This window comes from Schistocerca nitens, chromosome 2 (genome assembly GCF_023898315.1).
Source record: "Schistocerca nitens isolate TAMUIC-IGC-003100 chromosome 2, iqSchNite1.1, whole genome shotgun sequence".
NCBI classification, from domain to species: Eukaryota; Metazoa; Arthropoda; class Insecta; order Orthoptera; family Acrididae; genus Schistocerca; species Schistocerca nitens.
Genome location: NC_064615.1, coordinates 1072851914 through 1072996092, shown reverse-complemented (window position 1 = coordinate 1072996092; position 144179 = coordinate 1072851914). Strand labels below are relative to the sequence as shown.

General features: G+C 42.5%; 1 protein-coding gene and 1 pseudogene across 1 annotated transcript; one reads left to right on the top strand and one right to left on the bottom strand.

Annotated features, from left to right (window-relative positions):
• Positions 1-28983: 28983 nt before the first annotated feature.
• On the top strand, positions 28984-90023 carry LOC126237465 (dehydrogenase/reductase SDR family member 11-like). The gene is made up of 6 exons (XM_049947604.1): positions 28984-29101; positions 45008-45170; positions 60358-60487; positions 67108-67237; positions 81904-82047; positions 89895-90023. The coding sequence occupies exons 1-6, from the start codon at positions 28997-28999 to the stop codon at positions 89934-89936; spliced, it is 714 nt and encodes a 237-aa protein (XP_049803561.1). The 5' UTR covers positions 28984-28996; the 3' UTR covers positions 89937-90023.
• On the bottom strand, positions 55248-55364 carry LOC126238089 (5S ribosomal RNA; annotated as a pseudogene).
• Positions 90024-144179: the final 54156 nt, after the last annotated feature.

Sequence of the window (144179 nt, the reverse complement as noted above, 5' to 3'; positions counted from 1 at the left end):
GTAAAACGTCAACCACGACCTGCAAAAAATGATGATGCCCAAGTAGGTGTTCTAGCTGCTGTCGCGGCTAATCCGCACATCAGTAGCAGACAAATTGCGCGAGAATCTGGAATCTCAAAATCGTCGATGTTGAGAATCTACATCAACATCGATTGGACCCGTAACATATTTCTATGCACCAGGAATTGCATGGCGACGACTTTGAACGTCGTGTGCAGTTCTGCCACCGGGCACAAGAGAAATTACTGGACGATGACAGATTTTTTGCACGCGTTCTGTTTAGCGACGAAGAGTCATTCGCCGACAGCGGAAACGTAAACCGGCATAATATGCACTATTGGGCAACGGAAAATCCACGATGGCTGCGACAAGTGGAGCATCAGCGACCTTGGCGGGTTAATGTATGGTGCGGCATTATGGGAGGAAGGATAATTGGCCCCCATTTTATCGATGGCAATCTAAATGGTGCAATGTATGCTGATTTCCTACGTAATGTTCTACCGATGTTACAAGATGTTTCACTGCATGACAGAATGGCAATGTACTTCCAACATGATGGATATCCGGCACATAGCTCGCGTGCGGTTGACGTGGTATTGAATAGCATATTTCGTGACAGGTGGATTGGTCGTCGAAACACCAGAACATGGCCCTCAAGTTCACCGGATCTGACGTCCCCGGGTTTCTTTCTGTGGGGAAAGTTGTAGGATATTTGCTATCGTGATCCACCGACAACGCCTGACAACATGCGTCAGCGCATTGTCAATGCATGTGCGAACATTACAGAAGGCGAACTACTCGCTGTTGAGAGGGAAGTCGTTACACGTATTGCCCAATGCATTGAGATTGACGGACATCATTTTGAGCATTTATTGCATTAATGTGGTATTTACAGGTAATCACGCTGTAACAGCATGCGTTCTCAGAAATGATAAGTTCACAAAGATACATGTATCACATTGCAACAACCGAAATAAAACATTCAAACGTACCTACGTTTAATTTAATTTAAAAAAACCTGCCGGCCGCGGTGGTCTAGCGGTTCTAGGCGCTCAGTCCGGAACCGCGCGACTGCTACGGTCGCAAGTTCGAATCCTGCCTCGGGCATGGATGTGTGTGATGTCCTTAGGTTAGTTAGGTTTAAGTAGTTCTAAGTTCTAGGGGACTGATGACCACAGATGTTAAGTCCCATAGTGCTCAGAGCCATTTGAACCATTTAAAAAACTTAACGTGTTACCAACTGTTCGTCTAAAATTGCGAGCCATATGTTTGTGACTATTACAGCGCCATCTATCACAAAGTGAAAAAAGTTATCCAACTAAAACATTCATATTTCTTTAGGTACTACACGAATATGTAATAAAAAACGAGGATTTCTATTTTAAGAAACGCAGTTGATATCTATTTGACCTATGGCAGCGCCATCTAGCGGGCCAATCATAGCACCATCTGGCTTCCCCCTTCAAACTAGACGAGTTTCGTTCTTTGCAGTTTTTTCGTTTGACTCTTATTTCGTGAGATATTCGTCCCAATCACGATTAATGGAGCAACCTGTATACCATATTTTATTTTATTTTTTCTCGAGTAGAAAAGATACGATTTTTAAAACCCATGTTTGTAATTAGTTTTTAATGTTTTACATTGTATTTTCTGAATATTTGGCTGGGAAATTATTATGATTATTATCACTGAATCTGACAGAAAATTTAAAACTCTATGATCAATTCTGACCGTAAAAATTTAGACATTACAGTTCTCGTTCGACCACATGCATTCTTCTTCATCAGCGCAGCACGTAAATGCGCCCATTGACAGCCCGACCCGCTCGCTGACCCGTCCAACTGAGTACCGACACCGGCGAGTGCTTGCCGGACCCTACCTGCCTACGCTGACGGATTAGTATGTCGGGCTGGGTACTCGGCTCCACTACCTGCCGGGCAAGTGGCGGTGTTGGGCCGGAGAGATTAGTCGACCTTTCCTCGACAATTTCTGTGTGGAAATTTCACTGACAGTGAGTGCAAATTTCACTAGGTGGAGTTTATAGGGTACATTCCTTGATGCCCATCGTGGTGCCCTGGAACTGCATCGTCCTACTGGTGCTGCCTAGGTGAACACTGTCTTCTTCTATCATGTGGGCTCAGCATATATGCAAAATACAATACTGGCCATTAAAATGGCTACACCAAGAGGAAATGCACATGATAAACGGGTATTCATTTGACAAATATATTATACTATAACTGACATGTGATTACGTTTTCACGAAATTTGGGTGCATAGATCGTGAGAAATCAGTATCCAGAACAACCACCTCTGGCCGTAATAACGGCCTTGATACGCCTGGGCATTGACTCAAACAGAGCTTGGGTTGCGTGTACAGGTACAGCTACCCATGCAGCTTCAACACGATACCACAGCTCATCAAGAGATGTGACTGGCGTATTGTAACGAGCCAGTTGCTCGGCCACCATTGACCAGACGTTTTCAATTGGTGAGAGATCTGGAGAATGTGCTGGCCAGGCCAGCAGTCGAACATTTTCTGTACGGTATCCAGAAAGGCCCGTACAGGACTTGCAACATGCGGTCGAGCATTATCCTGCTCAAATGTAAGGTTTCGCTGGGATCGAATGAAGGATATGGCTCAAATGGCTCTAAGCACCATGGGACTTAACAACTGAGGTCATCAGTCCCCCAGAACTCAGAACTACTTAAACCTAACTAACCTAAGGACATAACATACATCTATGACCGAGGCAGGATTCGAACCTGCGACCGTAGCGATCGCGCCGTTCCAGACTGAGGCGCCTAGAACCGCTCGGCCACACCGGCCGGCGAATGAAGGATAGATAAACGGGTCTTAACACATCCGAAATGTAACGTCCACTGTTCAAAGTGCCGTCAATGCGAACAAGAGGTGACCGACACGTATAACCAATGGCACCCCGTACCATCACGCCGCGTAATATGCCAGTATTGCGATGACGTAATACACGCTTCCAATGTCAGTTCACCGCGATGTTGCCAAACACGGATGCGACCATCATGACGCTGTAAACAGAACCTGGATTCATCCGAAAAAATGACGTTTTGCCATTCGTGCAGCCAGGTTCGTCGTTGAGTACACCATCGCAGGCGCTCCTGTCTGTCATGCAGCGTCAAGGGTAACCGCAGCCACGGTCTCCGAGCTGACAGTCCATGCTGCTGCAAACGTCGTCGAACCGTTCGTGCAGATGGTTGTTGTCTTGCAATCGTCCCCATCTATTTACTCAGGGATCGATATGTGGCTGTACGATCTGTTACGGCCATGCGGATAAGATGCCTGTCATCTCGACTGCTAGTGATACGAGGCCGTTGGGATCCACCACGACGTTCCGTATTTCCCTTCTGAACCCAGCGATTCCATATTCTGGTAACAGTCATTGGATCTCGACCAACGCGAGCAGCAATGTCGCGATACGATAAACCGAAATCGCGATAGCCTACAATCCGACCTTTATCATAGTCGAAAACGTGATGGTACGCATTTCTCCTCCTTACACGAGGCATCACAACAACGTTTCACTAGGCAACGCCGGTCAACTGCTGTTTGTCTATGAGAAATCAGTTGGAAAGTTTCCTCTGTTAGCACGTTGTAGGTGTCGCCACCGGCTCCAACCTTGTGTGAATGCTCTGAAAATCTAATCATTTGCATATCACAGCTTCTTCTTCCTGTCGGTTAAATTTCGCGTCTGTAGCACGCATCTTCGTGGTGTAGCAATTTTAATGGCCGGTAGTGTAGATAACCTGTGGCGCCTCGCTTCCCTCATTTATGGAGGTCTAATGTGTGTCCTTTTCGCCAATGTGCTTTCTGCAGAAGGAATTGTGTGTGGACCAGCCGATTCATGGAAGGCAGGTAGTACGAGGGGATACTTTTCTGTCCCATGGTCATGAAGACTACGACAGGTAAGAAGTGGATGTCACTGACCACGTTCAGATCTTTTCGATAAGAGCCCAGGGATTGGTTGTTAAAGAAGCGAGGCTCTGTTGTAGGCCCACTTGTAATTCTAAAAAAAAAATGGTTCAAATGGCTCTGAGCACTATGGGACTTAACATCTACGGTCATCAGTCCCCTAGAACTTAGAACTACTTAAACCTAACTAACCTAAGGACATCACACAACAGCCAGTCATCACGAGGCAGAGAAAATCCCTGGCCCCGCCGGGAATCGAACCCGGGAACCCAGCCATGGAAAGCGAGAACGCTACTGCACGACCACGAGATGCGGACTGTAATTCTCAGACTGGGCTGTTGTGTCCCGAGAGGGAGTGAGAATGACACGAATTGGATTCAGGGGACTTACCGCAATCGATGTTCTCGAAGAGTAGAAGTAGGCGCGGGCAGCTTCTGCAACTCCGACAGCTAGAAGGAGCAAGCTAATGCTAAGGTGCAGGATACGGAACTCGGTAGGAGTGGTTACTTCTGCAGCGTAGAAATCGTAATAGCCCTTATAGTTTGATAACTGAGAATCCCTACCCTCACTATCTTTCTCTACTTTCTGTTAGTTGAATCTCTTACTCTAGAATCTGTGTATACATTTTTGAATAGGTCTTTAGGAGAGGAAATGAATCACCAAACAAAAAATACATGGTGCCATTCAAAAAAGTCATACCACTGTTCATATCTTTGTAAAATACAAAGCTATAACGAAGGTGATCATGCTGATTGATGTCCCCGTGACGGCTAAAGAACATTTGCTTGAAAAGTTTTGTAATTTTCATCTGGACAAGCAGTTATTTAGGGTGGTCAAGATAAACGAGACACCCTGTATTTCACTTTGTTGCTCACAGACATGGTTAAAACCCGTTATAAATGTTATTTAAAACCCCTCGTCTTAACTGAATCTCAGATAAGATTGCACTGTGGTGTATGCTAAAATGCAAGCTATATTTAGTACATAAATATTATCAATTCACAATCCTCGTGTGAATATCTACAGTATTTGTGGGAACAGGGCCTTTTATAACTCCCACCGTACATCCTTACGATATTTTTTATTAATATTAACACATAACTTTTCAAAAGAGATTGTAGCGTGTATTTGTTGACCGTAGAGCAAAAGCCTTTCTTCATCTGCTGCTTAGTGAAATATAAACATTGTACATCAGACCTGTTTGTACCAGTTCTCCATACATATTGAGATCTCTATGCAAAATGTCAAATTTTAGAATGTACCATAAAAGCTTTCCGTTGGCACAGTGTCTACGTTATTCTCAGAAATTCTTCAGTTATTTCTTATCGTGGCATTCATTTACTAAAAAAAGTGAAATAGCAACGAAATGCTCGACTTAATGAAGATAAGTGATCACCTGTATTTGAATCTACTAAGCATTTCTGAAATCATTCAAAGTGAATGTTATGTGATTTGCTTTGTGCGACCCCAACTGACAGCTTCCCTTCACATTTAATCATTGCATCGTCTCACAGAAACCCATTAGTTTTAGTGCAGTATACTGTGTTTTAAGCTGTCACCTTGTGATTTGAGACAATATTGTTAATAGATCCGCTTTCCTGGAAGGGCATAATTATTTGTTTGCCTTCACCGATAAATGTGTCTCTAAACTTGTGGCATTATCGATGGGTGTTTGTTTATATACTGCGAAAGTTGTTGCGGGGCCGAGGCTAGCGAATCGTACTAAGTTCCCACTTCTGCCGTAGAACGACACGGAGCTCCTGACCCCCTATTTATACTACCTTCGTGCGCCACGGAAAGCTTCTAGAATGTTCTATACCTCCTCCCTGGAGGGTGACCACGTACTTGGTATAGTTCATCATCATGTGATGTGAGAAAGCTACTTTGATCCCTGTTATACATTCGGCTACAGCGTCCAGCTAGTCACCTAACATTATTTGTCGCCTGGCGCCGTTTCGTCAGCGCTGGCCCGTAGCATCGACAAATACTGACGTAATGCTTCCGTTTCCGTAGTGTACGCCTAGCTGCCTCTACCGCTGAATAAGTCCTAATACATTTAATTTGTACTAGTCGGTGATTGAGATTCGCAACAAAGCGGAAACATACACGACTGGAGAGTGATTTTTTTTGCAGTGCACTGAGAACGTAGAAATTACACCATTGGCTAGCGCAAAGCGAACTTTTTGCTCACTGACGGACAATATTTTTCGAAGAACACTCTAAGCAAAGCAAGCACAACAGATGTTTCTTTTTTTTATATTTACACTCGCAGCTGACAACACACTAGCAGCTGATATCTTTCTGGGACAGCAGACTTAGTAGACAGACGGAGTTCTCTTACACAACAGACTGGGATGTGGCTTAGACCGAGAGAGACAGAATGTCCTCACATTTCTCATGCATCTGCAACAGTCAATGTACTTGTCCGCACGCACGTGATTATGAAAATATCTAGCGCCATTGACTGGTTGGAGCTAAACAGAGTTAAATCTTTGTTAAAGTTGCAGCAATTTCACGCTGGATTTTCATGGTGCGGGGAACATGACCAGTTGCACGTAATCTCATTTTCTGTTTCTGGAATGACCATGCAATCACTGGTTTCGTTCGGCATCTCTCTTGTATGGTATTAATACGTCAGCACGTTGATTGGCACCAATCTCGTTCCCCTCTCAAGATACCTTTGTCAATAGTTTAATTGCTTATTCGTACTTAGTTTGATGTCTTATTTTTATGTTTTTGTTTTGTGCTTCATTAAAAACGTAATTCCCTTTATCACCATGTGCACACTAAGAATTTGTAATAAATATACTTGGGCCTATATTTTGATTTCATAACTAGTAATTCCATTCCATGACATTAGTTAACATTAAATTATGGAATTATCGGTACTTGGAATTAAGTACTAGGGTCACTCTTCTCATTACTGGCCCTAATTACATCCGTTGCATAGCTTCCATTAACCATTTGAGTTTTGGGGTTTGGGATTTGCCGCTCAGCAGGCCAAACTAATGCATATCGACTTAGGGCTGACACCGATATTTGTGTTGAGCAATGGAAGCATGTGCCGCTCTCAATAACATTTCTTTGTAATGGTGTCATGCCATTCCACTTTCGAAACACACTGTAGCAGTTCCGCCTTCCTGGTGCAGGTGACCCGGCACATTCACGTCCATCATACGTCCCCAGTCTGTAGTAGTTCCAGCTGTCACAAGTAAATCGAAACAGATAAATGAAGGGACCTCAAAAGGTAACCAAGAATTGCTTCAGGGAGGAAGCAAGATAATAGCCTAACGACCTACCTATGACAATTCACTCATATTTTCCAGTCGAGGGTTCACCCCATGGGTGAGATAATGTCCAGTGAATCTAGAAGCTGGCTGGTGGGATGTCGATTGGGAGTAGATTTTGTGGGCCTCCAGACTTCGAGGTTTAATCCTGTGCCAGTCGGTGTAGTTCAAGTCCTTTGAGACTGGCGGTAGAGGAGTGTCAAATGGGATGCTTAACATTCGAGTCGCCGCCTATAAATGTCTTGCCATGAGGAGCGAAGATCACCCTAAATCTTGTTCGACAAGCCGAGTGTTGGGGCAAAGATATGCCGTTACAAATCTCTACAAGTCTCACCTCACCGTGTTCCGTCCAAACTGCAGTGGCGTTCGTTTCCATGTCCTATAGATGTGGTAGAACTACTTCGCTATGTGTGATGGTGCGGTGCAGGTAGATAACTCTGGCGCCATCACATCCCTGAAGTCGGTCATCCGGCAACCCATCGTATTCCTAAGCCTGAAAATTTTGGACGGCCATAGGTGTGTTTCAGAAAGGACGACGATCTCGATTTTGTGGTAGTTAATTGTTGTGTACATAGTTCCGCGTAGTCAGCGCGTACACAACTTTCCCACTACAGCGCGCCCCGCCAAGCACAACAGCGCAGGCGCAGCGCTCGTCCGTCTCCGCATTACGAGATGGCGCTGCCATAGAGATGGACCAAATTCTGCTTCCGCCGACCCGCGTATTAATATGTAACGCAGCCAATGAGATTGCTGCTTATGTAGAACCTTTTCTCCTCGCTGATCACACTCGCGCTGTGATACATGAACGTGCGAGGTATTATAACGAGTGTACAGACCTCCGATTAGTCAGTCTGTATTTGTCTGCAACAGTCTGTATGAGTTCTACATTTGTCTGTACCAGTCTATAGTCAAGTTTCACTCTGCGCCTAATAAGATTACCATATTCCTGTACATAGCCATGAAGATAAATGTATAGACACTTTTGTCAAGTATCAGAGATATATGTGAGAATAAGATTAACGTACCAATACCAAAGGAACTTCAGACTGTCAATTGTAAATAGCATCCAGAACCAAGTTAAGTAATTTTTATGCTTGTTATTATTTTAATAAATGTGTGTGAAAATTAATCAAGTTCTATTTAAAGTTGGTTACCGTCAATCTCCTACTCTAAGCGTGCAAGTGGCATTTCTATCGTCTGACCTTACGGCAGAAGATAAACACGCCACGATAAGACCACGAGACATATTGCTGACACTCGCCTACTTCGTTAGAGCGAAAAGTCAAATAATCTGATGGTGTGTGTACTGAAGGTCTTACAGTACGCCCGCCACATTAATGAAATCCTGCAATTCAAGTTTCTTGTTCCTCACACCATTGGCGTTCCAAATACAGATACAATATTCTTCGTAAGTGCTACCATGTTGTTGATCCGAGTGTTACAGTTGCGCTAACGTTTCTACTAGGATGACGATATTTATAGCTAGACTTTAGCGGTCGACATCTTCCCGGCGTCGATTGCATAAAAAGCTTTGACCGCTGAGAAGTTTCATCCGCATTCTTTTCTGGAGTTGCTGAACGACAGGCGTCACGGTGTGTGCTGTGTAGGGTCAAAGCAAATGAGTCCCTCGCGTTTTTCGGACGTCGTCCATGTGTGGTCCAGTGGCGGAGACGGGGGAGGTTGTTGGGCAGGCGGTGCTGCACTGTCAGGTACCACAAGTTTGCTAATGTCAGTAACAACCTTTGGGGCCCTTCGCGTCTAATGCGGGTTTGACACCGACTGCAACTTCTTGAGCGCCTTTTTGAATTCAAAGCAACTTTTGCAGGAAGCAGCATGCAGTGACAGTCTTCCAGTTTCATCTTTGTAGAAAGTTCATAACGAACGCCATAGCTGGTATTTGAACATTCGCCATTGGGCAGCGTCACCTCACACAAGAACGGAATTTTTTTCCTCTGAACTGGTGCACATCTTTAATCGTGGATCCCTGTTGTTTCAGATCCTGACGGATCTCTTCCGCAGATCTCCGGTATATGCCGCTCTTAAGCTTCCAGAGAGAAATTCCGTCGGTCCTCTGTACAATTTCACGTGGATGGAGTGAACCATCAATTAGGGCGGTTCACAAACAACAACTCAAGTACACAAGTTAATCCAAAACGTTATCGTGGAAGTAGGGGCCAGGAGGTGCTGGTGAAATAACACCTACTGCTAAAGATGCCTTTTTATTTTAAAAGACTTTCTTAATAACAACTTTTTAAGTCTGGCATTTAAAAAAAAATTTCAAAAGCAATTTCCAATACCTGACAAATTTTCTTCATAAAAGGAGATTGCAAGGTATGACGTTAACAACTTCCCAATGATCTTAAACTTTATATATATATAACAATTTATATATATATATATATATATATATATATATATATATATATATATATAACAATTTTAAAAAAAACTCTTTTAAATAGCTGGCAAATTTTCTCTATGTAAAGGATGTTGCAAGGTATGACGTTAACAACTTCCCAATAATAAGATTTTAAACTTATCATATATATACAGGGCGTTACAAAAAGGTACGGCCAAACTTTCAGGAAACATTCCTCACACACATAGAAAGAAAATATATGTGGACATGTGTCCGGAAACGCTTACTTTCCATGTTAGAGCTCATTTTATTACTTCTCTTCAAATCACATTAATCATGGAATGGAAACACACAGCAACAGAACGTACCAGCGTGACTTCAAACACTTTGTTACAGGATATGTTCAAAATGTCCTCCGTCAGCGAGGATACATGCATCCACCCTCCGTCGCATGGAATCCCTGATGCGCTGATGCAGCCCTGGAGAATGGCGTATTGTATCACAGCCGTCCACAATACGAGCACGAAGAGTCTCTACATTTGGTACCGGGGTTGCGTAGACAAGAGCTTTCAAATGCCCCCATAAATGAAAGTCTAGAGGGTTGAGGTCAGGAGAGTGTGGAGGCCATGAAATTGGTCCGCCTCTACAAACCCATCGGTCATCGAATCTGTTGTTGAGAAGCGTACGAACACTTCGACTGAAATGTGCAGGAGCTCCATCGTGCATGAACCACATGTTGTGTCGTACTTGTAAAGGGACATGTTCTAGCAGCACAGGTAGAGTATCCCGTATGAAATCATGATAACGTGCTCCATTGAGCGTAGGTGGAAGAACATGGGACCCAATCAAGACATCACCAACAATGCCTGCACAAACGTTCACAGAAAATCTGTGTTGATGACGTGATTGTACAATTGCGTGCGGATTCTCGTCAGCCCACATATGTTGATTGTGAAAATTTACAATTTGATCACGTTGGAATGAAGCCTCATCCGTAAAGAGAACATTTGCACTGAAATGAGGATTGACACATTGTTGGATGAACCATTCGCAGAAGTGTACCCGTGGAGGCCAAGCAGCTGCTGATAGTGCCTGCACATGCTGTACATGGTACGGAAACAACTGGTTCTCCCGTAGCACTCTCCATACAGTGACGTGGTCAACGTTACCTTGTACAGCAGCAACTTCTCTGACGCTGACATTAGGGTTATCGTCAACTGCACGAAGAATTTCCTCGTCCATTGCAGGTGTCCTCGTCGTTCTAGGTCTTCCCCAGTCGCGAGTCATAGGCTGGAATGTTCCGTGCTCCCTAAGACGCCGATCAATTGCTTCGAACGTCTTCCTGTCGGGACACCTTCGTTCTGGAAATCTGTCTCGATACAAACGTACCGCGACACGGCTATTGCCCCGTACTAATCCATACATCAAATGGGCATCTGCCAACTCCGCATTTGTAAACATTGCACTGACTGCAAAACCACGTTCGTGATGAACACAAACCTGTTGATGCTACGTACTGATGTGCTTGATGCTAGGGACTGTAGAGCAATGAGTCGCATGTCAACACAAGCACCGAAGTCAACATTACCTTCCTTCAACTGGGCCAACTGGCGGTGAATCGAGGAAGTACAGTACATACTGACGAAACTAAAATGAGCTCTAACATTGAAATTAAGCGTTTCCGGACACATGTCCACATAACATCTTTTCTTTATTTGTGTGTGCGGAATGTTTCCTGAAAGTTTGGCCGTACCTTTTTGTAACACCCTATATATAAGAGAACAATTCCTTAAAAAAGACTTCAAGTAGCTAGTTTGTACTAAAGTTAAAATAGTTGTCTCTTGCCAATTAAATAACTTGCATTACACCTGTCAGTTGTTACAAGATAAATATGAATAAGCCAGCACACAAACCTTCACATTAAAGGCAGATACCAAAAAAATTTTCCTTAGCTCGGTGAGGGAGTGACACGTCAAAAGGGGCCCAGATCACAATAGTCGGAATAGCTATTGGTGGTCTACAGGGCCGCAGCAGATCGGCCCCAGAATTTGCATTACAAGCCGCCATCTCCCCGAGTTACCCAAAACCAGAAGATGTAGCAAGTGCGGTGCCTGTACAGACTCTGAACCACAGAGACACACGACACCGACCCTAAATCACCCAATTAAGGTATGAATAAAACGGCCCGACCAAGAAGCAATGACCACATTCCCGCGGACAGACAAACGAAAACTGTGGTGGGAAGACCCCAACAAAACCATTGGTGAAGAAACTGGTAAAGAAACTCATACACTTCACTAGAACTTGAGAAACCCGTATAACTCTGTTACATAAAAACAGAACTCAACTTCTCACACTCCACAACAGCGCCGGGAACACGTTGCACTTCCTTATGCTCGTCAGAGCCAACACCTGCCAGTGGTGTCAACGGCCAATAAGGAGACACACGGTCCCACGCGCTGATCTCCTGCACCATGGCTTCTAAGCTTCATAAGCCACGTACATGAGGGTAAGGCAGACTTAGCCCCTGACAGCCAAGAGGTCGGCCAAAGCACGTGGCGAGTCGTTGACGACCCCCAACAGCAGGGCCCCGCTCGCGTCACCACCTCTCTCGGTCGCAGCCCAGTACGTACTCCTCGATCGTCACGCGATCATACACTTGCTACACCTCCCGCCAGAGGGCGGTAGCGATCCAAGCAGCTCGCCAAACCGAAAGCGCCACCGAAAACACTAGACTCAAAGCGAAAGCACTCCGCCTGGCGCGCTTTTCGAAGAGCCGGACATAACTACGACTCATGGAGCAGCCATGGATCACAGTACTTTCGTTGTTGGTGGAACAGTCAATGGCTGAGCTGTCGACTCTGTGGCCGCAGTAGCCCGGCTGATGTGTCATATCTCTTACTTGTACTCCTACTGTTATAGAGCCTGAGTGTTCCTCTTCACGGGCTGGATCCCCTCGCAGTCTGCTTCATCGATGATTTTCTGACAGTCCATGTCTTCACCCTCCCTCTCCACATTGTTCCACTGTTCTTCCGCAGACATAGTGTCAGATGTTGGCGATTCCTCGGAACCGCTGTCAGCATCTTCCATTATTTGTTCTTGCATTCTTTGTATCTCTTCCAACACTTGTCTGCGTCTGAGTTGAAGGTTGGTGTTTTTTTCCTCAAGATGTTTTAGCCCGGTATCCGGTACTGACACACCCTTCACTCACTGCTTAGCACTGTAGCTCAGTGACACGCCCGAAGTGTTGATGAAGTGAGCAATATCGTCGTCATGTGGGGGAACCTATGGCTGCCTGAGGGTAGCACACCCTACGAAGGTATCGTCGCCCGCGCTAAAGGCTGACTTACAGACCACGTGCTAGTTTTGCCACAGCAGGGAGCCTGGAATCTAGTAAAACAATGGACCTACCAACCTAAACTCCTGATAATCTGGAATATCTTGCCTTTAAAAGTGCTCTAACACGTCAGCCAAATGCAGTCGTGTGCACACAAGTTTATATAACGAGTCCGCTGTGTTCCAAGACGTACGCTGCGCTGTATGTCCTTAGTGTGCGCCATGTGACTCCAGCCCCACTGATAATTTGGTTTCTGTGAAGGACCCTGTATATGCAGGGTGATTGAACTGCCCCAACCACTCGGTTTTGTGCAGCCCGCGAGGCCTTCAAATACAGCATGTAAGGTTTTCATATTTTCACACTTGCTATGTGGAAACTAAAGTCTTACAGAAAAAATGCACAGGACCTTTCTGTAGGATATTTAGTGTGGTTAAATTTTGTATCTGGATATTCGTATGTTGTAACTACATTAAATATCATACAGAAAGGGTCCTGTCCATTTTTTCTGTAGGACTAATACACCCATGCTCATAACTTAAGGATAATGCTAACACATGGTGAAACAACGCTCTGGTGGGCAGTTTGCGGGTTTAAATCACCTCGGCGTATGACCATGCGGTGCATTTGACCTGCGGTCGTCGCACTGTGGCGCTGGCAGCAGCCCACATACGCAGAGCCGTGTTGCTGCATGTCAGAGTACGGTGCAGCGAGTAAGTGCGCAGACGTTTTCAGACGTGTTATTGGTGTGTTGGATCAAAGAACACATTATGATGACGTTATGAGGGGTAGAGTACTAGGGTGACTGGAGGCCGATCAAATACAGCAGGTCGTAGCACGGGCCCTCCGTATGCCAGAAAGTGTGATCTCAAGATTATGGCAACGATTATAGCAGAGAAGAAACGGGTCCAGGCACTATAGTACGGAACGTCCACAGTGTACAACAGCATAAGAAGACCGATATTTCACCATCAGTGCCCGCAGACGGCCACGGAGTACTGCAGGTAGCCTTGCTCGGGACCTTACCTCAGCTACTGGGACAGTTGTCTCCAGACACACAGTCCACAGACGACTGAACAGACATGGTTTATTCGCCCGGAAACCTGCAAGGTGCATTCCACTGACCCCTGGTCACAGGAGAGCCCGTAAAACCTGGTGTCAAGAACACAGTACATGGTCATTGGAACAGTGGTCTCAGGCTATGTTCACGGACGAGTCTAGGTATAGTCTGAACAGTGATTCTCGCCGGGATCTTATCTGGTGTGAACCAGACACCAACCCCTTAATGTCCTTGAAAGGAGGTCGTGGTTTGATGGTGTGGGGTGGGATTATGATTGGCGCACGTACACCTCTGCATGTCTTTGACAGAGGAAGTGTAACACGTCAGGTGTATCGGGGCGTCGTTTTGCACCAGTGTGTCCGCCTTTTCAGGGGTGCATTGGGTCCCACCTTCCTCCTGATGGATGATAACGCACGGCTCCGCCGAGCTGCCATCGTGGAGGAGGCCCTTGAATATCATGCGAATGGAGTGTCCTGCCTGTTCTCCAGACCTAAAACCCATCGAGCACGTCTGGGACGCTCTCGGTCGACTTATCGCTGCATGTCTTCAAACCCCTACGACACTGCAGGAGCTCCGACAGGCGCTGGTGCAAGAATGGGAGGCTATACCCCAGCAGCTGCTCGACCACCTGATCCAGAGTATGTCAACCCGTTGATCGGCCTGTGTACGCGTGCATGGTGATCATATCCCATATTGATATCGGGGTACATGCACAGGAAACAGTGGCTTTTGTAGAACATGTGTCTCGGGACGGTTTTTCTCAACTTATCACCAATACCGTGGACTTACAGATCTGTGTCGTGTGCGTTCCCTATGTGCCTATGCTATTAGCGCCAGTTTTGTGTAGTGGCACGTTATGTGGCAATACATTCTGCAATTGTCCTTAATTTGTGAGCATGAGTGTCGTTTGGAATTGCAAGGCAGAGAATACGATTATCCTGTAAGTGGTATTTAAAGGTGTTGCTGGTAGCATGAAACCCAGCAGTAGGGACAGCTGATTCCCCTTGTGTACACAATATTCAACCTAGTGTTAATAGGTTTATTCAGCTGGTTAAGTCGTATCCTGTAACACACTGACAGTTAACTACCTAATATATAGAGCCCTGTTTAGATTGCTGTCTACGAAGGTTATTAAATTCAGTCTTTGAATGCGGATTTCACAATACACTCGGCGTTTAGCTGTCCGACGATCAGTCGCAACAAGTGGCTTGCTATTAAGGCGGCAACCGTTGGTCACCGTCGGTTGGAGTTGTAGACTGGAACTAATGAACCACAACTGGATCCACAGCTGCGAAAGTGAAAGTGGTTGACTACGGTCGCTCGTCTCCAATCATCTGCGACTGAAGGAATAATAGTGCTTTTGCGGTCTCGTAGACGAAAGCAAGAAAAATAACTCCGGGTTTCAGCAACCCTGTGGCGGCTGACAGAACTAGCAGCTGATGGCTTTGATGCTTTGATGGTTTCATAGTGGAGGCTGAAACTGGTTCCAGATTATGAGGGCCATCATGGCAGCGACTGCTCGAAACTATGAATCTTCAGACGTGAAGAGTATTTTCTTGGTGGCGACGTGTCGTGCTGTCACTGTGTATCCTATAGCTGCGGACTGAGCAGTTACTAGACAGTTACGAACGGTGGTCATTTTCAAATGCTGTTGTGTAGTTGAAATGTGCGTAAAATTAAAAAAAATATCTAATGCTAGGTGGTAAAAATTCTCTCTTCCCAGATAACACAAATTAATTGTTAAATACTACGCACGTTTCACTGGTGCAGCTGCATTTAGAAATGACCATTGGTCTAAACTGGCCAGTAGTGTTATGTAATACGTGATGCGACAGAGATCATCTTGAATAAAGAATTTGACAGCCTGATGTTGTAATATATTGATTATTCCTTGCTACTGTAGTGTTATCTTGAAGCTGTGAGTAAGGAGGACAGGCGTTCCAAGGCGCGGAAGCAGAGACGATGCTGATGGCAGACGAAACTAGGAGAGATATTGTTACACGAAGTAAACAGTAAGGGGGGAGCCCTGCGAAAATGTAGACGCCCCCCAGTCGCGGTCCCAGGGAGTTACTCTTCAAGGAATTAACATGTAACTTCATATGTCGTCGAGACGCTGTAGTAGGTTGTCACCGAAGAACTTTGCAACAAACAGGCACATAGTAGCGTATAAAGCCAGCTTGATACCAGCCCTGAGAACAGCAACGTCAGTAGACTCACAAGGATTAGAAAGAGAGCGAAAACGCCAAAAGCTATTGACCCAGCAGTCCCTACTCCGGGAAGCCCGAGGGTCGGGGCTAAATGACGTATAACAATAATGTTGCAAGCCTTATTTGGTAGAGCAGTTACGTTTAGGTTTCAGCTGAACAATGTTGATACCAAATACTGACTTAGTTAGTGCAACTGCATTAACATCCCCGCCTTAGGAGCAGTAGAGGGGACCTATCTAAACCACGATTGTCAGGCACCTACAAAGTACCTACGCGATTGGCTGGATGGCTTTAAGTGGGAAAAACAGTGCCCCCACGCGACTCTTTAAAACGCTAGATTCCGCATTTTGGCAGAGTTCTCAGTCAGACGATCTGGGCGCCGGATCCGCGTCCGTCGACTCCACCCTCGCTCCAGCTCCGCGTAAGTCTGCTCTCTCTCTCACTTGGAGAGCCTCAGTGAACAGTGTCAGATTCAGCTCGTTTTGTTTTGCAACTAAGTTGTTGCCTTAAGATGCTGCCAGTGTTTGCTACTGTGGTTAGCATCCACTCCTTAGACTTCTGCACTGGCTTCTGTTGTAGCAGTGTTATTCATGCTTTTTCTAACTCTAGAACTAGCCTCCAGTGTATTAGTTAGTACCGTCTCGAATAAACGACTATTTCAAAACCCTGTTTGTCCAAGTCTCCACAACGAGTTCCCTACCGAGTCTGATCACCTGCATTTCTAGTAAATGCCTGTACCAGTGTTGCCTCAGATAGAAGAAAACCAAATGCCTTCACTGTGAATTGACCTTCTGCCTTGTGCTCTGTACTGCTCGGTAGTGCCGGCCGCGGTGGCCGTGCGGTTCTAGGCGCTGCAGTCCGGAACCGCGGGACTGCTCCGGTCGCAGGTTCGAATCCTGCCTCGGGCATGGGTGTGTGTGATGTCCTTAGGTTAGTTAGGTTTAAGTAGTTCTAAGTTCTAGGGGACTTATGACCTCAGATGTTGAGTCCCATAGTGCTCAGAGCCATTTGAACCATTTTTTTGCTCGGTAGTGGAGACTGACCAGTAACCCCTTTTTCCCTCTACCACCTATGTCAGGACACGACAGTGTGAACATCTGAAATGGTTTTATCATTGAGAAATTACGTCGAGACTGCGGACTTTAAACTCCCGAAACGGGTTAATACGTCTGTTGCTGATTTAAGAACACAGCTGGTACGACCGGCATCCAATAAGTAATGCAACCCACCTTGTTTCTCGCTCAATTTAGCTTGAAAAAATGCGGAATTTGTTGTGGGAAGTTGCGGAAAATTCCCTCTTCAGCCCCTGTAATGTCATGACGTTCCGATACGTGGCGGCCTTATGTGTAGCATTCAAACTGGTGTCTACAAGCAAGACAGGTGTCACTGAGTTTCCTTCGGCGGGAATCCAGAGCATCGCAGATATTCATAAGCGCTTGCAGAATGTCTGCGGAGACCTGACAGTGAACAAAAGCATGGTGAGTCGTTGAACGAGGAGTCTGTCTTCACCGCTACAAGGTTAGCGCAAACCTGTTCGATGTCGCGCTTGCTGTGACTTCTGCAATGTTGTAGCGTGCCAAAAAGTGCAAACGCTCAAGAAGTCTGGGCAACCGACAGGAGCTCACAACATTGAACTGTTGTTCCTCATCCACCTGCAGCCTGGATCTCGCACCTTCAGGTTTCCATCTGTCTGGCCCAATGCACCAAGCGGGAAGCAGTGGGTGGCCGACGGGGATGTTACTGATGCAGCGAGACGCTGCCTCCGACGTCGACCAATAGAGTGGTACCGTGTGAGCTCACAGGCCATCTCATAACAGCGGTTTAAGGCAACGCCACCTAGAGAGAGTGCCTGTGCACTGAGCAGCTCGCCTGCCAAGAGTAGTCATACAAGTTCCCTCCATCCACGAGCAGCTTCTACTGGCGGGCACTTCTAGAAACGCTTTTCCCTGGCTACATATTATATTTCTAGTGTCGTACATCGCTATTTCAACAAAATTTCTCTTATATTAGTTATTTCACACACTAATACATTAAAAGTTACCTGTTTTTACACTGCAAATCCAAAACTTCTAACGGGATTGATGGCTTCATGTTATTAACTACAAATAAATTAGCATTTATAATAATGAAAACATCAGGATCTTTCGATGTTAAATCCATCAATACAAAATTTGATTTAACATTGATGATTCGGAATTTTGCATATTTCATTTTATTCTATCAAAATGATGAAAAATCCAAAATTGAATATTTTTTGTGCTTCTTATTTTAGAGTTCTTAATTTTTAAAATGAGCGAAATTCTGCCATTTTTGTCTTGCTTTGAAACCTTAAAAAGGCCACAGTCCCAAAACCATTTGATTTACAGACCTGAAATTTGTATCACTTTATTCAGATTCTTCTACAGTTTAAAGATGTGTTGTCTAAATCAATAACAAAACAGTCTCTTTAAACACATTACGTGGAAAACGCCGAAGCACATAATGATTCGCTCTTATTCCATATCAGGCTTCACTTTCATGGAAAACAAACAACTAAAATCGAACAGGAAATAAAAACAAGTAAGTAAATATTAGTGTTACGCTCATAACCCAACATAAACCGGTGTTTAGTGTCCTGTAACTTCTGTAAATTCAGCGATAACATAGAAAGTCAAAATTGCAATGGACACACTTTATGAATGGCGTCAAGCTTTAATTTCCCCTTACAGAATTTAAGGTATATTAGTGGCGTTAATAACAATAATAATATAATACTCTCAAAAGATTTACACCGTAAGTGTCAGGGGATGTGTAAATTTAAGGTTATGGTTCACATTGTTTACTTTATACTACAGTATAATCGTAAATGAACTTAAATGACTTACCTTTGTTGTTTTGCTGATTGTTAAATTTTCCCTTGGACTACCCTGTTCCCGTTTTTCAAATAATTTTTCTCCTTTGGAAATGAAAAAACTTGCACTTTCGGTCCTTTACACCCGGTCACACATCTGTACAGCAATTTGTCTGTTACTAATTCGAACTGTTCATCACATCAATAACGTTAAAAACGTTCTAAAACAGTTACGTTGTGCTGCATTCACGTACTCCCATGCTCAGCCCAACGTTATATGACACTTGTCGCTCTCTTTTGTTATGACTGCTCTTGGATACCCGGCGTGCTGTTCGCAGGGAGCGCTCAGGCATTCTCTCTAGGTGGCGTTGTTTAAGGCCGCCACATTGAATGGAGATAGTATTGAAAAATAGCATTTTATACACAAAAGAGTGGGAAATAATATTGCGAGGTGCCAGGGATAGCAGTGTATTTAACACTAAATTCTTCTAGAATCTACATATGTAAATGATGCTCTAAGGCCCCCCCCCTATACTAACTCCGACTTTTGCTATTGCACATGGGTTAAAAAGAAACGCGAACTGACTGTAATCGACCCTGCAAGTGGAGTAGAAAAGAGTTTGGCACCTGCAATAATTTAATTTGATAAATAAGTTAATTAAAGGAAAGTTTCATTAACGTAGTGAGAAATGATAGGGTTGCTCTACCGATTAACAGAATGAAAGTTCTGTCCAAAATAACAATATGATTTATTGGTTGGTTCAAATGGCTCTGAGCACTATGGGACTTCACTTCTGAGGTCATCAGTCCCCTAGAACTTAGAACTACTTAAACCTAACAAACCTAAAGACATCACACACATCCATGCCCGAGGCAGGATTCTAATCTGCGTCCGTAGCGGTCGCGTGGTTCCAGACTGTGGCGCCTAGAACTGCTCGGCCACCCCGGCCGGCTATGATTTATTATGAATAAACTCAAAATAATAAACAAAACACATGAAACATTTACAATATATCAAATTGGCTCAATTTGGATACTCAAATAAATGCTGTGGTGAAGTTGTCCCTAAACTAGATTGTGACATTTATGACGAAGTGGTATGTGGAGCCAATTCCTTGCAACTCAAATCTTAAGAGAAACACACAGCCAACCCAACATTAATTGCTGATACAGTAGTGAGAACTCAGACCATGAACACCCAAGACAGAACAAAGTTAGAAAAGACGAACAGGCGCGCTCTGCTGAGCTCTGATTATCACCTAGCAAAATTCCTGCTTTGCCGGTGCTGCGGACGTACATTACCAAGCTGTCTTCTTAACTGCAAGGACACGATCTGGCGTACTGGAGGCGATGGCTGGTTGCTTCGACGTCCCGTCGTAGTGATGATAATGTCGCGAGTATAGCTCGAAACAAATTATCCTGGCCTGGATGTTCCAGACTAAAGACTTCCCAGCAATACAAATGCACCTCTGAGGGAGACGAAGAAGGCTCGCCACACTATCACTGATGGTACATTGATTGATTTTAAGAAGCGAAGTCACACAGTAACTCCGATACAGTCAACTTTAGCCAAAACTGCTCAAGACAGACAACATAGGCCGCTTGTACGCACAACGCCCAATTGCCAACTGTACTCCGAAAGTTACGTTGAAGTCGAAACTTCAGCAACTTCGTCAAACAGTTACAATTAAATAAGAGTATATTGGATAGCCAACGGAAGGCAGGCTGTCCAGAGCAGCGAGAGCTCAGTCTCGTAACCTACCCTGACCGAAAGGCGAGAGCCGACTCCCACAAGAGCACCCGTACAAACCGAACACAGAACATTCCCGCCCCCACGACAGTGGCCGTGGTTAAACGTTCCAATCAGCAACTCGAAAACTGGCGGAAAATGCCACTCTATTGCCAAAGCACTACCTTTCCACCAATGGAGATTCTTGGCGCCAATTTCTGCGCCGATTTTGCTACGTCACGGAGCTATGCCCTGAGCAAGCCAATCACAGTTACAATTTTGCAGGAAACGCGGGAATTTGCCCGCCAAGACTGCCTGGGGACACAAGTCATTCCCACGCCTCGCTGGTAGCCCGCCAGAAAGTGTTTTCGCTAAGTTTCTGCGAAGTAACGGAATCTCTAGCCCAGCCGTTCCTTCAGGCCCCTGTGGGCGTGTCTCCGCCGCTATTATGACAATGTCGGCGTCTGGAAAGCATTCACTCGACTCCCTCACACCCGTCGCCTTAACCCTTTGAAGATCAGCAGAGCCCGCCTGTCACCGGACCACCCGGGTGACGAGAGATGCTGCGTGGGAAGTCCGCGTGTGAAGGAATAGCAGCTTTTCACCGCATGCAATTAGAGAGGAAAATCGAATTACTCAAAGATAGAAATATGATAGGGGGCTTCTGCCACCTCTCATAGCCCCTACGCCATTTTAGATTGTAATTGCTGAGCGGTTGGCTCACTTAGGAGCAAGGTAGTAAGTCAAAATGGTTCAAATGGCTCTGAGCACTATGGGACTCAACTGCTGAGGTCATTAGTCCCCTAGAACTTAGAACCAGTTAAACCTAACTAACCTAAGGACATCACAAACATCCATGCCCGAGGCAGGATTCGAACCTGCGACCGTAGCGGTCTCGCGGTTCCAGACTGCAGCGCCTTTAACCGCACGGCCACTTCGGCCGGCGTAGTGAGTCAATCACCCAAGAACAATCTTGCAAACTGACGCCAGATGCCGCACTCTATAAAAAAAATCACTGCAACTGACAAATGCAGCTCATAGAGGGAGGATTATTTATGATGTAGCCAACTTCACCTTCTTAATATGGGCCTCTAACACTCACATCACACATCCATACCCAGGGAGCCCCTTCCAAACACCAATTCACACAGACATTCACACTCTAAATATGGCCCGGGCATGTGAGCCAAATATGCAGCAGTTTATTCTTTACAATCCGAGTTGGAGTGCTCCGCAATTAAATGCCCAAGATGTTACAACAATTTCAATCATTAAACTAACCTGAACTCAATCACACATGATAATATTTAAGTTAACAATCCCTTTGTCAGCTTTCAGAAACTAATTACAACCTCTGATTCATTCTGTCTCCCTGCAGCAAGAATAACCTTTACAAAATGTCCCCTGAACTGATGGTCCATTCACAACGACAGTGGTGATATCTGCTTCAGTTTATGGGGACTTCAGGCACACTGTTTGCATACACACAACAAAAGATACAGAATACCAAAAAAAACCATGTTGTAGAGAACAATACAGTAATTTGTAATTTGTGCGTCCTACTCTATCATTTACATAAGAATTACAGTGCAAATTCACAAACACATACAAGGTATAACATACATTACAAAAACAACACTGGAGAAAGAAATTTAAGAAAAAAAACAAGGTTCATGGGGTGTCAAGTTGTGCTTGCACGTGTCAAGTTGTGCTTGCACATTGCACAATGTTCACGACTGTGCTGAGAATGAGGCACTAAATCATATTGTTAGAAATATTCGAAGCACTTCACAAATTCGTTAGTTTCTCTGAGGGGGTTGGTATGTTGAGTCATATGTATTGATGCACGTGGTTCCATGTCTTGAGCATCAGAGGGGGGGCTTTTGGGATGGGGCCACAGTACTGACATCACATAGGGCTAAACATCGGCTGTTGTTGCTACGTTGTTGCAACAGCAATAGGGTGTGCTGGAGCATCTGCAGTACTCTGTTGAGATTGCAGCAAGACTCACGCATATGATCACGGCAGTACGGTAGGAAGACATACTGATAGGCTCTCCTCACGTCGATTAATTGTCTCTGAGGTCTACTGTTTGGGATACATCACCAGTCCAGGTCTCTTCTCTCCCTGGACAGTACTTTACATTTCCCAATATTGCAGTTCGACGTGGGATGATGGCATGTGGAGTGACTCCACAAGTGTGTGAGGTCATCCAGACAGGATCGAACTAGAAGCGACGATTGCTAGAACTGCTCTCTAAGTGAGAGGAGAAGTTAGAAATGAGACAATTCATTTGTTAGAGTTTGTGGCACGATACTGCTTTGTGTATGCAGATCGGCCAATGCTAGTGAGTTGTAAAAACTCAAATAGGTGATTATATAGCGTCCCTTTCTGTTCTGAGGCACAAGAGGCGCAGGTTCTGACACCTTATGTGATCTTCGTGTACTCACGACAACGTGGTCTGCCGTAGGGAATCCCTCCAAACGGCTGTCGCGTCCGGAGAGCTAGCTGGCTGTTGCGTGCTGGTCGCGTGTCAGTGTCAACGGCCAGCCACACTTTCGCTTGTGGCCCGGCGAGGGCTGTCTGCCGCCTAATCCCTCAGGTATACGGCCCGGTGACTGACAGCTTGTAGGACCGGATGCCCCCGCGCCCTTCTCGTCAGGTGGCGCGCTGACACTCCCCTTCTTGCAGGTAGCCGATGACCTCTTGCTTTTTGCTCCGGCCGGCCTCTGCATTGTCACGATTCCCGTCATCTGCACAGTTCTAACAAAAATCTTATGCCTAACTTTTTCCCATGACTTTCTATGTTATAATAAATTTACAAAACGATACATTGATGGTCTGTCATTTCAGACACTCTTATTTTAATTTTATAGTTATCAATCTATGGCTATCATTATATCAAAATCTTGGTATATCTAATCTAGACACGGAAATAATCTATCTTGATATTTGTGTAGAGACCGATCTCACTACTGTACATGCTGTGTGATGCTATATTGGATGAACACTTAAATGTGCGGGCCCGCACTAATATTACTATTAATTATATAGATCGACAGTAGACATGCTCAAGAATTAACTACCATTTGCCAACGATCTACATTCTATGTGTTTTGAATAAATTATGTTATTATGCAGGTCGAAGTTTTACTGTGCTATAAAGAACATGCAACTATTCTACTTTCGCTCGCCCGTCGCCCCTCCATCTCGGGTCTGTGGTTTGGTGACCTGAAAAATAGCATCCCAACAGGCGCGCGCCAAACACTTGCGGTAGAAAACCCCCACAATATTAAGGATCTAGTTATTGTTAAATCCTAGAGTTTAACTTATCCTAGTAGATGGTATTCTCTCTCTCTCTTTTCTTTTTTCTTTTTTTTTCTTATACAACACTCTTCCATAATTCCTGTTACGCTGAGATGTCTCGCTGCTCACCGCTATTGACGACAGTGATATGCGCGCCGTGCGACATGGTCTCCGAGTTCTCACTACACCTCACTGAAACTCGAGAGGCTGGGTTAGCCATGGTTATACAAGACAATAAATTTATAGTTGCAACTTCTTTTTCTATGTGAAGCGGTTTTCGCGATCAAAGCACACCTTTCCAGAGGCAATGTAATATGACCAAGCCAGGACTGTTTCCTGTTGAGGATTCCGTCGCCCACCAAATACCAGCTACACAGTATGTCACGAATCTCCAAGTATAATTCCTTGGTTTTTCATCTGTGACAGTCACGAGCAGCACGCTAAATCCCCAACCAGCACATTGGCATGGTATGTTGTGACTTGGCAAGACAGCCAAGCCACTATGAGGTGAAGCCGAAAGGCACGCGTTTAATTACACGCAGACTGGCGTGAGGTCTGGAAAATGACAAGGTCTTTATAGTAGCAAAAATAGTACGTAGCTTCTGGAATACTTAACTTTAATCCATAATTGGTGAACATCTGTCTGACGGTACATGAATCACAAGATAAATAGCAAATGATAATGGCGCCTTGCTAGGTCGTAGCAAATGACGTAGCTGAAGGCTATGCTAACTATCGTCTCGGCAAATGAGAGCGTAATTTGTCAGTGAACCATCGCTAGCAAAGTCGGCTGTACAACTGCGGCGAGTGCTAGGAAATCTCTCTAGACCTGCCGTGTGGCGGCGCTCGGTCTGCAATCACTGATAGTGGCGACACGCGGGTCCGACGTATACTAGCGGACCGCGGCCGATTTAAAGGCTACCACCTAGCAAGTGTGGTGTCTGGCGGTGACACCACATGGTAGGCTTTATGCCCGCATTTCTACCATCTAGGGCACCATTGGAGTCAAACGCTCACAGGTTCACCCCGACTTTCAAGACAACGATGCTGGCGCATCACTGTAAAAACTATACTGCCCATATTCATCCTCGAAATCACGCAATATACCACAATCTTGCAGTGCACTGACGCGTGCCTGCAAGCATTGGTATGAACGTCTCACGAGCTGGTTGTAGCCGCTATGGAGCGTATCACGACTTCTCAGAACGCTTTTAAGAGCACGTTCTTGTATGCGCCCGTTTGTGCGACATCTCCTCACTCATCATTATCCCTCAACATGGACACCAGACAGGAAAAGACAAAAACATTGCTCATGGAAAGGTAGTGTCTCCTACTCCATCGACATTGGAAGTCGCGAACATAAAACAAAAAAGGATAGCAACAGTAAATTCTTATGCGAGACAACGTAGCATGTTAATACTTTAGCAATCTTAATCTATTAATGCAACGATTATTGTTTCCCAAAGAAAGGTTCATATATTTGCCTATTCTACTATGTACACCAATTAAACTTTTATTATTCCACGGACTTCTTTGTGTGAGAGATGTGGAGGAGTCCTATGGACTAGCGCCAATCCCTTGTTAGACTCCCCCTCCTCTGACGTGCATTAGGATTTGCAGGTCTAATTTCAATCTCCTGGTTCTCCTGCTGTCCTAGATTTCGCTCTCTCCAATTACGGTCGCTTTGCCGTTCGTTATTACTCCTGTCCTTGCTTCCTTGTCTAACATGACCTTCTTCCCTGACGTTCTGGTTTCCAAAACCTTGTTTAGCGTAATCTTGATTTCCGTAACCCTGGTTTCCTAAGTGACCAGTGTGATTATGCCACCTGTTGTCGTCCTCCCTTGCTGGTCGTTGGTATTTGTTACTCTGCCCCTTCTTCCTGTACTTTGCGTCTTGTTTGTCAAAGACAACTTCGAGTTCATGCAATAGACTCTTGAATGCTTCTATGTCAGATCCACACTTCCCGACAAGTGTCTGTTGGTACCTAACTGGCAATTTGGAAAAACAAAATTTGATGACTTCTCCCTTGCTATATGGACTATCTAAAAATTGATTCTTCTTGAGTAAATCATCAAAAAATTTGGTTGCGCTCCTTTGCCCGGACACTTCCAGTTCAGGACAAAATATTATTTCCTCTTTAATCCTGTCTTGCGGTTCCTTTGACCAGTAGATCCGAAGGAACGCATCAAGAAATTCCTGATTAAGTATGATTTTTTTTTTTCGTTTGATTTTGTCTACAACGGATGCGAAGTCATGGTTGTGAAAATTGGTCTTGGAATGCACGCTCGTTCTCTTTTTGCAATGGAAAGGCACTAAAATTGACATTTCGGAACTCTTTAGGGACTTCAATATTCCGAGATCCACAGTGTCAAGAGTGTACTTAGAATACCACAAAAGACTACCAGCAACATAGAGGTTCAGAATAATACTACTTTGAAAATCTTTACTATTAAAAGCATAACGTAATAAGTATAGAAAGTGTAACTAAAGATTAATGATTTTGGGGCATAAAGTTACACACGAAATTACTGAAGGTAATAATTAGTTATTCTAATCACAAAATAATTAAATCTATGATTACATAAATTAATTAATAATTTTAGAATCAAAAAATGTAAAGCAAATACAAGTTTTGAAAAAATAATAATGAATCACAAGCATAGTAGACTGGTATGGCTCCTGAGACATGATAACTGAAAAGTTTACAAAAAATTTGCTTGTTTTCAAAATTGACTGTAATCTGCGAGAACATCTCAATTTTTGGAAATCTCAGACGGAAGGATATGCATAATACTTCGTACTTTACAGCCAGTATATTCAGCTGCAAGAAGCTCTTCTTAGAGCAGATAAGAAGGCAGCAGTGGTGAGGTGACGAAATGTGGTGTGAGGTACCGGTGAAAGAAAGTGTGGTGTCACCGCCAGACACCACACTTGCCAGGTGGTAGCCTTTAAATCGGCCGCGGTCCGTTAGTATACATTGGACCCGTGTGTCGCCACTATCAGTGATTGCAGACCGAGCGCCGCCACACGACAGGTCTAGTCTAGAGAGCCTCCCTAGCACTCGCCCCAGTTGTACAGCCGACTTTGCTAGCGATGGTTCACTGACTACATACGCTCTCATTTGCAGAGACGACAGTTTAGCATAGCCTTCAGCTACGTCATTTGCTACGACCTAGCAAGGCGCCATATTTAGTTACTATAAGAACTATCTTCAGGAATGTATTCTAAACAGATAATATTGTGACTCGTGTACAGTCAAGAGCGACGTTCATCATTAATGGATTAAAATTGCTACACCACGAAGACGACGCGCTACAGACACGAAATTTAACCGACAGGAAGAACATGCTGTAGGTCGGATTGTAGCCTATCGCGATTGCGGTTTATCGTATTGCGACATTGCTGCTCGCGTTGGTTGATATCCAATGACTGTTAGCAGAATATGGATTCGGTGGGTTCAGAAGGATAATACGGAACGCCGTGCTGGATCCCAACGGCCTCGTATCACTAGCAGGGAGATGACAGGCATCTTATCCACATTGCTGTAACGGATCGTGCAGCCACGTCTCGAATCCTGAGTCAACAGATGGCCACGTTTGGAAGACAACAACCATCTGCACGAACAGTTCGACGACGTCTGCAGCAGTGTGGACTATCAGCTCGGAGACCATGGCTGCGGTTACCCTTGACGCTGCATCACAGACAGGAGCGCCTGCCATGTTGTACTCAACGACGAACCTGGGTGCACGCCCGCATCTCGTGGTCGTGCGGTAGCGTTCTCGCTTCCCACGCCCGGGTTCCCGGGTTCGATTCCCGGCGGGGTCAGGGATTTTCTCTGCCTCGTGATGGCTGGGTGTTGTGTGCTGTCCTTAGGTTAGTTAGGTTTAAGTAGTTCTAAGTCCTAGGGGACTGATGACCATAGATGTTAAGTCCCATAGTGCTCAGAGCCATTTGAACCATTTTTGAACCTGGGTGCACGAATGGCAAAACGTCATTTTTTCGGATGAATCCAGGTTCTGTTTACAGCATCATGATGGTCGCATCCGTGTTTGTCGACATCGCGGTGAACGCACATTGGAAGCGTGTATTCGTCTTCGCCATACTGGCGTATCACCTGGCGTGATGGTATGGGGTGCCATTGGTTACACGTCTCGGTCACCTCTTGTTCGCACTGACGGCACTTTGAACAGCGGACGTTACATTTCAGTTACGACCCGCGGCTCTACCCTTCATTCGATCCCTGCGAAACCCTACAATTCAGCAGAATAATGCACGACCGCATGTTGCAGGTCCTGTAGGGGGATTTCCGGATACAGAAAATTGAAAACGTCTGGTCAATGGTGGCCGAGTAAGTGGCTCGTCACAACACGCCAGTCACTACTCTTGAACTGTGGTATCATGTTGAAGCTTGCATGGGCAGCTGTACCTGTACACGCCATCCAAGCTCTGTGTGACTCAATTCCCAGGCGTATCATGGCCGTTATTACGGCCAGTGGTGGTTGTTCCGGGTACTGATATCTCTGGATCTATGCACCCAAATTGCGTGAAAATGTAATCACATGTCAGTTTTATTATAATATAACTGTGTAATTAATACCCGTTTATCATCTGCATTTCTTCTTGGTGTAGCAATTTTAATGGTCAGTAGTGTAATTGTCGAAAACATTATATTGATAAGTATACCTGTTTGCAACAAATTTAGGGTGTCGAAATTACGTGTTTCATGCAGTATAATAACAAACGTGCGAAGTGTGTTTGGGAACGGGTTTTCACGTTTGCTCAACGTGCAGATTCCAATCTTAAGACAGAGAGCGCAAAAAATCTCTTATCGTTATCGTGTTTACTCGTACCACAGGTTCGCGGCGCGAAGGACACACCAGAGGCGGCAGAGATCAGTAGTTATCAGGATGGAAAGGTACGTCGGACGCGTTGCCATGGTGACGGGGGCCAGCTCCGGCATAGGAGCCGCCGTAGCGCGCGCGCTGCTGCGGCGCGGGGTCACCGTCGTGGGGGTCGACCTGCGACCCGACAGGATGAAGGTAGGTGCGTCTATAGCGGACTCGGGAGTACTGCTAATTAATCACTCTGAACAGTGTTTTCAAGTAGTCTGAAACTTACGAGGTCGTTATAATTAAAATGTAGCCTTCCGAAATGCCTTCACAAAAGAAGACGTAGTAAATACTCCAGAATTCGAATCGAGAACAGCTGCCAACATGAGTAACGTAGAAGTAAATATCCTCGGAGTAGTGAAGCAACTCAGATCACTTAATAAAAGCAAGTCTTCTGGTCCACACTGTATACCAATTAGGTTCCTTTCGGAGTACGCCGATGCATTGGCTCCATACTTAACAATCATATACAACCGTTCGCTCGACGAAAGATCCGTACCCAAAGACTGGAAAGTTGCACGGGCCACACCAATATTCAAGAAAGGTAGTAGGAGTAATCCTCTAAATTACGGGTCCATATCGTTAACGTCGATATGCAGCAGGATTTTAGAACATATATTGTGTTCGAACATTATGAATTACCTCGAAGGAAACGGTCTATTGACACACAGTCAACATGGGTTTAGAAAACATCACTCCTGTGAAACACAACTAGCTCTTTATTCACATGAAGTGCTGAGTGCTATTGACAAGGGATTTCAGATCGATTCCGTATGTCTGGATTTCCGGAAGGCTTTTGACACTGTACCACTCAAGCAGCTCGTAGTGAAATAGCGTGCTTACGGAATATCGTTTCAGTTATGTGACTGGATTAGTGATTTCCTGTCAGAGAGGTCACAGTTCGTAGTAACTGACGGAAAGACATCCAGTAAAACACAAGTAATTTCTCAGGCGTTCCCCAAGGTAGTGTTATAGTCCTCTGCTGTTCCTTATCTATATAAACGATTTGGGAGACAATCTGAGCAGCCGTCTTACGTTGTTTGCAAGTTACGCTGTAGTTTATCGACTAATAAAGTTATCAGAAGATCAAAACAAACTGCAAAACGATATAGAAAATATACCTGAATGGTGCGAAAGGTGGCAGTTGACCCTAAATAACGAAAAGTGTGAGGTCATCCATATGAGTGCTAAAAGGAACTCGTTAAACTTCGGTTACACGATAAATAAGTCTAATCTAAAAGCCGTAAATTCAACTAAATACATAGGTGTTACAATTACGAACGACTTAAATTGGAAAGAACACATAGAAAATGTTGTGGGAAAGGCTAACCAAAGGCTGCGTTTTATTGGCTGGACACTTAGAAAATGCAACAGACCTACTAAGCAGACTGCTTACACTACGCTTGTCCGTCCTCTTTTAGAATACTGGTGCATGGTGTGGGATCCTTACCAGATAGAACTGACGGAGTACATCGAAAAAGTTGGAAGAAGGGCAGCACCTTTTGTATTATCGCGAAATATGGGGGAGAGTCTCACAGAAATGATACAGGATTTGGGCTGGACTTCACGAAATTCCAATCACTAACTTTCTCCTCCGAATGCGAAAATATTTTGTTGACACCGACCTACATAGGGCGGAACGATCACCACGATAAAATAAGGGAAATCAGAGTTCGTACAGAAATATATAGGTGTTCATTCTTTCCCCGCGCTATACGAGATTGGAATAATAGAGAATTGTGAGGGTGGTTCAATGAACCCTCTGCCAGGCACTTAAATGTGATTCGCAGAGTATCCATGTAGACCTAGAGGAGGTCCTGGGTGGACTGTAGTTATTGTAAAGCAGTGAAACTTGGTAGATATGCTAATACATTAATGTGGAACCGATTTACGCTGGAAAAAAATTAGTTTCAAATTTAGCCACCAGGTGCAAATCTGACGCTGTACACTGTTTGTATGACGGTATGTGTGCTGGTGTACGCTGGCGCCAGTACACCATGCGGCATAGAGGTTACGAGAGTTTCTATAGAGGCCAACGATAAGACTCGCTGGAAACGCGCTTCTAACGCCCTCTCAGCCTCCTGTATTTGGGATCGCCACCGCAGACCGGAGGGCCAGTCAGTTAGTTCAGTTAGTTCGAGCCTGTTAAGCCGAGTTGGTTCCAGTCTTTACGCCGAGTGAGTTCCAGAGTGTCATGTAGACGGAGAACGCAGTCACAGCCTCTAGCTTAGAATCATTGGCAGCACGTGGCGTAAATAATAGTGTTCATAGCGGACTCTGTACGTCAACTGCAGTGAGGCTATACAGGAGAGCTTGAACCACATCACATGAAAGCTGAAGTTAAGTAGCTCTTTGTTTATGAATAACTGTGTGCATTTTGTGCTATGGAACGAGGATACCGGCCACCAACCAACATCCTCTCCTTGCTTCCCATGGTACAGCTCTACGGAGACAACGAGACGACATAACAGCGGCTAACGAGGATTCAACAGTATGAATGAGAGAGTGAACACAATGGCTGTCGAGAAGAGAGTCGCTGCTCTGTTAGTGAAACTGTTTTACGTGAAAGCCAGCGAGGGCTGTTCCGACAATCGTATTGTGATTGGCTGCGCCTGCATTATGTCACCCGGCAAGAAAGCCGCGCCTGCGTCAGACGGCGCGCATCACAAAAGCAACGTTATCGTTTTGTAAGTGAATTACCAACCTCTCAGGCACGTTAGAGACACATACAGGGTGGTCCACTGGTACTGACCGGGCCAAATATCTCACGAAATAAGCATCAAACGAAAAAACTACAAAGAACGAAACTCGTCCAGCTTGAAGGGAGAACCAAATGGCGCTATGGTTGTCCCGCTAGATGGCGCTGCCATAGGTCAAACGGTTATCAACTGCGTTTCTTTAATAGCAACCCCCATTTTCTATTACATATTCGTGTAGTACGTAAAAAAATACGAATGTTTCAGTTGGACCACTTTTTTCGCTTTGTGATAGATGGTGCTGTAACGTATAAGTACGTGGTATCACGTAACATTCCGCCAGTGCGGACGGTATTTGCTTCGTGATACATTACCCGTGTTAAAATGGACCGTTTACCAATTGCGGAAAAGGTCGATATTGTGTTGATGCTTGGCTATTGTGATCAAAATGTCCAACGGGCGTGTGCTATGTATGCTGCTCGGTATCCTGGACGACATCATCCAAGTGCCGGACCCGTTCGCCGGATAATTACGTTATTTAAGGAAACAGGAAGTGTTCAGCCACATGTGAAACGTCAACCACGACCTGCAACAAATGATGATGCCCAAGTAGGTGTTTTAGCTGCTGTCGCGGCTAATCCGCACATCAGTAGCAGGCAAATTGCGCTAGAATCGGGAATCTCAAAAACGGCGGTGTTCAGAATGCTACATCAACGTCGATTGCACCCGTACCATATTTCTATGCAACAGAAATTGCATGGCGACGACTTTGAATGTCGTGTAAAGTTCTGCCACTGGGCACAAGAGAAATTACGGGACGATGACAGATTTTTTGCACGGTTCTGTTTAGCGACTAAGAGTCATTCACCGACAGCGGTAACGTAAACCGGCATAATATGCACTATTGGGCAACGGAAAATCTACGATGGCTACGACAAGAGGAACATTAGCGACCTTGGCGGGTTAATGTATGGTGCGGCATTATGGGAGAAAGGATAATTGGCCTCCATTTTATCGGTGCCAATCTAAATGGTGCAATGTATGCTGATTTCCTACGTAATGTTCTACCGATGTTACTACAAGATGTTTCACTGCATGACAGAATGGCGATGTGCTTCCAACATGATGGATGTCCGGCACATAGCTCGCATGCGGTTGAAGCGGTATTGTATGGTATATTTCATGACAGGTGGATTGGTCGTCGAGGCACCATACCATGGCCCCCACGTTCACCGGATCTGACGTCCCCGGATTTCTTTCTGTGGGGAAAGTTGAAGGATATTTGCTGTCGTGATCCACCGACAACGCCTGACAACATGCTTCAGCGCATTGTCAGTGCAAGCGCAGACATTACGGAAGGCGAACTACTCGCTGTTGAGAGGAATGTGGTGACACGTATTGCCAAATGCATTGAGGTTGACGGACATCATTTGGAGCAATTATTGCATTAATGTGGTATTTACAGGTAATCACGCTGTAACAGCATGCGTTCTCAGAAATGATAAGTTCACTAAGGTACATGTATCACATTGGAAAAACCGAAATAAAATGTTCAAACGTACCTACGTTCTGTATTTTAATTTAAAAAACCTACCTGTTAGCAACTGTTCGTCTAAAATTGTTTGTGCGTCTAAAATGTTTGTGACTATTACAGCGCCATCTATCACAAAGCGAAAAAAGTGGTCCAACTAAAACATTCATATTTCTTTACGTACTACACGAATATGTAATAAAAATTGGGGGTTCCTATTTAAAAAAACACATTTGATATCTGTTTGACCTATGGCAGCGCCATCTAGCGGGCCAACCATAGCGCCATCTGGTTTCCCCTTTCAAGCTCGACAAGTTTCGTTCTTTGTAGTTTTTTCGTTTGACGCTTATTTCGTGAGATATTTGGCGCGGTCACGATCAATGGACCACTCTGTATAGATACACATATACTGAAAACTAAATCTAAAAAAATATGTAACTAAAATAGTTAGACATAGGAGATAATAAAGAATTTGTAAAACAAACTTACCACCAGTCCGTAATTGTCAAGTGCTTCGATCGGCTGTAGTTGCTGACGATAAGCGGTTCTTCATTTCTTACGCGGTTTAGATGCCATCCACACGAGATTCTTCCTTGTGTCACTCTTCCTTCTTGCTTCTACTAGTCTTTCTTTATTTAAATGCCTGATACGTATAAAAGTTCGCATTCTAACGTACAAACTAATTACGTTTTCGTGTACATGAGGAAACTTTGTTTTGATATTCGAAGTTGAACTTTTAATTACTTTGTTACATTTCGAAATGGTTTGTCGGTGCAAACCTGAAAATATAACTTCGAACTGTTTCACGGCATTCACCCAGTCTGTTGTTGGTGTTGGAAGACCCCCACGAGAAACAGTATTAATCCATGACCGAGAACTTGTTCCAGGAATGGAGCACATTTCAGTGCGTGATTCCAAGGTTTTTTCGATAGAATGACTTTTAAAGGCGAGATAGCCCACCAAGTATTGAACAGAGTCAGGACTAGCATCTTCTATATCAGCACTATTTTGATCTATTTCGTGGACAGTTCTGAGGAATTCTTCTTCCTCTTCAACAATACCTAAGATGTCACAACTATCTGCACGTTTCACTTGTCGTTCGTCTATTATCTCAATACAGAGTCCACTTGTGATGAACTTCAAGATGTCGTCATCGTGTACTTCAGTACCAGTAACTGCAGAAACGGCGGTGACTCTTTATTCAGCAGCTGCTGCACTGCCTGATAAAGGTAAATCGTCTGATTTTCCAGTTAAATGAAGAAGCAGAACTCTGTGTTTGACCTCTACAGCCGTGGGATTACTGTAGAACGCACCAAGTCCTCGAATTCTAGAAAAATAATTTTCCAAGCAGTCCTGATTTAGACGTGATGTTAAGATAAACTTCACATTATCTTTCTTTACCTCTTCGAGTAACATTAGAAGGGATGTGATTGAGATTATGAACCCAACTGAAATGGCAACAAACCCTTCCTGTTTCCACAGCGCATGTAAGGCAAACATCGCGAAACCTTTATAAAGTGTTCTCTAGACCTTTAAAATTCAGACCAAATCCGCAACGTAAAGGTGTGACATCATCAATGGCAGTTCTAGAATTTAAAACGTCGAAAACATCGTTTACTAAATCAAAGAACATGCTTTCCCGTTCTTTTCCCTAAACATACAAGAGAGTTTTAACCGTGCGACGTGAAAATAAGCGGGCTGCCGTCCTAACATTTTGTCAAGCACGTCCTGTAACACTGATGTGGACTTCTGAAATGCCTTTCTGGCTGTCTAACAAATTCTCAATTACATTCTTGGTTATCAAAGTTCCATCAGAAAGAGATAACCCTTCATCTAAAAAGTGGTTACTAAGGAGCTTCAATAAATGTGGCAGTCCGCAGCTCGTGGTCGTGCGGTAGCGTTCTCGCTTCCCACGCCCGGGTTCCCGGGTTCGATTCCCGGCGGGGTCAGGGATTTTCTCTGCCTCGTGATGACTGGGTGTTGTGTGATGTCCTTAGGTTAGTTAGGTTTAAGTAGTTCTAAGTTCTAGGGGACTGATGACCTCAGATGTTAAGTCCCATAGTGCTCAGAGCCATTTGAACCATAAATGTGGCACATCGTAAAAAACCCATTGTGCGCTGGATTTTTGAAAAAGGTTTTTGAGATATGCACACAAAGTTCATTAAACACTGTAGAGTTTTTTGCACCCATATCACACGTTACAGCCACAACATGTAGTCCCGAATTTTCAATTTTTAATATTATGTCTAGTAGCAGGCCACAGTTCATTGTCACATCAAAATTGTAATAAATCGGCTGCTTCCAAGATGAACACAAACCACGAATCATTGTAATTAGAACATTTGTGTGAGGTCCTAAAATCCTGTCTTCCGAAGCATCATAGCATATTCTGCGATCAATGTTCATTTCGTCGAAACACAACACAGCTGTCTTCTGTAGCGGAGTAAATGTACGACTCTTTGCTTTCAAAATTGCCAAAAGTTCTTCTGAAATACCTGGATTACACTAAAAATTCGTAGTCCATTTTTGAAGAGTTGCTCGACATGGCAAAGGAATATTTCGTTTCCTCAAATATGTACAAGCTTTTTGAGAAAGAGCTTTTAGAGTTAGGTCATTGGCAATATAGTGAGCACTCCATTTAACACGTCTGTTGCCTGGCAACAAACAGCGAATTTGTCCTGGAGTGAAACACTTGGATAAGATATTTTCTACTTTTTTCTTTACGAAATTTTCTTTCACTGTAGCTCTTAATTTTGTCTTCCTTAATAAGACTCGTATAATAGTATTGGCTTTCTTCAGGGCTGCTTCAAATTTTGTAATGCTACTTTCAAGCACGGCATTTTTCTTATAAAGAACTTCTATTTCTGATTTCAGTCTTTTTATTTCTTCGTCCTTCACTTTCAAATCAGAGAGTTCACAAATGGGCACTGTATTTGTGTCTTGGTCCAGTTTCCTTTTCCTTGGGGACACAGACTGCAAGGTATCAATTGCTCTCTTGCGCACATCTCTCTTCTGATAACGTAGAGCTCGCTCACGAACATCCTACAGGAACAAAAAGGCCTATTAATTGTTTCGTTTACGATTAATAATTAGTACTAAAATGATACTTTTTTACTAAAAAATAACTCATTTAAGAAGATAGAACTTAACGAATTAGTACCTTAATCTAACTGATCAGTATAACACAACACCTCACTTACCTCATTGTCAGGTTCAGTGCTGTTTTCAGCTGTACGCAAATCTCCGTGCCAGTTGGGTAAATGTTGAGATAGAACTGCATCTGCTTTAAGTTTCTTCTTTTGCGGCAACCCCAGGAGTTCGTTCTTTAAATCCCGCTCTTAATCCTCAGAAAGGAAATGAATGGAGCAGATATGGGCATTAATAACATTAATTTCATCAGCTCGCTTGCACCGAGATATCCATTCCCTTTGTAGGGAATTCTTGGGAAAACGACGATACACTACACCACTAGTCTTAGTTCCGCAATTTTCACAATTTGAAACTGCACAATTACTCGTATTTCTATTCATAATTCGGTCTGCTCGCAACACGCGCCACTAATAAACACACTGCTGCCGTACTCAATGCTCTCTGCCCAGTGACGTCACAGCGCGAAAGGTACTGTGGGTAAATTGTTCGCTTACACTGCCGGAATGGCCTACCTTATATGTCTAGCAACCTTGCGTGGAAGCAGCAGTTACAGGGCTGCACTGAGAAGGTATCGCCGAGTGAAAGGTCTGAGGAGAGCCCTGATGTCATTAAACGCTTCACAGATATGACAAGGCAAATCGATTACATGGGTGAGCTTGGTGTGGCACGTGGAAGAGGAAGTTATTATGAGGTTGTTGTTGCTGTAACTGAGCACGCAGCATGTACCCCCGGCGGTGCCAGTGCTCGTTCGGTGCTACAAGAATTCTCCATCCCATGTTCAACATGACGGAAACGTTTGCGGTCTATTTTACACTGGTACCCGTGCAAAATCCAGATCGTGCAGCATCTGAAAACTTATGATCTGGCATGGATCGAAGTTGATGACATTTGTGCAGGCCATTAAAATTGCTACACCACGAAGATGACGTGCTACAGACGCGAAATTTAACCGACAGGAAGAAGATGCTGTGATATGCAAATGGTTAGCTTTTCAGAGCATTCACACAAGGTTGGTGCCGGTGGCGACACCTACAACGTGCTGACATGAGGAAAGTGGTGGGGCTGTAGCCCATCGCGATTGCGGCTTATCGTATCGCGACACTGCTGCTCCCGTGGGTCGAGATCCAATGACTGTTCGCTGAATATGGAATAGGTTGGTTCAGGAGGGTAATACGGAACGCCGCGCTGGATCCAAATGGCCTCGTATCACTAGCAGTCGAGATGACAGGCACCTTATCCTCATGGCTGTAACGGATCGTGCAGCCACGTCTCGATCCTTAAGTCAACAGATGGGGACGTTTGCAACACAACAACCATCTGCACGAACAGTTCGACGACGTTTGCAGCAGCATGAACTATCAGCTCCGAGACCATGGCTGCGGTTACCCTTGACGCTGCATCACAGACAGGAGCGCCTGCGATGGTGTACTCAACGACGAACCGGGTGCACGAATGGCAAAACGTCATTTCTTCGAATGAATCCAGGTTCTGTTTACAGCACCATGATGGTCGCATCCGTGTTTGGCGACATCGCGGTGAACGCACATTGGAAGCGTGTATTCGTCATCGCCATACTGGCGTGTCACCTGGCGTGATGGTATGGGGTGCCATTGGTTACACGTCTCGGTCACCTCCTGTTCGCATTGACGGCACTTTAAACAGTGGACGTTACATTTCAGATGTGTTACGACCCGTGGCTCTACCCTTCATTCGATCCCTGCGAAACCCTACATTTCAGCAGGCTAATGCACGACCGCATGTTGCAGGTCCTGTACGAGACTTTCTGGATACAGAAAATGTTGGACTGCTGCCCTGGCCAACACATTCTCCAGATCTCTCACCAATTGAAAACGTCTGGTCAATGGTGGCCGAGCAACTTGCTCGTCACAATACGCCAGTCACTACTCTTGATGAACTGTGGTATCGTGTTGAAGCTACATGAGCAGCTGTACCTGTACACGCTATCCAAGCTCTGTTTGACTCAATGCCCAGGCGTATCAAGGCTGTTATTGTGGCCAGAGGTGGTTGTTCTGGGTACTGATTTCTCAGGATCTATGCACCCAAATTGCGTGAAAATGTAATCACATGTCAGTTCTAGCGTAATATATTTGTCCAATGAATACACGTTTATCATCTGCATTTCTTCTTGGTGTAGCAATTTTAATGGCCAGTAGTGTATGATATCATTTATATTATCCTTTTTACCTCGCTTGTATGGAGAGTAATAGTTCTTTTACAATATCAGTGTTTAAACGACATTATATGGCTACACATGTTGTTCCTTGTTTGTTTCGATTTGATAGTTCCATTTGTGAACCTTTGCCGCAGACCCGGCGTCTGATCGTCAAAAGAGGCCGCGCCTTCTTGTAGGGAAAAGGGTACAACGCGTTCACCCAGTAAGAGTTAGTTACTTCCAAAAAACACGCATAATACAGCAAATAAAACTGATTTCAAAAACGTTTTATATACAAAGCTATCATCCGCCATTGTACCCCTTTGCGACCTTTTTGAGTTGATAAAGTAATGTTATTTAAAACAGTCTCTTTTCTGTTATATTTGGGGTAATACAGAAGTCCGACTGAAAATGGTCCTCTGCAGCCGCTTGGTACGTTCAGACAGCAGGGCGTATAGACACCCTGAATATGTGGACGTACATCAGAAGGACGTACACAGGATCCTGTTGCGATGGCTCTGGCACAGTGAGTGGCTCGAAGACTTCGTAAATAACAGAACCCAGTATGTTGTCCTCGACGACCAGGATTTATCAGAGAGAAGGGTATCGTCAGGAGTGTCCCAGGGAAGTGTGACAGGAGAGAAGTTGTTCTCTGTATACATAAATGGTTTGGTGGACAGGGTGTGAAGCAATCTGCGGTTGTTTGCTGATGATGCTGTGCTTTATGGTAAGATGTCAAAGTTGCCTGACTGTAGGAAAATACAAGACGACTTAGACAAAATTTCCAGTTGGTGTGATGAATGTCAGCTAGCTGTAAATATGGAAAAATGTAAGTTAATTCGGATGACTTGGAAGATCAAACCTGTAATGTTCGGATACAGTAATACTGTCCTGCTTGACACAGTCAAGTCGTTTAAAGATCTGGGTGTAACGTTGCAAAGCGATGTGAGGTGGAACAAGCATGGGAGAACCGTGGTAGGGAAGGCGAATGGTCGACTTCGGTTTACTGGGAGAATTTTAGGAAAGAATTGTTTACCTGTAAAGGATACCGCATATAGGACGCTGATGCGACCTGTTCTAGAGAACTGCTCTAGTGTTTTGGATTCTTAACAGGTAGGATTGTAGGAAGACATTGAAGCAATTCAGAGGAGGGCTGCTAGATTTGTTACTGGTAGATTCGAACAACACGCGAGTCTTATGGAGATGCTTCGGGAACTCAAATGGGAATCCCTGGAGGGAAGGCGACGTGTTTCGAGAAACACTACTGAGAAAATTTAGAGAACCGGCAATTGAAGCTGACTGCTGAACGATTCTACAGCTGCCAACATACAGTGCGTGTAAGGGCCGCGAAGATAAGATACGAGAAATTAGCGCCCATACGGAGGTATATAGAGAGTCGTTTTTCCCTCGCTCTGTTTGGGAGTGGAACAAGAAAGGAAATGACAAGTAGTAGTACAGGATACCCTCCGCCACGCAGCATACGGTGGCTTGTGGAGTGTCTATGTAGATGTAGATGTACCCTCTTATATACGAGAAACTGGTCACGATGTAACTCTTCAGCAAAATCCTTGTGGTTCCAGTACTTTTTTTCACTTATATTTTGTGTGATACAATGTGCAGTTGGTAAGCTTGTATCAGTAACCATGGTTTCATGAAAACTGAACTTATGTTTGAGAAGCGTTCGTTGCCCCCCCGCCCCCTTTCCCCTTTGCGGCCAGAGGTGCCCCCCTATAACGTCGGTATCAGCTCTGAAGCAAAAAAACAAAAAAACAAAAACAAAAAAAAACACTTGTTTGGTAGCTCGCAAAGCTTTTTTTCTTTGTCCTTTGTTGCAGATTTTGTTTCAGATCAATCAAAATGGCAATAGACCAGAAGATGGCGCAATTCGTCACCTGGCATGCAGAATCCAACAATAGTGCGGCATTAACGACAAAGTATGATACGGCTCAAGAGGCAAGAACCAGTCACAATAAGATGGTTCAAAACATTTAAAGCGACAGGCAGTGTCAAAGATTTTTCCCCTGGCAAGGACTTCTTGAGAGAGAAAAATCCGTGTTTCATCGCAGCCTACAGAAGTCCGTTCGTCGTACATCATGCCAACTGCATGAAGGAAGATCAACTGTCCATAAAGTGTTACATAAGCGAATAATCGGGTACACCATCTCTGTGTACAAAAATGCTACAAGCATTGCAGGCAAACGATCGCCTCTGCGGTATGCATTTGCCTGTTCCTTAATGGACTCCATACGTACTGGCTACCCGATAAAGTGCCCGATTTCAGATAAAGTAACGTTACACATTTTTGGACACGTGATCCGTCACAGCGTTAGCATTTGGGGATCTGAAAACCCACACAAGGCAAATAAACACAACCGTGATACCCCGAATTTTAACGCTTGGCGTTTCATGATGCACTCTAGGGCGATAGTTCCAGTTCTCTTCCCAGAAAAAACAATAACGGGGACATGCTCGAACAGTTCGTCCTACCAGAGATCAGAGAGCTGTAGCCGTCCGTCATCTTAGCATGAAAGGATGGATGGATGGAGGTTTGTATGGGCGCACGACGGCAAGGTCTTCAGCGCCCGCTCAAAACTAGATTGAGACGGGTGTCAAGAAAATACCCAGAACAGGAAGATAAAACAGAACGTAAAACACAGGTAACGAAGGTTGGAAAACTATGCGCTTACCCCCACCGAAGCATGGGACGAAGCATGTGCGTCCGCACATTGGAAGCTGATGGCGTGGGATGTACTGAATGCAACATTTCCTTAAAAGGTGATAGGTTTTGAAGGTGCCATAGCACGACCTCACGCCTGCCCGATGTCACGCCACTAGACTTCATTTTGTAGGGTTACTTCAACGATAACGTTTACACAGCACTAGTCAGTGACATTGCTACCCTTCGTGCACGAATCGTCGAAGCAACCAGAACAGTTGATGCTGTAGTGCTGACTCGTTAACGGGCAGAAATCGAATATCGTCTAGATGTTCTACGAGAGGCGAGTGGGGCACACACTAAAATTCTTGCATAACAGAAGATTCTTTGAGAGCTGCCAAACGTTTTACAAGAGACCGTGTCTCTCTATCGCTAATAGTCTTTACGTTATAAGGTTTTGAAATGATTGCGGGACTTCGTGAACACATTGTATACTTCGGGCACTGGTTGCACTCAGAGCTGCGATACCACGCTACATGACAAAGTGTTATCAGTATCGAGACTCCAAGTGCAGTTGCCAACAGCCCAGAGGGCAGCTGTGGAGGCCATCCTTATGAAACAATAGCACCAACACTTCCAAAGCTCTGAGTGTAAACATGTCTAGTTAAGTCCCTTAGTGCTCAGAGCCATTTGAACAACCATTTGTAAACATGTCTTGTGTAAACAGTCCCAGTTATCTTGGGCTAGCTTTATCCGAGTAATATCTTCCTCAAACTTTTTTTTTTTAAATTTCTCTTTCATTGTTGGTTGTCTGCATCGGTTTGCTGGATATTTCAGTGTACAGAAGCGTTCTGTCTTTTGAAAGGTTTTACATACGGTACCGTTCAGTGAGTGTTACTGTTGAAATGTGCCTTGCAACTTAGCTAGACTGTAATTACATATATTTGCTATATGCAGTCCACAGTCCTCCTCATTGTTCGTAAATGTGGCAGTTGTCACTGAAGTGTTGGTAAAATAAATTTACAAGTGTGAAGTCCCATATTCTTTAACGAAATTTGAGGGTGATCCAAAGCCCAGCATTTTTCGAGAAGTGAAAATTCCGAAACAAAGAGGGTCATTCTAAAAGCAACCCCCGCTGTCGTGTATTAGATCATGGCAACGGTGGCGGCAGGATGACGCTAACAGGTGCCAGGAACGGTCGTTCGCTGTTTATTTGAACGTTCTTAACATTTGTTACCAAATGTACAATCCGGCACAGTGTGAGGTTCAGTGGAGAAATACAGTTTCTGAATGCAAAAAGAAGTCCACCATATCGAAATTCATAGACAGGTAACAGAAGCTTATAGAAACACGATGAAAGAAGCCTCAGTTCGAAAATGTTGTCTCATGTTTAATGGAGGACGAACGACTACTCATGATGTGGAAGGATCAGGCCGACTCTCAGTTGCGAGTGATGAACTCAAATGTAGAAAGGAAAAAATTCATCACCATAGACGTTTCACTGACTGATGGATTGAGCTTGTACGTTCCTGAAATTTCACGACCAGTTCTTTATGAAATTTGTAGAAGTGTGACAAGTGGTTTCCTTTTGACAAATGAACGTCACAACAGTTGGAGTTGCAGTTGGCTTTCTCACTCTGTACAACAAGGATGGCTAGGAAGTTTTGAGTCATATTGTTGACGAGATCTAGGTTTCGCATGAAAGTCCAGAAACTGTGCGCCAATCAACCGATTAGCGCCATTGACTATCCCCAACAAAAGAAGAAAAAGCCAAGCAAATTCTGAACATGAAACAGGTTATGGTCAGAGTGTTTTGGGATCGAAAGGGCCTTCTGCTCATTGGCTTTATGCCCGGAAGAGAGACAATAACGACTGCGCCGCTCCGTTCGAAAGAAACGGCGTGGATTGTTGTCAAGCGGAATTTGTACTTCATCACATATTGTATTGTATAGTATGTTAACCGGGGACCTAGAAACGACGGAGAGGCTCCGTCCCCACCGCAGCCGCAGTGGTCCACAACCCCACCACGACTACCGCAGCCCACTTCAACCCTCCGCCGCCCCACACCGAACCCAGGGTTACTGTGCGGTTCGGCCCCCGGTGGACCCCCCAGGGAACGTCTCACACCAGACGAGTGTAACTCCCCATGTTTGCGTGGTAGAGTAATGGTGGTGTACGCGTACGTGGCGAACTTGTTTGGGCAGCAATAGTGTAACTGAGGCGTTATAAGGGGAACCAGCCCGCATTCGCCGAGGCAGATGGAAAACCGCCTAAAAACCATCCACAGACCGGCCGGTTCACCAGACCTCGATACAAATCCGCTGGGCGGATTCGTGCCGGGGACCAGGCGCTCCTTCCCACCCGGAATCGTCACATATTACTAGCCGGCATTCTGTCGCGTTGGCAAATAATCTGCTTTGGCGGTTTAAGTGGAAAGTTTATCCTACTTCTGTCCATCTTTCCTCAAAATTAAAGGATTTTTTTTGGCGGAAAGCACTATGGGAACGACAACACTCTGAAAGAGAGTGGTAATGACTAGCATAAGTACGTGGCAGAGCTGAGTATGTGCAAGGCTTGTGGAGCACTACGACAAAAATTTAAATTTGAAAGGTAACTACGTAGATTGCTTGACAGTTGCTAAGGAACAACTAACACTTGCTATGGAACAACTGCCAACTGCTACGGAACAACTGGCAAGTGCTATGGAACTCCCGACCAATGATAGTAAAAGGAAATGTAGAGGACGGGACACGTTGAAAGCAGCGAAGCCTGTGCGCGAATGCCCTGTATGTATTCGACATTTCATGACGTAGGATGTTTGTCTAAGTTTTTTGTGAAACCTGTTAGTGCGACATTCCGTTTGGTACGGCATCATGTGTGCAAGACATCATTTGAGTGTTTTCGATCGTGGACGAGCAGTCTGGTGAGTTACTACTACAGCCACAGTAATGGATGTGTCCAAAAGTGTCATCTCACGATTAGAAAAAGTCGCTGAAAATGGAAATGCTATGCGAAATGATGCCGTCGGTCGTAGATGGGCCACCCCCTCCTAGGCATATCACTGCAGACCTTGCAACCGTCATCAGTGGTGGCGAGAAAGAGTTCGTTGGTGTACGGAACATGCTGGTTGGGGTCAGCAAAAGTGATCCAGTGTGATGTTCTTCTGACGAACCGCGCTTCACTGTGGCAAGTGATTCTGATCACCAGTTAGCGTGGAGAGAGAGGGGAGCACGCTTCATACCACAGAATGTTCATGAACGCCATTGCTATGGCCTAGGCGTTATGGTGTGACCAGGCACTAGGCACAAATGGCCAAATACCACTGCTTGTCTTTGGGTGAGGTACCGTTACAGCACAGCGATATTACAGGGAGGTTATTCTGGATTCTGTCCGTCTGTTTATGGGTGCGCTAGGTCAGAGTTTTCTATTTGTGGAGACAATGCCTGCCTACGAAGGACCGCTAAGATGTGGAACACACTGGTAAGTGAAGATTGAACGTGAGGAATGGCATGCGTGCTCCATGGACCTAAACCTATAGACTATAGAGCATGCCTAGGATTCTTGACAGACGTGTTTCTCAACAAATACCCCCTCCCCGAACAGCTCCTCATCAGATTGGTAGGAAATCCGCAGAAAACCTAAATCTGGTTGGCCATATGAATATTTGAACTGCTGTCTGCCAGGATGCATGTCCTAACCACTGCTCTGCCATGCTGTAATCGAGATGTAAACTGCGTCTACGAACGTATTTTCGTTGTAATATTGCATGTGCTCAGTTTCACAATTTTGAACCCTTTATTAAGTATAACATTTTGTAATAGTAACAGCAATTATGTTTTTCTTTCCCTAGGAATGGCAACTGAATGATTTCACCGGGCAGTTGCATCCATTATACGGAGATGTCAGTGACGAGGAAAGCATACTTGCTGTGTTCAAATGGATTGCTGATACCTTGGGAGGCGTCGACATTCTCGTCAACTGCGCGGGATTGTGTCGCAATTGCAGCTTGATCTGTGAGTGACGAATATTCTCTGTTAGTGTACGAAGTAGATACAGAGTACAAATCAATCTGTGTTTTGGATAACTTAACAACTAAAAAGTTGTTTGATATTGATGTAGAAATCGTAGAACGTTAAGGTTATATCATGCTGAAACATGTGTGAGTATAAGAAGTAAGAACTCAATAACAGGAACGTTGTTAAAAATGAGATTGTTAAAACCAACAAGTAAGTCGGAATAGCTGAGCTCACAATACGTTTTAGTCTGATGAAATCTTCGCTTGAGTTACCAGTATGATAAGCATCTTTCTCTGCAAGAGTTACACTGAAGAGCCAAAGAAACTGGTACACCTGCCTAAAATCGATTAGGGCCCCCTCAAGCACGCAGAAGTGACGTAACACGACGTGGCACGGACTCGATTAATGCCATAAGTGTTGATGGAGGGAATTGACGCCATGAACCCTGCAGGGCAGTCCATCAATCCGTAAGAGTAGGAGAGGGTGGAGATCCCTTCTGAACAGCACATTTCTAGGCATCCCAGATACGCTCAATAATGTTCATGTCTGGGGAGTTTGGTGACCAGGGGAAGTGTTTAAACTCAGAAGAGTGTTCCTCGAGCTACTCTGTAGCAATTCTGGACATGTGGGATGTCGCATTGTCCTTCTGTAATTCCCCAAGTCCATCGGAATGCACGATGGACGTGAATGGATGCAGGTGATCAGACAGGATGCTTACGTACGTGTCACCTGTCAGAGTCGTATCTAGACTATCAGAGGCCCCATACCACTCTAACTGCACACTCCCCACGCCATTAAAGAGCCTTCACCAGCTTGAACAGTCCCCTGCTGACACGCAGGGTCCGTAGATTCAAGAGGTTGCCTCTATATCCGTACGCGTCCATCCGCTCGATACAATTTGAAACGAGGCTCGTCCGACCAGGAAACATGTTTCCGGTCGTCAGCAGTCTAATATCGGTGTTGACGGGTCCATGCGAGGCGTAAAGCTTTGTGTTGTGCAGTCATCAAGAATAAACAAGTGGGCCCTCGGCTCGGAAACCCCATGTCAATGATGTTGGTTGAATGGTTCGCATGGTGACACTTGTTGATGGCCCAGCATTGAAATCCGCAACAGTTTGTGGAAGGGTTCCATTTCTGTCACGTTGAACGATTCTCTTCAGTCGTCGTTGGTCCTGTTCTTGCAGGGTCTTTTTACGGCCGCAGCGATGTCGCAGATTTGATGTTTCACCGAATTCCTGATATTCACGGTACACTCGTGAAATGGCCGTACTGGAAGTTCAAACTCGCTTAAATCTTCCTAAACTGCCATTGCAACAGCAGAAAACGATCTAATAACTGGGGCAGACACTTGTCTTGCATAGTCGTTGCCGACCGCAGCGCCGTATTCTGCCTGTTTACATATCTCTGCTCGTGAATACCAGTTTCTTTGGCGCTTCAATGTATTAGAAGCGAGCGGAGAAGAAAGTTGGGAGATTCGATGTTACTGATACAAAAGGAGTTATCTCCATGCAAACTTTGGTACGCCCCTAATCTGCAGTATGTGACATCCGACCATAAACTGTACATTCTGGCGTTACAGATAACTATAAACAGTCCCATTGCCTCCATCAGCCATTCCATCTGAAGATTTATCAGAAAGTCGTAGGGAATTCCGGTCATAAGTGAAGTCAATGAACGGTCTCTCGTGGATCCGTCTTCTTTGAAACAGAAGACAGCACACAGAAAGCACAAAATTTAAATTCCGTATTTATAAACGTTCTCACGCAAAAGGATAGTGTCTTACCAAAGTTAGACTGTGGCACTGACTCATAAAAGAGTGATATCGGTTTAAGAACCACGGTTTTCAGAATGAGATTTTCACTCTGCAGCGGAGTGTGCGCTGATATGAAACTTCCTGGCAGATTAAAACTGTGTGCCCGACCGAGACTCGAACTCGGGACCTTTGCCTTTCGCGGGCAAGCGCTCTACCATCTGAGCTACCGAAGCACGACTCACGGCCGGCAAAGGCAAAGGCAAAGGTCCCGAGTTCGAGTCTCGGTCGGGCACACAGTTTTAATCTGCCAGGAAGTTTCATATCAGCGCACACTCCGCTGCAGAGTGAAAATCTCATTCTGGAAACATCCCCCAGGATGTGGCTAAGCCATGTCTCCGCAATATCCTTTCTTTCAGGAGTGCTAGTCCTGCAAGGTTCGCAGGAGAGCTTCTGTAAAGTTTGGAAGGTAGGAGACGAGATACTGGCAGAAGTGAAGCTGTAAGACCGGGCGTGAGTCGTGCTTCGGTAGCTCAGATGGTAGAGCGCTAGCCCGCGAAAGGCAAAGGTCCCGAGTTCGAGTCTCGGTCGGGCACACAGTTTTAATCTGCCAGGAAGTTTCATATCAGCGCACACTCCGCTGCAGAGTGAAAATCTCATTCTGGAAACATCCCCAAGGCTGTGGCTAAGCCATGTCTCCGCAATATCCTTTCTTTCAGGAGTGCTAGTCCTGCAAGGTTCGCAGGAGAGCTTCTGTAAAGTTTGGAAGGTAGGAGACGAGATACTGGCAGAAGTAAAGCTGTGAGACCGGGCGTGAGTCGTGCTTCGGTAGCTCAGATGGTAGAGCGCTTGCCCGCAAAGGGCAAAGGTCCCGAGTTCGAGTCTCGGTCGGGCACACAGTTTTAATCTGCCAGGAAGTTTCATATCAGCGCACACTCCGCTGCAGAGTGAAAATCTCATTCTGGAAACGTCCCCCAGGCTGTGGCTAAGCCATGTCTCCGCAATATCCTTTCTTTCAGGAGTGCTAGTCCTGCAAGGTTCGCAGGAGAGCTTCTGTAAAGTTTGGAAGGTAGGAGACGAGATACTGGCAGAAGTAAAGCTGTGAGACCGGGTGTGAGTCGTGCTTCGGTAGCTCAGATGGTAGAGCGCTTGCCCGCGAAAGGCAAAGGTCCGGAGTTCGAGTCTCGGTCGGGCACACAGTTTTAATCTGCCAGGAAGTTTCAACCACGGTTTTGTAAAACAATGGGAAGTATTAGGTTGACACATCGTAACGTTTTACCATAAGTTTAATAAACACAGCACATATAATAATTATGAAAAATCCGCCTCGATTGTACAAACTACCTGGTGTTTACCTAGGTTTCAGAATGGGTAACCACGCCTTCTTCAGAACAAATATAAAACAGCTTGCCTAAATAGGCATAGTCAAAGGCTAAAATCAACACCTACAGCGGTAAGACCCCATAAAAAATTATTACGAATACACGGTACATATGTACCAAGTCAATAATATTACTTATCCCAACCCTGTGTATGCTGCCTCGCCACAGCCAACGTACGATGGTCACAGCATATGACTTTAGTCTATAATGATATATTCTCCTTCACTATTTACAGCAATTTCCTAACACTGGGTTACTTTGGTCATAGCATGTGACCATCGTACGTTGGCAGGCGCGAGGCAGCATACACGGGGTTGGGATAAGTAGTATTATTGATTTGGTACATATGTACCGTGTATTTGTAATAATTTTTTATGGGGTCTTCCCGCTGTAAGTGCTGATTTTAGCATTTGACTATGCCTATTTAGGCAAGCTGTTTTGTATTTGTTCTGAAGAAGGCGTGGTTACCCACGCTGAAACCTACGTAAACGCCAGGTACAGGGTGTTTCAAAAATGACCGGTATATTTGAAACGGCAATAAAAACTAAACGAGCAGCGATAGAAATACACCGTTTGTTGCAATATGCTTGGGACAACAGTACATTTTCAGGCGGACAAACTTTCGAAATTACAGTACTTACAATTTTCAACAACAGATGGCGCTGCAAGTGATGTGAAAGATATAGAAGACAACGCAGTCTGTGGGTGCGCCATTCTGTACGTCGTCTTTCTGCTGTAAGCGTGTGCTGTTCACAACGTGCAAGTGTGCTGTAGACAACATGATTTATTCCTTAGAACAGAGGATTTTTCTGGTGTTGGAATTCCACCGCCTAGAACACAGTGTTGTTGCAACAAGACGAAGTTTTCAACGGAGGTTTAATGTAACCAAAGGACCGAAAAGCGATACAATAAAGGATCTGTTTGAAAAATTTCAACGGACTGGGAACGTGACGGATGAACGTGCTGGAAAGGTAGAGCGACCGCGTACGGCAACCACAGAGGGCAACGCGCAGCTAGTGCAGCAGGTGATCCAACAGCGGCCTCGGGTTTCCGTTCGCCGTGTTGCAGCTGCGGTCGAAATGACGCCAACGTCCACGTATCGTCTCATGCGCCAGAGTTTACACCTCTATCCATACAAAATTCAAACGCGGCAACCCCCCAGCGCCACTACCATTGCTGCACGAGAGACATTCGCTAACGATATAGTGCACAGGATTGATGACGGCGATATGCATGTGGGCAGCATTTGGTTTACTGACGAAGCTTATTTTTACCTGGACGGCTTCGTCAATAAACAGAACTGGCGCATATGGGGAACCGAAAAGCCCCATGTTGCAGTCCCATCGTCCCTGCATCCTCAAAAAGTACTGGTCTGGGCCGCCATTTCTTCCAAAGGAATCATTGGCCCATTTCTCAGATCCGAAACGATTACTGCATCACGCTATCTGGACATTCTTCGTGAATTTGTGGCGGTACAAACTGCCTTAGACGACACTGCGAACACCTCGTGGTTTATGCAAGATGGTGCTCGGCCACATCGCACGGCCGACGTCTTTAATTTCCTGAATGAATATTTCGATGATCGTGTGATTGCTTTGGGCTATCCGAAAGATACAGGAGGTGGCGTGGATTGGCCTCCCTATTCGCCAGACATGAACCCCTGTGACTTCTTTCTGTGGGGACACTTGAAAGACAAGGTGTACCGCCAGAATCCAGAAACAATTGAACAGCTGAAGCAGTACATCTCATCTGCATGTGAAGCCATTCCGCCAGACACGTTGTCAAAGGTTTCGGGTAATTTCATTCAGAGACTACGCCATATTATTGCTACGCATGGTGGATATGTGGAAAATATCGTACTATAGAGTTTCCCAGACCGCAGCGCCATCTGTTGTTGAAAATTGTAACTACTGTAATTTCGAAAGTTTGTCTGCCTGAAAATGTGCTGTTGTCCCAAGCATATTGCAACAAACGGTGTATTTCTATCGCTGCTCGTTTAGTTTTTATTGCCGTTTCAAATATACCGGTCATTTTTGAAACACCCTGTAGTTTGTGCAATCGAGGCGGATTTTTCATAATTATTTCGATACTTACGATTGCTGACGTGCTGCAATGCTGGAAGTACTTACAACACATATGCATGACTGAGACTGTAGTCGACAATGATATATTCTCCTTCACTATTTACAGCAATTTCCAAACACTGGGGTTACTTTTGGATTTTTCGACTGTAAAAATGATGTGGTTTTGAGGCGAAGAACTCGTCAAACCATGTTCGGAGCGCATTTTCGTCCAGAAAGGAAGTTCCTTGAAGGTTGTTAGAGATCGAAATTGCAGAATGCGGGCAGGCGTTATGGTGGAGTAGCATCACTTCACGCAGTCTTCCTGGTCGTTGTTCTTGGACTCTGTCTGCAATACGTCTCAGTTGTTGACGGTAAATGACACCAGTGATGGCTACATTTCGGGGAAGCAATTAGTAGTACACCACACCGTCACTGTTCCACCACATGCACAACGTTATCGTTGGTGGATACGTGCAGGTGTTTCTGCGGGGAGATGCTTTGTTTGAACTCAAACATTCCTTTCTTTTCCACATCTTACAAGGGAACCTCCCCATCGCACCCCCCTCAGATTTAGTTATAAGTTGGCACAGGGATAGGCCTTGAAAAACTGAACACAGATCAATCGAGAAAACAGGACGTAGTTGTGTGGAACTATGAAAAAAATAAGCAAAATATACAAACTGAGTAGTCCATGCGCAAGGTAGGCAACATCGAGGAAAGTGTTAGCTTACGAGCGCCGTGGTCCCGTGGTTAGCCTGAGCAGCTGTGGAACGACAGGTCCTTGGTTCAAATCTTCTCTCGGGTGAAAATTTTAATTTTTTATTTTCAGATAATTATCAAAGTTCAGGCACTCACACATAATCAACTTCGCTCTCCAAAATTCCAGGACATGTTCAGATTTGCTTGGACATATACAGAATTTGATGGTCTACGCACGGAAACATTTGAAAACGTAAAAAACATATGTTTTGACAGAGCACAGGGAAAACTGTGCGACTCTGAAACTGTTGCATTCATTTGATGCAGTTTATGTGACAAACTCTTATGTTTTCATCACTTTTTTTGGAGTGATTATCACATCCACAAGAAAACCTAAATCGGGCAAGGTAGAAGAATCTTTTTACCCATTCGCCAAGTGTGCAAGTTAGGTGGATCGACAACATATTCCTGTCATGTGACGCACATGCCGTCACCAGTGTCGTAAAGAATATATCAGACGTGTTTTCCTGTGGAGGAATCGGTTGACCTATGACCTTGCGATCAAATATTTTCTATTCCTATTGGAGAGGCACGTCCTTTCGTCTACTAATCGCACGGTTTTGCTGTGCGGTCGCAAAACACAGACATTAAACTTATTACAGTGAACAGAGACGTCAATGAATGAACAGACAGATCGTAACTTTGCGAAAATAAAAAAAGTAAAATTTTCACTCGAGGGAGGACCTTTCGTTCCGCAGTTGCTCACTCTAACCACGAGACCACGGCGCTCACCAGATATCATTATCCTTTATGTTGCCTAGCTTGCACATGGACTACTCAGTTTATATATTTTGCTTATTTTTTCATAGTTCCACACAACTTCTTCCTGTTTTCTCGATTGATCTGTGTTCAGTTTTTCAAGGCCTATCCACTGTGTCAATTTATAACTAAATCTGAGGGGGGTGCGATGGGGAGGTTCCCTTATTAGAATAAAGACACTATTTCTCGTCACCAGAAATTATAGGGGATAGGAGTGCTCGGTGTTGTTCACGAGCCAATTGATGACGAGCAAGCAGAGACACGATGGTCATCAGCCTTTTTTGTGATTTTGGCTTAGAGCGAATCGCCTGATTTCTGAACCTTGCCCGCTGCATACAAATATCGCACGATCGTAGAATGGTCACAGTTCATCACATTTGCCAGTCCAAGAGTACACTGACGGGTATCATTGTGCGTTTAAACGCTCTTTACGAAACCCCCAAAGCCTTCCACTGATGTCAAAAAAATACTCCTCGCAACGAGAAAACCATTCTCTTGTGGCGCTTTGTCAAATGGCATTATCACCACACACTGAGCAACGTCTCTGGCTGCCTCCGCTGCAGTCATTCCTCTACTGAACTCAAACAGAAGAATATGTCGGAAATGTTCCGACTGCTCCACTTGGTACTCCATTTTCTAACGTCCACAGTCCCACTCACTATCTTCAGATGATGAAATGATAATATGCTAACTCAAATAAAAAATAACAGTTGATAAAGTCCATAGCAACCGAAATACTGATATGCAGAACAAAAACGCTATGAACTTATGCACGAATCTAAAACTTAAAGCGAACAAGGCACCAGGCTCTGCCGAAATTCCAGTTAGAGGTTACACTGAGTACACCACGTAATTGACTCCTTTCCTAGCTCATATTCATGGACAATCGTTCGCGCAGTGAACAGTTCCGTTTGACTGGAAAATAGCGCAGTTCACTCCTTTTCGCAAAATTGGTACACTACTGGCCATTAAAATTGCTACACCAATAAGAAATGCACATGATAAATGGGTATTCATTGGACAAATATATTATACTAGAACTGACATGTGATTACATTTTCACGCACTTTGGGTGCATAGATTCTGAGAAATCAGTACCCAGAACAACCACCTCTGGCCGTAATAACGGCCTTGTTACGACTGGGCATTGAGTCAAATAGAGCTTGGATGGCGTGTACAGGTACAGCTGCCCATGCAGCTTCAACACAATACCACAGTTCATCTAGAGTACTGACTGGCGTATTGTGACGAGCCAGTTCCTCGGCCACAATTGACCACACGTTTTCAATTGGTCAGAGATCTGGAGAATGTGCTGGCCAGGGCAGCAGTCGAACTTTTTTGTATCCAGAAAGGCCCGTACAGGACCTGCAACATGCGGTCGTGCATTATCCTGCTGAAATGAAGGGTTTCGCAGGGATCGAATGAAGGGTAGTGCCACGGGTCGTAACACAATGACGTTTTGCCATTCGTGCACCCAGGTTCGTCGTTGAGTACACCATCGCAGGCGATCCTGCCTGTGATGCAGCGTCAAGGGTAACTGCAGCCATGGTCTCCGAGCTGATAGTCCATGCTGCTGCAATCAAACTGTTCGTGCAGATGGTTGTTGTCTTGCAAACGTCCCCATCTGTTGACTCAGGGATCGAGACGTGGCTGCACGATCCATTACAGCCATGCGGATAAGATGCTTGTCATCTCGACTGCTAGTGATACGAGGCCGTTGGGATCCAGCACGGCGTTCCGTATTACCCTCCTGAACCCAACGATTCCACATTCTGCTAACAATCATTGGATCTCGACCAACGCGAGCAGCAATGTCGCGATACCATAAACCGCAATCGCGATAGGCTACAATCCGATCTTTATCAATGTCGGAAACCTGATGATATGCATTTCTCCTCCTTACACGAGGCATCACAACAACGTTTCACCAGGCAACGCCGGTCAATTGCTGTTTGTGTATGAGAAATCGGTCGGAAACTTTCCTCACGTCAGCACGTTGTAGGTGTCGCCACCGGCGCCAACCTTGTGTGAATGCTCTGAAAAGCTAATCATTTGCATATCACAGCATCTTCTTCCCGTCGGTTAAATTTCGCGTCTGCAGCACGTTATCTACGTGGTGTAGCAATATTAATGTCCAGTAGTTTAATAGATTGGATGCACAGAATTATAGATGAAATATCGCTAACTTCCGACTGTTGCCGGATCGTAAGGCACATGATAAGGTAAAAAAAAATAGTAAGCTACCAGAGGACTAAAAGTTTCTCTCTAAGACTCAGCAGAGATTTATAAATAAAAAACCACTCGTTTGAAAGGGAGCATGCACTATATCTTGTAAACAAAGAAGGCAACAGGTAGGCAGCTGTGTGTTCCTAGATTTCCTAAAGCAGCTCGACACTGTACCACTCTTAGCCGAGAGTAGAGTGTCAAGGAGAGAAAGGGAACACAGAACACTTCAACAGTATTCAAGGTCACTGGCGACCTGTGACGTCTGTCACTCCTGGGGAGGGGAAGGAGGAGGGAGAGAAGAGGCTGGGCAGGGGAGGTGAGCCAGTCGTGTTATAAGACGTCATCCTTGCGTCTACCAATCGCTTATGGGCCCCAGCGCACTTATGTCTCAGCCTATGGCGCTCAAGCTCAGCCCTGTGCCCTTTGACCAAGTTTAACTTTTATGATCCGATTGTATGACTGCCATCATTTGCTGTCTGTATTTCATGCTGGTGAGAGGATCAATCAGCCCCACTGCTTTAGAGCAATATGCTCTACATTCTAGCTCAGTGCTTTGTAGTGAGGATTAGGGTGTGAGTACTTGCCATAACAAATTATTTCACTTATGTGAGTTCTGCTAATCGCTGTAGCGAGAAGCTGATTTGAAAAAAGGGAGAGGTAAGGTACTTTTGCAGTATAAAATAATGACATTATAGCATACTCTGCCAAACAGCAGGAAACGTTAGTTGAGGGTGCCCTGTGCTCTCAGGGAACTTGTTCTGAATAATTTATGGAAAATATGACATTATTATCAGACTGTTAACCCTGGAGCAGGCACGCTTATGTATAAAGTGCGCCAACCAAAAAAACCTTGTTTTGTATCATTCCATTATTGTTTTACAATTGCGAGCCAGTTTCTATCTCTTCACAATTGCTTCAGCTAATGCAGTGATAAGCACTCCGTCTTCAGGCCACGAGTGGCCCATCGGGCCAATCCCACCATCGTGTCATCCTCAGTAGAGGATGCGGATAGGAGGGGTGTGGGGTCAGCACACTGCTCTCCCGGTCGTTATGATGGTATTCTTGACCGAAGCCGCTACTATTCGGTTGAGTAGCTCCTCAATTGGCATCATGAGGCTAAGTCCACCCCGAAAAATGGCAACAGCGCATGGCGGCTGGAAGGTCACCCATCCAAGTGCCGGCCACGCCCAACAGCGCTTAACTTCGGTGATCTCACGGGAACCGGTGTATCCACTGCAGCAAGGCCGTTGCCTAATGCAGTTATAAGCAGTGTTCTTATTCATCCAAGTCAGTTGTACTAATATAAAATAACCACCATGCCAGGTGAGACAAAATTTAGAATCCACAGAAGAAAATAACCCAGATTGTGAGGTAACATCACAACCTCTTAATGAAGTAGTTGCCTACAAGGTAATTAGTAATGGAATAACTATCTGGCGTGGATCTGATGCAACTGCGCTGTTTAATGCTCCGTGTGGGTCATTACTGTGTGGTAACAGTGTGGCGACAGAGTGATGCAATGGAAGATTCTTTTATTGCTGTGTGATTAAATACAAATTCTGTTTGATTAAACAGTGATTTAACTCTTGTAAGTTAATTTTCCGTTGTTTAACTAAACTAAGATTAAACTGTGATTCTGCTCAAACATGCTTACCTTGGTATCTTACAGACAGCTTTTCCTTATATGTGTGTGCAAAGTACGCAGTGTGCCCGCTCATTGGCGCCAGATCGGGGGCTAAGGTGATGCATGCAGCAAACGCAGCAATTTATGTGTTCGCACAACTGCCTACATGATGAAGGTAAAGCATCTGTATAACCTACAGTGCTAGCTGAGCAGTGTATCATTTTGTGACATTTCAGGCTATAACATGCCAAGACAATGAGTAAATACATCACCGAATAATTTGATGTTTAGAGACCAAATTACATGCATTTGCATGTTGCATATGCATTTGCATATTTGGCTCCTTTTCACCCGTTATTGCATATTGTAACTAAAATCTAGTGACGATGCATATTTTCGAGCTATGTTTACAATATTTTAAAAATTTAGACGAGCTGTCTCTACTCCGATCTAGTTCGGATGTCTCACAGATTGACCGCGACCTAGAACTGCGTGCAATCGCTAACCGAGAGACCGCTGCCTGGTGAAATCATCATAGAAGAGGAACAGGAACAGGCAGACAGACAAGGTTCCTGGGCTCGCGCCCCCTGTCATTCCCCTCCGCCCTCATACCGAACGCGTCGGCAAAAATTAAATTAAAATACGTAAGGTTTTAGTCGCACGTCCATCGTTTCAATTCAGCTTTCTACTTACTTGTACACAGTTGAACGTGTTTACGACTTGTAGAATGTAACGTGTTGTGCGCCATGCCGCCTGAAGAAAACGTCATTTCGTGGATAGCTGGCCACCCTGGAACATTTGCGTATGACGGAATTGTTTTATATTATCGAGTTTGCGAGAAAAACGCTTCGTGGGAAAAAATGTTGCAAATGGACCAGCATGTTTACACAAGTCTTCATAGCGCAGGAATGCAGAAGAAAGGACCATAACAACTTCTGACAACAGCGAGTTGCAGTAGCAGGGATTTGTCAGAAGGTATCCAAAAAGTCGATTTAACATGGATCGATGTGAAACATTCATTGCAAGTAATATTCCTCTTCATAAACTTACAAAACCTATCCTCAAAGGCTTCCTGCGTAAATATCGCTTGAATTAAAATATACCAGATGAATCAACATTGCGTAAAAATTACATACGTAAATGTTCTGGAAGAAATACGCAGTGAACTCAAGGACAGCATTATCTGGATTTCAGTTGACAAAACGACAGACACTTGAGCCGTTACGTCGCAAATTTAATTGTTGGTGCTTTAAAAGAAGAGAATTCTTCTTCCTAGCTAGCGGCGTGCAAAGAACTTGAAAAGTATATCATTCTACGATCGCCAGATTTGTGAATGAGAGTATTATAAAATATTCCCAGAATGTTCTGGAGGTGAAAGGGCGTTTATTTCAGATCGTGCTCCCTATATGATCAAAGCAGGAAAAGCCCTCCGAGTATTTTATCCCAATTTGATTCATGTGACGTTCTTTGCTCATGGAATACATCGCCTTGCTGAAGAAGTACTTTCCACGTTTGTGAATGTAAATAAATTGATTTCGTCCACAAAGAAACTGTTTCTAAAGGCTCCTGCTCGCATCAAGACCGACAAAGAAAAACTACCAAATGTGCTTTTACCTCCCGAACCAGTGGTAACACCTTGGGGTACGTGGGTCGAAGCTGTGTTGTTTTACAATGAACATTTCGAGGCCATTAGAGGGGTAGTAAACGACTTCGATAGTGCACAGGCTTTGGCAGTTTTCCAGTGCAAGGAAGCTTTTAATGATTCCGGTATTAAAAAAGACATTGCTGTGATTACCACTCATTTTCGCATATACCTGCAAGTATTAAAAATCTTGAAACTCAAGATCTGGCGCTGAATGAATCTATTCCGTTAATGAATAAAGTTGTTCTAGTGAACGACTCATTGCCGGAGGTATTCCCAAAAAAATTTAAAGAGGTGTTTGAAAACATTTTAAAAAGTAACCCAGGCTTTGAAGTCATGTGCCATATTGAGCATACGGGGAAATTTGTATGAGTCACAGTTGAGAGCATCAAGATGGGAAAATTGTGTATGGTTCAGCACATCACTATCATAAAGGGTTTCCTCGAATAAATAATAAGATGACGATGGGACAACGTAAATTTTATTTCTGACTGGAAGCAGCAGCTAATTTCAGTATGTAAATTTTCGATTTGTCTTGTAAAACGGCGGTTTTATTTAGTTTCATATATGTAAGGTTACCGGTACTAGGGTCTGTTAAAGCTATCATGTGTTCGTTGTAAATCGTACACTTGATAAGAGTAGGAGATCTTGAATTATTGTCGATATTAAACTGTCTGTTGCAGCTGTATTTCTGTCCTATAAATAAGAGTATCGTTTAATGAAAATCAGAGTACGAGACTTGTTGAAATTGCTATCAGTGGATATATGTGAGAAGATAATTAATAAAGGCAGATGTAAGATGAACAGATGGTATGCAGGCATGATGTTATATAATGAGTACATAACGACTAAAAAGAATGAGTGATCTCACGAATGCAGTGAAGAACCATAAATGTGAGTGAAGAGCAAAGGAGAATGATGCAATTTTATTGGAATCTTGTGGCAACGTGAGGAAGTCTCTGCGTACAACATAGTTATGGATATCTGGATTTTTAAAATTATTTTGATTGTCCGTAGCTGATGGAAAGATTTGCATTCTAGTTAAAGGTTTTTTTTTTTTTTTTTGTTTTCACCAAATGAGGGTCTAGAGTGCGAGATGAAGTTTGAGTTAGATAACTAATATCCACACAAAAGAATACATCAGGATCGATGTGCGAAGAGAGTGTAGTGTTGTAGTGTCGTATCAAATGAGTTCAACGTCAGGTGTAGGTGTGGGCACAAATATAATGTTGCTGGGGAGATTTTCTTATATTTTTGTTTGAGAGCGTAAGATGCAGGTATTAGTTATTTTAAGCAAGGTTTTGGCTTCCTTGGTTAAAGAGGACGACTATAAAACCGAGCGAGGTGGCGCAGTGGTTAGCACACTGGACTTGCATTCGGGAGGACCACAGATCAATCCCGCGTCCGGCCACCCTGATTTAGGTTTCCCGCGATTTCCCTACATCGCTCCAGGCAAATGCCGTGATGGTTCCTTTGAAAGGGCACGATCGACCTCGTTGCCCGTCCTTCCCTAAACCGATGAGACCGATGACCTCGCAGTTTGGTCTCTTCCCCCAAAACAACCCAACCAACAATTATAAATTAAGATCTTTGTTGTATGCTAAACTAGCTTATGGACGAACAACTGTCAATACAAAAACCTAATGATAACAGTGAATAGTAACTGGAAAAGAAGAGCATCTATATAACTATTGTAGTTTTTGTTTAAGCAGTCAAGATAATTCATAAGAATAGCAGTCAACAAAAGGAAGGACGGAACAAGATCACGTTTTGCATACACAAGGATAAATATGGGCAAATAAAAAAAAAGAGATGAAAGGGGAAAGAAACAGTAATAGCAACAGGCAATGTGGTACATTATTTAAACATCTGTTGTCCGATATGTCGAATTACAAGAAAATTTGTCTTTCTTTTGTTGCGCACTGTAACAAGTTCTGTTTTAGTTATGTTCACATAGTGGTGCATGCCAAAGATCACAAAATCGATTACTCAGATCTCTCACCAACTGAAAACGTCTAGTCAATTGTGGCAAGCAACTGGCTCATCACAATACGCCAGTCACTCCTCTTGAGGAACTGTGGTATATTGTTGAAGCTGCATGGGCAGCTGTACCTGTACACGCCATCCAAGCTCTGTTTGACTCAATGCCCAGGCTTATGGAGGCCGTTATTACGGCCAGAAGTGGTGGTTCTGGGTACTGATGTCTGATGATCTATGCACCCAAATTGCGTGAAAATGTAATCACGTGTCAGTTCAAGTATAATATATTTGTCCAATGAATACCCGTTTATCATCTGCATTTCTTCTTGGTGTAGCAATTTTAATGGCCAGTAGTGTATTATTGTACATCTATGTCAACCAATCAAATAATAAAGGCTTGCTTCTTCTCACTGTTTTATATGTAAATCAAATTAATAATTCAACGAATCTTGTTCATATCCTTCGAACATTTCTTGGATCGGTAAGAGAATAATAGCAGTATTTTTAAGGTCAGGTCACCTTCTCATTGTCTGTCTTACTAACAGCTAAAGGAGCCGGCTAAGTCCTTTTATATGTTTGTCTCTTACAAATATGACTTTTTCTTGTGTTGAGTGACACCAGCATGAAGGATATACCATATCCCTTACAAGTCATCAACATCAAAATTACAGAACACGAATCGTTCGTGCCGGTAAAGGAAGAAGTCACAGGTGCTTGTGCAAGAGATGAACCGGATAATCACTCGCAATGCGTGTTAATTGATTTCACGCACACAGCAACATCTCCCGGAAGACTGTTCCTCCTCTTCCCCACTCCCTCGGTCTCGCCATCACCAGAGCTACCAACATCCGCTTAGCTCCTGACTCCTACGTTACCGTCGTTGGCCCTGAAAATTTCCACCGAGGCTTCTGCGACCCTCAACTGTAAATAAGTTAGCATGTTGTTGTTTTCAGAATTTTTTTGACACGGTCTCCATGTCAGTAATTACACTGCCAACAGCTGCTCCAACGTCGGACTGGAAACTGGTGCTAGATGTGAACTTGCTGGGGCTCAGCATGTGTACCAGGGAGGCCGTGCAGGACATGTTCAAGAGAGGTGTCGACGACGGCTTCATTGTGCACATTTGCAGGTGAGCGAGCGCCGATGTTTACACGACTGTCGAAAAATAACTCTGCTTCTTTTTTTGAGTCATCAGTCTTTTAATTATGTTTAATGTGGCCCGCTACGACTTTCTCTCTTGTGCCAACCTCCTCGTTTCAAGTAGCAATTGCACTCTACATCATCAATTACCAGTTGGACGTATTGTAATCTCCGTCTTCCCCTACAGTTTTTACCATCTACAGCCCCCTCTACTACCGTAGAAGTTATTCCTTGGTGTTTTAACATTTGTACTATCATCCCGTTCGTTCTTCTTGTCGATTTTACGGAGACCTTGCTCATTCCTTATCATTCTACCTAACTTTCAAAATACTTCTTCTGTACCAGCTACTCAAACGCTTCGATTCTCTTCTTTTCCCGTTTTCCCCCAGTCGATGATTCATTATCATACAAGACGGCGCTCCAGATGTGCAGTCTCAGAAATTTCTTCATGTTGAGGCCTATATTTGATACTAGCTGAAATGGTCAGGATGTCTACTATGCCTGTGCCTGTCTGAGTGCTCCATGCTCCATTCTTCGTTTTCTATGCGTTTTTTGTGGCCACAGGGTGGCAGAATTCCCTACCTCCGGACTCTACACCGTGGTCTCCAATTTTGATGGTAAGGTTCTTACTAACCTCACTTCTGGTAGTCCTCATTAGGCCTACTTTCCTCTTCCTTCAGATTACTCTCAGTCCATAGTCTGTACTCATTAGACGATTCATTTCATCCTATGTATGCTGAAATTCTTCTTCACTTTGACTGGGGATAACAATGTCATCATCGAATCTTATAACTGACATCCTCCAGCCCTAATTTTTAATCACACTCTAGAACGTTCCTTTTATATCCGTCATTGTTTCTTCGATGCCTAGACTCAATAGTAGGGGCGAAAGACTGCCTCCTTGTCTTATTCCCTTACTGATCTGAGCACTTGATTCTTGAACTTCCAGTCTTATTTTCCCCCTTTTGGTTCTTGTATATGTTGGACACCATCCGGCTTTCCTTATAGCTTATTCCTATTTTTCTCATGTTTTAGAACCTTATTCCTATTTTTCCCATATTTTAGAACATCTTGTACCATTTCACATTGTCGAACACACTTTCGAAGTCGACAGTTCGTATGTAGATATGTTTTTCTTTAGTTTTACTTCCGTGAACAATTTCAACGTCAGAACTGCCTCACTGGTGCCTTTACCTGTCCGAAAGCTACACTAATCGTCATCTATTAGACCATCAGTTTACTTTTCCATTCTTCTGAACATTATTCGTGTCAGACGCTTGGATGCATGAGCCGTTAAGCTGATTGTGCGGCGGTTTTCGTATATATCTGCTGTTACTATCTGCGAGATTGTGTTGATGATATTATTTCGAAAGCCTGGAATGCCTCCAATGTCATAGATACCACACACCAACTTGAATAGTCGCTTACTTGCCACCTTCACCGATGCTTTCAGAAATTCCGATGGAATTTTATCGATCTCTTCTGCGTAATTTGATCATTCATATATATATATGTATATAGCGTAGGTGCAACCACAACGGAGGGGATCTGTTGAGAGGCCAGACAAACATGTGGTTCCTGAAGAGGGGCAGCAGCCTTTTCAGTAGTTGCAGGGGCAACAGTCTCGATGATTGAGTGATCTGGCCTTGTAACATTAACCAAAACGGCCTTGCTGTGCTGGTACTGCGAACGGCTGAAAGCAAGGGGAAACTACAGTCGTAATTTTTCCCGAGGACATGCAGCTTTACTGTATGATTAAATGATGATGGCGTCCTCTTGGGTAAAATATTCCGGAGGTAAAATAGTCCCCCATTCGGATCTCCGGGCGGGGACTACTCAAAAGGACGTCGTTATCAGGAGAAAGAAAACTGGTGTTCTACGGATCGGAGCGTGGAATGTCAGATCCCTTAATCGGGCAGGTAGGTTAGAAAATTTAAAAAGGGAAATGGATAGGTTAAAGTTAGATATAGTGGCAATTAGTGAAGTTCGGTGGCAGGAGGAACAAGACTTTTGGTCAGGTGATTACAGGGTTATAAATACAAATCAAATAGGGGTAATGCAGGAGTAGGTTTAATAATGAATAAAAAAATAGGAGTGCGGGTTAGCTACTACAAACAGCATAGTGAACGCATTATTGTGGCCAAGATAGACACAAAGCCCACGCCTACTAGAGTAGTACAAGTTTATATGCCAACTAGCTCTGCAGATGATGAAGAAATTGATGAAATGTATGACGAGATAAAAGAAATTATTCAGGTAGTGAAGGGAGACGAAAATTTAATAGTCATGGGTGACTGGACTTCGTCAGTAGGAAAAGGGAGAGAAGGAAACATAGTAGGTGAATATGGATTGGGGGGAAGAAATGAAAGAGGAAGCCGCCTTGTAGAATTTTGCACAGAGCATAACTTAATCATAGCTAACACTCTGTTCAAGAATCATAAAAGAAGGTTGTATACCTGGAAGAATCCTGGCGATACTAATAGGTATCAGATAGATTATATAATGGTAAGACAGAGATTTAGGAACCAGGTTTTAAATTGTAAGACATTTCCAGGGGCGGATGTGGATTCTGACCACAATCTATTGGTTATGAACTGCAGATTGAAACTGAAGAAACTGCAAAAAGGTGGGAATTTAAGGAGATGGGACCTGGATAAACTGAAAGAACCACAGGTTGTAGAGAGTTTCAGGGAGAACATAAGGGAACAATTTACAGGAATGGGGGAAAGAAATACAGTAGAAGAAGAATGGGTAGCTCTGAGGGATGAAGTAGTGAAGGCAGCAGAGGATCAAGTAGATAAAAAGACGAGGGCTAATAGAAATCCTTGGGTAGCAGAAGAAATATTGAATTTAATTGATGAAAGGAGAAAATATAAAAATGCAGTAAATGAAGCAGGCAAAAGGGAATAAAAACGTCTCAAAAATGAGATCGACAGAAAGTGCAAAATGGCTAAGCAGGGATGGCTAGAGGACAAATGTAAGGATGTAGAGGCTTGTCTCACTAGGGGTAAGATAGATACTGCCTACAGGAAAATTAAAGAGATCTTTGGAGAGAAGAAAACCACTTGTATGAATATCAAGAGCTCAGATGGCAACCCAGTTCTAAGCAAAGAAGGGAAGGCAGAAAGGTGGAAGGAGTATATAGAGGGTTTATACAAGGGCGATGTACTTGAGGACAATATTATGGAAATGGAAGAGGATGTAGATGAAGATGCAATGGGAGATAAGATACTGCGTGAAGAGTTTGACAGAGCACTGAAAGACCTGAGTCGAAACAAGGCCCCGGGAGTAGACAACATTCCATTAGAACTACTGATGGCCTTGGGAGAGCCAGTCATGACAAAACTCTACCATCTGGTGAGCAAGATGTATGAGACAGGCGAAATACCCACAGACTTCAAGAAGAATATAATAATTCCAATACCAAAGAAAGCAGGTGTTGACAGATGTGAAAATTACCGAACTATCAGTTTAATAAGTCACAGCTGCAAAATACTAACGCGAATTATTTACAGACGAATGGAAAAAAGTGGTAGAAGCGGACCTCGGGTTCAAAAAATGGTTCAAATGGCTCTGAGCACTATGGGACTTAACATCTTAGGTCATCAGTCCCCTAGAACTTAGAACTAGTTAAACCTAACTAACCTAAGGACATCACACACAGCCATGCCCGAGGCAGGATTCGAACCTGCGACCATAGCAGTCGCGCGGTTCCGGACTGCGCGCCTAGAACCGCGAGACCACCGCGGCCGGCCGGACCTCGGGGGAGATCAGTTTGGATTCCGTAGAAATGTTGGAACACGTGAGGCAATACTAACCTTACGACTTATCTTAGAAGAAAGATTAAGAAAAGGCAAACCTACGTTTCTAGCATTTGTAGACTTAGAGAAAGCTTTTGACAACGTTAACTGGAATACTCTCTTTCAAATTCTGAAGGTGGCAGGGGTAAAATACAGGGAGCGAAAGGCTATTTACAATTTGTACAGAAACCAGATGGCAGTTATAAGAGTCGAGGGGCATGAAAGGGAAGCAGTGGTTGGGAAAGGAGTGAGACAGTGTTGTATCCTGTCCCCGATGTTATTCAATCTGTATATTGAGCAAGCAGTAAAGGAAACAAAAGAAAAATTCGGAGTAGGTATTAAAATTCATGGAGAAGAAGTAAAAACTTTGAGGTTCGCCGATGACATTGTAATTCTGTCAGAGACAGCAAAGGACTTGGAAAAGCAGTTGAACGGAATGGACAGTGTTTTGAAAGGAGGATATAAGATGAACATCAACAAAAGTAAAACGAGGATAATGGATTGTAGTCAAATTAAATCGGGTGATGCTGAGGGGATTAGATTAGGAAATGAGACACTTAAAGTAGTAAAGGAGTTTTGCTACTTAGGGAGTAAAATAACTGATGATGGTCGAAGTAGAGAGGATATAAAATGTAGACTGGCAATGGGAAGGAAATCGTTTCTGAAGAAGAGAAATTTATTAACATCGAGTATAGATTTAAGTGTCAGAAAGTCGTTTCTGAAAGTATTTGTATGGAGTGTAGCCATGTATGGAAGTGAAACATGGACGATAACCAGTTTGGACAAGAAGAGAATAGAAGCTTTCGAAATGTGGTGCTACAGAAGAATGCTGAAGATAAGGTGGGTAGATCACGTAACTAATGAGGAGGTATTGAATAGGATTGGGGAGAAGAGAAATTTGTGGCACAACTTGACTAGAAGAAGGGATCGGTTGGTAGGACATGTTTTGAGGCATCAAGGGATCACAAATTTAGCATTGGAGGGCAGCGTGGAGGGTAAAAATCGTAGAGGGAGACCAAGAGATGAATACACTAACCAGATTCAGAAGGATGTAGGTTGCAGTAGGTACTGGGAGATGAAGAAGCTTGCACAGGATAGAGTAGCATGGAGAGCTACATCAAACCAGTCTCAGGACTGAAGACCACAACAACAACAACAACAACATAGCGAGAAAAATATTACGACGACTTTACATTTCGTTACAACAGCGACTCAGTATTTAAAAAAGTTATTAATAAAGTTCACAGTTGCATGGCCGCATCCGCCCTTATAATGTGTTAAAACTTGCAAAACATTAAAATAATTATGAAAAATCAGGTTGTGGTTGCTCAGCCATAAGAATATTATGTAACAATCTGGGACACTCATGCTGCCTTCACAGTACATGTATCTATTGAAAATTTATAGTAATGGCAAAAACTGCATATCAGCTCAGTAACTCATCTATAATTATTCATACAGATGACTGATTATAAACGTAGTTCATTATGAAGATTTCTGATGTCAGCTTTCATATGGCATATCATATGAATACATTGCTCAAATGGCTCATCTGTTACTAATTTTTTAAACTGTTTACCTAAAATAATTATAACTTTTAAAATGTTGGGTCCAGAATTATGCTTAAAGTTGAAGCGGCCTCGACACAGTGACGTGACTTTTATGGTATGTTTAAGTTTTTCTGTAGCACGTCTGTGTAGTACGTAACGTAATTTTAATAGAAATCTAATATTCACTCTCTCATTTAAACCATCTGTATCCTCCATAGTCCTGCCTCCCCTTGCAGGAGAGCTAGCTTGCTCCTGCATCCCAGAGCAACCCGTATCCCGTCACTCAGCCACCAGCGCTACCGAACGCCTGTCTCTTCCCGCTTGCCTCGACTGGCTGGCAATATTTCGGCCAGCTATCGATTGAACACCATTGCCACTTCCCCTGCGAGCCACACTGTCCTTAACGTCAGAACATGTCAATAGCTCTCCCCCAGCGAAAGCAATATTATGCGACCTTCCTACCAAGAAATCACCAATCCAGTCACATACTTCATTTGATACTCCATAAAGTCATACTTTCGTTAGTAAGCGTTTCTGTGGTACTGAGTAAAATGCTTTCTGGAAGTCAAGAAATACTGTTTTTATCCATTGGCTTTCAGGATATCATGTGAGAAAAACGAGACAGTGCTCAGTGTTCAAACGTAATGAAATATAGTAACACTCTACAAGAGATGGATGTGTAGAATTCTGGACGGTAATTTTGTGGACCACTTCTCTTACCTTTCCTGTAGGCTGGTCAGACATTTGCTTTCTGCGAACTACTCGACACAGTTTTTCATTTGAGGGACCTACAGTATACAACAGTTAAGAGGGGCTAATTCGCCTGCATATTACGTGTAGAATCTGATAGACATTCCAAAACTCCGTGAAGTCAAATGTTCAGTTTTACTGATATCAGTTGTTCCTCACTGCCAGTGACACTAATATTCATCTCACTCGTATTCGCAGTTGTGTAAGAATTAAACTGGGCTAGTGTTCTTGGCTCCTTCGACACCCATGAGTGTCTTGAGACTAGCTTTGGTGGGACTGACAGCCTCTAAATACGATAAAAATTTATTGGGCTTTGTAAGTAGTTTTTCGTTAAGATTCTGCTACCTGTACCGACTGAAGGCGCCACGCTTTGTCCTTTGGAGAGCCAAGCCTGTCATTCAGGACCCCTATCTATAGGACTTTGCCTGGCTTTACACCCGTTGTGTTACGTGATTAGTTTAAATTTTTGCTTTGACTATTACAAAGGTATATGCCTCTCTGTTTGCTAGTATCGCCGGTCACGTGCCAATACATGACACTGAGTACTCGATGTACTATGCCAGCAAGGTAGCTGTGAAGACGCTGCTGGAAGGACTAAGAAAGGACTTGGTTGCTAGGAAGAGCAATATACGAGTTGGAGTAAGTACACTTCACTCATTCAAATTATAAATACTGCAGCTTAAAAGAAGTATATGAATTAATGTCTTTTGCCCAATTTGCCGTCGCAGCAGTTAATTAACAGGAGTACAAAAAAGTCGACATCAGGTAATCGCTATCTCCCTTTAGCACCTTTTAATGATTTGCAATTTCTTAATAGATATAATGGAATGCTCCCTTACTCTATGTGCTCAAAGAACGGTCTTTTTGTCGTTTTGTAAATATGTCTACAGCTGCTGTGAAAACAGAATTATAATGTTTATAGAAAAAGAGAAGCTAAAAGGGCTCCTTGGTACTTCGAAACATTAAAATAATTATACAGCTCTCGGAAAGCAAAAAGCTTTGGGAATGGGGTAACTGTCAGGAAGCCCTGTAAACCCGTTCCATTTCAGAATACAGTGCATCTATCAATGTGGTACCACTAGAACTGTCTAGAAATCCGTTCCATTTCAGAAAATAGAACATCTCCAACGGTAGCATCAGTACACTAATATACCACTGAATAAAATTTATGGAATTTATTGGTACCTATTTTTGTTCACAAAAGTTTTTTCATATCGAGTTTTGAGGGACGAAATCACTCTATTACATTAAAATTTTTACATGCAGTTCTCTGCTTTTAGAAATGTAATGGCTTATTTTTTTTTACTCTGGTTGGTTGTAAAATTGTAAGTGACTTATCGTTTTCTAATACTGAATAACAGACTTTTTCCAAAACTCACGAATTGATCGGTTGTGTATTATTATGTTGTTCAAATGATAATTTTAACTCTGGATACTGGTTTTTAGACTAATAATCATGAGAAAAGGGTAGTAGTACTCATAGTAATTATAATCCTGATGATGAAAATAATGATGTTGAAATAAATCCTTTATAAATCCTTGGTACTATTCTCTTTCTTCTTTACTGATTGTAACCGTAAAATATATTTAAATCCAGTCTGTTGTAAATATTAAACATAGGATTTGTTATAAATATTCCTAAGTATGATATTATTTAAAAAAAACTTTCTCTTATGTGTACTTTACACTAGAAAATACAGCTTGACGCATTGTTTAAGAGACATTTGATTTCTATGAGTAATCTATATCTTTCTCACAAAGCTGGTATCGATATTGCAAATGAAAGAAAAGGAACCATTCTTAAACTTAACAATATATACTAACCTTCTGACGAAAGGTACTATGTGCCCAAAACAGGTAAAGAAATTAAATTTGTTTTATGCAACTATATTATTCCATTACATAAATGTTTACTTTACTTAGTTTCCATTGTAATGAGATTCATTGATGTATTTACGATTATGTAAAACAAAACTTTTGCAATATATGCGTGTGTGTGCGTGTTGGGGCTTACTGGGACTCAACGTCGAGGTTATCAGCTCCATTTTTGCAATATAAATGGCATATATACGTCAACAGTTCTTTTATGACCCCTGAAAGCTTTCTACTTTTTAATCGTTTAGAATACTCATTTACGATTATCCACTATTATTTCATAGATTTCTAGGTCTTCTTTGGAGACTGCAGATAATCTTTTTGTAAAATACTACCCACTGATCTTTATGTAACACATTTTTATATGCTTCTTTTCCCTTCTATCTTCAACATACGCCAGAAGAGAATTTGGACCAGTAAAACTTTGGTTTTGAAATACCTGACAACTCTTACCTATTTAACTTACCTTCCTGTATTTTCCATTTACAATTTCTTTGCAAGCTTTGTTATTCTATTTTACTGCTTTTTAATTTTACTTTTGAATATTTCAGAAACTTTGAGATCTGAATTATTATTTTCCCACTCTTTTAAGCTCCTCACTCAGTAAGGTAGGTAACAGATTTTATATTCATTCTGAAAGCCTTACTAGAAGGAGTTTACTGTGATACAGAAACAGTCATTTCTGAAATGAATTTATTTTTCAATTATGATCTATGGATAACTTACACAACATATTTGAATGATCTGGAATGAGTCAATACATAGGTCATTATCTTATTTTGTATCTGAAAATGGCTAAATGTTGTAATTTACAGATGAGTTCACACAATGGGAAGTGGTTTGATAAATATGTAACATTTTTGCTCTAAATCAGCTACATGTTCCTAAACAAAAATCCTTATGTGAAACAGAAAAATATTTAGTGTACTTTATAATTTAACTGTGCAGAATGGTATGTATATAGAATCACTGCCTAAATGATCGAAGATTTCAGGTCAGAAAATGATGCTAGTACTACTACCACTGTCAGTTTTAATGAAGAATACTGAAGGCAATTTTTCTTCCTGTAAGTGTAAGTTTTCTTCTCATACTGTAACAATCGATATCATTTTCCTTTCTGGACTCTAATGTATTATTTACATCAAATAATGTTAGATGAAATATGTACTCTGATGCTTGTTAAATGTTGTCTGCAAGTTGATCATAGGTGAGAACAACTTACTATTTTCATAGCATCAATCTGTGGAATGGAAACTATAAAAAGCATGAATTAGCCCATAACATAATTCATTATCACACTGATGAATGAAAACAGAAAAATATATAAACTTACTGATTGTGCCATTTTCAGTTTTAGAGATAGCTGTATTGCATCTGAGTTGCTTAAGTAGCTCGAAAACACTTTTTTTTTCAAATTTAAATGCTCATCAAAACGTTTTGAAGTTTAAGATTTATTTATTAACCCTTGTCCACCCTTTAAGTTTATCATAAATGTTGTACCCTTTAATTAAGAGCGACACCATTTGTAGAAAACCAGTCAATTATTTTTTTAAACAAATTATTTTTACAATTTCCTCTGCTCGTATTCATCTACTAGAATTGATTATACAGTCCATCATTTGAAAAAAAGAGATAATTCAGTTTTATGTATATAAATGGGAAATCGGCTGTGTAGAGAATGAACAGATAAAATTTTGGAGGCTGATCAGTGATATTTTCTATGTACTCTCACTGTTCATTCTACCTACAACTCTCTTGCCTTACAGTTGTCAGTGATATATTGTCACTATCATCTACTTTTATCTTCACTGAAACATTTTCCCATTTGTATGATCAGTAAATAAATTACAGTTGAGTGATCTCCCTTTGGCCATGTTTATTTATGTATATTTTTATACTTGTAAATGAATTCCTCGATCCCGTTTTGTTGTAAGCTACAAAATCTCTTTTATGTTTACTGTCCAATGCATTTCTGCCATTATTTGGTAAGAACACCTACTTTGACTATGATATAATATCATGCTTGCTACGTCCATTAAAATTTATAGCTCTTTGTACCTGCTTGTTTTTCCCACCACCATATATACATTTGTGCTTACAGGTTCCCACAGTCAGTATATCAAATTTTTAGTGAATGTAATCTTTGGTAGCGATATGAGATTTTATTTTCTTATTTCATTTGCCATGTACTAGTATAGCATTCTTAGATGAAAGTGAATTGGACTATACAAATGTCTTCAAGTATTAGATATTTTCCTCGTTTCTTTTCATTCTACATAGCTTATTGCTTTGCTAAATTCGCTTTCAAGTAATCAGTTATTCACAATCTTTTTAACCTATAAATTCCATATGATACATTCCAATAATGCAAATTTATTATTTGGCCTGGATTTGTTACCCACTTATATAAGAAACAGGTGGAAGTCTCCATCGTTTATATAGATAATGAACAGCAGAGGGCCTATAGCACTACGTAGGGGAAAGCCAGAAATCACTTCAGTTCTCAGAACTGTCGACTCTCTGACAGGAAATCACGAATCCAGTCACACAAATGAGACGATATTCCATAAGCACGCAATTACGATTACAAGCCATTTGTGAGGTACGGCGTAAAAACTTTCTGGGAATCTAGAAATATGGAATCAAATTGAAATCCCTTGTCGATAGCCCTCAACACTTCGTAAGAGTAAAGAGTTAATTGTGTTTCAAAACAACGATGTTTTCTCAATCCGTGTTGACTGTGTGCCAGTAGACCAGTCTCATCGAGGTAATTCATAATGTTCGAACACAATATATGTTCGACAATCCTGCTGCATATCCATGTTAATGATATGGTCCTGTGATTTGATACTATATTCCTCAAAATCCCGGCGCCAACGTCTCAAAAACGAGCAACAACTGATATTTAAGTTGTATTTTGTAATTGGCATTTGATGGGATCTTTCTTCAACTGTTCCGTTTAGTGTTTTTCTGTTGATGTGTTGGAAGTATGAATGCAGAATACTTGCTTGTAAGAGGTTCATGATAATCTGGAGAATGGGACAGAGAGACCCAAATATATGTGACTATTTTAAAACAACGGATTTGAAATCTAAAGACCTAAGTTTGATTGGTGTCGCTTCAGGTACAGTTCGTTTATCAACAGAATTTTGGATACTCACTCTCCAACAAACATGTTAGTGCTCGCGTAAATTTCATTATAGTCTGCAAAAAACAACCTGAGCAGGTTGTTTGCAGATCATACTGTCGTTTATCATCCAGTAAAGTCACCAGAAGACCAAAACCAATTGCAAAACGATTTAGAGAAAAGATCTGTTTGGTCCGAGAATCGGCAATTGACACTAAATTACGAAAAATGTGCGTTCATCCACGTGACTGCTAAAAGGAATCCGTTAATCTTCGGTTTCACGATAAATCAATCTAATATAAAAACCGTAAATTCAATTAAAAACCAAGGAATTACAATTACAAACATCATACACTGGGAAGAACACAAAGAAAATGTTGTGGAGAAGGTGAACCAAAGACGGCGTTTTTTTGGTAGAACACTTAGAAGACGAAACAAATTTGCTTAACTGAGTGCATACACTACGCTTGACCGTCGTGTTTCGGAGTGCTGTTACGCGATGTGAGATCCTTACCAGACAGGATTAACAGATTACATCGAAAAAGTTCAAAGAAGGGCAGCACGTTTTGCATTATCGAGAAATAGGGAAGACACTGTCACCGATATGGTACAGGATATATGGAGGACATCACTAAAACAAAAGCCTATCTCGTTGCTGCGGGATCTTCTCACGAAATTTCAATCATCATCTTTTTCCGCCAGATGCGAAAATATTTTGTTGACGCCGGCCTACGTAGGGAGAAACAATCATTACAATGAAATAACGGAAATCAGCCGCGTGCTGTTCGAAAGTCGAATAATAGATAATTATTGTGAAGGTGGTTCTTCTGCCAGGCATGTAAGTGTGATTTACAGAGTAGCCATGTGAGTGCCGGTGTAGATACAGATGAAGGTTTCTAAAAAGACCACTGTTATGTGTGCAAGATTTCTATCTTCACAACATACGAAAAGTAAAGTTAGTAAAGAATCTTAGCTCATTCTCTGTGTTACTTTATGCTACAACAACCTCGAACCAGATTCTCTTTTCTTTTTTCATCAGTCTTCTGACTGGTTTGATGCGGCCCGTCAAGAATTCCTTTCCTGTGCCAAAAAACTCTTTACCTCACAGTAGCACTTGTAACCTAAGTTCCTAGTTATTTTCTGGATCTATTCTAATCTCTGTCTGCCTCTACAATTTTTATCCTTTACAGCTCTCTCTAGTGCCATGGAAGTCATTTCCTGTTGTCTTAACAGGTGTCCTACCATCTTGTCCCTTTCTCTTGTCAGTAACCCCTTCCTCAGCGATTCTGAGGACAACCTCCTCATTCCTTGCCGTATCAGTCCACCTAATTTTCAATGTTGCTCTGTAGCACCAAATCTCAGATGCGTCTCTTTTCTGTTCCGGTTTTCCCACAGTCCATATTTTACTGCCATACAATGCTATACTCCAGACGTACATTCTCAGAAATTTCTAACACATCCTCAGTTTTCTTTTCCATTCTTCTGATTATTATTCTTGTCAGCAGTTTAAATGCATGAACTTTTAAGCTGACTGTGAGATAATTCTCGACTTGTCAACTCTTGCAGTCTTCGGTATTGTGTGGATGATGTTTCTCCGAAAGTCAGACGGTATATCGTCAGACTCACACATTCTACACACGAACGTGAATAGTCGTTTTGTTGCTACTTCGCCCAAATGATTTTAAAAATCCAGATGGAATATTACATATCCCCTCTGTTTTATTCGATCTTAAGTCATTCCAAACTGTTTTAAAGTATTATTCTAATACTGGATTCCCTATCTCTTCTAAATCGACTCTCTTTCTTCTTCTATCACGTCAGATAGTTCGATGAATCCTCTACCAGGCACTTAAGTGTGATTAGTAGAATATCCATGTAGATGTAGACAGACAAATATTCCCCCTCATAGAAGCCCTTAATGTGCTCTTTCCATCCGCCCTCTTCTCTGCATTTAACAGCGGAATTCCCGTTGCACTCATAATGTTTCCACCCCTGCTTTTAATTTCAGCGAAGGTTGTTTTGACTTTGCTGTATGCTGCATCAGTCCTTCCGATAATCATTTCTTTTTCTACATCCTCATACTTTACATGCACCCATTTCGTCTTAACTTCCCAGCAATTCCTATTTATTTCATTCCTCAGCGACTTGTAATTTTGTGTTCCTGAATTTCCCTGAATATTCTTATTCTTCCTTCTCTCAGCGATCAACTGAATTATATCTTCTGATAGTCATGGTTTCTTGACAGCTATCTTCTTTGAACCTGTGTTTTTGTTTCTGACATCTGCGGTAGCCTTTTTCAGAGATATCCATTCCTCTTCAAATGTACTGCCTGCTGAGCTATTGATTATTGCAGTATCTGTAGCTTTACAGAAATTCAAGCACATCTCTTCATTCCTTAGTACTTACGAATCCACTTCTTTGCCTATTGATTCTTCCTGATTAATCTCTTAACCTTCAGCATGCTCTTCATTATATTGTGATCTGAGTCTGTATCTGTTCCCAGTTACGACTTACAACCCAGAATCTAATTTTGGAATCTCTGTCTGTCCATGATGTATCTAACTGAAATCATCTCCAAGCCTTTTCCAAGTATATCTCCTCCCCTTGTGATACTTGGACGGAGTATTCGCTATTATTAGATGATCTTTATTGCAGAACTCAATGACTCTTTCTCCTCTGTCATTCCTAAGGCGAAGCCAATATTCTCCCGAACGCTTTCTTCTACTGCTTACCCTACTACCGCTTTCCAGTCCCCCGTGACTATCAGATTTTCGTCTCCATTTATGTACTGGATCCCCCGTTGAGTATCTCATACACTTTCTCTATCCCTCCATCTTCAGCTTGATAAGTCGGCAGGTATATCTGAACTGTTGTTGTCAGTGTCAGTTTGCTGTCGATTCTGATTAGAATAATCCTATCACTGAACTGTTCACAGTAGCACTCTCTGTGTCCACCATCGTATTCATAACGAACCCTACTCCCATTATAACATTCTCTGCTGCTGTTGATACTAATCTATGCTCATCTGACCAGAATCCTTGTCTTATTTCCACTTCACTTTACTGAGCTCCACTATATCTGAACTCAGCCTTTGCATTTCCCTTTTCAGATTTTGTAGCTTCCTTATCACGTTCAAACCTCTGACATTCCACGCCCCAACTCGTAGAACGTTATATCCTTTCTTTTGCTATTCAATATTTTTCTCGTGGTCACCTCACCCTTGGCAGTCCCCTCCCAGAGATCCGAAAGGGAGCTAAATGGCTCTGAGCACTATGGGACTTAACTGCTGTGGTCATCAGTCCCCTAGAACTTGGAACTACTTAAACCTAACTAACCTAAGGACATCACACACATACATGCCCGAGGCAGGATTCGAACCTGCGACCGTAGCGGTCGTGCGGTTCCAGACTGTAGCGCCTTTAACCGCTCGGCCACTCTGGCCGGCAAAGGGAGCTACTCCGGAATATTTAGCCAGTGTAGAGATCATCATGACACTTTTTCAGTTACAGGTCACTGTGGTGTGCGTACTGTAAGACCTTCGGTACACACACCATCAGATTATTTGGCTTGTCGCTCTAGTGAAGTAGGCGAGTGTCAGCAATATGTCTCGTGGCCTTAGCGTGGCGTGTTTATCTTCTGCCGTTAGGTCAGATGATAGAAATGCCACGTGCACGCTTAGAGTAGCAGATTGACGGTGACCAACTTTAAACAGAACTTGATTAATTTTCACACTCATTTATTAAAATAATACAAATCATAAACCTTACTTAACTTGATTTTGGATGCTATTTACAATGGACAATCTGAAGTTCCTTTGGTCTTGGTACGTTAATCTTATTCTCACATATCTCTGATATTTGACAAAGTGTCTATACATTTATCATCATGACTATGTACAGGAATATGATAATCTTATTAGGTGCAGACTGAAACTTGACTATAGACTAATGCAGACTGATGCAGACTGACTAATCGGAGGTCTGTACACTCGTTATAATACCTCGAGCGTTCACGTATCACTGCGCGAGTGTGATCCGTGAGGAGAAAAGGTTCTATGTTAGCAGCAATCTCATTGGCTGCGTGACATATTAATAAGCGGATCCGCGGAAGCAGAATTTGGTCCGTCTCTAAGACAGCGCCATCTCGTAGTGCGGAGACGGACGAGCGCTGCGCCTGCACTGTTGTGCTTAGCGGGGCGCGCTCTAGTGGGAAAGTTGTGTACGCTCTGACTATGCGGAACTATGTACACAACAGTCACATACCTTGTGGATACGCATTATACACCTTCTGCATCCTCACGCCGCAGATCATTGCTGATTCTTTCGCCTTTAGAGGCAGTTTTCCCTCCCTAAAGGCAATAGAGTACTTTGAACATGTGTCCGCTCCTCCGCCCTCTTTGACAAGGCTGTTGGATGAAAGGGGTTGACTTCTTATGCAGGAAATCTTCGGCCACCAATGTTAATAATTATTCAAAATTTAAGAAATGATGGGTTTCGAACAGAGAACCGAAGTCATTATGATCACTAATTAAATACACTACCCATAGCCCACCAGAAATTCGCGCGAACGATTAAACGATAGAAGAATGTCATGTAGCAAATTTAATGTATCTGCATGATTCATGCCGGCTGGAGTGGCTGAGCGGTTCTAGGCGCTTCAGTCTGGAACCGCGCGACCGCTACGGTCGCAGGTTCGAATCCTGCCTCGGGCACGGATGTGTGTGATGTTCTTAGGTTAGTTAGGTTTATGTAGTTCTAAGTTCTAGGGCACTGATGACCTCAGATGTTAAGTCCCATAGCGATCAGAGCCAAGCCATTTTTGCATGATTCACTTCAACTTGAGATTTTATTTTCAGATGTTTTACTACACATTTATACCCATTCGTTTCATTTAAATTTTGTTGCTTCCATAACATTTTAAACACATTGGTCACAGTAATATACACTCCTGGAAATGGAAAAAGAACACATTGACACCGGTGTGTCAGACCCACCATACTTGCTCCGGACACTGCGAGAGGGCTGTACAAGCAATGATCACACGCACGGCACAGCGGACACACCAGGAACCGCGGTGTTGGCCGTCGAATGGCGCTAGCTGCGCAGCATTTGTGCACCGCCGCCGTCAGTGTCAGCCAGTTTGCCGTGGCATACGGAGCTCCATCGCAGTCTTTAACACTGGTAGCATGCCGCGACAGCGTGGACGTGAACCGTATGTGTAGTTGACGGACTTTGAGCGAGGGCGTATAGTGGGCATGCGGGAGGCCGGGTGGACGTACCGCCGAATTGCTCAACACGTGGGGCGTGAGGTCTCCACAGTACATCGATGTTGTCGCCAGTGGTCGGCGGAAGGTGCACGTGCCCGTCGACCTGGGACCGGACCGCAGCGACGCACGGATGCACGCCAAGACCGTAGGATCCTACGCAGTGCCGTAGGGGACCGCACCGCCACTTCCCTGCAAATTAGGGACACTGTTGCTCCTGGGGTATCGGCGAGGACCATTCGCAACCGTCTCCATGAAGCTGGGCTACGGTGCCGCACACCGTTAGGCCGTCTTCCGCTCACGCCCCAACATCGTGCAGCCCGCCTCCAGTGGTGTCGCGACAGGCGTGAATGGAGGGACGAATGGAGACGTGTCGTCTTCAGCGATGAGAGTCGCTTCTGCCTTGGTGCCAATGCTGGTCGTATGCGTGTTTGGCGCCGTGCAGGTGAGCGCCACAATCAGGACTGCGTACGACCGAGGCACACAGGGCCAACACCCGGCATCATGGTGTGGGGAGCGATCTCCTACACTGGCCGTACACCACTGGTGATCGTCGAGGGGACACTGAATAGTGCACGGTACATCCAAACCGTCATCGAACCCATCGTTCTACCATTCCTAGACCGGCAAGGGAACTTGCTGTTCCAACAGGACAATGCACGTCCGCATGTATCCCGTGCCACCCAACGTGCTCTAGAAGGTGTAAATCAACTACCCTGGCCAGCAAGACCTCCGGATCTGTCCCCCATTGAGCATGTTTGGGACTGGATGAAGCGTCGTCTCACGCGGTCTGCACGTCCAGCTCGAACGCTGGTCCAACTGAGGCGCCAGGTGGAAATGGCATGGCAAGCCGTTCCGCAGGACTACATCCAGCATCTCTACGATCGTCTCCATGGGAGAATAGCAGCCTGCATTGCTGCGAAAGGTGGATATACACTGTACTAGTGCCGACATTGTGCATGCTCTGTTGCCTATGTGCCTGTGGTTCTGTCAGTGTGATCATGTGATGTATCTGACCCCAGGAATGTGTCAATAAAGTTTCCCCTTCCTGGGACAATGAATTCACGGTGTTCTTATTTCAATTTCCAGGAGTGTATAATTAGCAATAATTTAAATGTTTCTGATAAAAGTTAGCGCACTTGTAGTATTATAACACAACTGAAACAAGAATAATTTGTGCGGTACTACTATGTTTTTGAGAGGCTGGATTGATTTGAGGTGATATATCCGAATTTAAGGGATTTATTCACGAAATAAGATTTCCTCTTGAACACAAAAGGCCAAATTTTTCTGTGGTATTAGCGTTGTCTAAACTGAGACTTATACTGTTTATGAGGAAATGCTGCTGAGGACAAGTCGTCGTATACAGCGGGCTAGCGAGCAGCTGTAAAACAATAATTCACCTCCTTGATGCAGATGAATTGCACTCTAAAAGCTACGCTGCAGCAAGATAAAAATAAGCTTCCGGCGTTGGCGCTCTGCAAACAAGACAACGAGCGTGCCTAAGTACAAAGGACTGTGCTTGTCATTCAAGCGAATATCGCGCACTTCATATGCGTGGCAGACCAGAATAATAAAACGCAGCAATTCTCTTTTGGAATAAGCCTTTACTCCATCCACACAGTAAGTTTGAAATAGAGCAGAAGGGAGTAATGTTTGACTTCCTTGTTAAAGTTTTTTTTTGCATTCATAGGGGAGGACGTGACAGGTTGCGAAGAATTTTCTACGATAAAATGTGATGAAGATCGTTGTCATACGTCGTCTCGACGGAGAGTGTTCGTCAGAGAGTAACACAGGGAAGTATGATAGGACCGTGGTGTACGGTAAGGTGTGGAATTTGAGTGACTGTTGGAGGATACAAGATGACTTAGACAACATTTACAGTTGGTGTGATGAATGGCAGCTTGCTCTAAACGTAGCGAAATGGAAGTTAATGCAGATGACGGCAAAGCAATCCTGTAATGTTCGAATGCAGCGCTAGTAGAGTGACGCTTGACGCAGTCCTGGCCATTAAATGTCTAGGAATAACGTTGCAGAGCGATATGTAACATAATGAGCACGTTAAGGACTGTAGTAAGCGAATGATCGACTTCGATTTACTGGGAGAATTTTAGAAAACCGTGGTTCATCTGTATAAGGAGACCACGTGTAGATCGCTAATGCGATCCATTCTTGAGTACTGTTCCGAGTGTTTGGAATCCCCTCCAGGTCGGTAACCCTGCTGTTATCTTCGGGTGAATATGATATGAAAAGAAATTTGTTCTTCCATTGCTTTTTAATATTTGAATCGTATCATTCCAGACTCGATGACTTTGTTTTCTAAACATTCTAAATACCTTAATTAAAAAATTACTTTTCTCTCCCTTGCTTGTTACACTTGTGTTCTTTGCGTCAGTATGGTTCGCGTGGCTTAAACATTCACAGAATATACAAGTATCATAGTCAAGTTTTATTTCTACATGCCTGATGTATATGTATAAGAGGTTTTCATGACAAGAAAATATCTTCTTCCCTGCTGTTGAAATGTGGAAGGTTACTTAACAATGCAAGTCCCTGATTGACTTCAAATTATTATAGCACACTCTCCTAACAGTTATATTTTATCAACCGTTGTGTGAAGACGCAGTTCATGTGTTTATCGTAGTAATTTCTGTATGCTTATCATGTTAAGGGGGTAGGACGTCAAACGGGATGACTTGGATCAGGAGAGTCACCACAGGACATTTTAATTTCTACTGTCTATACTTTTACAAATAAATTCATAAAACTTTGTCACCATGACCAGGAAAGACTGAGGACTCACACTCATCGCAATGGAAGTTCAAAAACGTAGCAAAATACCTTTTTTTTATATGTGAAATTTCATCATTTTTCACTTATTACTGGCTGCATTTGTTGCTATAGGTACACTTTTATTCCTAAGTAAGAGAGATTCTTCGATGAATTTTTCATTGCATACAAACAGTAGTTACAGGTGTATGAAACTCTAGAATTTTCCAAATCTATTAAAAAACTGTGGAAAAAAATTGAGATAATTAACTATAAAACTTGAATTTTTTCTAAACATGAAGTTTAAAATGTAACAATTTATTCATTTTTTCATAAATTAAATAACTTCTAGAGTTTCATACACCTGTAACTAAGGTTTGTATGCTGTGCAAAAGTCATCGAAGAATCTCTCTTACTTAGGAAGAAAAGTATACCTATAGCAACAAATGCAGCCAGTAGTAAGTGAAAAATGATGAAATTTCACATGTAAAAAAATGTGTTTTGTTACGTTTTTGAGCTTCCACTGCTATGAGTATGAATCCTGAATCCTTCCTGGTCATGCTGTTAAAGTTTTATGAATTTATTTGTAAAATTATAGACAGTGGAAATTAAAATGTCCTGTGGTGCCTCTCCTGCTCCAAGTCGGCCGTTTGACGTCCTACCCCCCTTAAAACGATTCTTTCCGATGGAAGCTTCCAGTATAGATGGTTGCTGGCTCGTCGCCATTTTTATTGTGTTATAACCAGGAATAAAACAACAAATGTTCTACAGTTTACTAACACAAAACTGATACAAATAATTCTGTCACCAAGCAGCACCAAGTGGCAGGCGAACACTTTATGAAAATAGTATAAGTCGATGGTGGTTATACCAACGTCCAGGAGGTTCAAGTGGAACGTGCAAGTCCGTTGACTAATGAACCTAGTGAAGAAGTCCAAGTTCCAGTGTGGCAGCAAGATTCTAAATCCAGTGCGTGGCCAAGTCGACATCGAGCAGCAGGTACACCAGTCCAAGAGACGAAACCGCAGCGTAGCATTTCCGAGCTGTGGAGTAGAACATAGCGCGATAAGAAATGGCTTGTAAACGTCGGTGGCGGCGTTAATAAGGTTCCAGAGTTAATGGAGACGCTGTATATTCTTGGCGACCAGTGGCTGCACATCTGAAGATGGTCATTACCGATCGAAACTGGTAGTCTTAGGACCTAACATGTTGTTATCATAGCTGGAAGTAAAGATTTATTCTACACTTTTTGGATCACTGTTCGATTCACAACTATGTCGGAACTTGTCGTACAGGATCTGGTTGGAGGCTGCCCCGAACATTCCCGCTTGGACGTGTAGTCTTTTCTCTGATGAACGTTTTTTTACTGGAGTACGCGGGATAGAAACATCTTCAAAGAAAAACCCACCCCGCCCAAAGTAAGACATGCGGCAGGGAGGACTGAAGAGCATATCTTTGATCCGTACTTGTTTGACGATACCGTGATCTATGATACTTACTTGAAGATGTTCCATGACTGGCTTCCTTCAAGGCTATAGAATTTGGGCGTCAACAACAAGGTTATTCACCGACACCAGGGGACTCCGCAACGTTGCAATTGCTGTTCGTGAATGGCTCGCTGCTCTGGTTTGTGGCCAGTGGATAGGACACGGGTCTGACCTACGAAGCCCTTACGTTAGGCGCCTCGAAAACTGGACCTCAAGACTAAACCAAACGTTCCGTGGGGGATCATCAAATCATTTTATCAGTAAAAAGCGGAACAGGAATATTTATGCGTTGCGGGCAAGTGTGTTCAAAGAGACAACAGCTGCTAACGTGAAGAAGTAGGATGACATAGAACAGGAATAATGGTGGTGCACATACTGACATTTTGGAGGTTCTTTCTGGGCGCCCTGCAATTCGATGTTCCACAGATCATTTTGAAAGATAACTGAACACTAACTCAGCAGAAGTCCTCACCTTGAAACCACAGTAGTACGATAAGGTAAAAGTTAGCAAAAAGACCTTCTTGGTGTAAACTGGTAAGCAGTACTTTCTTAAGTTACTCAACGACTACTTTGCGTTGCGGTTTCGTAAAAATATTACGCTGTAGCAAGACTGTAGTTTGAAAATAAATTTCTGTCTTCAAAATCGTCGTAAATTTAACAAAACGAAGCACAGAAGCACGTTACTTAACGTTATCTGTCATCCAAAACCTGGCTCATGCCACTTGTTTTCCATGTATTGCTCACTTTAGTTGTAGTTATTCACGCTGCTATATTTATCCAACAGCAGATCTGTCCGGGAATGGTGAGGACGGAGATCTTTAACCAGCTGACCGGCCTGCCGGACGACTTTTGGGAGGGCCTTTTCCTGGAGCCTGAAGACATTGCAGAGGCAGTCGTCTTCATGCTGTCACAGCACCCTCGCGTGCAGGTGAGTCCCTGTCCTGTACAATCAGTTTGAAGGATAGAAACTTGACATAGTCTCTAACATGAAGTTAACTGCGAATCAAATGAAATCAGACTGGAACTGCGCTTATTTTGAATGCTTACAACATCACCCTGAAATCAAGGTGTACGCCATAAATAAGCTCTAAATCGGCTAAATAGCTGATCGGTGCGCTGTGATCCACACAGTTAGCGTGCCACAGGGTTCTGTTCTGCCCCCGTTCTTTTCCTTGGTATATACTTACTTGTGAGCCGAAACAGTACGATCGCTGTCCGTCGAGAGCCTGTGGCAGAGCGGACACATGATGCTGTGGAAATATATAACAGAGGCAGAGAAGCTCTTGAACCGCTTTTATGTCGTCTCATTGTCTCTGTAGAGCTGTACCATCGGAAGCAAGAGAGGAAGTTGGTTGGTGACCGGTATCCTCGTTCGGTAACACAAACTGCACGCAATAAGTAACTGGGTTCTTTATTTCTAAACAAAGAGCTACTTAAGTTTCCATGTGCTGTGGTACAAGCACTCTTCTGCATAGTTCACGTAGCCCCAATTCTATATTCACTATAAGATTGCTATGTGCTGCCTTTTTCTGTGCTAGAGGCTAAGTCTCCAGCTCGGTCACGGTGAAACGCTGGAACTCCATGGCGTACGGACGCGAACACCAGCCGGGGTGGCCGAGTGGCTCTAGGCGCTTCAGTCTGGAACCATACGACCGGTACGGTCGCATGTTTGAATCCTGCCTCGGGCATGGATGTATGTGATGTCCTTAGGTTAGTTAGGTTTAAGTAGTTCTAAGTTCTAGGGGACTGATGACCTCAGATGTTAATGCCCATAGTGCTCAGAGCCATTTGAACCATTTGAACAGATGCGAACCAACTGACATGCTACGCTCTAACTGTGAGTAAGTGGCTAAACTCGAACGAACTGGCTAGCTAACTGGCCCTCCGGTTCGCGGCGGCGATCCTATATATTGGCGGCTGAGAGGGCGTTGGCGGCACGTTTCCAGCGAGTCTTGTCTTTGATCTCTATCGATACTCTCTTAACCTCTAAGTCGATTGGTGTGTGGGCGCCAGCGTACATCAGCTCACCACCGGCCCATAATTTACTGCACATCGTTACTTGTGCGTACACATCTGGTGCCATATACCTCCGGAAACCTACTGAGGACTTGTCGATCCCATGCCAAGGAGAATCGCTGCTGTATTGTGTGCCAACGGTGGGCCATCCGACATCAAGCAAATAAAATGCCACAGTTTCAGGTCTTTACTGGTCTTGTAAAGATAAAATTTTATGTGAAAATTTGTACTATGTCTGGGAATCAAACCCCAGTCTCTTGTTTACTAGGCAGGTGCGTTAGCCACTAAGCCACTTTGGCACAGCAGTTCGCACCACTACACAGCTTACCCTGGCATGCCTCCCTACTCAATCCAAATTCTCACTGCTGCCCCAGTCTACCTTAAATTACCCTTTACACACGAACAGAATTATCGAGGCTCTCCTTGTTCTACAGTAGCACCTCAGCATCGAACTTAAATTGGGGACCTCCCCTGAAACCCAGGAGCAGGTACTTACACAGATGAAATGACGTATCTGTACGAGACCAGTAAAGTCACTGAAACTGGGTCATTTCATTTGTATAGGTACCCGCTCCTGTGTTTCAGGGTAGATCCCCCATTTACGTTCGATGCTGAGGTGCTATTCCACAACATGGAGAGCCTCGGTAATTCTGTTCATATGTAAGGGTAATTTAAAGTAGACTGAGGCAGCAGTGAGAATTTGAATCGAGGAGGGAGGCTTAGAAGCTTAAATAATTTCCATCGCCTAGGTACCACAGACCTTAGTACCTCACAAAAATGTCAACTTGTTATCTTGTGTTAATAGTCCGACAGAGGCGGGAAGAACTGACCAACAACAAAGTGATACTGTTAGGATTCCGTTTTTACCAACTGAGGTACGGATCCCTACAGATGGAGCCGTTTCTGTACATTATTGAACCGTCGGATACGCAGAGCTATCCCTCCTTAGAAGACAGGCTGGTTGTCGATCAAATCGGATTATCAATGTAATGTCAGAGTAATGCCGCCAGAGTGTACGCTGTTCTGTTAACTCTACTATGTATACTTTTACTGACATGTCAAAATTTAAATTCGTTCTTTATAAAAGTACCCCTATTGTCATAGCACAACAAATGAAAATCACAAGTATAAGCTATGAAATTAATAAAATATACAGCTGCATCCGTAATAAAATGCAGGCTCCAGCTTTCGAGAAAATACTTTGATATGCTTGATTTTCCGCGAAATGATTGCCATATCGCGAGATATTTACAACGGTAACGAAGTTGCTTTTCTAAATTTTAATTACATTAAAGAACGTGACTGCGCCATATGTGCCTTCGCACACTGCTGGTGGTACTTCCGCTTCTTATGCTTTGAACATTTTCATGATAGACATCACCCTAGGGAATACACGGGTTCTCTTTCAGTACAAAAGTAAAAATCAAAGCAAAAACTGATCACGAAATAGAGCGAAAGTGTTACAAATGTCTGCGAGTCTTGTAACTGAGGCGGGTTGTGGGGACCAGCCCGATATTCACCTAGCGCCTACCCGAGTCCATGAACCGGCGCATTAGCGCTCTCGCCTAACCTGGCGAGTCGTAAGGATGCATAAGATGTGAGACGATAAAATCTAATTTTAACAATATTTAAAATGCTTACTTATTTTGTAAATAATTTCATTATATTTTACGATGACGCAAAAGCATTAACGTCACTGATCTCACATACTTTAGTGACAGCAGAAGAAAAAAAAATCTTAAGACTGGATTTAATTCTGGAACGCAAAAATTCGAACTTGTGCTGTTAGCTGACGTTTCTAGCATTTGTAGACTTAGAGAAAGCTTTTGACAATGTTGACTGGAATACTCTCTTTCAAATTCTAAAGGTGGCAGGGGTAAAATACAGGGAGCGAAAGGCTATTTACAATTTGTACAGAAACCAGATGGCAGTTATAAGAGTCGAGGGACATGAAAGGGAAGCAGTGGTTGGGATTGGAGTAAGACAGGGTTGTAGCCTCTCCCCGATGTTATTCAATCTGTACATTGAGCAAGCAGTAAAGGAAACAAAAGAAAAATTCGGAGTAGGTATTAAAATCCATGGAGAAGAAATAAAAACGTTGAGGTTCGCCGATGACATTGTAATTCTGTCAGAGACAGCAAAGGACTTGGAAGAGCAGTTGAACGGAATGGATGGTGTCTTGAAGGGAGGATATAAGATGAACATCAACAAAAGCAAAACGAGGATAATGGAATGTAGTCGAATTAAGTCGGGTGATGTTGAGGGTATTAGATTAGGAAATGAGTCACTTAAAGTAGTGAAGGAGTTTTGCTATTTGGGGAGCAAAATAACTGATGATGGTCGAAGTAGAGAGGATATGAAATGTAGACTGGCAATGGCAAGGAAAGCGTTTCTGAAGAGGAGAAATTTGTTAACATCGAGTATAGATTTAAGTGTCGGGAAGTCTTTTCTGAAAGTATTTGTATGGAGTGTAGCCATGTATGGAAGTGAAACATGGACGATAAATAGTTTGGACAAGAAGAGAATAGAAGCTTTCGAAATGTGGTGTTACAGAAGAATGCTGAAGATTAAATGGGTAGATCACATAACTAATGAGGAGGTACTGAATAGGATTGGGGAGAAGAGGAGTTTGTGGCACAACTTGACCAGAAGAAGCGATCGGTTGGTAGGACATGTTCTGAGGCATCAAGGGATCACCAATTTAGTACTGGAGGGCAGCGTGGAGGGTAAAAATCGTAGGGGGAGACCAAGAGATGCATACACTAAGCAGATTCAGAAGGATGTAGGTTGCAGTAGGTACTGGGAGATGAAGAAGCTTGCACAGGATAGAGTAGCATGGAGAGCTGCATCAAACCAGTCTCAGGACTGAAGACCACAACAACAACAACTGTTAGCTGCGCGCTTACTTTAACAACATGCAGTAGCGTTAAAACTCAGACTCCAACTTTCTCCTAAACTATTGATCTTACGTCTCTAACACAAAATAAGTGTCCATTTATTTTCCCCCTACTTTCATCAAGCGAAGTTTCGACTGTGTCAGAGAGCGACCTATTGTGGCTCCTCCTTGTAAGATATGTCAGGAAACTCCACGCCCACACATGGAACATGAAGGTCTTGCAATATTTCTCCACCAGAAATATAGATCGGCGAGTCCCTACAGAACCCAAAAGTCAGTCTTGGAAAACTAATACACAGTCGAAATTAACCACCATCCCTCTGGAGTACACTGATGTAATTACGTTTCTTAAAGTAAGAAAGTTAGGCAGTTATAAGAGTCGAGGGACATGAAAGGGAGGCAGTGGGTGGGAAGGGAGTGAGATAGGGTTGTAGCCTATCCCCGATGTTATTCAATTTGTATATTGAGCAAGCAGTAAAGGAAACAAAAGAAAAATTCGGAGTAGGTATTAAAATCCATGGAGAAGAAATAAAAACTTTGAGGTTCGGAGATGACATTGTAATTCTGTCAGAGACAGCAAAGGACCTGGAAGAGCAATTGAATGGAATGGACAGTGTCTTGAATGGAGGATATAAGATGAACATCAACAAAAGCAAAACGAGGATAATGGAATGTAGTCGAATTAAATCAGGTGACGACGAGGGAATTAGATTAGGAAATGAGACACTTAAAGTAGTAAAGGAGTTTTGCTATGTGGGGAGCAAAATAACTGATGATGGTCGAAGTAGAGAGGATATAAAATGTAGAATGGCAATGGCAAGGAAAGTGTTTCTGAAGAAGAGAAATTTGTTAACATCGAGTATAGATTTAAGTGTTAGGAAGTCGTTTCTGGAAGTATTTGTATGGAGTGTAGTCATGTATAGAAGTGAAACATGGGCGATAAATAGTTTGGACAAGAAGAGAATAGAAGCTTTCGAAATGTGGTGCTACAGAAGAATGCTGAAGATTAGACGGGTAGATCACGTAACTAATGAGGAAGTATTGACTAGAATTGGGGAGAAGAGAAATTTGTGGCACAACTTGACTAGAAGAAGGGATCGGTTGGTAGGACATGTTCTGAGGCATCAAGGGATCACCAATTTAGTATTGGAGGGCAGCGTGGAGGGTAAAAATCGTAGAGGGAGACCACGAGATGAATACACCAAGCAGATTCAGAAGGATGTAGGTTGCAGTAGGTACTGGGAGATGAAGAAGCCTGCACAGGATAGAGGAGCATGGAGAGCTGCATCAAACCAGTCTCAGGGCTGAAGACCACAACAACAACAACAAAGTAAGAATAATCATACTGACTCAATGGAAACTGATATGTTTCATTTCCTGCAATTTTTGGACTTTTTTCTTCTCTTTCTGAAACTACGTCATTGCTGAGTTTTGTGAAGAAATTTTAGGATGCTAGTTGGGGACTGCTTCGCACCAGGACGGGGATTATGGCAGGATCAGGCAGCGGACCTCGAGTAACCAAAGCGTTTAAAACGATTCGAAAAGCTCTTTAGCTACACGTATTTGGTGTTTCTTTGCTGTGTAGAAAGGGTATCAGAACGGAAATACTTACGGATGACATAATTTAGGTTTCGTTTCAAAAACACAAAATGTTTAACTTATTCCATCAAACTCATTTCATTTAGATTCGTTGTCTCACCAAAGCTTAACTTTTTCAAGTTATTCGACGGTGATGTAAAGAGTGAGGTGTTTACTCTCCATGCCTATTTGTTCTTCTGCTTTAACCGTATTAACGTGACCCTCAATTTTTTAAGCTAAGCAAGAAGCGATGAACAATTGTCTCAGGAGATACGTTGATGTGCACAGTGATTATCTGTAAAGGCTCTGCGTTGCCAATATTCTCGAAATGAAATTACAATTAGCGTTGTCCACTGAATCAGATCTGACAACAAGTGCCGTAATATTTACAATAGCAGAAAGTGCACCTTACCTTGAAAAAAAAATGGTTCAAATGGCCCTGAGCACTATGGGACTCAACATCTTAGGTCATAAGTCCCCTAGAACTTAGAACTACTTAAACCTAACTAACCTAAGGACATCACACACACCCATGCCCGAGGCGGGATTCGAACCCGCGACCGTAGCAGTCCCGCGGCTCCGGACTGCAGCGCCAGAACCGCTAGACCACCGCGGCCGGCCCTTACCTTGCAATTTAACTTGAGAATTCTCTTGGCCATTGTTGGGACAGCAAGAGAAGGAAGATTGACGGAGTTGTCTGTTAGTTTAGCGGCAAAGTGTTCGCCTTTCAAGCGGAAGAGTGCATTAGTTATTGGTTCTAATCTCGCCGGAGCCAAGATGTTTACCTCTTCTGTTAAAGAGGCACTACCAACAGCACTGAATGGTTTGTTAGCTGGATTTCATTAGGTGTATATACGTACTGCTATATTTATACAATCTCGTGGTAGTCCCTCATGTAACGCTACTTCATAGACTGTGGACTGAACGTAGAGACAGACCATTTCGAAGCCGAAAGCGCGTTTTGTCCTGGTAGTTCGTGACAATTTGGGATGCTTTCTTCTATGGAAAAACCAGTTTTAAGTAACAGTATTGTGATCAGTTGTAATTGATTTGCATTAGTACCGTGCGTGTTTTCATTGCTATATTCAACACAAAAGATAAAACATCAGAGATAAATGAATCAGTAGCAATATAGTCACCCACACTGTCTAAAAGAGTCAAACAATGTTCGGAGAGGTTTTTTTTCGATTTCACGTCTATAGACAACATGTTCGTAGCACTCTCCTTGCATGTTATGCTGTGTTAACAGACATCAAGGTTGCCCAGTTCAGGCCAACGTTGAGGAAAGAGGTCTCGCTAATTCTGTCACCGACTATACATGTCATTATCTGCAGAGAACTCGTTCAGAAAGAAACGTAAAACAAAATTCGAATTCTTGTATAGATAGGATTACAATACATTGTTCATTTATAGAAGATACCCTAGATCAGTTTTTCCCGGCGGGGTCAGGGATTTTCTCTGCCTCGTGATGACTGGGCGTTGTGTGACGTCCTTAGGTTAGTTAGGTTTAAGTAGTTCTAAGTTCTAGGGGACTGATGACCATAGATGTTAAGTTCCATAGTGCTCAGAGCCAGATCAATTTGAAATTGGCAGTCATCGATATAAGAATTTGGGAGGTGACACCTACAGTTGGCTGTATCAGTTTTTGCACACTGCTGTAGTAACCAGATTCTCGCCAGACAGCATAAACTTATCATCTCACACAGCTGCAGAGTGTGGGGTATCGAGGAAAAAAGATACCGAGTGTGAACAGTTGATAACAGTGACACATATCTGTAGAATGAAATATAGCATAAAATGATTAAAGCGTGGCACAAAATTTAGAATAAATGTTTTCCCTGTCTCATGATACTGGCCACTTACAAAACACAGCATTATGAGCCAATAGCGGTCAGACTAGGTTTCTGTGTGTCAATTCTTTTCTTTATTCCTCGTGATAATAAGCTACCAGATAGCAGATGGTTAAATTACGCTGCTGAATGTAAAGGACTAAATGAGATGTGCAAAGTCTGAATCATCATATTTACAATAATCTGGAGATGACGTCTCGAGCAGCTAGTGAGATTTATAGAATCATGTGGCTCCTAAATTCCTCTAAATTTGCGATACTAGAATGCTTGGTTCAGGTACGTAATGTGTAGTCGTAAATAACACACACGAGGGAAAGATTCTGTAATATAATTATGCTGGTAGTTTTATCATATAACTTAAATGCTTATCAATCGTCGTAGTTCTAAGGTGTAGAGCAATGAGGAACTAACTGCCTACAATGTGATATGTTACAGGTACATGACATCATCATCCGAGCAACAGGATCCGACATCTAACCGGTCAGTTACGCAGAACAATCAATTTCAATAGTATGACCATTTACGGTGTCGGTAAGAGACGGTTCTCTGACGTTTGTATTCTTGGATAGTTTAAATAAAGTCTTTTCAGCACGATATTTGTGATATGTTTTGGTTTGCTGCAAATGCGTGGCATACTTTCATAAGTGCCTTAACAGCTATGATGACAAAATTTTCAGGAAATACTCTGCCATGATTTGGGTGTACGACGTGGCACCAACAGTGTCGTCAAATCTTTGTCATGTATGTTGTTTTGCGCTGCTATCTGCACATCAGTGGCCAAGAATTCTGCAGGCGTGCAGTGATCTTGCTCGCGTGCAGAGTTCGTCGCCTGGCTATGCATTTCCCCCACTGTAACGCCACGTTGTCTGTGTAGGAAGAGGGAAAACTGCAAACATACCACATTTGGATGGCAAATGCAGTCGCACAAAGGACACTGAACGTCTGCATGTGGCTTCATTTTATACGTTATAACAAATTAGATCACAAAGAAATTCAACTATTTTTGGCGCACTGTAAACACAATGAAATTGGTATCTGGTACAAACTGTCTTCTTACAGACTGATAGAGACAACTTTGCAGATTTTTGTCACTCAGTTACTTTCATAATTTTTGAGACTCAATTGATTTCATAGTTGGAAAAATCCTTTCATGCTCATACGTTGGTCGAAACATTATCACGTTTGCAGCCTCCTTATGTAGAAGTGTTGAACAGTTTCGTCGCAAAAAAGTCTTTTAAACGGTAATTGCAGCACAAATAGATTGCTTCCGTATGCACATTCAAAGGGCTGCTTTCAACTGGAACGGCAAATGGTCTCAAAATAGTTCAAAAACAGGATGGGAGAATTGCTGTTTCCTCAAAATGTTTAGACTACTATTCCTGAAATTCTTTCAGCGCCACGACGAATTCTTCAAAATTCGCGTTTTCTCTGACGCCACTGGCAGTTTATTGTCAGAAATTGTACCTTCTACAATGCGATTTTCTTTTTAAATGAATCCGCGTCAAATCAGAAACAAGCTCTCGCCCTGAGCGTGCAGTCAAGTCAAATTAGTCCACCTAAAGACGAGGTCTGCAATCAGTTGTGGATGTTCCACTTCTCATTCCTGCTTTCCTTTCTCCTACAGAAACTCAGCATCATAAAATCGTTTCAGGTACGCCCCTTGACTTAAATAATGTTATTTGTAGTAACATATAACGTCTCCATACTCTTTATTCAGTTTCATTAAAAACTGTTGCAACTGATTATAATAATTTTTAACATTTTTATGCAGTGACAGCAACTGATATTGTTTATATAAGAATATACAGCCCTCAGTTAAATTGCAACTGAGGGCTGTATGTTCTTATATAAATAATATCAGTTGCTGTCGCTGCATAAAAATGTTAAAAATTATTAAATTCGTGCCAGCCGAGGCCCAGAAAGCAGCTAATAAGTATGTAGATGTTATGCATAAGATCTGCAAAACAGGTATGGCCGTCACTTTTATTAAAGAATGTAAATTTTGCAACGTTATCCCGGAATTTGTTGAAGGTTTTTTAAACAGTAAAATGTGCAATAAGTCGCCCAATCTTAAACGGAAATTGATACAGCAAATATTAGTTGAAAGAACGGCGGAACTTTACACGAAAAAAGACAACCTCAACGCTGAAGCATATGACCTCCAACAAGTTTTGTCTAAAACATTTAGAGATAACTACAATTTTCAGTTGATCCGAGAATTTATAAAAAAAGGCATTGATAAACATGAACCCCAAGGCCCCGACTCTAAGGAGTCAGTTTAAGCTCCACAAAATTTCCCATCCGATCCGCCCTATTGTGGATGGCACCAATAGTGCTTATCATAAATTAGCGAGACACTTACATTATAAAATTAAAGAATATTTCGTGTTTCAAAATAACTTTCGATTAAAAATTCAGTGGACTTAGCCAACATGTTCTGAAAACACCAAATTGCTGTCATTTGATTATTAGCTTGTACACAAACGTACCAGTGAATCAGACGATGAACATTATAGAACAAAACTTAAAGTACCACAAAAAATTATCCACCATAGAAATTGATGAGCTAATATTACTTCTTAGAACGACTCTTAGATACAATTACTTTTCATTCAATAAAGAATTATATTCACAGCCATGTGGCCTAGCTATGGGGAGTCCACTTGCATGTATCATGTCTGAAATTTTTATATATTCTCTGGAATTGTTTTTTTTTCGAAATTAGCCGGAATTTGTGAATAACATCATCTTTTATGCGAGATACGTGGATGACATTCTTCTACTGGTTAATAATTCTCCAGAAGGAATAAAGCAAATTTTCGTAACGTTTAACAGTCCACATGAAAAAATAAAATTCACACAAGAATTGGAATCAGCTGATAGATCACTAAATTATCTTGATTTAACGTTGACTATTAAAGATGCTAAAATAGAGTTCAACACATTCCGGAAGGCAACATATTCAGAATCATCCCGGCCGATTCAACCCACCCCAAAGCGCATAAAATGGCGTTTTTCTATTCTAGTATCCATCGGGCGATTTCTATTCCGTTGTCAGATATCAACCTCGAAAAAGAATTACAAATTCTCGAGAGTATTGCACAGAATAATGGCTATGATCCAAAGATAGTGAGGCAGTGATATAATAAGGAAACGCGAAAAAGGACAACGACTTTAATAAACATAAATTCTCAAACCCAAGATCAGACCAAGAAACGGTTGTCGGTTCCTTACATAGGTAATGTCTCCTACAAGATAGGGCGCCTGTTTAAAAATTCAGGTTTTAAAATTTCCTTCTCGACGAGTAATAGTTTTAAGCAGGGGTCTCCAAACTACGGCCCGCGGGCCGAAACCGACCCGTTAGGGCCGGCAAACCGGCGCGCCTTAGCTGGCCGGACATCCCCGGTATCCGGCCTGACAAATATTTGACGTGGTATCTATACTGCCAACAATTGAGTTTCGAGACCTATCGTGACCAATACACCACGACATTGTCGCAGCACTATCTTTACAAAGCGGAAGGTCATGGTTAAATTTGTGGCTATGCACAATAAACAGACAGACCATTCTGCGTGCGATAGAGAAAAAAAAAAGGACGGTTAACAGACTAGTTTGGCGAAAAGATATTAAGTAAAAAAATTCTTTGCATTTTATTCTCTTCACGAGTGTGGTCCAAGTCTTTCAAATGGACGCCACTTCGGCGACTAGCCTTAGTAATCAATCATTATAGAAGATGCTTCTTAAACGAGGATTCACTTTCTTTTGATTACATTGTAAAATACACATCGCAAGTAAATCGTATAAAATGTTATTATTTAAAGGCAATTTAAAGAGAATACAATACCTGGTGTACATAATGATATTGGATATTTTAGTTGTAACTGATGTATAAAAATAGCTGTAATTAATTTATATCTTGAAAACTCACAGTGTTGGAGTATTCACGTAAAGAAATTTAACATCTTAGTGATAATTAGTAACTTTTACGTAGCTGTAACTTTCCTTTCATAATTTCCTTCAGTTGTGGATCAAGTCTACTGGTAGAGATAATCATCAGCGATTTCAAATGCTCATCAGTTAATTTTGATCTGTAAATACTTTTTGCATGTCTAATTTTGGAGAAAGTTTTTTCACACAGATAAGTAGTGCCAAAAGCGGAAAAAAAAGCCACACGGAAATTTATGAAAATTTGGAAACTGTGTGGATGGAAGGCACTTACAAAATTCCAGTAATGTTGACTTTGAACGTTTGAATGATTATTGTAAATCAATAATTTCATTCTGCGGGTAACGCTTCTATATCGACGTCAAAGGGATTTTGCAATATCTTGATATTGTTTTAATTTGCATCGATAACTGAAAACCGTGATTCAAAATTAATTTTTAAAGCACCCAAAGCTTCAATTGCGAAAGTTACAGGAAACGGAATCTCAGTTTGCTGACTGAATGTTTGGCATGTATTAAAATGCGTGAAGCATACTTTGTTCAACTGAGATTGAAACAAAGCAATCTCTTGTCGAAAGGACTTAACATGCGTGTATAGATCAGGCAGAAGCTGGTTTTCTCCTTGCAATTTTAAATTAAGGTCATTCATATGTTTAGTTAAGTCTGTATAAAATGCTAGCTGCCATAACCACTCACCGTTCCGTAACTCAGCCAGAGGGCGATGCCTTTCGTTCAAAAAAATTGAAATTACTGTTCGGAGTTCAAAAAAACGGGTCAGAACTTTACCGCAGCTAAGCCAGCGCGCTGCAGTATAATATGGCAAGTCGCTTTCCTCAATACCTTCAAGAAGCTCGCGGAACTGGCAATGACTGAGTGCATGGGATCTGATATAATTAACAACTGAAATAATTGGCTTTAAAACTTCTGACATATCTAAATGTTCTCCACACAAAGACTGTTGGTGAATAATACAATGCACTACTAATGATTTGAACCACCATAATTTTCTACGGCTTTAGAAAGGAAAGCAACAACACATTTATTTTTCCCACACATGTTTTTGACACCATCAGTTGTAATACATTTTAATTTCTTCCACTGAAGATTGTTTTTCTGAACTGCCCATTCAACTCCTTTAAAAATATCTTTGCCAGTGGTCGTCCCGTGAATACTGCGAACATCAAGGAACTCTTCATACACTTCATTTTTGTCAATCCCTCGAATAAAAAGTAGTACTTGAACAGTATCTGATACATCTGTTGACTCATCCACGGCCAAAGAGAACCAGTCCTAAGTTTTGATTTTTGTCACGCAGTTGTGCTCATATATTTTGTGCAATGTCATCTATTCTTCGAGCCACAGCGTTTGCCGACAAACTTATGTTTTTAAATAAATTAACTTTTTCTGGGCACATTTATTTTGCTGTTGCAATAATGCAGTTCTTAATTAATTCACCTTCGGTAAGTGGCTTACACTGTTTCGCTACTAAATGAGCTACACGAAAACTAGCACAGTTGCTGCATGTTGTTCAGCATTTACTTTCTTAAACAGCGACTGCTGGGTTTTTAGCTGGCGTTTTAGAGACTCATACATTTCTAATCGTTCACATCCTGTAAACTTGGAGTAATTCTGAGAGCGCTTAGTCTCATAATGACGTTTTATATTGTATTCTTTGAAGACTGATATTGCTTCATTCCAAATAATACACATTGGTTTGTTGCTTGACCCCACCACAAAATATTGACATCCCCACTGCTCTTTAAAAATTCTACATTCGCTGTCAGCCTTTCATTTCTTTTCCATATTTGTACAGAACTTCACAAAAGATTGTAACCTGAAAATAAAATTGTGCTATATAATACTAATAAAACTAGGGAGTAGTCTGCCTGAAGAAAATGCAATGAATTTATTTTTAAGGTACTTAAATTACTAAATTAAATGCAAATACACTGTAGTTCCACTAAAAAATACAGTGAAAAAGTAATCAAGTCGTGCTATACATATTTCGATTTTCAGATTTTCCTTGTCTCTTCGAATTCTAACTTTGAATTGCCCTACACTTCGTCGTCTCACCTACTAGCATAGCGCATAAAACACTAAAAAACTCGTGAGACACTCGCAACATAGACACGATCACGCAACAGAAGTCTCAAATATATGCTCTGGCCCTGCTACTCGGTACAAGACTACATAACTAAACTTATTGTTGCGCCGCTTGAAATAACAATGCGTTGACATACTCTACCTCTGTTACGTCTTGCAGTAATAGTGTCGACAACAATGATTTTGAGATTTCGTTAACTTTGCAGGACGCTTTCGTGAAGAATGTGCAGTGACATACTTTTTTGTCGGTGAAATTCGCCAGGATAAAATACGCCAGAATTTCGGTCAGGTACGTCCATCAATCAAAATTATGTAATTAAATAAAAATCGTAGTTCGTTTCAGTGCTAGGTATTCCCACAACCTCAGATTTTTGCCATTTCATCTTTCCTTTAGCATTACATTACGGTGATCTTGGAGTGCTAGGGTGCTTTAATCCCACTAGGTAGATCTTGGCCCTGATTACTTCGTGAAGGAGTCAATGTGGCCCGCGGACTAAAAAGCATGGAGACCCCTGGTTTAAAGCAAAAGTTGGTTCATTCCCTTGAGAAAGATTGCGATAAGTCACCGAAATCAGGCGTATATAAGATTATGTGTGATGATTGCCCATGTTATTACATAGGTCAAACAGGCAGAGCTACAGCAGTAAGGTTTAAAGAACATCTTCCAATAAAGGGCGTGGGAACACGGTGGTCAGCTCTGCGGAACATCTGGTGCAAATGGCTCATACACCTAAACCTTTACGTGACATAGAGCTACTACATCATGAAGTTAAGGGATATAGACTCGACACGCTTGAGGAACTACAAATTTACGCACACCTAATTACAGATAGAGGCAACTTACTGAACGATCAACTGTATCTAAAAATTGGGCATACTTCGAAGGCTTCCACCCTGTATTGGGTTTACAATATTTCATAATACATGTGACCATTACAGTTTCTGTAATTATGGAACCTTTCCTACAGATGTTCATACGAGATTTGTTGGTCAGTTTATAAGGCTGTGTAGTAGAATGTAAAACGTAGTCATGCTGGATACTGTAATTAACTTACAATAGTAAAGTATAAAATTAATTCATAGCAAAAGTGTTATCTGACGCGTGCGTAGTAAGAGTTTGATTCTATACGTCTCGCGCATGAGCGCCGCCCTCTGTGAGGCAGACCGCAAAGCCCTCGCGGTCCGCAGTCTCTAGTCACACGACGAGGCCCATACAACAGGCTTAAAGTGAACGTGCTACAGCTTGTGTAATAGAAGTGACAAAACGTTATATTTATGCATCAAGTTTTATAAAGTTGACTTAGGACATGGCTTGTTTTAGGCAAACATTTAAATAATATTTTATGTAAGTACTACACGTTGCATCGTGTAGGATGACCATATCTAATATAATTTACTAGCACATTATAATATTAACTTGTTGCAGGTTCTGAAGAAGACGTTATTACTAACGTTGAAACCTAGCTAAACGATAAAGTTAACCTGCAACTGAGGGCTGTATATTCTTATATAGATTATAATAATGTGCGTATATGACTTTAGGAAATTTAGCATTCGTACCACCAACTTCCTCAAGTGCTCCACATCTGCTAATTTAACACAAAATGCCTCTCGATGTACAGAACAATGAATCTTGGAAAAATCGTCCGTTCATTGTTGTAATTTTTTGCTCTTTTATCATCAGTTAAATCCTTCAGTTATTTCTGCATGGCGTAGTAAAGCCATCCCATAGCAAATTTGCAGCACCCGCCGATTATGCGACTATATAATAGATAATGAGAATTCTCACCTTTCCTTTCTGTGATTCGTATTCATTTTTTAAGGGTAGGATGATATAAGGGGTGTTCAAAAAGAAACGAGCCAAAGGCATAATTACAGAAACCAGTAGCTGTATTTTAGAAGTATTGACCCTGGCTGTTGATACACTTGTCCCACTGTGACACAAGGCGGTGAATGGCTGTCTCATAAAATTCCCCAGGCGGCGATGTTAACCATTTCCACAGTTACAGTATGACATCGTTGTCCGAGGTGAATCGTTTGCCCCTCAGAACATTTTTAAGGGGAGAAAAAATGGCGTAATCACAGGGAGAGAGTCCTGACTGTATGGAGGGTGGCGACTGTGTTGGCCGTATGAGGCTTTGCATTGTCGTGGAGTAGAATGACCCCGCGGGTGAGATTGCCTGGTCATTTTGATTTATCGCTTGGCGAAGGGTGGTCAAGGTTTGCGACTAACGCTGGGCATTCACTGTTGTCCCGTGCTGCAGGAAGTGAATCAGAAGGGGGCCTTATTGGTCAAAGAAGAACGTCATCATAACCTTCCCTGCGCTCGTGTGGACGACAACGTCCAGCTGTACTTGCGGAACTGGTTAACATCGCAGACCCGGAATTTTATGAGACAGCCATTCACCGCCTTGTGTCACAGCGGGACAAGTGTCTCAATAGCCAGGGGCAATACTTCTGACATACAGGTACGGGTTTCTGTAATTATGCCTCCGGCTCGTTTCTCTATGAACGTCCGTTACAGGTTACGCTACTGACTCTTTGTGCTAAGCCGCGCGGGGTAGCCGTGCGGTCTAAGGCGTCTTATCACGGTTCGCGCGGTTCCTCCCGTCGGAGGTTCGAGCCCTCACTTGGGCATTGGCGTGTGTGTTGTCCTTAGCGTAAGTTAGTTTAAGTTAGTTTAATTAGTTGCTACAGAAGAATGCTGAAGATTAGATGGGTAGATCATGAGGAGGTATTGAATAGGATTGGGGAGAAGAGACGTTTGTGGCACAACTTGACTAGAAGAAGGGATCGGTTGGTAGGACACGTTCTGAGGCATCAAGGGATCACCAATTTAGTATTGGAGGGCAGCGTGGAGGGTAAAAATCGTAGAGGGAGACCAAGAGATGAATACACTAAACAGATTCAGAAGGATGTAGGTTGCAGTAGGTACTGGGAGATGAAGAAGGTTGCACAGGAGAGAGTAGCATGGAGAGCTGCATCAAAACAGTCTCAGGACTGAAAACCACAACAACAGTTTAATTACTGTGTAAGCCTAGGGACCGATGGCCTCAGTAGTTTGGTCCCATAGTCCTTACCACAAATTTCCAAAATTTTTTCTTTGTGCTAACAACCACTGGACCTATGAACTTCCTTTATACCACAAACAAATAGCGAAGGATAAACTCTACGATACTGCAGAACTGAAGAAAGCTGTGCCGGCCACGAAATGAGGCACCAAATGCCGGAAGAGCGTCGCATCGCACTGCTAAATGAAATATCGCGCAGTAACGAGTAGTTCCGAGAAGAACCGAGTGAAGCCGAAACTGGCCGAGCCTTCTACCATACGCGTGCAGCACATCGTGCATGCATGAAGTTTTGCATACCGTGGCCGATACCGTATTACGCAAATTAGCACCGAAACGTATCGGCCGAGTTTGGAGTGTATCAGACGTCCTAGCTGTGCTATTCATCGCGAACTCGAAATCCACAGACATAACTGCGGAGGCTGTTTTGGGAAGTTTTTTTAAGTATTTTGGTACAAACGACCCCTGGGGTTTGTTGGCTCATTATTGATAATTGCATAGTCGTCTGATTTCTTAACACCCATCATCTTTGTTTCCGAACAAAACACACAGCAGTTAATATCGAACATTTGCATTGCTGTGCAGATATGTTCAGTGCATTGCAGATACAAACTGCTTCCATGCACTCACTGTATTGCTGCTGATGACAATGACGCCTGCATTACTCTTTGTCCTCAGGCTTGCTGTCAGTGCTTCTTGGTTCTGTCTAACGTTTGTTTTTCCGGCAGTACTGGTTGCTCGTTAACAGTGATACACATTAATATGTTTATTGTAGGAGAGTAGATCAGTATGCACCACGTGTACAGTTTAGTTTCACTGAATTCAGGGGAAGAGAAGAATAAACCTATGCTGATATGTTCCCAGACCGTAATAAATCACATCATAGTACTTTTGTATCTATCGGAGGATTGTTGCATTTCTTTGTGTTCTGTTTTGTACATTTCAGTGTTTGCATATGGCAGGCTTTTCTTCGTTCTTGTGAAGGCTCTTTCACGGAAAAAAGGCAATTGTGGTAATATAAGGTCCACGATCTCTGTGCCCCAGGAAGACCAAATGGGCACGTCTTAATAAAAAATTATTTTGAGTGCTGAATTGAGACACGATTTGTGAACACACGTTAAATGGGATTAATATCGTCTGTCAAGTAATAATAAAATTCAAGGAGGTATGTTCTGTCTTTGCAACTAAATCAAAGGCAATTTGGTTTTTGCCACATGCGTTTCGCTTCTTTTATTTATGAAACATCTTCAGTGGTTTGTAATACATGTTTGTTTTTATATGAATAATACGTGCATTGTGTAGTAATTACATGTATGTTAATCTGCTACATTTTCTCATATCACTCTCTTGTTTATCGGCTTGTTTGCAGCACAATTTTCGTGAGGTTATGTTATCGTTTGGTGTTACTTACGATTTCCAATGTTGTTAGTTACAACACTTCAGTTGCACTTTTCACTGTGTGTTGAACATGTGTGTGTTTATAGTGTGTAGTGTTGCTGACTGTCGCTGTGGGTTTAACTTTCGTCTTTTGTTTATGTTGTGTATGTGTAGTTTGACATTTGCTGATTTGTTGTGTCTGTGGGGGCGAGGTGTTTTGTTATGGGTGAGTGTGCTAGTCTCAGTGTGAGTGTGTGTGTGTGTGTGTGAGAGAGAGAGAGAGAGAGAGAGGGTGAACAAATGAACAAATATCAAACCACAAATACACAGCACAAACAAGAGACTAAACACACAGCGACAGTTTGCAACACAAACACGTCCAACACATGGTGCAAAGTGCATGTGAAATTTTGTAATAAATACAGCCGAGAAAATGACAAAAGCCGGTTATCTGGGTTATAGAGACCGAGTAACACATCTCCAGCGTAGCACACATGAACTAACAACATTGAAAATCGTTACGATAATTTAAACTCCCTAAACTTGTGCTGCAGAAGTTGCTTGTAACCTGAAAAGAAACACAACACACTAACATACTTGGAACTACTACATAATGCACGTGTTATGCATATAAAAACAAACATGTACAACAAGCCATTGAATATGCTTCATAAACAAAAGAAGCGTATGGTATCGATAGCTACGATGCCACGACGTAGGTACAAGTTCTTAGGTTGGCACTACGACACAGACACCGACGACAGCGCCCTCTAGCCGGCGCTGTGCAGCTCTACGAGCGACGCTCCACATTCTACCCATTTGATTCCGAGTAGACGACGAAAGCAACATTGTTTCTGTTTCATAGTGGGCGAGCCACTACAGATTTTGCCTTTGTAACTTATAGTTGATAGCTTTGATTCATGTACGGCTTCGTACCTACGTGCTCATCTCAGCCAAAGTTAAGTAATAATTTATGTATTCATATTCTTTGTGGTGTCACCGCCAGACACCACACTTGCTAGGTGGTAGCCTTTAAATCGGCCGCGGTCCGGTAGTATACGTCGGACCCGCGTGTCACCACTATCAGTGATTGCAGACCGAGCGCCCCCACACGCCAGGTCTAGAGAGACGTCCTAGCACTCGCACCAGTTGTACAGCCGACTTTGCTAGCGATGGTTCACTGACAAAATACGCTCTCATTTGCCGAGACGATAGTTAGCGTAGCCTTCAGCTACGTCATTTGCTACGACCTAGCAAGGCGCCATTATCATTTGCTATTTATCTTGTGATGCATGTACCGTCAGACCGATGTTCACCAATTATGGATTAAAGTTAAGTATTCCAGCAGCTACGTACTTTTTTTACTAGACTCAACTCCTTTAACTGTTCCAGACCTCACGCCAGCCTGCGTGAGCCTAAACGCGTGCCTTTCGGCTTCCTCTCATAGTGGCTTGGCTGTCTTGCCAAGTCACAACATTCTTCCTATAGTAAAGGTGCATTAAATTTACACGCAGTACCGAAGTACTTCACCTTTTCCTGCTCCTACTCGCGTCCTTCACTCTCGGCCTATTTTGCAGAAGCAGTTCACAGGAGCAGATCCACGCGCCGCCTATCCAGACAGGATACAAAAAAGCGAAACGCATACCGCAAAAAGACAAACTGCCTTTAGTTTAGTCGTAAAGACGAAACGTACCTACATGAATTCTGATCAACTAGGGAACGACGAAAAACCAAAAAAGTTACGAGGATAATACAATGTTTTATATATCTTTTTTATTTACTCTTTTCCGAGACTTTCACAGTAAGGCTTGAGTATGCAATAACAAATATTTTAACATTTCATAACTTTATCTTGAAGCTCTCGAAGAATGAAATTACAATGAAATCCAGACAATTAGCTGCCTACAGGCGTTGATAAATAACAACGGGGACTCTAACGAGGGATCTCCTGCTTACGTGGCTGGCGCTCTATCCGGCTGAGCCTTCGCGGACACAGATGCAACTGCAGGTGCTTATCTCTAGCACGCTCCCCGTGAGACCCAGGCTTCCAACTTACTGTCCACTACATTTGTAGTGCCCGTACCCACTATACTCATTACTCGCGGCAGTCAATCTACTGATTCCCGTAAGAGTTTGAGCACTGTGAATGCATCCGCACGGAAGAAGATCATTGGGCGGTAAGGCTTATCTATATGAAGATGGTATCTATTCTTTCGGACATGTCCGAACACTAACAAAACAAATAATTCTTAGCTACATTACTCTGTAACAAGTCATCGAAGACCACGGGTCTTTCATTCCAAAATAGTCGCAAATTACGCCTTATCAACGTTCGAAATTTTGTCTGTGGATTTCGTGTTCGCCCTTCATGCCCTTTGAAGAGTAATGTCCTATAACACACTCTGACTACAATTTTCTTTTCTGAAGATCTGTCTCCGATAAGAAAGACATGTTGTTTTCTCTGTATGTCCATGTTTTCATAGATGGTGCGGGAGTCGACTGTTCGATATAGTATGTCAAATTAAATACCTTTCAGATGTCTAGTTTCCATACTTATTTTATTTGCCAAATAAGTTTGGAAACTAGGTGGCTGAGAGGTACTTAATCTATGTCGTGCTCTATTTGCTACAAGTTTTCCATTCCAGTTACAAAACTGATTTGACACTCCATGCACTGTTATTTTGTTGGTTGGGCAGCTGTATCGAACGCCTTCTAGAAGCTAAGGATCATGGCATCCACCTGTGTGCCGGTATCAGATGCCTTCTGGACCTTGTGGATGAATAGAACGAGCAGGGTTCATACCATCCTTCTTTGTAGAATTCGTTTTGTTTTTACAGAGACGTTAGGTCTGTAGAAGGGTCATAACACGAGAGTTCGAAACGGTCCTAAATTTCTACGACAGACTGACATCAACGATATAGATCTATAGTAGTGTACATCTGTTTGGATACCCTTCTTGAACGTGACGCTCATCTCCACATTTTACCAGTAAGTATGATCCTATTGGTTGCAATATGTCACTGCCTTCCTCCCGCTTTCGATCTAAGATACCCAGCCAGAGTCCAATGTGGACTCCGAACCACGGTGTAACTCGACAGTTTTCACATTAACGAAAAGTCACAAGCGACAGACTGAAAACCTTGGAGTGATTGGGCATCGAACCTGTGTCCTGTCGATTTGTATTCTGGCACATCACTGAGCCACAAAGATAAATAAAATAATGATAAGAGATGAATGAAATTAGTTACGTCTTGATGCCTCACTTGTAACCTTCATGTGCTTGATGTACTGTGTAAGTAGGCTGTTTGCGTTTTCTTATTGGCAACGTTACGTAGCGCTCTGTATGAAAATCACTGGCTGTGCTGTGTGCAGTCTGTGGCTAGTTTGCATTGTTGTCTGCCATTGTAGTGTTGGGCAGCTGGATGTGAACAGCGCGTAGCGTTGCGCAGTTGGAGTTGAGCCGCCAGCAGTGGTGGATGTGGGGAGAGAAATGGCGGAGTTTTGAAATTTCTAAGACTGGATGTCATGAACTTCTATGTATATTATGATTTTTCAACACTATTAAGGTAAATACATTGTTTGTTCTCTATTAAAATCTTTCATTTGCTAACTATGCCTATCAGTAGTTAGTGCCTTCAGTAGTCTGAATCTTTTATTTAGCTGGCAGTAGTGACGCTCGCTGTATTGCAGTAGTTCGAGTAACGAAGATTTTTGGTGAGGTAATTGATTTGTGAAAGGTATAGGTTAATGTTAGTCAGGGCCATTCTTTTGTAGGGATTATTGAAAGTCAGATTGCGTTGCGCTAAAAATATTGTGTGTCAGTTTAAGGACAGTCATGTATAATTGTTCTAAGGGGACGTTACATATGTCGACCATTAGCCAAGGATACCTCACTGGAATCTTCTGATTTTTTCTTGTAGTTTGTGTAATTAGTGTAGCTATTGTTTATTGCTAGCGCGTAATCATAGAGAGAATTTCCTTTGTAGTTCTAGTTTTTCATTGTTATACAGTAAAACACTTGTGGCATGCTTGTACATTTGCACCAAATATTTCGCAGCTGCGCTTGCAGTTAACGAGATATTATTTTCAGTGCTATGTTAATGTGTTCTCTTATTTTTGCTCTTCAAATTGTGATTTTCCGTGTTATCGTGTGAAATATTGTGACAATAATGGCGTGTGAAAAACGTAATACTAGGCTCCAAAGTAAACTGAGAAATGACAGTGAAGTCGAAAGCAGTGTGTTAGCGCCACCGAGTAATGAATTAAGTAATATTCAAAGTTGTAATTTGGTAATTGTGCATAGGGAAATGGAGCGAGCTGCAAATAATGGTGTAGACAGTAAAACAATTAGTGAACAAGGAAGCGTTATCGATCGATCGGTCGGCAACAGCTCGCCTCAGGATTCCGAAATGACAGGACACAGTCTTGCAAATACTGTAGATTCAGGCTTTGCGTCCTCACCGTTTTCTCAAATAAGTCAAGACACGTTTTCTGCTTGTCAAAATGTGAATGTTTCCGGTGCAAATTCACTGCCGAAAAGCACTGAGGAACATTTTTCTGACACCAGTGCATTGTTATTACAGTTAATGCAACAAATGGGACAAAGGCTACAAAAGTTAGACACAACGCTTGAACAAAATCAGAAACAAATGGGACAAAATCTTCAAAAGTTAGACACAATGGAACAAAATCAGAGACAAACACAGAAAAAGCTTCAAAAGTTAGACACAATGGAAGAAAATCTTCAAAAGTTAGACACCACACTTGAACAAACACGTGAATATTTAACTACTGAGTTACATAAAATCGATGCGATATGTCAGAAAGTCTGTAATGACGTAAAAACACAAATTTATGAGCATTTTCAACCTATTTTTTCGCGGCATGAAAATGCCATACAGAATCACGAAGCAGCCATAAAAGAACTGCAAACTATTGTTCATGAAAATCAGACACCTTGCAAGCTAAAATTGACTCAGTTGCATGTACCGATTCGGTTACGCAACTTGCAAAATCTCAGGAAAAGAAAGGACACAGTAGATATGATTTCAACACAAATGGACACTCTGAAACTTGGTTCAGAAAAACACACAGAGGACATAATTTCACTATCGGATAAAGTAGCCGAACTTTCGGATCAGTTCACTAACTTATCTGCAAAGGTAGATGATGATCTGAATGACACAAGACCTATAGCCATCACTAACACAGAAGAGTATGAACAAATTAAGAAATACAAACACAATCAGAATCAAATTAATACGCAATACAAAAGAGAAATCCGGGAAGTACAAGATCAGTTGGCACAAGTAATACAATAATTACATATTTCAGAGGACACTCGCGCTCCAACACGGGAAGAGGGACTTAGAAATACGGAAAAGCCACAAAATAATAACACAGGGCATTTTGGAAATTATGAAAGAAATTGGCAAGGTGCACCGAATTTTCAGATGGTTCCTCCGACACGACGTAACAATGACCGATATGCTACTCGCCGACACGATGATTTTGACTATAAGCTGTTCATTACTACACGTAAATTCAAAACATTTAAGAATTCTGGCAACGACATTCATCCACAAGCGTGGCTCCATCAATTCTCTCATTGTTTTCCTCCCAACTGGTCATTGGAGCACAGGTTACAATTTATGTGTGGCTACTTGGAGAATGAAACAGCTGTAAGAATGCGATCGGTCATTCACGATTGTCACAGTGAAGGAGAATTTTATCATGCCTTCCTCTCCACATATTGGTCTCAAGCTACACAAGACCGAGTAAAACATAGCATCATAATGATGAAACATTTCGAACAATCTGAATTTTTCCGGTCTTGTGAAATATTTTGAAGACATGTTGCACAAGAATCAGTACCTGTCAAACCCATACAGCCCCTCAGAACTCTACCGCATTTGGTTAATCAAATTACCTGAACATTTACGACCTGTTATTTTGGCAGGACGTTGCAAAGACGACATTGAAGCTTTTCAGGGATTCTTACAAGAATTAGAAATTGACACTGACAATCGCAGGACGCGAAAACAGGAACACAACAATTACAGGTCACATCCGTCACAATTCCGCGATAACAGAAATAATAAATGGACACAACAAGGCTATTCCTAAAACACAAATCGTGACCAAAACAGACACCACCCATATGACAACCACTGGCAGAGTAATAGTTACAGAGAAAGATCACATTTCCGTAGTAATGAATATGACAGAGATAACCATAGAAACAGACAATATGGGAACGAAAATAATTATTATCAAGGGAGACAGAATAACTTCAGACACAACGGTCCACCACACAGTTACGATTCCAGGAGAAATTCTCTACAACATGACCGACAAACAAGAAAATATGTAAACTACCGACAAAACGACAGACCTGAATTCCATCAGAACTGGCGAGCTTCAAACAGGGCAGGGCCTTCTCGTCAAGGTGAATTTGTAGAAGTTAGGTCTCCTAATCCCAATAACGTCGCGCGCCAACAAAGAGACAGACAATGACTTGCACCGCAGGCAGCCATGTGCGCCGGCTGGCTCAGCGAAAAATAACATAGACGCTAACCTTGAGAAAAATGTTAGCATTCCTTACCGACGTATACAACATGATAATTGCTTTGAAGTTGAAACTCTGCGCACTAGGAAGAGTAAAGGATTGCATCATATTTCACATGTAAAACCGTTTATTGAGAGATAATCTGCTTTTTAACTTTGTCTTTGCCATAAAATTTTTCACTTCACATTTCTAGTATGCTTTGTCAGACTTAAGAAACTGTTACCATGCATCAATGTTTGAAGTTAAATATCCAGTCAAGAACCAAGAGAACTTATTTCAACAGAAATTACGAATGCATTATTATAGTGAACAGACGACGCAGTGTTGTTATTTGTACATTCTTGCTTGTTAGTTGCACGATTACGTAACGACTATAAGGCTCACATACTTAGAACATTTACCAGTACTGCTAATGCGATTTTAATGCAACATTTTGGTTTACTTGAAAATACATTCTGGATTTAAACTACTTTCTGTGAGATACCAGTTGACACAGTGGTTAGTTTATGTGACAGCTACACGATTTTATCACGACGCTACTAATGAGTGACAATTTACAATGTTGCTTTTGCGGTGTTTCTGTTTTATTTCTGCACAGTTTTTCTGAATTATTCTGGAATGTAAAACATGTTTTAGTAGTAGCTTTGGTGGCATAGCTACAATGAGACTGCCTTTTCCGTAGCACAACAATACGTTACAGCACAGTACTTTCTTCATCACGGCAATAAGCGTAATAACTACGATATCTATACACAAAGCATTTCACTTTTGTTTATTACGAGGTGAGTACATTGATTTCAGCAGAACTTTGCTTACAGAGGACGATAACTACGACACTTCCACAGAATTATCTTACGGCAACATGCACATTTAGCGCTAAAGGACACGTATTTGAGTGATTAATTTTGTACTTAAAACATTTATTTTTTAAAGATTTTTGAATTACAATGATACAAAGGTTTTCCATGATACATTTCATTCCATTGCTGTAATCTGTAACACCTGAGGGTATAATTACATTAATCCTCAGGGGGGTACACACTTACTTTGTGTACCATGTGCTTGGCAAGCACAAGGAGCCCTAGCTAATATGGTATTTGCTTATACAACTTTACACATCGGTACCATATTCCTCCAACATAGAATTACATAGCTACCTGATTATTTAACAGAGAAACAAACATTTTTTTTACTACATCAGTGACATATGTTTACACAATTACACCGTTGGATAACTTTACACTTATGAAACTCTATTTTGTCTGTACTGTGTGAACTGTTCATATTTTTTCGGAACCATTGTGATACTATGAGAGCTTTGAATGATGTATTTGGTATGAGATCATGATTTTTAAAGTACGTTTGAGTTAGATGACGCTATTGAAATGAGCAGAGAATATTTTTTAGGGTTTGAAATTGTTGGAGGAAGCTACGACGTTTTTGAGATTTGACTGAGGTGTTATGATGTTATTTTAACGACGACGATGTGTATTATGCTGTTGAGGTATGTTTATGATCAATAAGATGATGGTACCGTACACGAGGAATTTGATTATGCTACGTATTTATTATGATGAAATATTGAAGAAGTGTCGACAAATATGTATATGAATAATGAGTAGTGTTTAGGGACTCTGATTTGTGGAAAACGATGTTGGAAACCAAGAATCGTACTTTAAGAGTTATGAAATGTGTGTAAATGCGTGAATGTATCACAATGCCGACGAAAACTTTTTGAACACTGTTATATTCATAGGATTTTGTTTCTACATATTTGCAACGCAAATTCTCGACCTGTGAAATTTTTTATATGAGACTGTCACTGTAATGCAAACTGGTGTCGTAAATATTTCAGTAAGAAAGTTAAGTGACCACCTTCACGTAATGAGTCGTGGGCACCCAGCTGTGCGACAGTTGCCTGGAAAAAAGCCATTAGTGTGTGCCTTTTCAGAGGCACAGGTGGAGAAAAAAAAAGAGGCCATTATCCTCGCTATTGACATTCCTTTGTAGAAAGCATCGCAAATATGACACGCTCAAACTTGAAAACATATGATTATATTGTGGAGCTCTTAATTTATGATATTTACTAAAATGCCTAATGAAACGATGAGAAACATTTCACGGCTATTGTCTAGCTAGTTGAGAGTAATGCCGTATGGCTTGCTTTATGTATTTATTTACTCATTTTGTTTAATATCTAGTTTCTAGCTGCACTGCAGCATTGATTAAAATAAAATTTAATAGATGTACTAATATAGTTATTTGATGCCTACAGATCCAGTCAATTATAAATTTATGATCTACTTCCAAGAAAACGAGGGCACGTAAATAGACATTTCCCTTCACAGGAATTGCATAAATAATTTTTTTACGATTTGGTAACTTATCTGCTAGCGTAAGTTCTCGTGATGCATCACCCTAGTGTTAAGATGTGACATAGGTATTAAACATGCCCGTTTTTACTGTAATATTTTTTCTGCTTGAGCTATGTCATGTTTAGATATAAGTTATTGCATTTGCAGCTGCTGTTTGCCAGGCATAGTGCTACTGACTTTCACTTTGTATTACTCTGTTAAGCCAGTTTTACTACTGATTTATTTTTCTTGTTTGCTGCACATTGCCTTATATTAGTTGTAATATTGCAATTGCTTTGCTAATTTCTATAATGCTGCTTGCTTTGCAAATTTGCATTTTTTTGTCATTGCTGTTTGTGTTAATTGTTTTGTGCTGCTGCATTGCCTCGTCCCCTAGTTTAGCATCTGAACTCAGTAGATTTAAGTTAGCTTAAGATGGGGTAGGCTATATAAAAGAACAAGTTGTGATGAATTGGAAGAAATGCATTAAGAATCTATAAGAAAATGGTTTGGCCAAACAAGTATTCTGAGAGAGGATAATAACAAAAAAAAACATAGGGTTTAGGGACAACAGGTTTAGGCAGTATTTTCTTGGAAATAAATGATGAGGTAAGATAATGGAAAATAAATAATGAGGTAAGAAATATGTGAACATATAAATACAGAAAGCATGCTTGGATAAAATTTTTTTGGTGGAAACAAATGTTGAAATAAGAGGAAAAATATATGGAATGAAGTTTTGGGGTGGACTGCAGTACCAAATGTCACACTGAAAACAAACCCTGTCCTGTATTTTTGTGTTATTACACTACGTGAATTTGTGTTTTTCCTGTCTTAATGTGTCTAGCTAATAAGAGTTATGTTGTAGAATTTTTCTGATAATATGTTATTTTCTTTGTAAAGATGTTTAGACATTATTTATTCTGTTCTGTTTTAATGCTCATGTGTGAAGTTGATGTTTCGAAAGTTATTCTGATCTTTTATGTATGTACTCATGTCATAATTCCTGTATCACTGATGTACATGTTATTTCGATTCTTTTGTAAAGCTTGTACTACAAATGTTCTCTGTATTGTTATGTTCTTTAATGATGTATTTTGTGCCTTTGTAATTGTATTCTTATGTTCTAAAATTGGAATTGACATCAGTTCATCAAATTAAGTATCATTTCACTGCACACGTTTCCGTTGGTCATCGTGAGAAGTAGGGACTGATAGTGTTTGCACGTGTGTTAATAATTCAGCAAGGGTCTGGATAACAGCATTGCTGGTTCTAAGGACAATTAAAAAAAAACTTTGTGAATGCACAATTGGTGGTTTATGGACTTGCTATAGTACAAGACTCTTCGATGGTGATTGTGCACCTGCACAGTCGCAACAGATGGCTGCTGGCCGTCTCTACATGGACTACAGTGGATCTGCATCTTTGACGGCCCACCAATACCATAATCTCTACCAGGACTACAGTGGGTCTGCTCTGTGATGACCTACCTACCAGTATTGTTCAAAACTTCGAATGACCCTGCTGTGGGTTTGCTCTGTTGTGGCCCATCACCTGTCTGCATGTCGAGAGTCAGCACTGTCTTTCCGTTGGAAGGACAACGCTACTTCTTCAAGACTGCGTGGAAATCCACTACTTCCGTGTGCATTTTCTTTTACTGCTCAGACTTTGAGAAAAACACTGCTATTTTACTGTGATGAATGATCAGGACTTTCTTTATGGACTGTGAGAAAATTTTATCTTTTGACCAACACTGTATCAATAAGTGTGTGCATTTGATTTCTTTGTTATTGTAATTATGAAAAAATTTTTCAAATCTGTATTGGCCACTGCCCAAAACAATTTGAAAATTTTTGTGGGGAGCATGGGGGCTATGTAAGTAGGCTGTTTGCGTTTTCTTATTGGCAACGTTACGTAGCGCTCTGTATGAAAATCACTGGCTGTGCTGTGTGCAGTCTGTGGCTAGTTTGCATTGTTGTCTGCCATTGTAGTGTTGGGCAGCTGGATGTGAACAGCGCGTAGCGTTGCGCAGTTGGAGGTGAGCCGCCAGCAGTGGTGGATGTGGGGAGAGAAATGGCGGAGTTTTGAAATTTCTGAGACTGGATGTCATGAACTGCTATGTATATTATGATTTTTCAACACTATTAAGGTAAATACATTGTTTGTTCTCTATTAAAATCTTTCATTTGCTAACTATGCCTATCAGTAGTTAGTGCCTTCAGTAGTCTGAATCTTTTATTTAGCTGGCAGTAGTGACGCTCGCTGTATTGCAGTAGTTCGAGTAACGAAGATTTTTGGTGAGGTAATTGATTTGTGAAAGGTATAGGTTAATGTTAGTCAGGGCCATTCTTTTGTAGGGATTATTGAAAGTCAGATTGCGTTGCGCTAAAAATATTGTGTGTCACTTTAGTGAATGTTTGAGTACGTTCAGTTTTGCTCAGCTGTTTGAAAATCAAATAATGTAAGAGGTTTATCAGCACAGTAAATCAGAAATTTTTCTAAGGGGACGTTACAACTGTTGGTGATCGTATGGTCTTAGATTACCAGCTGTAGATAAAAGGAATAGTACAAATTGATTGTAAAAACAGTAGAGGCAGGTACAGGGCTCAATAAGGAGCTAATTTTAGTGTAAGTGTTGCCAGTCTAAGCCAACGGCCTTGCCACAGTGGTAACACCAATTCCCATCAGATCATCGAAGCAAATGGCGTCAGGCTTGGCTAGCACTTGGATGTGACCGCCTGTGTTTGCCGAGCGCTGTTGGCAAGCAGCAGGGTGCAGTCAGTTTTTGTCAGGCCAATTCAGAAGCTATTTGACTGAGAAGTAACATCTCTAATACCAACAGAAAAAACTTCAGACGAATGCCACAAAGAATACAGACACGAGAGGCCATGCAGGTGACAAACCTATATGCAGCACCTAGACAGACACCATAGTGTGGAGGATGAAAACTAAGCCAGAATAAAAAACGTGACAAAAATACACTAGACTTACGTAAGTATAGCTATCACAATGGATAAATCTAAATTAGACCCATACATGAACATAGATGTAAACAGTTGCCATACGCAAACATGGCACTTTAAACCTGTCAATAGTGTAATTATTTTAGTAATAGCTCTAGTAATTAGCTTAGTTGTAGCTATAGTATAGCATAGATCTTCTAAGTTTAAGGGTTAAATCAAAAGATATTGGAGCCTGAGGATCAGTGGCTTGACGACCAATTTCAAGGCGCTCATCATCAGTACCCCAGGGTGGCGGGACTGTAAACTTCTTCCTTTCCTATCTTCTTTACTCTTCTTCATTGTTAACTATTTATTTGTATTTCTTTTTCAAATTTTCAAAATTACTTGTTAAATTTTTGTTAAATGGTTTTGGGAAAGCTGCCAAAAGAAAGGAAACGAAGCAAACAAAGAAAACAAATGAAAGAAAATTAAAAGTCGGATATCAGCGACAGTATGCTGGCCCCTATTTTGATTGTACAAGAGGTGAGAGCCTTCCTACACGTACGTCAGGGGGCAGATGATGGCGCAGTGTAACTGTGAAACTGGTAGCAAAAAGAAAATACAACTGGAAATTTGGACGGCTGAAGATGTTGTGATTTCACATTTTTACTCTCCCAAATTACAAGCCAAGGCACTAAAAATGATACTGACTTCCACTGTGTTGTCTATTTTCGTATGTGTTGTTAGTTACGAATGTTTATACAAGTAATAGGAACGTGGACGAACATGTTGCAATGATTAAAATGAACATTTTACTATTTATTTAGTTACATGTTAGTCATGATAGACTGAGTGTTGTTTAAATCAAAAAGAGGATATGTCGGTCATTTTCTATTAAAAAACCTAAACTCCACCCGAACAGGCCATGAAGGCGCAACGGTACCAACCGGCCACTGTGTCATCCTCAGCCCACAGGTGTCAGTGGGTGCGGGTATGGAGGGGCATGTTGTCAGCACACCATTCTCCCGGCCATACGTCAGCTTACGAGACTGGAGCGGTTACTTCTCAATCAAGTAGCTTCTCAGTTTGCCTCACTGGGGCTGAGTGCACCTCGCTTGCCAACAGCACTTGGCAGTCCGGATTGTCACCCATCCAAGTGTTAGCCCAGCCCGACAGTGCTTAACTTCGGTGATCTGATGGGAACCAGTGTTACCACTGTGCCAAGGTCATTGGCCCATTTTCTATTACTATTTTCTATTGTTTGCCTCTATTCTATAATTACAGATTTTGGTATAAGATTGTATTCTTTCTGATGAACATCTGGGAGAAACTATAAGCTTTGGGAATAATACTTTAATGATTATACAGTCTTTTCAATATATCTCAAAACTTCTGTTACAGACATGTCCTCCTTTTGAACTCAACATCTCATTTATTGTCACTATAAACAGCATGATGATCAGTGCCAGGCCTTACAGATAGTCACTTTCTGAAGTCCATTAAACAATACGATAGTGGCAGACCATCTACAGCGCACTTTCCCAAATGACTTCTCAAAGTTGGTTTTCCATTATACAGTCAGCTAATACGTCACAGATGCTCATGAAGTTGGCTAAAATGCATATTAAGAGTAGATGTTAGCCCCTGAGTGGGTCAAAGAAGTTACAATACAGCACACGGTAATACAAAGATGTTAAGTATAGGAATGCAAGTGGCATATTTTCATGGAGATATTAATCATTTACTGATCGGGCGCAGACTTTAATATGATTGGACATGGGTTCTTAAACTTCCTCATAGATGCTGCCTCTAAGATGTCCAAGCCCTGACTAAAGATTGGGGAGGGGGTTGGTTTGTAAAGACTGGTGTATGAACGTTGCAGTATTTCGGAAACTACATAGTGGTTTGAAAAACTGCTAGGATGTTTAAATTTTGCTAATATTGATGAGCTGTATGATAAAACAGAAACTCTGCTTACATTTTCCTAAACTACTACACATTTTGTAAAGTTCATGGAATTATTTTGTACATCCACGTTGGGTATAACAGATTTATGAGTACAGGTGCCAGCTATAATTACTGATCCAAACTTTTGCAAATTCTTAATCAATGTCTGAATGAATTGGTATAGCGTATTATTTGGTTCATTAAAAATTACAGCAAAGAGTTATAGTGTTAAACGCTGGAGGATAACGAGTACAATGGCCAAATATGCAATGCAAAATATGTAGATGCTTCTCATATTTAAGATTAATTATCTAGTAAGATAATCAATTTGAGGAAAACCAAAATACGTTACTATAAAGTCTGGATGCCAGTATTTCTACAGAGTGATGCAAACATGTTCATCCTGACTGATTATCTCAGCCAAAGTCCCCTATCTCGTATTGTAGCAAAGCTTTAAGTTGTTAATAACTTTTAATTAACAATTTCCAACTAATGCTGCTGATCAAATCAGCACACTGCAAAAGGAAAAGCCTGAATAATATATCGAAGGGAGGCAAAACCTAATTCAAATTTTGGTAGACTCAAGTACTGTACAAACTGCACATGTAGTTCATAGACACTTGGACAAGAAGTGGAAAATGAATAGAAAAAGCTTAATTATTAACAGGAGTGCAACCATAGCAAGTGGAGAGGTTCCCACCTGCTATTTCATAGGCAATGCACCTAAAGTAAATAAAAAGTTTTGTTCAGCAAAACAAGTATTGTGTGAAGTAGATAATTGTACACCTTGCGATAGCCTTTTTAAGGACCTTCAACTGAACTTTAATACACACTAATGGAAAAAATATCGCAACCCCAAAAAATAGTTAATGTATAGTAATGAAATTTCGGGACTACATTTGTCTAGGTAATATATTTCACTGATTTAACATTGCTAGATCACAGGTTAATGCGTACTACAGTTGATCAGCGAAAGAAGGAAGTACAAAATGTTCAAGGTAATTTAGGAATACAGAAATTTTAGTCACTTAGGAATGAAATAATTAGAAAGTGCAGGTAAGCTAAGGCTTAAACTGAAGAAATCGAAAAGGAAGCGATTGTCAGAAGGACGGACTCAGCATTTAGGAAAGTTAAAACAACCTTCGGAGAAATTAAAAGCAAGGGCAATAACATTAAGAGTTGGGAATTCCATTGTTAAAAGCAGATGAGTGGATAGGTGGAAATAGTACATAGTGAGACCAAGGACGTGTCTGATGACGGGACAGAAGGAGAAACAGGATTCGATAGAGAAGAGATAGGGGCTCCAGTATTAAAGCAGAAAGCACAAGAGCATTCAAAGACTTAAAATCAAAGAAAGTAGAAGGGACAGATACATTCAATCGGAATTTTTAAAATCAATGGGGAACTGGCAACAAAACGATTATTAACGTTGGTGTGTAGTTCCTGCGGACATGCATGCCTGCACTGCGGCGACAAGAGCCGTCATGAAACATAGTAAATGTATTCGCAGTTGCGAATATGAACAACCGTCAGCTGTATAATGGAATGACAAGAAAATTTGTGCCTGACCGGGACTCGAACCTGCATTTCCCGCTTATCGTGAGCCTAACGGTAAGGCGACCGCTCCTGAGAAGCAGGAAATGGGGGTTCGAGTCCCGGTCAGGCACAAATTTTCTTTGCCGTCATTCCATTATACAGCTGATGGTTGTTCATATTCGCAACTGCGAATACATTACTTGTATTGTTCGCCGTGTGTCTGGGTATATACTTTTAGCAAATAAAGTCGATGTTTTGACATGTTCCTTCACTTAAAAGCAAGTTGCCAAACAGAATTGAACAAGAACGTACTTTATGAAGTTTGCTTTGGCAATTAATAAAGTTTCTTCTTGTTAGTTTCTCAATTCCGATACCACGCTCTAACTTTTTGAACACGGATAGTGACAAATAGCCTCACTTCGATGCTGGGCTAAACGAACTGACTTGACGGGCAGTGTGCAATTGTTATGGTGTCTGCAAAATGTCTGTACAAACCCACAGCACCTACGAAGAAAATTTGTCTGTACTAGCGATACAATGAAATTCAAAATTTATAAGAAGCATTACCGACAAACCTGCGCTGTCCCGAGATCACGTGACCCTGGTTGCATTGTATTTTGACAGCGAGAAATCAATTCAGCACGTCTCAATGCTCACCTCACCTCAGAGATACGTGTACTCTGTGCCCATCTCACAAGATATTCCGCAAACATGACGACATTCTGACGTCACGCGCAATATCGACAATCGATGCGGCAGGCGCCGTATTCGTTTTGTCGTATTTAGATGTTTTCTTTTATAACTTGCAGTGTGCAGTTTCAGAGCAAGAGAACAATGGAAATTTACCGCAAACGCGTCACCGTTATCACTAAATCTCAGTTACTACCGGATCAACGATATAAGTCTTCAAGAGATGCTGTAATAACCGAGACAGGAGCCCACATGACCAAGCGCTAGCTTTGTGGATGGTGATGTAGTTAACGGGATCGAAGGATGTAGCTGCGTATCCTGTTACACGTACATATTTTTTTCCATCTTAAGAGTTGTTAACATAATCTGGAACTTTCTTACTAATGTAATACAAATGTGTTCTGAAATATTTGAAGTAAGTCCATTTCAGACTGATTAGAGAGCGAAAGATAAAATAAATATTTGGTTATTTCCGAGTGTGTGGTTAGGCAGGAACCTAAGAGGACAGCTTAAATTCCTGCGAATGAAATGAGCAACAAATAAATTTCATATTCTTCCTTCTCACAAACATTTGGCTGTCTATTTCCGATTGTGTGGCGGTTTCCGAGTGTGTGGTTAGGCAGGAACCTAACAGGACAGCTTAACTGATGTGACTGAAATGAGCAGCAATAAATTTCATATAATGAGCAGCAATAAATTTCATATTCTTCCTTCTCACAAACATTTGGCTGTTCATTTCCGAATGTGTGGCGGTTTCCGAGTGTGTGGTTAGGCAGGAACCTAGGTGGACAGCTCAAATTGCTGCGAGTGAAACGAGGAACAATAACGTTCATTTTCTTCCATGTCACAAAGTCCATAGCGATTCTCGCTGACGATATTGCATGTAACGTCAGAATGACGTCACTTTTGCGGGAAGTTGCGACGGCACCTAACGGTTACTGCTTGAGTGGCTGCTCTTCCAAATAGCATCCCATACGATCAAACCAGTTGCGTCTGTACCTATGGTTACTCGTAATTTAGGTACCTGGGCCAGGCACGGCTATGTTTAAAAAGAATAGCTCGATTTAGTCACAGGGTCGAGCTGCAGTAATAACCTGTATCAGTGATCCCGCAGTGAAACTCTCTCTGCATTGGCTAGAATTGCGAGTTAATAAAATACACAGAAGTGCAAAAGTTAAATGAATAATTTAATAGCAAGGGTTCTATTGTAACATCTATAATTGATGTAGAAGACAGAGAATTATGCTGAATAATGTTTATTCAAGGAAAGACATTTCTGATAAACGGGAAGTGGTCTTATGATATTCAAGTACAATACAAACAGAAATACTCGTCTAAAATACAGCAAAGTTACGTTGAGAGTAACACGAAACTGGTAACAAAATCCCCAAACTACACTCCTGGAAATTGAAATAACAACACCGTGAATTCATTGTCCCAGGAAGGGGAAACTTTATTGACACATTCCTGGGGTCAGATACATCACATGATCACACTGACAGAACCACAGGCACATAGACACAGGCAACAGAGCATGCACAATGTCGGCACTAGTACAGTGTATATCCACCTTTCGCAGCAATGCAGGCTGCTATTCTCCCATGGAGACGATCGTAGAGATGCTGGATGTACTCCTGTGGAACGGCTTGCCATGCCATTTCCACCTGGCGCCTCAGTTGGACCAGCGTTCGTGCTGGACGTGCAGACCGCGTGAGACGACGCTTCATCCAGTCCCAAACATGCTCAATGGGGGACAGATCCGGAGATCTTGCTGGCCAGGGTAGTTGACTTACACCTTCTAGAGCACGTTGGGTGGCACGGGATACATGCGGACGTGCATTGTCCTGTTGGAACAGCAAGTTCCCTTGCCGGTCTAGGAATGGTAGAACGATGGGTTCGATGACGCTTTGGATGTACCGTGCACTATTCAGTGTCCCCTCGACGATCACCAGTGGTGTACGGCCATTGTAGGAGATCGCTCCCCACACCATGATGCCGGGTGTTGGCCCTGTATGCCTCGGTCGTATGCAGTCCTGATTGTGGCGCTCACCTGCACGGCGCCAAACACGCATACGACCATCATTGGCACCAAGGCAGAAGCGACTCTCATCGCTGAAGACGACACGTCTCCATTCGTCCCTCCATTCACGCCTGTCGCGACACCACTGGAGGCGGGCTGCACGATGTTGGGGCGTGAGCGGAAGACGGCCTAACGGTGTGCGGGACCGTAGCCCAGCTTCATGGAGACGGTTGCGAATGGTCCTCGCCGATACCCCAGGAGCAACAGTGTCCCTAATTTGCTGGGAAGTGGCGGTGCGGTCCCCTACGGCACTGCGTAGGATCCTACGGTCTTGGCGTGCATCCGTGCGTCGCTGCGGTCCGGTCCCAGGTCGACGGGCACGTGCACCTTCCGCCGACCACTGGCGACAACATCGATGTACTGTGGAGACCTCACGCCCCACGTGTTGAGCAATTCGGCGGTACGTCCACCCGGCTTCCCGCGTGCCCACTATACGCCCTCGCTCAAAGTCCGTCAACTGCACATACGGTTCACGTCCACGCTGTCGCGGCATGCTACCAGTGTTAAAGACTGCGATGGAGCTCCGTATGCCACGGCAAACTGGCTGACACTGACGGCGGCGGTGCACAAATGCTGCGCAGCTAGCGCCATTCGACGGCCAACACCGCGGTTCCTGGTGTGTCCGCTGTGCCGTGCGTGTGATCATTGCTTGTACAGCCCTCTCGCAGTGTCCGGAGCAAGTATGGTGGGTCTGACACACCGGTGTCAATGTGTTCTTTTTTCCATTTCCAGGAGTGTAAATTGTCATCAAAGATACACGACAACTACGTCTATTTCGTGATCGCAATATACTAAATATTCATCAGCTCAAAACAGTTAGCCGGCCGCTGTGGCCAAGCGGTTCTAGGCGCTTCAATCCGGAACCGCGCTGCTGCTACGATCGCAGGTTCGAATCCTGCCTCGGGCTTGGATGTGTGTGATGTCCTTAGGTTAGTTAGGTTTCATTAGTTCTAAGTCTAGGGGACTGATGACCTCAGATGTTAAGTCTCATAGTGCTTAGAGCCATTTGAACCGTCCAAAACAGTTCAGAGTTCAACATAATGATTCAAAAATTAACACACAAGATACAAAGAATAATATCTCATATGCCTAACCTCAGTTCCATAATGCAAGTGGAAACAATTAGAGACCAACTCTGGAGCACATTCAGACCTCTCGATATATAAAGTCCCTTCAAAAGTTAACGTATTTAAGCGACCGTTCTTTGCCCAGAGTCTATCACCGACGTGACCAAATACCACACATTATCACGGGCAGGTCTGTCTTCTTCCAGAATGAATATGCAAGTGTTCAGGATCCCTCCCTTGAGCTCTTCACTCCAAGGCCCAGTCTCCATTTGACTTTTGAATTGTTCCACTACTGTCTGCTTTCCCATTGGCAGATGGCGTCCCCACCAAACATATATCGTTCTGAAGCCCTACAGACATGATTTGATTCCAAATTACCACTTCCCACACTACATTAACATGTTACAACAGTATTTAAATAAAAGAACGTTGTACATATTCGATCACATTCAGATCATTCACAATAATTAAAAATAACGGGTTTTTCATAAATAAATAATCTAGTATTCCCTCAAAAGCGCCCTCACATTGAATGATAACGAACTATCATTACATATAGTTTAAAGAATTACTTATGCCTGCTTGACAGAAGCATCTTTTGGTTCTCTTTTCAATGGTGGTGTCAGCTAACACATGCGGTTGACCACTTTAAAATTAGTACAGTTTTTTAATAGCACTTGCAATCAACATTTAATATATTTGCACAATAGGAAATTGTTCATTAAATAAAAAGACGAGTATGAGAAACTATGAGGTAGTGATACTGTGTTAATTTTCTGTGTAAATGTGGAGAATATGAGGATCTGACAAACATTTCTGGCTTTGTACCTGTACCTTGGCTCGCCAGCAACAGTCGCCGCCTCTGGAACGGCTGTGGCACTTTGGCGGCCCTGGGCTCTTGCCAACTGCTGGGCTGCAAAAATTTTTTTTTTTTTTTTCCACGCGACAGTGTTATGACTGGTTTGATGCGGCCTGCCGTGAATTCTTCTTCTGTGCCACCCTCTTCATCTAAGACTAGCACTTGCAACCTACATCCTTAATTATTTGCTGGCTGTATTCCAATCGCTGTCTTCCTCTAGGACCATGGTAGTCATTACCTGATGTCTTAACAAATGACCTATCATCCTGTCCCTTCTCCTTGTCAGTGTTTTCCACATATTCCTCTCCTCTCTGATGCTACACATAATCTCCTCATTCCTTACTTTATCATTCCACCTAATTTTCAACATTTGTGTGTAGCTCCACATCTCAAATGCTTCGATTGTCTTTCTTTTTGGCTTTACCACAGTACTCCAAACGTACAACCTCAAAAATTTCTTCCTCAAATTAGGGCTTATGTTTGATACTAGTAGACTTCCCCTGGCCAGGAATGCCCTTTTTGTCAGTGCTAGTCTGCTTTTGATGTCCTCCTTGCTCCGTCCGCCACTGATTATTTTACTGCCTTGGTAGTAGAATTCCACTTTGTGAAAATCAGTTCAAAATGGCTCTGAGCACTATGGGACTTAACTGCTGTGGTCATCAGTCCCCTAGAACTTAGAACTACTTAAACCTAACTAACCTAAGGACATCACACACATCCATGCCCGAGGCAGGATTCGAACCTGCGACCGTAGCGGTCACGCGGTTCCAGACTGAAGCGCCTTTAACCGCCCGGCCACACCGGCCGGCCGTGAAAATCAGTCCTGATGTTAAGTTTCTCGCTGTTTTTATTTCTGCTACTTCTCATTACTTTCGTCGTTCTTCGATTCACTCTCAATCTATATTCAGAACTCATTAGACTGTTCATTCCGCTCAGCAGATCCTGTAGTTCTTCTTCGTTTTCACTCAGGATAGCAATGTTATCAGCGAATTGTACCGTTGATATCGTTTCAGCTTGAATTTTAATTCTACTCCTGTCCCTTTCTTTTATTTCCATCATTGCTTCTCCTATCTACAGACTGAACAGTAGAGGCGAAAGACTAAGTTCCTCCCTTTTTAATCCAAGCACTTTGTTCTTGGTCGTCCACTCTTGTTGTTCCCTTGTTTGTACATATTATATATTACCTATATCCTATAGTTTACTGCTATTTTTCTCAAAATTACGAACATTTAGCACCATTTTACATTATCGAAGTTTTTTCTGGGTCGACAAATCCTATGAACGTGTCTTGCTTTTTCTGTAGTCTAGCAACGTCAGAATTGCCTCTCTGGTGCCTTTACCTTTCCTAAAGCGAAACTGATCGTCACTAACACATCATCAACTTTCTTTTCCATTCATATGTTTACGTTATCCAAAAATTTAAACTTATCTAATAATGGTCTTCAGACTTTTTCACTGTTGTATATTACAAATGCTCGATATGATTGTCCGTAATGTCGACTCTTGCAAATAGTTAATTGTAATGTGTTCTGCAGGATTTGTGGAGAGGCCAAGACAGCAGTTGCTGTTAACATTCATTCAGATAACCTAGTAAATTTACGATCTGGCAGGTAAGAGCTCCATAACATTGCCATGCAAATTATTATGACTGAACGTGCTAAGTTGCATTCGTGAATCGCACTCAGACGTGTGCAACAATTTTATAGTTTGTCTCAATACACGTTTCTAGTAATGAGGTAATAATACTCGTAATATCAATTTCGTGTGTCCCTCTCCGGGCACTTTCGTGTCCGTAACCTATTAATGTAATCCAAATGGAAAAAGGGGGCCTCTGGTTTAACACGTATTGTTTCCGGCATCTCTTCACATAGTTGCGAGATGAAGGCTTGGTTAAAGCGCAAACTGAAAAACCCCTGGCCCGACTGGAATCCGATCCCGTGATTTCTCGATTTCCAGGAACCTCTAGACCACGGCTCCAGACTGTAGAGGGATATTCGCTGAATGAAGTGCCATAATTGAGAATATTCGAATATCTTAGAATATTCTTTTTTGGAGTGTCATGAATGAGCTGCTCGATCATTGATGACAAGTTTGTTGTAATTTCAGTCGTCCGCCTCTAGAAGTCATTGTTCAAAGCAGCACACATGCCATCGACAATGAAACGGTTAAAGCTCGAAACAGTTGAAAGTGTTGTCGTTTCTGATTTTTGTATGATCTTCCAAACTGTCGATCGTTTACGGTACTACCCGCTCTCAATATCTGTGCAAGAGAGACGCCTTAGCTGGGAGATTTCTGTATGGGACTTATCACAAGTAGCAACAGTCGCTTCTGGCGCTAAGCTAAGGAGGTCGCCAAGGCGTCCCAGACGAGTTTTCTACAGTCCGTATCACAATCAGTACCGAAAACTGACAAGAGTGAAAGGTGGTGACAGGTGGGGGAAGGCTGAGGGAAGGGGGAGGGCGGAGAAGGAGACACTCGGTTCCGTACGTAAACGAGAATTCCCGGTTCATTTACTTCATACTAGTTCCTTCTTTTTTGCCGACATAGCGGTCCCATGAACCATGGACCTTGCCGTTGGTGGGGAGGCTTGCGTGCCTCAGCGATACAGATGGCCGTACCGTATGTGCAACCACAACGGAGGGGTATCTGTTGAGAGGCCAGACAAACATGTGGATCCTGAAGAGGGGCAGCAGCCTTTTCAGTAGTTGCAGGGGCAACAGTCTGGATGATTGACTGATCTGGCCTTGTAACATTAACCAAAACGGCCTTGCTGTGCTGGTACTGTGAACGGCTGAAAGCAAGGGGAAACTACAGCCGTATTTTTTCCCGAGGACATGCAGCTTTACTGTATGATTAAATGATGATGGCGTCCTCTTGGGTAAAATATTCCGGAGGTAAAATAGTCCCCCATTTGGATCTCCGGGCGGGGACTACTCAAGAGGACGTCGTTATCAGGAGAAAGAAAACTGGCGTTCTACGGATCGGAGCGTGGAATGTCAGATCCCTTAATCGGGCAGGTAGGTTAGAAAATTTAAAAAGGGAAATGGATAGGTTAAAGTTAGATATAGTGGGAATTAGTGAAGTTCGGTGGCAGGAGGAACAAGACTTTTGGTCTGGTGATTACAGGGTTATAAATACAAAATCAAATAGGTGTAATGCAGGAGTGGGTTTAATAATGAATAAAAAAATAGGAGTGCGGGTTAGCTACTACGAACAGCATAGTGAACGCATTATTGTGGCCAAGATAGACACAAAGCCCATGCCTACTAGAGTAGTACAAGTTTATATGCCAACAAGCTCTGCAGATGATGAAGAAATAGATGAAATGTATGACGAGATAAAAGAAATTATTCAGGTAGTGAAGGGAGACGAAAATTTAATAGTCATGGGTGACTGGAATTCTTCAGTAGGATGGTTCAAATGGCTCTGAGTACTATGGGAAACTCAAACTCAAATTGGCTCTGAGCACTATGGGACTCAACTGCTGTGGTTATCAGTCCCCTAGAACTTAGAACTACTTAAACCTAACTAACCTAAGGACATCACACACATCCATGCCCGAGGCAGGATTCGAACCTGCGACCGTAGCAGTCGCACGGTTCCGGACTGCGCGCCTAGAACCGCGAGACCACCGCGGCCGGCAGTACTATGGGACTCAACTGCTGATGTCATAAGTCCCCTAGAACTTAGAACTACTTAAACCTAACTAACCTAAGGACAACACACACATCCATGCCCGAGGCAGGATTCGAACCTGCGACCGTAGCGGTCGCGCGGTTCCAGACTGTAGCGCCAGAACCGCTCGGCCACCAGCGGCCGGCGCTTCAGTAGGAAAAGGGAGAGAAGGAAACATAGTAGGTGAATATGGATTGGGGGGAAGAAATGAAAGAGGAAGCCGCCTTGTAGAATTCTGCACAGAGCATAACTTAATCATAGCTAACACTTGGTTCAAGAATCATAAAAGAAGGTTGTATACCTGGAAGAATCCTGGAGATACTAAAAGGTATCAGATAGATTATATAATGGTAAGACAGAGATTTAGGAACCAGGTTTTAAATTGTAAGACATTTCCAGGGACAGATGTGGATTCTGACCACACTCTATTGCTTATGAACTGCAGATTGAAACTGAAGAAACTGCAAAAAGGTGGGAATTTAAGGAGATGGGACCTGGATAAACTGAAAGAACCAGAGGTTGTACAGAGTTTCAGGGAGAGCATAAGGGAACAATTGACGGGAATGGGGGAAAGAAAGACAGTAGAAGAAGAATGGGTAGCTCTAAGGGATGAAGTAGTGAAGGCAGCAGACGATCAAGTAGGTAAAAAGACGAGGGCTAATAGAAATCCTTGGGTAACAGAAGAAATATTGAATTTAATTGATGAAAGGAGAAAATATAAAAATGCAGTAAATGAAGCAGGCAAAAAGGAATACAAACGTGTCAAAAATGAGATCGACTGGAAGTGCAAAATTGCTAAGCAGGGATGGCTAGAGGACAAATGTAAGGATGTAGAGGCTTGTCTCACTAGGGGTAAGATAGATACTGCCTACAGGAAAATTAAAGAGACCTTTGGAGAGAAGAAAACCACATGTATGAATATCAAGAGCTCAGATGGCAACCCAGTTCTAAGCAAAGAAGGGAAGGCAGAAAGGTGGAAGGAGTATATAGAGGGTCTATACAAGGGCGATGTACTTGAGGACAATATTATGGAAATGGAAGAGGATGTAGATGAAGACGAAATGGGAGATAAGATACTGCGTAAAGAGTTTGACAGAGCATTGAAAGACTTGAGTCGAAACAAGGCCCCGGGAGTAGACAACATTCCGTTAGAACTACTGATGGCCTTGGGAGAGCCAGTCATGACAAAACTCTACCATCTGGTGAGCAAGATGTATCAGACAGGCGAAATACCCTCAGACTTCAAGAAGAATGTAATATTCCCAATCCCAAGGAAAGCAGGTGTTGACAGATGTGAAAATTACCGAACTATCAGTTTAATAAGTCACAGCTGCACAATACTAACGCGAATTCTTTACAGACGAATGGAAAAATGGTAGAAGCGGACCTCGGGGAAGATCAGTTTGGATTCCGTAGAAATGTTGGAACACGTGAGGCAATACTAACCTTACGACTTATCTTAGAAGAAAGATTAAGAAAAGGCAAACCTACGTTTCTAGCATTTGTAGACTTAGAGAAAGCTTTTATGTTAACTGCAATACTCTCTTTCAAATTCTGAAGGTGGCAGGGGTAAAATACAAGGAGCGAAAGGCTATTTACAATTTGTACAGAAACCAGATGGCAGTTATAAGAGTCGAGGGGCATGAAAGGGAAGCAGTGGTTGCGAAAGGAGTGAGACAGGGTTGTAGCCTCTCCCCGATGTTATTCAATCTGTATACTGAACAAGCAGTAAAGGAAACAAAAGAAAAAATTGGTATTAAAATTCATGGAGAAGAAGTAAAAACTTTGAGGTTTGCCGATGACATTGTAATTCTGTCAGAGACAGCAAAGGATTTGGAAGAGCAGTTGAACGGAATGGACAGTGTCTTGAAAGAAGGATATAAGATGAACATCAACAAAAGCAAAACGAGGATAACGGAATGTAGTCAAATTAAATCGGGTGATGCTGAGGGAATTAGATTAGGAAATTAGACACTTAAAGTAGTAAAGGAGTTTTCCTATTTAGGGAGTAAAATAACTGATGATGGTCGAAGTAGAGAGGATATAAAATGTAGACTGGCAATGGCAAGGAAATCGTTTCTGAAGAAGAGAAATTTGTTAACATCGAGTATAGATTTAAGTGTCAGGAAGTCGTTTCTGAAAGTATTTGTATGGAGTGTAGCCATGTATGGAAGCGAAACGTGGACGATAACTAGTTTGGACAAGAAGAGAATAGAAGCTTTCGAAATGTGGTGCTACAGAAGAATGTTGAAGATAAGTTGGGTTGATCATGTAACTAATGAGGAGGTATTGAATAGGATTGGGGAGAAGAGAAGTTTGTGGCACAACTTGACTAGAAGAAGGGATCGGTTGGTAGGACATGTTCTGAGGCATCAAGGAATCACAAATTTAGCATTGGAGGGCAGCGTGGAGGGTAAAAATCGTAGAGGGAGACCAAGAGATGAATACACTAAGCAGATTCAGAAGGATGTAGGTTGCAGTAAGTACTGGGAGATGAAGAAGCTTGCACAGGATAGAGTAGCATGGAGAGCTGCATCAAACCAGTCTCAGGACTGAAGACCACAACAACAACAACAGCAGTCTAGATTGCTCGATATGGCTACCTAATCATCACCGAATCTCCGTCACATTCCATTCTTGGGACGCGAACTCGGCCAGGAGTTGGAAACAAAACTTATCTGACCAAATTGCTTTCTTTCATTGTTTCCAGGTTCTACAGCTTCTGCAGCACCTTTTCCTGTTACGAGCATTTCCGACACTGATGTGCAGTTTTGGAATTCCAATTCGGCGTGCAACTCTCTGCATATGGATCTCCCTTCGTGGTTCTTTTCCGCTGACAGTGTTCGCAAGAGCGACATTCAGTTCAGCAGATCCTTTTGCAGCTTAGTTTTCGTCACTATCCTCGTCATTGACAGTCTGTCACGATCACATGGCACACGCTTTCGTCCGCGTTGTAACTTGGTAGATGATGAACTTCCGGGCAGGTTAAAACTGTGTGCCGGACCGAGACTCGAACCCGGGACCTTTGCCTTTCGCGGGCAAGTGCTCTACCAACTGAGTTACCCAAGCACGACTCACGCCCGTCCTCACAGCTTTACTTTTGCCAATACCTCGTCTCCTACCTTCCAAACTTAACAGAAGCTCTCCTGCAAGTTCGAGTCTCGGTCCGGCACACAGTTTTAATCTGCCAGGAAAATATCAGCGCACACTCCGCTGCAGAGTGAAAATCTCATTTTGGTAGATGATGTTATTCTGCTTTTCCCCACACACGTTCCGGCATACCCAGGCATACAGGGCTATACCAAAGTACGCAAACACCAAAAGCACATCACATTAGCATGCCTGACACGTTGTAAATTTTCGATACGACGCGTCTTGGAACATCAAACATTTCATGTACCTTCGTTACGAAAGCATCCATCATACGAGCACCAACAGTATTTACTAAGCTCGAATGCACTGAGCTCCGACATAATGCACTTACAACTCGGTACTGAGAATATTGCATAGGTGGCGTTCGTGGTCAATATAACAGTTCAACCTCCCCTGCTTGGCTAGCATCTGTATTTATTTCTTGTGGTGATTCCATATGCCTGTACACCTGATGTAGCTGTACAGACAAACTGGATGTTGTGTATCAACAAAATTGTGTATATCAGAAAGATTGTACAGTTGGTCGCAGGAGAACGAAGCTGTGTAGAAAGGTAAGGTGTAGTATATGAGGCGTTAAAAAAGGAGTTCTGTTGTTTGCATTTTGTTGATCTGCAGTGCAGTCACTAGTGACCTTTGTTTTTCAGGTAAGCATGTTAATTTAAAAGCATTGTAAACAGTAAAAGGCACGTCTCTACTGAAGAATTCGTTGAACATAATAAAAAGGGAACTTATTTGTGGAAATCAGGAGTGTTCGATGACCATTTACATTTACAATACAGGGTGAAAAGTATTTAAACCGACAAACTCTGGGAGGTTGTAGGGGACATCAAAACAAATATTTTTCCCTAATGTCATTTTTTTCCTATGAGGAGTATTTAAACCGGTAGAGGAAGATTTCTCTGGCGGCAAATTAATTAAACCAAAAAACATTTTTCCATTTTTTATGACCAAGATACAACACATTATCATAACCCAATTTCAATTACAGTACGTTTTCAAAAATGCCTTCATTTACACGTAAACAAAGGTTACAGCGTAGGATCATGTTCTGTCTGACATGGGCAAAAACCCTAGGAGTATCCTGAACTGTTCCTGCTGCTGCCACTATCCGGGCAACTAGATCCTCTTCTGATGCAAAAGGAGTTGCGTAAACAAGGTTGCGCATCTCTCCCCGCACAAAAAAGTCCAGCGGGGACATATTTGGGGATCGAGCAGGCCATGGTACAGGACTACCTCTGCCAATCCACGTTTCTGGGAACCGTCGGTCCAGGAATTGACGCACACGACGACTGAAATGTGCCGGCGGCCCGTCATGTTGGAACCACATGTGTTGCCTTGTAGGGAGCGGGACGTCTTTCAGCAACTCTGGCAATGCTCTGGCGAGAAAATTGGAATATTGCCTGCCATTTAATGGTCTAGGTAGCAGATACGACCCAATTAAACAGTCCCCAACAACACCGACCCTCACATTAACGAAGAACCGCACTTGATGAGCGCTAGTAACTGTGGCATGTGGGTTATCCTCACTCCAAACATGTGAATTGTACAAGTTCAAGACTCCATCACGCTCGAACGTTGCTTCATTGGTAAACAACGCAGAGGATGGAAATGTAGGATGCATTTCGCACTGTTTCAGGTACCACTGCGAAAACTGTGATCTGGATAGATAATCAACTGGTTCCAGGTTGTGGACACGGTGTAAGTGAAATGGACGTAACAATTGCTCTCCAAGGACTGTTCTTACATTCGTCTGATTCGTCCCCACGTTACGTGCAATTGCACGAGTGCTGCTGCAAGACAGCTTCCTCAAATTGAAGCATTCTTACCGTGCGACGGCGTCCCTGTCCAGGTAATCTGCTAAATGACTCGGTCTCACCCACACGTTGGTACACAGCAGCAAAGGTCGTATGATGCGGGATACGGCGATTAGGATATTATTGATAAACCCGCTGTGCAGCTCGTCCGTTGTCGTGCGCTACGTAGTACGCACCAACCATATCAGTGTACTCACTCCAGGTGTATTGCTCTATTAGTAAACAGAGACAATGCACTACTACACTGGTGGACAGCAGTTGCCTACAACTGAAGAGCGTAATACGGCCTCCATCGGTTTAAATACTCCTCACAGGAAAAAATGACATTAGGGAAAAATATTTGTTTTGATATCCCCTACAACCTCCCAGAGTTTGTCGGTTTAAATACTTTTCACCCTGTATATCTACTGTCCAAATTAGAGAATCTGTGTGAGTAGAAAGTGTCAAGTACACTGACAAAGCAGATCTACAAATAGCAGTGAAGGACTTATGGACATGGAACTCCCATACTTCTGAAAATAAAACAACAAGCGATGCTTTCGTGGCGCGAAGAATTGAACCGAAGCCAAAAAGCAACGTGTAAAAGCTACGCAAGTATACACCCGTTCGTTCCAAGCCACCATAGTTTGTAAATTCCAGACACTCAAGGAAAATAACAGCATTCATTAACAGAATGCGTTTGAATCATGGATCTTTCTCCAACGTTTACACAGAAGACGTGAAACCCTACTGTCGATGTGATGACTAACAGCTGGTGATGTAAATCACACCCTACTGTCAATGTGATTACGTAACAATTGGTGATGTAAATCACATCCTATTTCAGTTCAAGCGCTGCGAGAGAGGCAGGGTCAAGTGTTTAGAGGAGCTCTAGAGACTTGGTTGCTGCACTATCCTGGATCGCGGAGATAACACCAGGAGTGTTTATGATGCCTTAGCCACGTTGTTAGCGCAAGCAGAAATCTAAAAGGAATGGTAGTCATTGGAATTAATTCACGAATTACAATTGCCTGCTGTAGCCCTCGCAGTTTCAGGGCGAAGGGAGGGTGGGGTGCTTTGTGCTCACCTTTTGGAAATAGAGCAATGAGGTCTGGTATCTTATATTTCAAAAATCTGAAAAAAATATTTGTAGTTTTTAATGATTTCTTATGTCATATTCCGTAAATGTTTAAATCTTTGTATCCCGCCTGGAAGGCGGTGCGTGGGTAGGAGCAGGAAAAATACGTCGGTACTGCATGTAAGTAAAAGTGGTTTACTGGAGCCTGAATAAATACAAAGGGATACATAACTTTGTACAGATGAGCACAGTCTCAAGATAAAGCGAGGTCTGCTCTTGATCAAGTGGGTTGAAACTACAGTGGTGCTCGAACAGCTCAACAGCACCTGCTAGAGGGCGCTGTCGTCGTTGTCTGTCGTAGCGCCAACTTAACTGGCAGCTACGGCGTGGCATCCTAACTATCGATGCCACATAATTTTTCCTGTAAAACTTAAAACTTTGGGGGTTAGTAGTGAATATGACTTTCACAACAAATGTTACAGGCATATTTTCAGGTTCATGACTCCTGTTAAACATTGTAAGGTGTCAGGCAAATCCAACACCTTCCATGAAAACCCTGACATGAATAGCAAATCAGGCAGTATGTCACATGGCTCCAAATAAGTCCTGACATTAAATTAACCAAATTAATACGATCAACGAGTGAGCAAATGGAATACCACAGACTAACACAAGAACGCCTAAATACACTCCTGGAAATGGAAAAAAGAACACATTGACACCGGTGTGTCAGACCCACCATACTTGCTCCGGACACTGCGAGAGGGCTGTACAAGCAATGATCACACGCACGGCACAGCGGACACACCAGGAACCGCGGTGTTGGCCGTCGAATGGCGCTAGCTGCGCAGCATTTGTGCACCGCCGCCGTCAGTGTCAGCCAGTTTGCCGTGGCATACGGAGCTCCATCGCAGTCTTTAACACTGGTAGCACTGGTAGCATGCCGCGACAGCGTGGACGTGAACCGTATGTGCAGTTGACGGACTTTGAGCGAGGGCGTATAGTGGGCATGCGGGAGGCCGGGTGGACGTACCGCCGAATTGCTCAACACGTGGGGCGTGAGGTCTCCACAGTATATCGATGTTGTCGCCAGTGGTCGGCGGAAGGTGCACGTGCCCGTCGACCTGGGACCGGACCGCAGCGACGCACGGATGCACGCCAAGACCGTAGGATCCTACACAGTGCCGTAGGGGACCGCACCGCCACTTCCCAGCAAATTAGGGACACTGTTGCTCCTGGGGTGTCGGCGAGGACCATTCGCAACCGTCTCCATGAAGCTGGGCTACGGTCCCGCACACCGTTAGGCCGTCTTCCGCTCACGCCCCAACATCGTGCAGCCCGCCTCCAGTGGTGTCGCGACAGGCGTGAATGGAGGGACGAATGGAGACGTGTCGTCTTCAGCGATGAGAGTCGCTTCTGCCTTGCTGCCAATGATGGTCGTATGCGTGTTTGGCGTCGTGCAGGTGAGCGCCACAATCAGGACTGCATACGACCGAGGCACACAGGGCCAACACCCGGCATCATGATGTGGGGAGCGATCTCCTACACTGGCCGTACACCACTGGTGATCGTCGAGAGGACACTGAATAGTGCACGGTACATCCAAACCGTCATCGAACCCATCGTTCTACCATTCCTAGACCGGCAAGGGAACTTGCTGTTCCAACAGGACAATGCACGTCCGCATTTATCCCTTGCCACCCAACGTGCTCTAGAAGGTGTAAGTCAACTACCCTGGCCAGCAATATCTCCGGATCTGTCCCCCATTGAGCATGTTTGGGACTGGATGAAGCGTCGTCTCACGCGGTCTGCACGTGCAGCACGAACGCTGGTCCAACTGAGGCGCCAGGTGGAAATGGCATGGCAAGCCGTTCCACAGGACTACATCCAGCATCTCTACGATCGTCTCCATGGGAGAATAGCAGCCTGCATTGCTGCGAAAGGTGGATATACACTGTACTAGTGCCGACATTGTGCATGCTCTGTTGCCTGTGTCTATGTGCCTGTGGTTCTGTCAGTTTGATCATGTGATGTATCTGACCCCAGGAATGTGTCAATAAAGTTTCCCCTTCCTGGGACAATGAATTCACGGTGTTCTTATTTCAATTTCCAGGAGTGTACATGTCACACCTCCCCACCGTGAAACAGACGCAGTTCTAAGAGGAGAAACGAGAACAGAAGTCGAGAGCAGAATCGTGTAGGCTAGGAGGCCCTACGATAAGGGACGGACACCCACGTCGCCAGCTGACCGCCAAAACCACCCCCCAGCTCATGTTAAAAGATAGAGCCCTCCAGAAGAACAGTATAGATCCTACGATAACACTAAAAGGGCCACACCAGCTGCAAGTTTTAGCGTGAGACTTTTTAGCGTCTGTGTTACGTTGCAAACGTTAAAAACATTGCCCCACCACGAAAAGTATAACGTTTCTCATTGGATAGACAGAATTTTGTAGGCGGAGCTTAAGGTTAACATTGAGACCCTTATTGGTCAGTTGAAAACACAGCCAGATAGATTTTTTAAAACCAACTTCGGTAAATTGTAGTAAGGAGAAGTTAGGGGAGAGTTGCTTCCGAGACAGCGAGGAGTGTGGAGCTGCGCCGCCCGCCGCCCCCTGACGCTGCCTAAACACCGACAAGGTAATGAATGCACACGATGCCGCATTTTTGAGCACATAAGGCTTCACTCAGAACTGCAGAAGTCTCATCTACATCTACATCTACATCTACATGATTACTCTGCAATTCACATTTAGGTGCTTGGCAGAGGGTCCATCGAACCACAATCATACTGTCTCTCTAGCATTCCACTCCCGAACAGCGCGCAGAGAAAACGAACACCTAAACCTTTCTGTTCAAGCTCTGAGTTCTCTTATTTTATTTTGATGATTATTCCTACCTATGTAGGCTGGGCTCAACAAAATATTTTCGCATTCAGAAGAGAAAGTTGGTGACTGAAATTTCGTAAATAGATCTCGCCGCGACGAAAAAGTCTTTGCTTTAATGACTTCCATCCCAACTCGCGTATCATATCTGCTACACTCTCTCCCCTATTACGTGATACTGGTAAGGATCCCACACCGCGCAGCAATATTCTAACAGAGGACGAACTAGTGTAGTGTAAGCTGTCTCTTTAGTGGACTTGTTGCATCTTCTAAGTGTCCTGCCAATGAAACGCAACCTTTGGCTCGCCTTCTCCACAATATTATCTATGTGGTCTTTCCAACTGAAGTTGTTCGTAATTTTAACACCCAGGTACTTAGTTGAATTGACAGCCTTGAGAATTGTACTGTTTATCGAGTAATCTAATTCCAATGGATTTCTTTTGGAACTCATGTGGATCACCTCACACTTTTCGTTATTTAGCGTCAACCGCCACCTGCCACACCATACAGCAATCTTTTCTAAATCGCTTTGCAACTGATACTGGTCTTCGGATGACCTTACTAGACGGTAAATTACAGCATCATCTGCGAACAACCTAAGAGAACTGCTCAGATTGTCACCCAGGTCATTTATATGGATCAGGAACAGCAGAGGTCCCAGGACGCTTTTCTGGGAACCACCTGATATCACTACAATTTTACTCGATGATTTGCGACCTTCCTGACAGGAAATCACGAATCCAGTCGCACAACTGAGACGATACCCCATAGGCCAGCAGCTTGATTAGAAGTCGCTTGTGAGGAACGGTGTCAAAAGCTTTCCCGAAATTCAGAAATACGGAATCAACCTGAGATCCCCTGTCGATAGCGGCCATTAGTTCGTGCGAATAAAGAGCTAGCTGCGTTGCACAAGAACGATGTTTTCTGAAAGCATGCTGATTACGTATCAATAGATCGTTCCCTTCGAAGTTATTCATAATGTTTGAATACAGTATATGCTCCAAAACCCTACTGCAAACCGACGTCAATGATATAGGTCTGTAGTTCGATGGATTACTCCTATTACCCTTCTTAAACACTGGTGCGACCTGCGCAATTTTCCAATCTGTAGGTACAGATCTATCGGAGAGCGAGCGGTTGTATATGATTGCTAAGTAGGGAGCTATTGTATCAGCGTAATCTGAAAGGAACCTAATCGGTATACAATCTGGACCTGAAGACATGCCCGTATCAAGCGATTTTAGTTGCTTCTAAGAAACTCATGCTAGTAGCTGTTCGTGTTTCAAATTCTGGAATATTCCATTCGTCTTCCCTGGTGAAGGAATTTCGGAAAACTGCGTTCAATAACTCCGCTTTAGCGGCACAGTCGTCGGTAACAGTACCATCGGGACTGCGCAGCGAAGGTATTGACTGCGTCTTGCCGCTTGTGTACTTTACATACGACCAGAATTTCTTCGGATTTTCTACCAAATTTCGAGACATTAAGTATTTGATTATATCATCGCTAGTCTCACTGAACTCTTCTGAACTCTACATGTCATGTGTGGTCTGGCGTCTCCTCACCAGCAACAGGTCCCAGGTTCAAACTAGTCAATTCCCTAAAAAACATGCTCAGAGCGTCGTTGGGCGAAAGTAGTAGGGAGACACGACTTAGAACAAACAGACACCACGCAGAATGTTCGAACATCTATATAACCTTAAGAAGTATGTTGTGAATGAAGGTCAACGACAGTTAACGAAATTTGTATTTTTTAAGCTTTTTGAAGTGTTCATAAAGTACCGCTCCGCTCGTTGTAAACATAACGGAAAATGACTTGGTGTTACTAAGATCATTGTGCTAACACACTTTAGGTTCTGTAGCCTACTTATACGTAACTACCTGTTTAAAAAGTACGTAGTAAATAAAGAGATCAATAAAAGTTACACAGTTCATGATTTTTTTTTGTGGTGCCCCTTGGTATCTACTCGTTATGAAAACTGCGTAGGTATTGCGGTATTGCTAGGGTTAATATAAACGAGTAGTTAGCTGTCAACCATTTTAGAAGTCTATCTGAATATACACAACATTTTAATTTTGAAAATAATTTACGAATTTATACCGTAAAATGAATATACCATGAAGCTTAAATGTTACTTTGATATGTGATGTTATTTTTCCGCCCTTTCAATTTGTGATGGTTAAACAGTATGCATGGTCGATGCTAATAATAAATACTGAAACAAAAATCAGTGACGTTTTTCTTCTTTCTTTTCTGTTTAATACACAAGAATTGAACAAGAAACGACATCGTAAAAAAAACGCTTTACGAACGCCGCTTTGCATTATTGAAAAATACGTTTTGCTCTATTCGCGAAGGTCACCGTGTAGGAAAATGTATCTAAAAAATGGCTGGAATAATAATGTAATTATTGCGCAACTACAAGTAGATACTAGAACATTTAATTGCCAAAATTAAAATTTATCTAAAATTACTCTTCAGATATTTCCCATCTTAATTTACTACAAATCGTGGATATGTTTTTCCGTAACATTGAATCTTGCGGTAGTTCTGTTTTGATGTGTTTTTAAAAGTGCAGTGTTTCATCTTCCCAACAATTTGATTGAAAGCTTCCAAAATCGACACACACACACACACACACACACACACACACACACACACACACATACACTAGAAAGCGCGAAAGTGCACTGGTGGATCTGCGGAGGTGCTCTCGCGGCCAAGACAGTTATGCGTATCAGCTGGTGAATTCGCAATCTAGAGGTTAAGAACTCCTGAACATTGCGTTGTAAATTACTTTGATGAAAATTATTGTATTTGCGAACTGAGTCTGTGCTAATAGTTTTAATATTTGGTATTAAGCAATTTTGTAGCATTTCCAGATACAAGTGGATCATGATATCCACTGAACGAAAGTACCAAATAGTGAATATTTGACTATTAGAGAATATTTTACTTCCAGTTTCCTGAATGAGGTACTCAAAGAAATAGAGCTTCAGTGTTCCTCTGATCAGCACACTGCGCTTGATCATATTCCCTTGAATAAAAAATAATATTTTTTTAATATCTTCACTGAATACAAATTTCTCTCTACAATTCGCTCGCCGCTCTATAGGTGTCGTTGCTCAAAGCGCCTCACTCGTCATTGCCTGTCAAGGCTCGAAGAACTGAAAGTATTGTGATTTCTGTTTTTTTGTAGGATATTTGAAACTGGCGATCGTTTTCGCTACTCCTCTCTCTCGGCATCAAAAAATTGCACGTGTGGGGAGGAGGGATGGGGGGAGGGGGAGGGGGAAAAGAGGTACTGTTTCATCGACACAGAAGAATAAATCCACGTAGATTCCCTAAAACACATGTTTAAGAATTTGTACTTTGTCAAACGGAGGTATGCAACCTAATAAATGTGTGCAGGTACGTTAAAATCGCCTTATAACTATAATTTCACCCGTCTTGGTAATTTGTGATCATCTTCAAATGTGCTTAATAGAAATTAATATAAACAGCTTCGTCATAATATATAAAAATTGCAGGTCATGCACTCTGAACATGATGAAAGAGTAAAAATATGTTAATGAATTACACGTCAAGTCTTCATATAGTGGTGAAGATATATTTGGTGAAGATATGATGTATAATTAATTAACATATTTTATAATCCTTCACGATGTTCCATGGGCATGACATAAATTCTTATGTATTATGACTATGTTGTTAGTAGATTAATCACATCTGAAGATGGCAATAAATTACCGCAGCCGGTAATGTGAAAATGTAGTTACAAAGCGATCTTGTCGTAATAGACTATTACATATACATTAGTCTACTTACATCGGATAAAACGTAGAACTTGAGTATAAACTGCGAACAAAATCTATGGTTGAGTGGGCCTTCAAAACTAATAGCAAACTGAAAGAAGTATAGCACCTTTGCTAATAAAGGGCTGTACTTTCCAAATTAAGAAATAATATGATAATCTGAAGGAAGCAATAAGGAAAAGAAAACTTGAAATACAGGAAACAGTACTTCGAGCTGTTAAGACCTCTGAATTTAGAAAATGTTCCTCTGAACTGCTGTTCAGATATCGAAAGTGATGACGACGATACCAGAGCTGAAGCAGACAAGTGAAAAATAATAATGATGACGAAAAGTTCACAAGTGAACTGCGGGAGTTCAGTGTCCAGAGAGCACAACATTTCGGTAAACGACCATGTTGGCATCATCAGATACGTTAACGACTTACACCAGGAGAAGCTGAAGAGTCACATTAATAATAGCCTTTTCCAAGAAACTGAAACGTCTTTGCACTCAGTCCTTCTTTCATCCTGCTTTTACTACGAAGAACACGTTTTTCTAAGTTTAAAACACTCATACCTTGTTAGTATGCTAGAGCGTCGTCTGTAGAGGTTGTCATGAAACAAGAAGCTGAAATGTTACCTGACTCAGGTGTGTCCACTGAAGCGCGACAGGTCAACGTGACAGGTGAACCTGTGCACGCTTACCTGTACAGATGTGGCTACACGTGTGCGGTCGTCATTAAGAAATTAAGGCCTCCACTTCCGATAACAACCTCAGGTGTAGGTGCACAACAGGATTGGGGCGTGTATGTGGAGGAAAAACTGTGCAAGCTAACATGAATCAGCAGGATGGGAACGAAGCTAGTTTTCTATCAGTGCAGCTGTAGCATTTGAGACGTTTAGAAGTGAGTTATGTCACTGTTTTCATTCTACTAATTTGTTCTGCTCTTAGCAGTGACCTTTGGTTCTCTGATTTAAAAAAATGCACTATCGGGCCCAGAAGACGATGCGATGTTCACCGTCAGGTGAGTCATCCGTTGCGGAGCGACATGGGATCAGCACAACACTCACAGAGCCGTTGCCGACTTGCTCGTTGAAGTAGCTCCTGAATTGTCCTCGCAGGGAGAGCGCACCCTGTTCCACACCTCCCAACAAAGGTAAATCTCTGGCAGAAACGGGAATTGAATCCAGGCTCTCTGTATGAAAATCGGACGTGCTAACCACTCGGCTACGGAGATGACCGGTTTTCGGATAGCATATTCATTTACAAGGAGGGATACTTTGAGCTTGACATATCGTAAACTTGTTTGTGGAAATTTATAAAATGTCGATGTTGGGAGTCTAAACATCGGTGCATTAATTTATATACCAAAGTTACTGAAATGTCGTAATATCGACGATAAACACAAAATATGGACCATCGATGTTGACAAACAACCAAGCTGCTTATGAACATTATCAATAATTCGACGTCATTTTAACGATCGTTCTGTAAACCTGTCTCACAACTCATAACGACAGTAGCGTAGTGGTTGAGGAACAGAACGACAGGACTGAAAATTTTTACAGCTGCGTCCAGTTATAAATAATATCAAAAACTCCAACGTTAGTGCGCCATCCATGCAGAAAGCCGCAGATATTGTAGATCTGGCTGATGGCTGTGGTTTTTGCAGGCTTTGGATGTGGCTGCTCGTGCAATTTGCATAGGAAAATACGTTGTACATAATAAAGTAAACCCAATAATTAGTATGGAGAGAATATGAAGAGTAACATCGTAACAGGAGCAAAAAGCGCTTACTACCAACTGGGTACATCAACATATTGGCGCATTACTGTTGTTCGATCCTAGATTAACACACACTTTCAAGATGCTTTATCACGTTAGAAAGCAACGAAAACCATCAAGGACCTTCTTGCAGCTGCTGATATGATTTTCAGTGGGGATGGGCAACATGTTGATATATTACGGGAAAACAGAGGAACCAAATTTCATTTCTGGAGTGAACGTTATAGAATAGCACAAGAAAAGAATAATTTACAAACTGGAATAGAAACGAATATAACATCACAATACTTTTACTGAGCTGAAGATCGTCTTCCATCTTAAACAAGATTCTTTAGAAGTTGTCATAGAAACTTCCTATATGAAGCTACAAAATACTGCACTTGAAGTATTTAATCTGCATAGCCGCATCGTTTGCTTCTGAAAGGCGGTTCTCGAAAGGATTATGTGCTATCTGTCAACAGTGCAATAGACTGTAGCCGGAACTTTGCCCTAAAATTTTATTTCTTCAGTGTGTATACAATATGCTTTGCAACATGGATTGCTAAGTAGTGTCGTATTTATTGATTAATAAATATGATCTTGGACATATTTGTATGTTACTGTTTATTTCATTCTACCAATTCGTCATGTGATATCTATGTTCTCAAGTCGACTATTATCGACCGTCGACGTTAACAGCAGACGAATTACAGTCGCGACACTGCTGTGAAAATTATTACCAGCTGACAGTCGGTGCAACACTAGCACCTCAAGCGTCGAGAAAGTAGCCGTAAAATTAAAGTTTGTTTTTGATCATATTTCTAATTAATTAACGAAATAGTTACTAAATTTTTGCGTTCCTAGCATTATTAAATTATCAAGAGAAATGAATGATCATGAAAGACATGTAAAACAGCCGAATGTCCTTAAGTCAGTGACATTAGCTACAACTTAGTGGTGTTGAAATACTTTCGATTATGTGTATAACTGCGGCTTACTCCAATGAAAATAAGAAAATACAAACACATATTTCATGCATGAGAGAAATATATTTCTTTTGTAGTCTTTCTGTGTGTCATGACAGGCACTTTGCTTGACACGTAACATCTTTGTAGGGCTCGTAATATTTCGCACAGTGTACACTTCACTCGACTTTCTAATAAATAAATATTTTTGTAAACATAATTGCTTCTGTTTCAAAAGTGAATGTGTTGAAGATTCTTGCCATTTGTGGCTCAGACGCAGCAATAATTGTGGATTGGGTTTCTTCCGCGTTGGGAAACATTTTTGTTACTTTTGTTCTTTTATTATTACATTTGTGTGGTTTTTCCTTCAGCTACAGTTGTCATAGCATATCTGCTACGTTAAATAATGTAGGTATTGCATTCGGTACACGCTACCTATGTTCCACATTCCCTGATTTGACTTAAGTGTATCGAAGAAAACTTCGCGTTTTTGAGGAGATAGAGATAGAGAGAGAGAGAGAGATTTTTGCAAAACGCCAGGCCTTCGGCTGTTTACCAAAAAATTTTTTGCCCTTAAAGAACATGACATTCTCCAGCAAATATCTGTAGGTTACAAGAAAATCGCAAATAAACTGTTTAGTAATGTAGCGGTTTACATTTCCTAGGATCGTTAGAAAACCTAGAAGAAAAAGACAAATGTCGTGTCTTCTTCTTGTTGTTGCTGCAATTTATTGCGCTATAGACGCTCCCGTTTGTGAAAACTATTCTGCTGACCAATATAAACAATCAGGATTCGCTTTACCTTTCACAAGATCTAGCTGAAAACAGTAAAAGTTCCTGGACGCAAGGCGCCCTCCAGTCCCACTGTGTAACAAAGAAGAGATGGAGTGTCACCGCTGTTATGTTATACTGTGACATGTACACTGACTTCGATTCACAGTTCAAGTTTTCGTTACTAGATAGCGCTGCTATAGCGGCGCAGCAGTCGCCTGTGGTGGCGGGAAAAAAAAAATGCAAGGCGAAGCGTACCACGTCCCCGTACGTATCGAATGACAAGCCCCCCCAGCTCCTACCTATCAAGCGATAACCAGCACTTCCTTACCTGTCAAGTGATCCTACACATCTCCCCTTACCCTCCATCTCCCATCCCCCTCTCCCATACAGCCAATATGAGTGGAGTATTAAAACGAAACAATCGATCACAACTTAGTATTATAGTGGTCGGTAAAATTAAATCAGCAAGTAGCTCCGGAGCATGTGTCTTGGCTTTGCTTAAAAGAATCCAAAATATCTGAATTCTTCCTGCTTTCTTTTCAAAATTGTTTATTCGAAACGTTACGTGAAGTGCGTTAACGTGTAGTATTTCCATATCTAAAACGTCAGCAAAATACACATACACACACACACACGGGCGCGTGCGCGCGTGCGCGCGCGTGCACACACACATATGGCGCCATGTTAGAAAAAAAATATTGCCAACTATGGTTTTATACTTCGTTAAATAAATTGCTTATTCAAGTTCTCTACTGTCACGCCAGTAAATTTCATCTCACATCTGTAAATGTTTTAGGAAACTATGAACTGAGAATAACACACACACTCAATAAATATTCAAAAAATCAGAGGTCACTTATGAAGTGTGGTTAAGTAATCGTTATACGAAGGCCGCGCACAGAATCACGGGGTGGGAATGGATGATGGTACTCGCTTCTTATTTGAGCTAGATACATGGCGTATAAAGTTTTTCGGTTAACCATTCCTACAGCCATTCGAACCTCTCGTCACTGTAGATACGTTACAGTATATTACGCAAGGTTTGAACGAATGATCCTGAGCTGGCTCCCAAGAATATTGTGCGAATCGATTACTTCCTTCTGCAAAAGATGTTAGTTGGGCTGAAATTAATGTTCACCCAATGGCATTATTTGTATGTCGACCGTTCGAAGTTTACTTGCAAATACGTGAAAAAAACACGGTTTTCTGGCTGTTTTTTGGGGCGCGCCTTTTCTTGCTTTAAACTTGTGCGAATCAGTTGAAACTTTACACTAAGGTTGACAAATGGATTAAGTCTAAACGAAATTTTTTATACAATAATCTTTATCCGTTGCCGTTGTATAGTGGTTGAAAGTCGAGATAAATGTACCACGTAAAATTCATTCCAACGTGAACTGAATTCGCGGAAATGGTTTAAAATTACTCAAACAAAGAAAAAAACGCATTCGCACGATAAAACAGAAAACTCGTTTTCAAGAATCTAGCTGCATTCGGATTTTACGTGCAAAAAACACGCTTTTCGTGAGTTTTTTACGCACGCCGCTTCTATACTTCAGACCCGTGTGAATAGCTTCAAATTTTGTAAGAAGGTAGACAAGTACATGTAATTAATGGTCATCCTGTAGTTTTGTGAAAGATATTTTTCCTTTATCACGGTATAAGCAACATGATTCGAAAGACAACAGAAAAACCTATACTGGATCAGTCATCGCCAGAGTCAACAAAAACCTACATTGGTTGTCAAGCTATGACAGTCGAATGTCAAAATTATGATAGAGTAAAAGTTGGGAACCGGAACGGAAAATTCTCGTATTATAGCACAAAAAAAGGCGAAAAGTCATGCGTAATGTTGGAAGTGGTAAAAGAAGGAAACTAGCGTTTCGACTTATCTAGCAGCTTCAGAGACAATTATACCAAAAGATCTCAACATGTTCGAGCCCTTTTTACGAGTTAACACCATTTCCCCAGCACAGTGTGCGCTCTTAGATGCAAGGTGTTGGCACGCCTGCACCATGTACTTTACAGGCTAAAGTTCCTGACCCTGAGCCCAAAATCTGGAAGATTCGCCAGCCATAGTAAACATGTACACTACTGGCCAGTAAAATTGCTACAACACGAAAATAACGTGCTACAGACGCGAAATTTAACCGACAGGAAGAAGATGCTGTGATACGCAAATGATTAGCTTTTCAGAGCATTCACACAAGGTTGGCGCCGGTGGCGACACCTACAACGTGCTGACATGAGGAAAGTTTCCAACCGATTTCTCATACACAAACAGTATCTGACCGGCGTTGCCTGGTGAAACGTTGTTGTGATGCCTCGTGTAAGGAGGAGAAATGCGTACCGTCAAGTTTCCGACTTTGATAAAGGTCGGATTGTAGCCTATCGCGAATGCGGTTTATCGTATCGCGACATTGCTGCTCGAGTTTGTCGAGATCCAATGACTGTTAGCAGAATATGGAATCGGTGGGTTCAGGAGGGTAATACGGAACGCCATACTGGATCCCAACGGCCTCGTATCACTAGCAGTCGCGATGACAGGCATCTTATCAGCTTGGCTGTAACGGATCGTGCTGCAACGTCTCGATCCCTGAATCAACTGATGGGGACGTTTACAAGACAACAACCATCTGCACGAACAGTTCGACTATGTTTGCAGCAGCATGGGTTATCACAGCTCGGAGACCAGGGCTGGGGTTACCCTTGACGCTGCATCACAGACAGGAGCGCCTGCAATGGTGTACTCAACGACGAACCTGGGTGCACGAATGGCAAAACTTCATTTTTTCGGATGAATCTAGGTTCTGTTTACGATGATGGTCGCATCCCTGTTTGGTGACATCGCGGTGAACGCACATTGGAAGCGCGTATTTGTCATCGCCATACTGGCGTATCACCCGGCGTGATGATATGGGGTGCCACTGGTTACACGTCTCGGTCACTTCTTGTTCGCATTGACGGCACTTTGAACAGTGGACGTTACATTTCAGATGTCCACGACCCGTGGCGCTACCCTTCATTCGATCCCTGCGAAACCCTACATTTCAGCAGGATAATGCACGACCGCATGTTGCAGGTCCTGTACGGGCATTTGTGGATACAGAAAATGTTCGGCTGCTGCCCTGGCCAGCATATTCTCCAGATCTCTCACCAACTGAAAACGTCTGGTCAGTGGTGGCCGAGCAACTGGCTTGTCACAATACGCCAGTCACTGCTCTTGATAATTGTGGTATCGTGTTGAAGCTGCATGGGCAGCTGTACCTGTACACGCCATCCAAGCTCTGTTTGACTCAATGCCCAGGCGTATCAAGGCCGTTAGTACGGCCAGAGGTGGTTGTTCTCGGTACTAATTTCTCAGGATCTATGCATCCAAATTGCGTGTAAATGTAATCATATGTCAGTTCTAGTTTAATATATTTGTCCAATGAATACCCGTTTATCATCTGCATTTCTTCTTGGTGTAGCAATTTTAATGGCCAGTAGTGTATATGGCTGAAGGGCATACAAATAATACGTAAATAAGTTTTTCGGAGGAATAACATTTCTGGGGGTAGATTTGTTCCTGGGGAAGGGGGAGGATGACATCGTGTATCATGTTACTTTACCAGACACGACGCATTATAGTACATGACATGGGTACTAACACAAACAAGTAAAAATGAAGGAATATGACAAGAAGTTTTGATTAAATTGTCTTTGTAGCTGCCACCTAAGTCGAAAAGCTAGTCCCCTTCTTTCACATCGGTAACTCTGTTATTTTGCTCCCCAAATAGCAAAACTCCTTTACTACTTTAAGTGTCTCATTTCCTAATCTAATTCGACTACATTCCATTATGCTTGTTTTGCTTTTGTTGATGTTCATCTTATACCCTCCTTTCAAGACAATGTCCATTCCGTTCAACTGCTCTTCCAAGTCCTTTGCTGTCTCTGACAGAATTACAATGTCATCGGCGAACCTCAAAGTTTTTATTTCTTCTCCATGGATTTTAATACCTACTCCGAACTTTTCTTTTGTTTCCTTTACTGCTTGCTCAATATACAGATTGAATAGCATCGGGGAGAGGCTACAACCCTGTCTCACTCCCTTCCCAACCACTGCTTCCCTTTCATGTCCCTCGACTCTTATAAGTGCCATCTGCTTTCTGTACAAATTGTAAATAGCCTTCCGCTCCCTGTATTTTACCCCCGCCACTTTCAGAATTTGAAAGTGAGTTTCCAGTCAACATTGTCAAAAGCTTTCTCTAAGTCAACAAATGCTAGAAACGTAGGTTTGCCTTTCCTTAATCTTTCTTCTAAGATAAGTC

Coding starts and splice junctions, on each gene's coding strand:
- LOC126237465 (XM_049947604.1), top strand. CDS start 28,997: ATGGTGACGGGGGCCAGCTCCGGCATAGGAGCCGCCGTAGCGCGCGCG. Junction 29,102..45,007: donor TGCGACCCGACAGGATGAAG/GTAGGTGCGTCT, acceptor TTCTTTCCCTAG/GAATGGCAACTGAATGATTT. Junction 60,488..67,107: donor TTCATTGTGCACATTTGCAG/GTGAGCGAGCGC, acceptor TCTGTTTGCTAG/TATCGCCGGTCACGTGCCAA.